Genomic DNA, 114684 nt, shown 5'->3' on the forward strand with positions numbered 1-114684 from the left:
TGCATTAGTCCCAATTTTTCCACATCCAACATTTAGCATTTTCCTTTTTTGTCATATTAGCCAATCTGGTAGGTGTGAGGTGGTACCTCAGAGTTATTTTAATTTGCATTTCTCTAATCAAAAGTGGTTTGGAGCACTTCTTCATATGCCTATGGATAGCTTTGATTTCTTCATCTGAAAACTGCCTATTCATAACCTTAGACCATTTATCGATTGTGGAATGGCTTATGTTCTTATAAATTTGACTCTGTTCTTTATATATTCGAGGAATGAGGCCTTTATCAGAGATACTCGCTGTAAATTGTTTTCTAGCTTCCTGCTTTCCTTCTAATCTTGCTTGCACTGGTTTTGCTTGTGTGAAAACTTTTTAATTTAATATAATGAAAATGATCTATTTTACATTTCATAATGCTTTCTTATCTCCTGTTTGGTCATGAAACCGTAACTCATTTAACTTCTCCTTTAAGAATTTGGATGCTATACCACTTGGTACATATATGTTTAGTAATGATATTACTTCATTGTCTATGGTGCCTTTTAGCAAGATGTAGTTTCCTTCCTTTTTTTTTTGTAGGCAATGGGGTTAAGTGACTTGCCCAAGGTCACACAGCTAGTAAGTGTCAAGTGTCTGAGGCTGGATTTGAACTCAGGTCTTCCTGACTCCAGGGCTGGTGCTCTATCCTGTAGTTTCCTTCCTTATCTCTTTTAATAAGATCTATTTTTGCTTTTGCTTTGTCTGAGACCAGGATTGTTACCCCTGCTTTTTTGCTTCAACTGAAGCATAGTAGATTCTGTTCCAGCCCCTTACCTTTACTCTGTGTGTCTCTTTGCTTCAAGTGTGTTTCTTGTAAACAACATATTGTAGGATTCTGGTTTTTCTCCCCTCTGCTATCTGCTTTTGTTTTATGGGAGAGTTCATCCCATTCACATTCACAATTATGATTACAAACTGTGTATTTTCCTCCATCCTATTTTTCCTCCTGTTTGTCATCTCTCTCCTTTCACCCTGTCCCTCCTCACCAGTGTTTTGCTTCTGTCTGCTGCCTCCCCCAGTCTGCCCTCTCTTCTGTTAGTCTCCTGAGCTGGCCGCGCCATGCACTCTCCTCCTATAAGAAGCAGGCTGCCAGAGTCATACTTACCAGTCTTCGAAGCCTACCCGGATAAACACACAGAGACGAGCCGACCAGGAGGTGCCAACACCCGAGCTTTATTCAGGGGCCATCACAGCAAGGCCAAGCAGGAAGGCCATAGCAAGAGAGCAGGAGCAAAGAGAGAGCAAGCTCCGACCGCTACCCGTTCCTTAAGTACCTACTTAGCCCCTCCTCCTCAGCCCGCCTACTAGTCATTAATTGTAGGGTCAGATACCGGAAGGGGATGTCTGAGTTTAGCGCACCAAGGGAAAGGAAGTGACGCAGGAGGCTAGGACCGGATACAGGAAGGAGACGTCTGGGATTAGTGCATAGACAAAAAGAGAGCTCGTGACCTAGGAAGTCAGGCCCAGATACCGGGAGGAGGTGTCTGGGGTCAGTGCTACACAAAGGGAAGGTACGTGACCCAGGAAGTCAGGAAGGACACAGGAAGGAGGCGTCTGGGGTTGACGTTGCATTTAGGGAGGGGACTAAGCATAGGGAACTCGTCCTCTGCCGTCCCACTCCCACATGGCACAGCCCCCTGCCTCAGGAGCACGTGCTCCGGCTACTTCCTTGTATTCTGTTCCTTCCCCAGCTATCACAGCTCCAATAGCACTGCCCACTGCCTCAGGAGCGTGAGCTCCGCTTACTTCTCCGTATCCAGCCCATCCCAGTTCACCACAACTCCGCCTAGCACAGCCCCTGCCTCGGGAGCGTGAGCTCTGGTTACTTCCTAATACCCGGTTCCTACCCCATCTTGCGACAACCCTCACTTGGCAGTAGCCAACATCAGACAGTCCCTCACAATTCCCCCTTTTTGTTTAATTGAGGGGGCAGAGACGGGGTCTCCATACTAGGCCTTCGGTTCTGAGTGCCTCTATAGAACCTCTAAGAATCCTAAGGAAACCTCCTAATATAGTGGGTAGTAACAATAAATGTATAAATGCAAAAAGAGCTATAAATGCCCAATGGGTTACAAGGGAGGGGATGGGGAAAGAGATATGCTTAATCCAATCGCTAAGGTGATGAACAATATCATCAGTCTCGTGCTGGTGCCAAGTGTCAGATATGTTCTGCACCAGTCTAATTAACACCCGCAAAGCCTGGAGTACAGAGGAAAGATTTGTAGCCTGGATCTGGGAAAGGGCACGGGTATCATTACACCAAATAGAAAAGAAAAGGAGAGTGTCATTTATGCTTCGTGAAAGGTCGTCGCAAGTGGCGTTATGGTTTAAGGGTGTTACACAAATGGATCAATATCAGCCATCGCATGGCAACTGCTGTCTCAATTCCAGCCACATAAGTTCATTCCCAATGTCCTGGGTAGCCAATGCTACTTTATGAATCTGCTCCTCTAGCTGCTGATCGATATCAGCCTGCACTTGGAGGGCTTGGGCAAATTTATTGGCCAGTTCCTCTATTTTTGAGGCAAGCAATTGCTGTCCGCTATATAAGTCCTGTATCTGGAACTCCTCGAAGATGGATGCTGCCAACGCCAAGTGTCCCCAGCCATTCTCTCTTGTGTCCCAGGGCACTGGAGCTGACGCAACCTGTGGCAAAGTCCTGATCGCGCAAACAGTGAAAACAGTTTACTCAGTTTAGTCATCCTAACTGTCTTTTCTTTCTGCTCTCTCTGAATTTTCTGTTGACTGTGTTTCTTCCCTGTCCTTGTTGTCTCTCCCAGGGCTTCTTCAACTCATTTTGTTCTTCTTTCTGGTACCCAGCGGCTCTGGCCATCAGGATCTGTAAGACATAAATACCCCGGCCCTCTCCACAACACTACAGATGGGCCTTGCCAGTTTCCCTCATCGTCCTTCCAGAGGACTTTCTGGTTAAGGGATGGTGCATGTAGTGCTGTTTTTAAGGGGCCAGTTGAATTGCAAGTGGGTGGTGTTATTAGCTGTAGCGTGCTAGGGGATAGGCCCGTGTCTCTATCTAGACAGAGAAAATTGTTTGTATATAAAGCTTTATCCACATCTGCTTGGGTAGGCCACCGCCCGGAGCCCCGACCTCCTACTCCCCCTTTTTGTTTACTGAGGGTAGCTTTCAAGGTACGATGGGCTCGCTCAACAATAGCCTGACCTGTGGGGTTATAGGGGATCCCTGTAACATGCTTACTGCCAAAGGATGTAAAAAAGGCAGTCATTTGTATAGATAAATAGGCAGGCCCGTTGTCAGTTTTAATGGTGTGAGGGATCCCCACAGAGGTGAAGCAATGGTACAGATGCTTAATAACTGATGGGGTGTTCTCCTTACTGGATACAGTGGCCATTATAAATTTGGAAAAAGTATCAATGCAGACGTGGATAGTGACACGGCCAAGGTGAGTAACATCCATTTGCCACAAGTCATTGGGAAAAAGACCTCATGGGTTAATCCCCTTACTGGATGGATGGGGGAGAAAAGGAACACAGCGCACACATCGCCTCACAATTTGTCGAGCCTGTTCACGAGTTAAACCATACAGGCGTCTCAGGGAGCTCGCTGGTAGGTGTAAAAATTCATGGGCTTGTTCAGGAGGGGTGAGGACTGGCAGTAGGGAGCACTGTAAAGCACGATCCACTACATCATTGCCCTCAAAAATGCCTCCTGAGGTGGACTGATGAGAATAAACATGGAGAATGTAGAGAGGGTTGTTTCGCTGCAACAAAATTTGCTGTAGCTCACTCAGGAGAAAGGATATGGTGGAATTATGAGGTTGGAGGACAGCGTCCTCTATGCATCTAAGAACCTTTACTGCATATAAACTATCAGAGATTATGTTTATAGGCTCAGGATATTTACGGCAAGCATGGAGGATGGCAAAGAGCTCATTTTTCTGGGTAGAGCCATAGGGGGTTTCTAATACTGTTATTTCCTTGGAGGCCTCATGATAAATAGAGGCCTTTCGGTTTTTTGTAGCATCAGTGAAAACATTTGGGCCTTGAACAGGTTCTCCCATAACCTTTCGTTGGGGGGGTACTAAGGTTATTTGCTCTAGCATGGGGAGTAGCAGGCAGGAGGAATGGGGACTTATCTCGGCCCATTGGGAACAACATGCCCAAGACCAATAGGTTTGCATAATGGCTTCTCTCTGTCCAGGTTCAAAAATCGAGTAAAGTAAAGGTCGCTGCCCAGACAAGTGGACAGCCCTTTGTACGGCAGCTAAGGCTAGTTCCCCTAACATCTCATAATAATTTGACAATACCTTGTGAGCCTTTTTTGCATATACAAATTCTAATAATTTGGGACCTTGGTGTATAACACAAAAATGGCTCTGTTGATTGACCAAGGAGACCTCTATTGTACCTTTGGGGTCCCATCTGGCGGTCTGGGCCTGGGCAGCAAGTGAGAATATTTGGGACACTGCTGCCTTAGCAGCAGGAGTCCATGCCCGAGGGGAGTTCAAATCTGAATTTCCTTTTAATATATCATATAAAGGCTGCATTACAGCAGGAGGAATGGGTGTGCGGGCCCTGAGCCATTGGATCTGTCCCACTAACTTTTGGAAGTGATTCAAGGTGGTTATCTTATCAAGCCCTAGTTCAGGAATTTGATTGCTAATAGAAACAGCTTCCATACGAAGGCCAAGGTATGTGAGTGGGTAATTTTGTTGGACTTTGTCAGGGACCACCACCAAACCATAATGAGCAAGAGCAGAGACGGTTTCTTTTACCAATCTTGCTAGTGTCTCATCAGTGCTAGTGGCTAATAAAATATCGTCCATATAATGAAGTATTGTGGCTTTAGGCCATTTGTCCCTGATAGGGTCCAGCACTCTCCCCACAAAAGCCTGGCATAAGGTGGGACTGCAGCACATTCCTTGGGGCAGGACCTTCCAGTGATATCTTAAATCTGGTCCTGCATTATTGGTAGTGGGTATGGTAAAGGCAAATCTCTTTCTATCTTCTGGGGATAATGGGATAGAGAAAAAACAATCTTGGATGTCTATGACTGTCACAGGCCATCCAGAAGGTACTAAATTAGGGGAGGGGAGGCCATGCTGTAGGGTTCCCATGGGCTCTAGGGTGGTGTTAACTGCCCTGAGATCTATTAACATTCGAAATTTCCCTGATTTCTTTTTTATTACAAACACTGGGCTGTTCCAGGGGCTGGACATGGGCTCAATGTGCCCCACCTGTAACTGGTGCTGCACTATATCATGTAAAGCCTGGGCTTTCTCTGCAGGGAGGGGCCATTGGGGTACCCAGACTGGGTTATTAGATCTCCATGTTAGAGGAGTGGGTCTGATACAAGAAAATTTTTCGTGTTGCCCAACGGCCCCAATTAAAAATCCTGCGGGGGTGGTATATAAACAGATGCCCCACAAGCCTTCAAAATATCCCTTCCCCATAAATTGTATCTCAAACCAGCCACCACTAGGGATCGGATGGTCCCTTGCTTATCCGCGAATTGCCAGGGCAGATCCTCTGCTGATACCCATGCTTGTTGTGCCCCTCCGACCCCATCGATCGTTTGGACTGGCCAAGATGGGGGCCAAAATAGTTGTGAGATGACAGAACGATCAGCTCCTGTGTCTAATAATCCCTTGAAGGATCGCCCCTTAATTTGGATAGTTGCCCATGGCTTACTGTGTTCTATATGTTGTACCCAATTAATATCATTATTGTGGCCATCCAACAGGGGGAGGGCTTGAGCCACTACCTCCCCTTTGTCTATGTAAGCTGCCGAGTCATGTGGGTTAGTTACTATAATCTGTTGCTGGGGTTGGTGAGCAATAACCGTGGTGTGGACAATAACGGGGGTATATAGTGAAAGGCCCACCACGAGGGCTGCTTGGAGGGCAGAATTAAGCCCAGTCACTGGCACTATGGTTGTATCTCCGGGGTCTATTTGGAAATTTCCTTTGCTGTAAAGGGGAAGTCCGAACCACAGGGTAGAAGTCGGAGATATTCCTGATGCAGCCCCGAGGGTGCATTCTGAGGGAGTTGGGCTTCCATCTGGTAAGCTTGTTGAGGGGCCCCTTGCCCCGTTTCCCGACTTCGACTTGCGGCATTCCTTAGCATAATGGCCGGATTTGTTACAACTGTAACAAATTACGTTGGGGCGGGCTCCACCAGGTTTCTGGTGGCATTGCGCCTTGAACTGACCAGCTTTGCCGCATAGATAGCACAATTTAGTCTCTTTTGTTTTCAGCACTTCTGATAGTCCTTTCGAAACGGCCACCTGTAGGCGGGCCACAAAATCTGGGAAGGGTTTATCAGGACCTTTTTTAATCTTGGTCATGGAGGCCCTTTGTTTCCCCAAAGCCTGAATCCTACTAAAAGCCCGTTGAGCACATTGGGAGACAGCTGCATACACTTTACTTAGTGCCTCTTTTAACTCCTTAAATTGATTCCATTCAAAAGGGGTCCAGGTCCTCCCTCCGTCAGATTCAAACACCGGTCAGGCATCTAGCCATGCCTTGGCGTCCATATCTCCTTCTACCACTGCCTTCTGGAGCATTTGTCCTAGCCTGGTTGGGGGGTCCCCCATGGCCCCATAAGAGGGAGCCAGAGGAGCGGACGGGCTGTTCTCCTCAAAAGGGAAGTCTGGGGGAGGGGGCCACGCCTCCACGTAGCTTTCCTTGCTACGGATTCCTGCTCTCTTGCTCCTACTCTCCTGCTCCTGCCCTCCTGCCTGGCCTTGCTTTCTTTTCTCTTGCTTATTCTCCCAATCCCTGTTTCCAGTGTCCTCTGCCTCACTCCCTGATTCTTCCTCACTACTGATTTCTACTTCTTTCACTCTTTTATATACTTCTTTCCCTAGCACCTCCCGATCCGGGACCTTAACAAACATCTGTCCCATCTTCCTTCCTTCACCCTATTGGCTACGGGTCTCGTCTCTCTTCCCACGACCAGACCAGCTGATCCGCAGGGCCCCTGGCCTATTTCCTCCGCCCCACGTTGGGCGCCACTTGTGCCAGCCACGCCATGCACTCTCCTCCTATAAGGAGCAGGCTGCCAGAGTCATGCTACTTACCAGTCTTCAGTGCCCACCCGGATAAACACACAGAGACAAGCCGATCAGGAAGTGCCAACACTCGAGCTTTATTCAGAGGCCATAACAGCAAAGCCAAACAGGAAGGCCAGAGCAAGAGAGCAGGAGCAAAAGAGAGAGTGAGCTCCGAGCTCTACTGTTCCTTAAGTACCTACTTAGCCTCTCCTCCTCAGCCCGCCTACTAGTCATTGATTGTAGGATCAGATACCGGAAGGGGATGTCTGGGTTTAGCGCACCAAGGGAGAGGAAGTGACGCAGGAGGCTAGGACCGGATACAGGAAGGAGGCGTCTAGGTTAGAGCTGTACCTAGGGAGAGGACGTGACCCAGGAAGTCAGGCCCAGATACCGGGAGGAGGCATCTGGGGTCAGTGCTACACAAAGGGAAAGTACGTGACCCAGGAAGTCAGGAAGGAGACGTCTGGGGTTAACGTTGCACCTAGGGAAGAGGACTAGACAAAGGAACTCGTTCTCTGCCGTCCCACTCCCACGTGGCACAGACCCCTGCCTCAGGAGCACGTGCTCTGGCTACTTCCTTGTATTCTGTTCCTTCCCCAGCTTATCACAGCTCCACATAGCACTGCCCACTGCCTCAGGAGCGTGAGCTCCGCTTACTTCTCCGTATCCAGTTCCCATCACAGTTCACCACAACTCCGCCTAGCACAGCCCCTGCCTCGGGAGCGTGAGCTCCGGTTACTTCCTAATACCCAGTTCCTACCCCATCTTGCCACAACCCTCACTTGGCAGTAGCCAACATCAGACAGTCCCTCACAAGTGGGAATATATTTTAAAATCAGTATTATTACCATTTTTGGTTAAAAGGTCAGATCATATTTTTGGTAAAACTTAAGATGACCATTTTTGGTCAAAATGACTGTCCCGGGTAATGATCATGTTACAATGTAGCAGCATTGTTGGGCAAGCTGGCATGTCACCCTCTGGGAGGTATATATAGAGGCCCTTGAGCCCAGTGGGAACATAATCCCAGAAGTGAGGAGCACTGTAACACCTCCTCCACTAGAAAAGGGAGTGATGCCCTAGAAACTCTGTGCTGAAGGAAATGGCAATGTCCTCAAGGGTGCCTTAGAGCACAGGTTTAAGTTCATACATACCCTTTAGGGTGAAATGCTCTTGTATTGTAAAGTGACTCCTTAAACCTTGGTAGCCTTATTCGAGCTTGTCTGCAGGACAGGGCCTTTACTCTTCTCAGAAAACTACTAGCACCTCCTTCTGACCCAGAAGCTGGGGGGAAATGGCCATGGCTTTTGTTGGCCCCTTCATGTATCCTTCACATCCAGAGGGACAAAAAATAAATGAAGTTGAACTGTGGCAGTATGGATAGCTCTAGCACTCCTGAACTCACTGAGTTCAGAAAACTGACAAGCGTAGTTTTCCAGAAAGTCATGAGTAGCCTCAAGTATTTGGATCTACTAGATAGCAAGAAGAAGCAAAACGTGTGTGTGTTCGATGTGACGGCAGTAAATCTTTGCCAAGCCAGTTTCCTTTCCAGAATTATCAGGGCACAGGACTGTGCCTGAAAATCAGGTTCAAAAAAGAAATTCAGCATTCTTCAGGACGTCAAGATAATACATTGTAATGCTCATCATCCTACAGTACAAATATGATGAAATAAAGGAAATAAAGCAGATCCCTTGTGTCTTCTTTTAATATCAATAATGCAATTATTTAAAAATTACTATTTCAGAAAGAATTCTTATTTAATATGCCTTATAAATTTTATTGTGGCAGTGTTAGAAGCTATGTCCAAAATGAGGAGTTTCACAGGTCTCATCATTTAAACATGATTATGTTTTTTTGTGTGTTTTTATTTTTTGTTTGTTTGTTTTTACAAATGAGGAAATGGGGGCCCAGGGAGGTAACAGTGATTTGAAGGGCCCACACGGGTAATTTACCTGTGTCAGAAGCAGACTGTCTTGTTACATACAAATAATAGCATCTAAAAAACAAATCAACTCTTTGAGGGACATTCTTAAAGCCCAGCCTCAAAATAAAGGGACACTTGGGATTAAAATCCTGAGAGGTAACCATGGCAACTAGAGGACACAACAGACTCTTTACCTTTCCACAGTCAAGATCCAGGACATTCTAGAAACCTCACTCAGACTTACTATAATTACATTTAGCAACTTCCAACCCCAAAATATTTTTATCAAATGTTTATCAAATAATATTATATGATGTTTATCAAATGATATATGATGAAATCGTTTATATATGTGTATAGGGTATGTGTGATTTGATATAATACTTAACATAAACTGTTCTATATTTATCATCAAAATATAGCTTAACAATTTTATTCCTATATATACAAATACAGTAACTATATTCATATATTTAAACTATTATATAGTTTATATATTTTATTTTTATATAGAGAGAGCCAGCATTATTATGCAGAATCACTAGAAGCAGACCCATAAGATTACATCCAAAGTGCGAAGGAATCGAACAGACCATTTAAATGTGCATGTTCTCTTTTGTTTTTTCACAAATGAGGAACAAATGAGGAAAAAATGGAGGCCTAGAGAGGTAAAGGGATTTGAAAGTAACACAAAAGTAATTTACCTGTGTCAGAAGCATGTTGTGTACCATACCACTAATACAACCTAAAAAACAAATCAAAAATGTTTGAGGAAAATTCTTGAAGTCAGGCCTCAAAATAAAGGGACATTTGGGATTAAATCCTGAGAGGTAACTGACAACTATATAACAGAATGATTTTTGCCTTTCAACAGTCATGATACAGGACATTCTGGAGAGCCTTGGCTCTATCTTACTACATATAGGATAACATTTAGTAGCTTTCAGCCCCCAAATTTTAGGTTATCAATGATGGCCCTGCATTCATGTGTATCTATGTTTTATATGTGTGGGTCAGGTTTCTTGGTATATACACTTTATATGGCTTATTTAAATATCAATAATAATTCAAATAGTAAAGAAATTGTTTATTTAACTAAGAATTTCCTAGTTAGCCAGATTATTATTATAGAGAAATGATAGATTCTGAGCCAATGATATTTGCATCCAAAGTGGGTGGAATGTCAGAGATCAGAGAAACATCAAATACACACACACACACACACACACACACACACACATGTGTGCACATATACATACACACATGTATACATATGTGTACATGCATACACAAATATACACACATATTTGCAAATCAAGAAATGAGTTCTGAGGAAGGTTAAAATAAGTTGTGTTGACACACAGGTCAAATGTAATTTTTACCAGTGTCAAGAATGTGTTTGTCATGTTACCATACCACTAATCTGAAAAATAAACCAACAAAGATCTTTGGGGGAGACTCTTGAATTCCAGCTTCAAAATGAAGGGATATATTTGAGATTAAATCCTGAGAGGCAATGGTGGCAAGTGGATATAACACAGTCTTTACCTTTCATGGGTCAGGTGCCAGCCATTCTAACAAGCATGAGCTTTGTAATCTCAGGATCACATCTAGTTGCCTTCCAACCCAAAATTCTTGAGTGTTATCAATTTTAGCCCTTGTGTGCATATTTTGTGGTATTGATACACGTTATCTGTCTTTTTAAAATATCAGTAATAATACAATGATTTAATTAAGAATCACTTATTTAATTAAGAAGTCCTTATCTAACTAGCATTGTTGTCATGGAGCAATGCTAGAAGTCAAGCCAATAATTATATTATATCCAATGTGGGAAAGAATCTTAAAGATCATTTAAATACGCTTTATGGTTTTTTTTAACAAATGAGAAATGAGGGCCTGGGGAAATAAAGTCATTTTGAAGGTCATACACAGGTAACTTACTGTAGATCAGAGAAATGTTATGTTACCACACCACGAATACAATCTGGAAAATAAATCAGCAGAGGTATTTGAGGGAGATTCTTGAAGCTCTGCTTCAAAATAGATGGATTGTTTTGGATTGAATCCTGAGGAGTAATCGTGACCTTTCATGGTCAGATGCTGTAGAGCATCTGGAGAGCCTCAGCTCTGTATAGAGAATCAACTCTGTCACCTTACAATCCAACATTATGTTTGGATTATCAATGTTGGCCCGTGTGTGTGTGTGTGTGTGTGTGTGTGTGTGTGTGTGTGTGTGTGTTTCATTTATAATGCACTTTATCTGTCTTATTTTAATATCAGTGATAATATAATTATTTAATTAAAGATTCCTCATTTAGCCAGCATCATTATTATTATGGGAAAATGTAGAAGCTGATCTATTAAGATTGCATCTGAAGTAGGAAAGAAAATAGCATAGGTCATTTAAGGATGCTTATTTTTATTTGCAGATAAGGTGATTTTGAAGGTCCATACAAAGGTAATTTACCTGGGTCAGAAGCATGTTGTCATGTCACCATACCATGAATGCAATAAATCAACGAAGGCATTCTTGAAGTTCAGCTTCAAAATAAATGGATGTCGAGGATTGCATTGTGAGAGATAACTGGAGCAACTGGACATAATAGAATCTTTATCTTTCAACAGTCAAGATGCTTAACATTCTAAAGAGCCTCGGCTCTGTATCTTACTTCATGTATCATCAAGTCTAGTCCCTTTCAGCCCAACAATGTAGGCCCTCGTTTTTATGTGTTTGTGTGTGTATTTGTTGGTAATATGTTCATGAATATGAGTGGTTGATACACAATCTGCAAAATAAATCAACATAGCTTCTTGAGGGAATTTCTTGCTGTTCAGACTTAAACTAAAGGGATATTTGCAAAGCATTATATTCTGAAAGTAATTCTGGAAATGGACGTAACATAATCTTGGATGGACCTTTACAGTCAGACACTTCACATTCTAATGGACCTCTGCTCTGTATATATGAGATCTGGATCTGTACTGTCTAACCAACCATGTTGAGGTGGCAATGATGTTTTCTGTGGGGGGAGGGGGGTGTCTATTTGTGTGGATATTTAATGTATGAATCCCAACCACCATACTAAATAAAAAATGTAGTTCCTTGAGGGAAGTTCTCCATGTCCAGAACCAGAAAATGGAATACTTGGGATTAATCCTGAGTGAACTCGAGCAATTAGACATGGCTGGCCTGAGTACTTTCCTTAAAATTGAGGTTCTGGAAGGACACTGGCTGCAGGGGCAGCAGATATTGCTAGTGTGAGAGAAATCAAGGGACTGAAGTGAATTTCCAGGGTGTCAGGAGTAGTCTAGAGTAAAGAGATATTGACTATTTTGATTGATAGAGTTTTTATTAATAGCATTCATTTAAAAAAAATTGAGTTCCAAATTCTCTCTCTCTTTCTTGCCTCTCCTCCATCCATGGAGAAGGCAAGCAATATGATAGATACCCACACAAAACATCGCCATATTAGCCATTGAACTATAGAGTTTAAATACAACCTAGCTTGGGCTTATTCTAGGATGTTTGTTGCTAAACTTGTTCTCAAAACATTTCCAATGAACAGAGCTCATTAGGCCCAAGTGACCTAGATAATCCATGTCAGCACTCAGTGTGCTGATGATGGACTGGCCATCATGACTTTAATGTTGGACAGGCAGACACATGAAGGATCCAAGGCCTCTCCACCAACACAAGTTGCAGCTAATCAGTGATGTAGTAGGCGAATACAAGGAGTTCCTGATGCCAAAATATGTTATTCACCGACCTGATCAGAGTCATCACATAGCCTAGTATTAAACATAAGAGACCAGGTATTCATGACTACAAATCTAGACAATTTCACTAACATATGCTCCCTCCCTCATTATGCTGCTAAGTGGGGACAACAATGATCATGCCACTATGATACATAGGAAGGGGGAGTTGTTATAGAAGCAGCTAGGTGGCACTGCAGTGGATCGAGCACTGGCTCCCCCCAGAGCCTGGGACACTTGAGTTTAAAGTAAAGCTTCAGATAACTTACCACCTGTGTGACCCTGGGCAAGTCACTTAACCTCTGTTTACCTCAGTTTTCTCATATGTAAAATGGAGATGATAATAGCACCTACCTCTCAAGGTTATGACAATCCAATGAGATAAAAATGCATGGCCCAGCAAGGACGTGAGAAGCACTATATATACATTTCTTCTTCTACTTATCATCATCATCATCACCATCACTATCATCATCACACCACAGTGATCTTTGAAGAGCCTTTCTGATCTTCATTCCTACAAATCGTCCATTGAAGACATGGAGTAAATTTTGCTATTCAGAACAAAATGATTAAATTTTATCAAAAAATAAAACACCTCAAATCTCCTATTTGTTTCCATAATGAATATTTAGAACTATAGATGCCTTCATTTAAGGGCATATTAGCGTACCACCCCCAATTTGTACCTCTGTCTTAGTCATTCAACCTTGTTGGTTTTTTTTTTTATTTTCCCTATAATCTAAGCGACCAAACTTTGAAGAAAAAGGTACGTGGTTTGCTGCTGTTTTATATTCTTCATGGTATTTGTTAATGTTTTTATGTGTTACATGTCTTTGGTTCTCAAAGCTCTTTCTGCCTGGTCAATTGGTATCCTTGGATGTTGAAATAAAAAAATGAAATCTCCAATTTCCATGTACTTTTCTCCACTGTCGTTTAGAAAGGGACGTGCAATTTCACTGGTATAGAGAACTCTCGGTATGGAAAATCCCTTCACTAAAGTAGATCAGCTGGCTTAGGGAGTTTGCAGGAGGCACTGAGGGTTATTAAATAGGGCCAGATGAGCTTCAGAGGTGGGTTTTAACTAGGGACTTCCTGACTCAGCTCTACCATGCTAACTTTTTGACTCTCTGAATATATAGTAATCAAGGCCAATGGTTTTCACAGTTCTTTGATATCCTTTCACTTTAAATTGTAACTTCAGGAATGAATAGGATCTTCAAAGCATTGATTAAGTTGGCTTACTATGTAACCAAGCACTGGAAATCATATTAGTCAAGTAAGACTGCACCCCACAAAGCTCATGCTCTAATGGGAAAGACAACACCTATGAGACATTTGAGCTGCAAGTTGAATGGACCACCCATGGTGCTTAGGGTGAAATAGCAAAGCTGATGGTGACACCTCTTCCAATAAAATCTTAATCACTTTCTGATGTTGAACCATTGGAATTAGGGTGAGGGTTAGTACCAAAGACTTTTGGGGCAAGAACTTGCTTTTCTGGGTCCTCCTTAGGTGACACTGTAGGCCCTGCAGGAGCTCCTGCCAGGCACATCTCCACAGGGGATCTGTCCCTGAATGAGTGAGGGCACCAGACTGGGAAGTGTTATTCTTCCCAAGGCTCCTGGGCCTGCTGTGTGTAGATGTCTGGCCCCTTCTCCACAAGACTTGCTTTCCCAGACAATAACTGTGAGGACTGGGCTAGAAGCAGACCTTGTACACCATAGTCAAGCAGGGCATGGCCACTCCCAAGGCCACCGTGCCTATCTAGAATGACTACTGGTGTTAGTTGGTCAACATTTGTTGTTGATGATGATGAGGAAGGATGGCTCCCTCCCCACAACCATTTCTCCACTAATCATGTTCTTAATGTTTTACTATTTCAACTTTGATAGCAAATGCTTGCGTTTCTCTAGTGTCCAACATACCTAATCATTTTATTCCAGTTTCTCCTTTTAAATGTTTGTGCCTTTCTGTCTCAGCTCTCTGTTTGCTGTGGCCACTATTTGTAGGTAATATGTTCATTAAATTTAAGCTAGAAAGAACCTTAAAAGCCATTAAATGTTCAAGTCATTCATTTATGTCACTTTTTTTCTAAGGGATAGTGACAAGTATAGTATGATGAACACTGAGGGCATATCGTATTTTAAAATCAGTATTATTACCATTTTTGGTTAAAAGGTCAGATCATATTTTTGGTAAAAGTTAAGATGACCATTTTTGGTCAAAATGACTGTCCTAGGTAATGATCATCTCACCAACTGTCATATAACCAGCATTGTTGGGCAAGCTGGCATGTTACCCTCTAGGAGGTATGCATAGAGGCCCTTGAGCCCAGTGGGAATATATTTTAAAATCAGTATTATTACCATTTTTGGTTAAAAGGTCAGATCATACTTTTGGTAAAACTTAAGATGACCATTTTTGGTCAAAATGACTGTCCCAAGTCATGATCATGTCACCAACCGTCATGTAGCAGCATTGTTGGGCAAGCTGGCATGTCACCCTCTGGGAGATATATATAGAGGCCCTTGAGCCCAGTGGGAACATAATCCCAGAAGTGAGGGGCACTGTAACACCTCCTCCACTAGAAAAGGGAGTGATGCCCTAGAAACTCTGTGCTGAAGGAAATGGCAATGTCCTCATGGGTTCCTTAGGCCCCTGACTGTAAAAGCCTTTCCACATTGATTACATTCATAAGGTTTCTCTCCAGTGTGAATTCTCTGATGTCTGGCAAGAGTGGCACTGTCTCTAAAAGCCTTTCCACATGGATTACATTCATAAGGTTTCTCTCCAGTATGGATTTTCTGATGTACTCTAAGAGAGTCTCTCAGTGCAAAAGCCTTTCCACATTGATTACATTCATAAGACTTCTCTCCAGTATGGCTTCTCTGATGTCTAGCAAGAGTGGAATTGTCTCTAAAAGCCTTTCCACATTGATTACATTCATAAGGTTTCTCACAAGTGTGGATTCTTTTATGTAAAGTAAGATTAGCCTTCAGTGGGAATGATTTTCCACACTGATTACATTCATAAGGTTTTTCTCCCGTGTGGATTCTCTGATGTTCAGCAAGACTGGAGCCACCTCTGAAAGTCTTTCCACATTGATTACATTCATAAGGTTTCTCTTCAGTATGGATTCTCTGATGTTTAGCAAGATGAGCCCTCAGTAAGAAAGATTTTCCACACTGATTACATTCATAAGGTTTTTCTCCAGTGTGAATTCTTTGATGTTGAGCAAGACTGGAGCTGCCTCGGAAAGTCTTTCCACACTGATTACATTCATAAGATTTCTCACCAGTGTGGATTTTCTGATGTACACTGAGATAAGACCTCTGGGTAAAAGCCTTTCCACTTTGATCACATTTATAAGATTTGTCTCCAGTGTGGATTATCTGATGTATTTTAAGACAGGACCTCTGTGTAAAACCCTTTCCACACATATTATAGTCATACAATTTCTCTCCAGTGTGGATTCTCTGATGTTGAGCCAGACTTGCCCTGTTCATGAAAGCCTTTCCACACTGATTACATTCATAAGGTTTCTCTCCAGTGTGGATTCTCTGATGTAGAGCACAGAATTCTCCCCAAGTGATGTCACAGGGACCATCATCCATGGATCTTTGCTCCTGAATTTCTTCCACAGAAAGACTTAGCTCTGCCATAGTCTCCTTCACTTCCAGTCTCATGTCTCCTTCTGAAAGAAACAAGCAATAAAATGTGTAATTATTTCCCCTTCCCTCCATTGGCAGAACATAAATTCCTTTATATTCTCTTTCCCCAGGTAAAGAGAAAAGTCTTCAAACTTCAAGTCTTCAAATTAGCAGAACAAATTGTATCAAAATGCCATTAGCTCACATCCCAAGGATGATTTAATTTACAAAGAGCTTCACACACAATTACATTGGATCCTCACAACAAACCTGTGACAGAGGCAAGGCATTATTATCACTTTCACAACTCAGGCCACAAGTTCAGAATGGCTGAGTGAACTGACTGAAATCCCAGACAGAGACAAGAACTCAAACCCATGACTTAGCATGCTCTGTCCATAGTACTAGACAGACTGTTTCCACTTTCAATCTTTCCTTTTCATCATCTGTACTTTCAAATTTTTTCCCCTAGATATATGCCATTTGGTGCACATATACTAAATATTCAAATTATTTCATAATCTTTCAATCTTATTCCTTTCTCTTGCAGTATTTGAGGTCATATGAAGAATACCAGTACTGTTTTTTGTATTTATCTAAAGCATAAAAGATTTCATTCTGGCCTTTAACAAATTTTATTTGTGAGGCAACTGGACTTGTCCAGGGTCATACAGCTGGTAAATGTCAAGTGTCTCAGGCCAAATTTGAACTCAGGTCCTCCTGATTCCAAGGCCGGAGCTCTATCAACTGTACCACCTCGTTGCCCCTTGGCCTATTAATGTTTTGGGCTAGCCATTACTTATTTCTTTTTTTTTAATTGTCTTTAAGTGCCTGGGCTCACTAAAATAAAAATGAAATCCTTGTAATAATGATTGCACATGTATAACTTATATCAGATTGCTTACCATTTCAGGGAGAGGAGAGGGGAAAGATGGAAAGAATTTGGAATTTGAAATCTAAACAAATGTTTGGAAAGTTTTAATGTCTAGTAGGAGAAAATAAAACATATTAAAAAATAAAATGTTTGTACTAAAAAAAATTCTCATAATAAATGTAATTTTTAAAACATATGGTCTTTCCCATGTCTGAAAATATGTATCTCATACATGAATTTGAGTCTATCATCCTTTTGTAAAGAAGTGGACAGGTGACGTAGATGGGGAAGGTTGGAGGTGAAGCTGAAGTGACTGGCTGCTTGTGGAAGGTGGTTTTGCTTCATCTTGTTCTGAAGGCTCTTCAACCAGCTACAATGTCAGCAGACAATGATGCTTCCCTCTCCATTTATGATGAGACTTTGGGATCAAAACCTGCTCAAAAAGCTAAAGAGGCACCATTTGTCCCAATTGGAATGGCAGGCTTTGCAGCTATTGTTGCATATGGATTATACAAACTGAGGAGTAGAGGGGACACTAAAATGTCTGTCCACCTGATTCACACGAGTGTGGGAGCCCAAGGTTTCGTAGTAGGAGCAATGACTGTTGGTATATTGTACTCCATGTATCGGGAATACTGGGTAAAATCCAAACCATAGGAGGAAAGATGCTGTCTTCATGCTGATGTTTTAGAGTTAGATACTCACATTGAGGTCATCTGTTTATGTTTAAAAATAAATCATTTAGGGATATGTGGTTCTAAAAAGCAGCACATGTCAGAGACAAGCAATCATGATATTTTAAAGATGGGATTTTTTTTTCATGGAAGTTTGAGTTTCCCAGGTGATTCCAGGTATACTGATTAGTATCAGAGAGTGAATTAGGAGAGCTAAGTTAGCACAAAAGGAACTGGTCACTGAAGCTTACTTGGGATAAATTATATTCATATTCCTCAAATCTCAAAAATTAATGACTGAAAAATTAGAGGGCCAAGATATAGCTCCTATTGCTTTAAGACAGGAAATATTTGGGGATATAATATGGGAAGCTGCTTTAACACAATTCAGGAAACACTTCCTCATCTTGTAGAATGATGGAAACTTCAGTGTCTAGGGCTGCCTGGCTTTGACTAGGACCAAAAGAACATCTGTAAGAAAAACATGAAATAAAATATTGTAGCAAGAATTTTCTTCTTTATATTTAAGATGAGTCTTGAATAGTTGTTAACCAGGCTACTTAGCACAGTAGTATTTATTATGAAGTTAGTAAAAGATAAGAATAACAAGTGGTATGGCTTAGTTGTATTTTTGCTGCTACCATATTGAAATTGTTTTTTAAATGCCATCTGTTTTATGTGTATTTGAACTGCTTGTTCAGCAGTAAAGAGACTTAAAATGTGTGCAGTATTGTGTTTTCTCTCTAAGAATCATGTCCAATTGAAAAATACATTACTGTCCTTTAGATCTGATGGTTTATCATATTATGGGCGCATTCTCCTTATGCAAATGTTGACATATTTAAGTAATGCTTTGTTACACTTGTGGAATTCTAATGTTTAAAATGAATTGACATTCCATGGTAATAACATGGTATGGATATTATTAAATAAAATGAACACATCACACACACAGAAAAGAAGTGGACAGCATGCTTCATTATTAGTCTTCTGGAAGCTCTTTCCCATTTATGGTTTCACAAACCCCATTGGAGGTTCTATACAGTTGTCCAAAGGATTAACTAAAAATTTGTTAATGTCACCTTAAGTATTAAGTAATCATCCACTTTTGTTGCTAAGATATTTATGCTCTGGGACAACAAGCTTGTACAAATTTCAATGATAATAGAATTCTTTTTGCAGTGATTCCAAATCATTACGGTCAGGCATATAAGAACATCACACTCTGACTGCTTCTGACTATTGTAACATGTTTTTTCCATTTCTCAACATCAAATTATTTCCAAACTTCCAGAAACGTTGGACATTCATGTGCAAATGGTCACAAGCATGCACAGACCCTCAATGGCTCTTTGGAACTGCACCACAATAGCCCTCTCATTCCTGGGTTACCTTGTAATCACATCTCCTCAAAGCTGTAATCACCAGATCAAGATGTTACAGGGGTTTGCATTCTTGCAGCAGAGATAACAGGCTCTTTGGAACCATGATTGCTCTGCATGTACAGTAGAGGCCACATTGAAGCCATCATGGACCCCTACAAATGTTCTACAAAAACAGGCCTTAAAGAACCCCTCATTGCAATGCTAAGATTGTTCTCAGATTTGAACCTATCCTCTACTTATGTTATTATTCGCCTCCCTGTCAGCTTCTCAAATGAACTGTTTGGCAACACAGATTAGTCATTCAGTAGAGTTTCAATGAAAACGTACCTGGTTTTTCATTGGCAGAAAAAAGAAAGTTATGTCTGAAGAAATACTATCCTTACAACATTGATTCTAAATACAAACATTGTTTAAAAAAAGATACATTCTGTGCAATTAACTTCCAAGTACATTTATCATTGTACATTATCATAGTCTTATATCATGGGACACACTACTTGTCATGAGCCAGGAGAAAAATAAATCTTTTATATAATAACCATCAGTTCATTGTATTTACTGGTTAGGGAGCTAAAAACAATGAATTTTCATCATTTGGGATTGTCTTAGATCATTGCATTGTTGAGAAAAGCTAAGTCATTCATAGTTCCTCGTGAAACAATATTACTCTTATGATGTACCATGTCCTGGTTCTGTTCACTTCATTATGCATCAATTCATGTAAGTCTTTTCAGGATTTTCTAAAATCATCCTGCTTGTCATATCTTACAGCACAATAGTATTCCAGTAAAATCATATATCACTGCTTGTTTAGCCATTCTCCAATTGATGTGCATCACTTCAATTTCTAATTTTTTGCCCCCACAAAAAGAGCTGCTATAAATACTTTTATACAAATAGGTGCTTGTCCCTTTTTTTGGATGTCTACCTAGAAGTGGCATTGCTGGACGAAAGGGTATGCACAGTTTTATAGCCTTTTGAACATAGTTCCAAATTGCTCTCCAGAATGGTTGAATCAGTTCACAACTCCACCAATAGTGCATTGATGTCCCAGTTTTCCCACATCCCCTCCAATATCCAACATTTTCCTTTTTGGTGATATTAGCCACTCTGATTGGTGTGAGGTAGTACTTCCAAGGTGTTTTAATGTGCGTTTCTCTGATCAATATTGATTTAGAATATTTTTTTTCATATGACTATACATGCTAGCTATTATTTTAATCATGATTTTGATTTAGATTATTTCCCCCCAATTGTGTTCTCCTTCTCAGATTGTTATTATCCTCACTCCTTGTCATTTCTCTGTTGAACTAAATGTATTTCCATTCAAAAACAATCTCTTTTCAAGTAGATCAATTAAAAGTAAGGTTCATCTTCTGTTCTTCTTCTCTATCTCCATGTTTGTTTACTATGTTGGGAGCTCCCTGATAGCAGAGACTTTCTTTTACCTTTCTTTGTACCCTTAGAGCTTAGCACAGTGCTTAAAACACAAGGTGCTTAATCAGTGTTTATTGATTGCTTGACTGGGCAGAGGGCTGACAGCAGACCCTAACCTCTACTTCAATCCCTGCATTCTGGCCTCTCTCTGAATTATCAAACGCATGTTCTGGCTTCAGTCATAGTTCTGTCTCTTTCTTGCATTAGGTTCTAACTCTGATGGAACCTGACCAGACCCAACATTGAAGATCACAGATGCTCCCTTTTAGGCTCCTGAAGGGTCTTATACCATGGGACACCTTCAAGTCTCTACCTCCCAGCTCCCTAAACTGAGGTCATAGTCACTACATGAACTTGGTCAATGAGTCTCCAAGAATCAGACAGAGATTGAGCCATAGAGATCAGGAAAGGGACTTGGGCTAATGATTTATGTATAGCTCAGCCTCACACGACTTCTAAGTAAGACAGCAGCCTTCACTCCAACTCATATGCTCCTGGATGAGGGAGAGAAAATCATGAAATCAGGCCACCTGGGTCCATTACAAATTTCAGCTACCTAATCTTAGCTGGACCCTCATTGTGGCAAGGCAATCTTTTGATATCTACCAAGCTGACTCCCCATGCCACTCACCACAGTAGCTTTTCCAAATCTTTTCATTCATCCCCAACCCTCCCTAATGGCTAACCCTACCCCTAACCCTATCCACACCTTCTCACTTAAGAACTAGGCCTCTTACTTCATTGAAAAAACTGGACATTTATCAAGAGCTATCTTATTCTCCTTATCTCACATAAATCAGAGCCCTTATTTCCTTTTTGGCCCCAGTATCAGAAGATACTTGCTTGCTATATTTGCTAAAACAAATCTCTTTATGTGTGCAAATAATCCCATTCCATCCCTCATCTAGCCTATTATATTCTTCCCCCAGTATATCCATTTTTTCACTGATTTTCACTCTCTCCCACACTAATGACTCCTTCCCTGTTGACACAAATAAAATCATTTCTCTCAAAACACCCTCAATGATTCATACATCCCCATGAGATATTGTCCAATTTATTTCCTCTTTTTTAGAACTAAACAGCTAGAGATGACCATTTACAACTGGTGTCTCCAACTCCTTTCCCTTGCTTTTTTTGAAACTCTCTGTAGTCTGGCTCCCACCTTCATTGTTCAACTGACCCTTCTTTCTCCAGAATTACCAATAATCTTCAAATTGTCATTTCTTTAACCTCATTCTTCTTGACTTGTCTGCAGGCTTTGACACTGTCAATCACCCCTTTTTCTTGATACTCTTCTCTCTAAGCTTTAGTGACACAACTCTCTCCTGGTTCTCCTTCTACCATATCCAAAGTGAAACTCATTCTTTTTGCCCCAACCCTCAAATCTTCCTACTTTCCCAATGCTATGGCAGGCATCCTCCAATAATCCAGGCTCAGAGATGAAGTATCATGCACTTCTCATCAACTCTTACACACTCACACTCCTGACCCCATATTCAATATGGAACAAAGTCCTGTGATTCCACTTGTGTGACATCTCTTCCATCATTGACACTTTCTTGATTCAGGCCCTAATCACCTCACACCTCAGATATTTCAGTACCCGCTGGTTGATCTGGCTGCCTCTCTCCCCCGAGTCAGGCAATCCTCAACCTAGTTGTCAAGGTCATTGTCCTAAAACTCTCACCTGACCATGTCACCACCCACTCAACAACCTCCTCTGGCTCCCCGGCAAAGGATCCAATATAAAATCCTCCCTCAGGCTGCTAGAGCCCTTCATCACCTCCCCTTCTCCTGCTTTTCCAGTCTTTTTTTCACCCTACTTCCCCCCATATATGCTATATGGTATGGGCCTCCTTTCTGTTCTGTGAACAGGACACTCCACCTCCTGACTCCCTGGGTTTTTCTCAATACCCTTTTTGCCTAGAACACTTGCCCTGGCTTCCCTGAAGCCCTGGCTATAGCCCCTCTTTTACAATAAATCATTTTCAATCCTTCTTAACTTTAGTGCCTTCCCTCTCTTGACCTGCTCCAATTTATCCTGTCCATAGTGGGTATCTGCATACTTGTTGGAGTGTTGTCAGCCCCACCAGACTGTGAGTTCCAAGAGAGCCGGGTATGTCCTGGTATCTCTTTATGTCTCTGGTGCTTAACAAAGGGTCTGGCATGCAGGAGGCACTTAATAAATGTTTGTTGGCTTGAAGGTCTAAGAAAGAGCTCATATTGGAGAACCTAACCCCTTTTGATACTTTCAGAAGATTCCAGGTCCCCAAATTCCAAATAATGACTTCTTATAAGATGATAGATTTATCCCTAGAAGGAGCTGAAAGGCCATGGAGTCTAACCGCCTCATTTGACAAATGGGGAAACTGAGGCTCCATTTTTCAGTGAATGACCCAGGAAGCCACCACTAAAAAAAAATCTGAGAAAGAATTCCAAGTCAGGTCTTCCTGCCCCCAAATCTAGCACTTGCTTCACCATAACACATAGCAGCCTCTTGTAATCACAGGTCTCATATACTTGCTTTCACCTCACTCACCTAGACAGCAGCTCCTCAGGCCTTCTTGCTCCAGCATCCATGGTGCTTCCTTTTGCTCAAAATAAGAGACCACATCTTCTCTGGGAACTGGAAGCCCTGGGCATGGGAGTCAGTTAGGGATGGGCATGGAGAGAAACTTGTAATTTAGTTCACTTTAGGGAGAAGAGTGTGGATACAGAGCTGTCCCACTTTGAGAATCACTCCATTCTGGTCACACATACTGACCCATCAGAGTTTGTGTTGCAAGTAACCCAAAATGGGATGTGTTGTACAACCTGTTCTGAGAAACAGCCAAACCCTCTGCCCCCCATCCTGTTATGCTCTGTTCTGGCAGAAACTCCTCATGCCCAAACTGGGTAAAAGGGTAATTGTGCCCCAGCTCCAGGGACCTTGATGAATCACCCTTTGCCCTGTCCCCCTGTACTGGCTCCTCACTTCCTGAGACCTATAGAAACCTTGTGTACTGTTCATTCAGGAAGTGTTTGCCCCTTTGGGTGAGAGGTGGGGGAAAAATCATGGAACCTGTTTGGAGTCAGAGAATTTGATCTTGTGCACCTTCTTCATAGAAGGATAGACTCATTGTGTAGTTTCCATTGTCTAGAAATCAGAGGCAGCTGATGGTGCAGTAGAGAGAGCCCTGGACCTGGAGTCAGGGTTGCCTGAGGTTAAATCCTGTCTCAGATAGTTACCAGCTGGGTACCTCTGGACAAGTCACTTTACAGCTGTTTGTCTCAGTTTTCCAACTGTAAATTGGGGATAATATCACCCAACTTCGAAGGTTATTGTGAAGATAAAGTAACATAATAGTGTAAAGAAATCACTTTTCCCGGCACATGGCAAATAGCTGGTGAATATAAATGCCTATTCCCTTCGCTTCCTGTCCCACCATCTTTGTGGGAATTTTGGGGTAATAGGAAGGAAGATGAAGGACAAATGTGCTACACTGGCTACAAGTAAGAGCTATGAGCTACCAATGTCTGCTTGTTAAATAGAAGACTATTCCAAATACTAGACCCATCCCAAAGAGGAAGGGGTTGCAAGGAAAAGCTGCCTGAGCAGTTCTCAGAGATTTGGCAGACAAAATTCACGTCCAGCTAGAGGTTAGACCAAATAACTCCCTGAGATTAGTTGCACGTCTGAGATTCTTCCACACCAATTGGATCTCCGACCTGAAGCTACCTAGAATTGGTAAGAGACAGCATCAGGTGCAACAAAGGAAACTCTCTGGTTCCTATCACAGAATGCAAAGATTTCTTCTAGGAAAACTAGGCAGCATGAGGGGTCTGTCTCTTGGACACAGGAGACTAATATTTTCTCTCTCTAATAACTGATAGATCCTCCAAACCCTGCACACTAGGGAATGAAGATGTCCCCTTTGCTTGCAGACTCAGAGTTACCAGGGGAAGTGTCCTTACCCAGGGATAGTAGGTTCCAGGCATTCTCCAGCATGACCCCCTTGTACAATGCCTTCTGAGGATGGTCCAAGAGGCTCCACTCCTCCTGGGTGAAGTTCACAGCCACATCGTTGAATGTCACTCTCTCCTAAATCATCAAAAGTCATAGGCCATAGAGCTGAAAAACACTGCAGAAGTAAATAGTCTGATCCTCATTGATTTATAGGAGGAAACTTGAAACCCAGAGAAGGGATTTGCCCAATAGCCATGTCCTTTATGATTGCCAGACTGAACACCTGAAATCATTGTCATTAAGAGCCCAATGGAATTTTGAGAAAAGCATTTTATATGGTTATCAGTTGGAATAAATCTGAGAAATATCTTATTTTGCAATGTATCTTCTTGTGGAATCAGGGAGAAAATGTGTTCTATCTGTGAGGTGTGTGGATCTATGGAGAAGAAAGAGAGAGAGTGATGTGAAATTTCTTCCCTTTCAGAAGTGTGTGGTATATTTTAAAGAAAACTCTGTGAAGTCTTTATGAGAAGCTGAGATGGGATGGGGGAGTTTTATGAGATCTTTTAAAAAAGAACAAAGTTAAACATCTAGTTTGTTTCCTGAGAGCTTGAAGAAAGTCTTATCTGGATGAAAACATGAAGAGAATTCTAAAGAGATATTCATCAGATTCTGGACTGCATTGAGTGGTATGAGGTGCTTTTCAGCCAAGTGAAGAAGAGTTATGTATTATTACATTGAGGGCTTGAGGTCACTCTGGGTATGTGTCATATCCAAAACAGTTTATACTTTGGTTTTATGATTGCTTTCATTTGTCCATGGTGTATATTCCTTAATTACAAAATTAATTACATAATAAAAAGAGTAACTGTGATGGAGAAGGGCAAGCTAGGTGGCATAGTTGATAGAGCACTGGGCTTGGAATCAGGAAGACTCATCTTTAATGAGTTCAAATATGGCCTTAGTAACTTAGTAGTTGTGTGACCCTGAGCAATTCACTTAACCTTGTTTATCTCAGTTTCCTCATCTGTACAATGATCTGGAGAAGGAAACAGCAAACTATTCCAGTATCTTTGCCAAGAAAAGCCCTAACGGGTTTACTAAGTGTTGAACATGAATGAAATGACCAAACAACAACCATGATGGAGGAAAGAGGGTTCCTTTATTGGTTAAAAAAAAAAGAAGCAATATTTAATTAGCTTGGGTTTTGTTTGAGCTAATTTATCAGAAAAGTTTAGCCAGTTTCTTTATGAGAAATAAATTATCTAAACACACTTCTAGAACTGTAGAAACTTGGGAAAACAAGAGTCAAAAGAATGAGTTTAGGGTCTGACTGATAGGTCATATACAGGAGAGGCTGGCCAGATCTGTGAATATTTTGATACTTGGGAGGGGTCATCTATATTTCTAGCCTTATACATTCACAACACATGTTTGGCCAATCAACTTGGAATCTGATGGTCTTCCATTTCAGTCATAAGCATAGGATTCACTTTATCAGAGACTCTGATGTTTGGGAACAACCTTCCATCCTGTGCATAAAATTGCTGATACATTTTTCATCATTGTGATTTCTTCTTTAAAACATTTGATTTAGGGTTTTTTTGTAATCTATATTTCACTTTTCACTTCTTTATTCCATTATTTTACTTTAGAACAATTGAGAAATTTATTGCTCTTTTACACTTCTTGAGATTCCCAAGAATTTCTGAATCTTTTCTTTTCTCTAGGGTCCCCTGAATCACTCCTTTTTCACTTAAGAATCAGACATGGAGAGGATTTGGGGAAGATGGTCAGAAAATTTCAAGCTCTCAAGATTTTCCTCCACAAAAGAAATAAAACAGCACCTCAGGGTGAACATAGAGCAGTTAAAATAAATAAGAGCAGGAAGTCCTCAAGGAATAATCAGGGAAAATCTGAAGAAAAATCCCAGGATGAGGCTTCCTTCCTATGAAGAGTAAACACTTCCAGGGTAGGTCCTTGGTCAGCTTGAACAATAAGCAGCAAGTCCTGGCATTAGCTGGGTTGGGAGGCTGCCTCTGTCCCAACCCCAGGAACTTTTAACTCTAGGATGGTGAAGGGAGTTGGGTGTCTGAGCCAGGAAAAGTGGAGGGAACCTCTGCTGACAAGAAACAGTAGACTCAGCCGTGCTGTGGAGACCCCACAGGGGTTAGAAGGAACCAGGACACACCTGGTAAGTGCAGATACAGTGAGGCGGGGCTGCAGCTGACCGTGGGCATTTACAGGAGGCTGGAGGTCTTGATTTGAGTTCAAGGTCAGAGGGGAGAACTGAAGGAGGATCTAAGGCCAGAGGCACCATCCCCCATGCCCCAGGCCTAGAGATGATTACAAGAACTAAACTATTACAAAGAAATGCCCAGCCAAAGGAGAAAGAATCCAACCATATGGAGTTTCTATGAAAATACAAAAGACTGGAGTTCATCTTCAGAGGATGATACAAAAGCAAAGAAACTCTCTCCTACTCCAAAGAATACTGTCAAATGGTTACCTGCCCAAAAACAACTTATAGAACAACTTAAAAAAGACTTTAAAAATCAAAGGAGAGAGATTGAGGAAAAACTAAAAAGAAAAATAAGGAGAATCCAAGAAAAACAAGAAGATTATGAAAAGAAAGTCAACCAATTAGAAAAGGAGATCCAGAATCTTAAGGAAGAAATTGACTCCTTGAAAATCAGAATTGGGCAAGGGGAAGCCAATAAAGTTATAAGAGATCAAGAAATAATAAAACAAAATATAAAGAATTTTAAAAAATAGAAGAGAATATAAAATATCTCATAATAAAAATAACTGATCTAGAGTACATATCAAGAAGAGAAAATATAAGAATAATCAGACTACCTGAAAGTTATGATCAAAAAAAAATCTTAAGAAATAATTAAAGAAAAATGTCCTGATGCATTAGAAGAGGGGAAAGTAGAAACAGAAAAAAATTTACCAATCACCAACCTGAAAGAGATCCTATGAGGAAAACCCACAGGAATATTACAGTCAAATTCTGAAACCCCCAGCTCAAACACAAAATATTATGAGCAACAAGAAAAAAAAACAATTTACATATGATGGTGCCACAATTAGAATCACATAAGACCTAGCAGTGGTGACACTAAAAGACTACAGGCCTTGGAACACTATATATCAAAGAGCAAAAGAACTGCTGTTCTAGCTGAAAATATCACACCCAGTAAAGCTAAGCGTCATTCTGAATGAAAAAAAAAAGACGTTTAATGAATTGTCAGACTTTAAGGATTTAAAAAAAAAAACCTGAATTTAATAGAATATTTGACATATAAGAGATAAGAGATAAGGTATATACCAGTGACCAATTACAAGGGACTCAATAAGGACAGACTGTTTACTTTTTATATATGTAAAATGTAAAACCCATGTCTAAGATTGTTATTAGTAATTGGATAGTTCATAAAAAAGATTGGGGTAGACCTGAGCATGATATGCCTTCAAAAAGCAAAATCATTCAGGAACAGCTAAAAAGAGTAAGTATCTTATACAAATGAGGTGCCAGAAGAACTGATACAGAGGAATTAGATGGGGGAGCAGGGCTGTTAGCTCTGGAAGCTTACTTTCATTGGGAATGGGTTCAAGAAGGAACAATACATATACATCTAGAAGAGTGTAAAAGTCTTCTAAATTTAGAAAGAAATAAAATGCTAAGGGGATAAGGATGGGGGAGAGGATAAGAGAGGGATGTTCAGAGGGGAGGTTGAGGGAATAGGTTAAAGAGGGATGTAGAAGGGTGTTTAATGGTAATGGGAAGGTAAGGGAGGAGTTGTTGGAGGGGGTAGGTTGTTGGAGGAGGGCAAGGTAGCAGATAAAAGCAAAGTAGAGGAGTCAGGAGGGGTAGGAAATGAGATACACTCACACATAAAAACAAAGATTAGGGTTAGAATCTGTTAAGGAATGTATATATTTATATATGTAAATATGTATGCATATATGTATGCATGTGTATTTATGTATAGGTGTATATATACATATCTATCTATCTATCTATCTATCTATAAATTTATCCATGCTTTAATTGTAGTGTCTGGGAGGGGGAGGAATGAGAGAAGGACAAAAAAGAGCAAAGTAAAAAAGTGCACAGCATAGAACAAAAGAAAACTTACAAGGAAGTAAAGAAAAGATGGACAGTTTTCAACGAAATGCATAGTATTGATTATACAGGCAGGCTTTCTTGAAATGGACACTTATTACTGTATATTCTGAATCCTCTCACATTCTGCTGTACACATGACACACTTTTTTCTTGCCTTATTTTGTATATAAGTTTCAATATTTAAGTTCCTAATATGTTTCTTTTACTTTTTCGTATTGTGCATTTGTTTATTAAATAAAAAAAATTTTTTTAAAGAGTCGGACAGGACTGAAGGTACTGAACAACTTCTTAAAACACTCTATAAGCCTATAATCTGTACCCTGATTTAATTTGTCTTCCATACTCCAGTGCCATGCCCCACCTCGACCTTAATATCATCACTGCTACCAATGTAACAAGTTTTTTTTTTCCAGGAAAAATTCTTTTCTATGCCACTGAGCTTTGGAGAAAAACTATCCCAAATGTCTCCATAGAAAGAGTTAGCTGGCTGCCAAAGGACAAATCACCAGGTGTGAGGCTTTCCTTGTCTCTTCAGATCTCTGAAGATTTACAGATCTCTGTAAATTCCTGATAGGCACCAGCTTCCTGGTCACTCAGTCAAGAACCCTAGGTCCAATCTTCCACTACTAAGTGCATCACCCCCAATCCTCATATCAAATGTGCAGTTGAACCCTGTCACATTCACCCTTTCACTATCCCTGGAAAGCACTCCCGCCTTTGTGAAGGCCCTCATCACCTCACACCTGGACTGCTGCAAGAGCTGCTGGGGAGAGTCTGATTGCCTCAACTCTCTTCCCACTTCAGTCCATCCCCCAGTCAGCTGTCAAACTGATAGAAAGGGTTGGGGCGGGGGGTGTCTGACCATGTTATACTCTCATTGCATAAATTACATAAATTGCTTCCTATTACCCTCCACAATCAAAAATAAAATCTTCTGTAGCATTCAGAGCCCTTCATAACCTGGTCCCCATTCAACCTTTCCAGTCTTCCTATAGCTTATCTCCACATACTCTGGAATCCAGTAGCACTGCCCTTTCTGTGAGTTCCTCACACAAGAAACGTTGTCCTGATTCTGGCTGTCTCCATGCCTGCCATGTCCTCCCTCATCTCCACCCGACTGAAAATTCCACCTTCTAGAAGAAGCCTCTCTACAAGCTGTGTAACCCTGGGCAAGTCACTTAACTCCTATTTCTTTGGGAGAAAAAAACGGAATCTTCCTTCATCCTCTCCATTCTGATGCCATCCCTCTGATCATGCCCTATGTGTCTGGTACATAGTGTGTTTGGCCATGGCTCTCTTCTCCCTTACTAGACTGAGGGCTTCTTGACAGCAGGGACTGTCTTTTGCCTTCTTTGTATCCCCACTGATTAGCTACTGTGAGGGTTTCAATCATACCCAATGGGCTGACTTTAGGCCTGCCATCAAGGACTGTTGATTCATCTTAAAGTAATTAGGGAAGAGGCTTGACTGGCCTTTGCTGGGGTATTTTTGGCCTCTTGGATAAGAAGACCAGTATGATCGCCATCATTTGACTGGGCATTCATGGCCACAGTAGAAGACAACCAACTCCAGTTGGGGATTATACAAAAAAGAGGCCAAGGTCAACAACTACAATAAAAAGACAGCTGCCTCATCTAGTTTGAAGAAAGAACAAGACGGAACAGAACCTTCTCAACCCATCCCAGAGGGGAAATGGGGACAGACTGGCTCTAGCAAAGTCTAAGAACTGAGGATGGCTGTCTAGGTAAACAGAAGAAAAGACCACATAGAATGAAGAAATAAAATGGGGTAAAAAGTCCAACAGGGTAAACTCAGGCCAGAACAATCCCATGAAAAAGTCAAGACTTGGGAAGAAAAGTTTGGGGCCCTAAGACTAAACTTCTCCTACCCCTGGATGTTGAATACCAACCCCTTAGCCACCATACAGCCTTCATGCAACCTCATTACTCCTTGGAATAATCTCTTGACCTCCATATCTCCCAAAGACTCTTCAGTAACTACTACAGTCAAAATATTTTGCATTAGAGAGCCTTACAGGTGCCATTTTGGTGTTCTGAAAATAGCTAGCACTTATATAGTGCTTTATGAATCTCATTTTTAGCATCACAAGAACTCTGGGAGGTAGGTGCTATCATCTCCATTTGAGAGGTTATTCCTATTTTATTTTTGAAAGTTGTTTACTATAAAAATATAGCAAGGACCAGAATACACAACCAACCCCAAAGGAGTCTGAGACACTGGACCACAAGGACATTCAGAGTCCAGGGGAAAGAGGGCCCATGCTTAGACCTCACATGGTCAATGGGTCATTCAAAGCTGCTGGATGAATCAAAATTCTCTTCTCTTTTCCCCAGTCTCTAGGAGGGTCCTCTGGGATGTAGCTTTTTGCTGGGCTTCAGGGGTTATGGTTTTGTGTAGTTCTGAAGCTACCTTTTCTCGATGTGTCTAGTTCTTGGCTCCCAATTCTAGAGACAAAACCAAATGATCTTCCCTAAAGCCTTGAGGAAAATGGGAAGGAAAAAGGCACTGTCCCATGGATAATAAATAGGTTTTTTTCCATTAGAAAAAAATCCCCCTTCTTTTCTTTCCTCTCACCTCCACCCTCACTGAAAATAAATGAAAAACCAAGGCCCTGCTGTCCACCTGTATAATCATGTAAGCCCCACTTCTGTGTTGGCCACCTCTGGAGAAAAATAAATGGAAAAGAAATGAGTGACATGGAAGAAAGAATCAATGAGTTAACGGCTTGGCACAAGGGTACAAAACCTTGGCCATATAGACCAAATAGAAGTCACAAGGCAATAACAAATATTAAAACAAATTCAAGAGGTAAAAAAAAAAAAACCAGAAGAAAATGTAAGGTATATCATAGTAAAAACAACTTACAGAGAAAACAGAGCAAGGCAAAATTTAAATAACATTGGACTATCTGAATGCCATAAAAAAAGGAACCTGGACATAAGATTTCAAGAAACCTTAAAACTGCACAGATGTCTTACAACCAGAGCACAATGTCAAAATAAATCACAGATTACTTCCCAAAAGAAATCTCTGAATGAAAACTTCCAGAAACATGGTAATCAAAACATGGAACTTCCAGTTGAATAAGGAAAATGCAGCAAGCATCCAGAAAGAAATAATTGAAGTACCAAGGAGCCACAGTTAGGATCACACAGAATTTGGCAATAACTATCATTAAAGAGCGCAGAGCTTGGAATAGATTACTCCAGAAGGTAAAGAACATGGTCTTATAGCCAAGAGTAATTTACCCAACAAAACTGAGTGTAATGATATAGGGGGGACGTAACCCTCAAAGAAAGGACTTCCAAGCATTCTTGATGAAAAGATCATAACTGCAGAGAACTTTTGAAGTTCAAACACAAGTGAAGAGAAACATAAATAAGAAAAGAAAGATGAACTAGCCTATGGGAGTAAAAAAAAAAAGATAAACTACTTATATTCAAATATGGGGAGGTGATATGTGTCCCCTCTGATCTCTCTCAGGGCTCATAGAGGGAATCAAATTAGAGAAGACCTTGGAGAGGTTCTGTTATGTCTTGATCTTAAGGAAAAGATGGAAAGAGAGGAAGAGGGATACACTAAGGTGGGTGGATGGAAAGGAGGGTTAGGAAATATTATCTCATGTAATCTCATGTATATCTCATGTAATATTATCTCATGGGGCACAAGTACACATCTATACAAACAAGGAGAAGGGAGTGGCTGGGAGCATCTGATGCCTAAAACTTAGTCCTCTAGTCAAAGGAAGGAAGAATGCATATAACACAGAGCTAGGTACAGAAATATATTTTACTAACTAGTGAAAAGGAGGGAAAGGAAAGAAAGGAGAGGGGGAATTAGAATGAGGATACACTGAGGGAGTAGGCCTAAGCAAAATAAATTCGAAGGATGTATAAGATTATTTCTAAATCTTTTTGAGGTGGCAAAAAAAGGAAATCTGAGGGATTATTCATAAATGGAGTATGGATGAATAAGTAAAGTTCATAAATGTAATAGAATACTACTGCATTGAACATGAATTAGCATAGTGACCAACGAAGACTCCAGAGGGCCAAGGATAAAGAAACATTCTGCCTACCACTTAGAGGTGAAGGAGTCAGATACAGAATGAGAAATATTTTTTAGGACATAGGAACTGTGTTTTTTTTTTTCAGATTGACTATACATTGTGTGTAATGGGTTTTGTTTTTCTTATGTTCTTAATGTGGGGGAGAGAACAGGTGGGAGGATTAGAAGGTTGATCTTGGCTAATACAAATGTGTATATTCATATATATATGTGTGTATACACACACTGGAACTCTGATCAATGAAATGATCAAGCAATTCCTGAGGACTCATGATGACATATTGCCAACCTCTTGATAGAGAGGTGATACTCAGAGTGCCAGTTGATATAATTTTCTTTAGATATAATCCATGAGAAATTTTGTTTAGCTTGACTACATATATTCTTGTAATAGGGGTTAGGTTTTCTTGCTTTCTTAATGGGGTGGGGTGGTAGAAAGGGAAGGAAGAGAAGGCTAATTTATGCTGTAAAAAAATTTGTATTTAAAAAATAAAGTAAAAAATATTTTCCTCCAAATATTTCTGAATATATAAGTAAAAATAAGATGAGGATAATGATACCTACCTTCCAGTGCTAGTTGTGAGGATCACATGAGACATTGGTAAGGTGCTTAACTCAGTGCCTGGCACTTACTAGGTGGTTGATAATAAATGCTGGTTTTCTTCCTTCAGGTAGTCTTGAAATCAGACTGACCATTCACCTGATGGCTGTCAAAGGTAGCACAATCCCTACTTGTGAAAGGGCCACTGTCTCCTGGAGTTCTGTCCTTCTCCTATCACCTGGTTAGGCCAGTTTTATTTTTTCTTTCCCTGAAAGGTGACAAAGCTCTCCCAAGGACCTGACTTACATAGTGGGCAAAGGCTCCATGTGCCTCCCTTCAAGTAGTATTCTGAGGGTCTCTGGACAAACTAGTACGGCTGCCTGGTAAACTAAAGGCATAAAAGTCTACCCATGTGAAATCAGGGTCCTTCCTATATGACAGATTTCCCCAAATGGCACACTGTCACACCTTGCTTTGCTGACTAGATGAGCTCCCACATGGAGGTAAGGAGATCTTTGTCTACTCAAGCTAAAAAACTCTCATATCCCTATTGAATGTCCTTTTTATACTGTACTTAAATACAACTCCTTTTATTTGTTGAATGACCTAAGAATGTTTGATTTTTGTTTAACATCTAAACTGAGTATTGACTTGAGTCAGTTCCATCCGTTCCTTTCCCAGGTCAATCTAGGACCTTCTCTAACCCATAGAAGAGTAAAAATTTCCAAGAAATTGTCTGAGGTACCTTGACACACTAACTTGACTCTGTCCATCCTTCCTTTTCTCCTTTTTGCTCTCATGGTCTCTGCCAGTGCATGGGATACTCTGCATAGAGCAGAACAAATTATACCACCAGGAAACCAATATGTATAGTAATATGGTAGGTGGTGAAGCTAATCCTGGTGCCCAGGACCAACAGAGGCAAGGATGAGACTCCCAGAAGCCTCTTTTACACAGTAGAGAAGTCATCTGTCATTCAATCACTGTGCCAGGGTAGGTCTTAGAAACACAGGAGCAGCAAGATGGCCCCAGAGCAGTCTGTACAAGAAATCTTGGGCTTGGATATTGTCAATGGAATTTTAAATGTGGTCCAGATTGGACCAGTCTCTAACCTGGGAAACTGAAGCCAAACAAGGAAGCCAGAGGCCGGTGTGTCAGAAATCAAGTAGTGATTTAATTAGAGAGTGAGGAAAATGCTTGCAAGCAGAAGTCTCCTACTCACCCCCACACCTTGAGAAGGATGGCTCAACATGCTGGGATACAGACAAGGTTTATATACATGCCAGAAGTTGGATCACAACACAATCATTCTTAGGTCTTGACTAAGCAGTTCCCATGGTTGGCATTTCTTGGCTTGGATCTGTCTCATGGGAACAGCCTCTCAAGTCCTAAGGGTTGTCACACCTTTTGATTATTCAGCAGGGTACAGAACTAGAGTTATCATGGCAGGAATAGGGATGCAGTGCCTCCTTCAGTTTACTTGGCAGTTACAAGAAATAGGGATTGTGGGCATGTCAATAGATATGATGGATGGCTTTAGGCTGCAGAACATTGGCTCCCAGGTCCCTGAGAAATAGGAGGAGCTCCAACAAATCTAAACAGTCATTTATTAATATGAAAATCATAAATCCCTCGGTAAACACCTGGTGCTGGTCCAAGCAACACATGTTGCTGGAGGATAAGATCATACAGGGTGCAAAGGATTGCTGTTATGCCAAGCTCAGGGCACAGCATGTTTGCTGGGTCTTAGCTCTGGGAAATAGGGTGTTTCTAAATACCTTGACAACATCTAGGGCCTTTCTGAATGCTCACTGAGTTGACCTGAGAACTGTTAACAGACAGGGGTTCAGAGGGATCTGAGAAGTCGTGTGTGACCTGAGGTAGGGGGACCATGAACAGCACAGCACAATTTCTGCTCTGATGATAGCACATTAAAAAACAATAGCTGGGGGAGCCTTCAGGGCTCTGCTCCAGGTCTGTCCAGACAAGATTCAGGGTGAAGACTTTTCCTGGGGGGAACTTCAGTTGCTGCATGGGAGAGCTTGGCCACAACAAACAAAGAAGAGGGGGGAAAGTGTGTGTGTGTGTGTGTGTGTGTGTGTGTGTGTACGATACTAGGCAGCCATTAAGAAAGCAAAAATATGATCCCTTGGTAAAAGAAACTAGTGAGTGAAGTGGTCACCCTTGTTAGACAGCTATAATGAGGGAGAACTTAAAAACAAACAGGGGAGGGCAGCATGGTGGGGAGCAGTGCTCAATATATCAAGGACCCAATGAATCAGTTTAAAACATGGAAAAGAGCAGGGTAGTGTTGTTACCACTGCATTCAATTTCATGCCTATTTTTGTACAGAAATGATCCCTAAAGCAGGCATTGCCAGTTTCATAGACCATCCTCTATGTCTATGGAAATGACTGGATTGCTGATGTTGGCCAAGTCTGTGGATAGACTGCACTCACCTGGGCTGGGGCTTGGCTGCTCCCAGGAGCCATTCTCTCTCAACCCAGGCTCCCTGTGTAGGTAGCAAAGTAACCAAAGTGACTCCATTTTGTAAAGTCCCTTCATCTTATCCCTGGACCTTATCTACCCCAGGCATCTGCTTCCCCCACCCTTTATGGCCCCACCAATAGAGCAGCAGCCAACACTCTCACTAACCGATGTCCCAAGTAATCATGGGATGTTCTAATTCTATGCCTTTCTGATGACCATGAGACAGCCTGGAGCCACCTGGAAAGTCCTTTCCTTCTTTCCTTCTGCACAGAAAGCCCATCTGACCCACCTGTAATCTTAATGCTAGGCTGACTGCCTTGGTGCTCATACTACAGGCGTTTGCTGTTTGTTGGGCCTCGTAATAAAACTTCTAACTTCCCTCCAGCTTTAGTGTCTGGATTTGACCCAATACCTTCTTGGGGTAGGTTTTGTTCCTCTGCAGACTGAGCTGGGGAGGGAGACGGATCCCAGAGAAGATCTCTTTCTCCTCTCTTCATAGGCAGGAGGCTGCCCATCTGGAATTTACAGAGGGCAAGGTCCCATAGGAGTTAGGAAGACCCAGGCCTTGCCCTCAGGGAAAGGACTCCAACCTGTAGAGGGAGGGAAGCAGCAGGGAGGGTCAGGGGAGGAAATGAAGCCGATCTCAAAAGGAAAACTACTTCCCTCCTCTCACTTCTCTTCTGTACCCCTCTTTTCCCCCATCCTCCTACAGAGCCCTCAGAGGAAGATGAAGCTTGAGATCCCAGACAGGATGAGACCAGTCAGAGTCTCAATGACCCCTGAGACAGAGCTCTCCCTGGAACTGATCCTCTGCCCTCCCTGCATCCCCTCTCCTCAATTAACACACATTATTTAAACAATAGACTGACTGCTAGATCTAGCAGGGAGGGAAGTTAGGGAAGGTTGAGGAAGGGGAGGGCTCTGGAATGGAGCAGCCAAGGAAAGCCCGAGACTGGGAGACAAAACCCAGGCTGGGATCCAGCCACCTGTGTGGGACCTGAGAGCTCTTAAAGATGTGGGGCTGGGGGAGCAGGAGGCCTGGGGCAGGGGAGCAGGGGTGGGATCTGGGAGGCAGGACAGTCTAACCCTGACCCTAAATGCCTCCAACTTTAACCCTAAATGCTCATGACAGGGAGGTCAGGGACACTTGATTGGAAGAAGTGTTCCAAATGGACATTAAGCTTGGGCAGGTAAGGATGACTGTGTCCTGAGGTCTAGCTAGGATCTGGGGAGGATGTCCAGGACCCTCTGGTATAGCTTAGGTTTGGAATCCCTCCAGGGAGCCAAATGGCTGGGATCTGATAGGGAACCAGCCCAAGAGGCACAGATTCAGATAAGGGGGATCAGGAAAGAGCTTTGGTTCCTGCCTCCAAGGTGGGGCTTGAGGCAGGAGGTAGGACTTGTGGATACTTACAGGGACTGGGAGTGAAGGCAGGATTCTTATGGGCAAAATCTGAAGTTTGGGAAAGTGTGACCCAATGAGAAATCTCGGGCGGGGGGGCTGGGGGGAGGGGGAAGATCAGCCAGGATGTTTAGGAAGTGATTGGGAGTCTGGAAAAGTTTTGGGGGCAGGGAGCTGGTCCGGTAGCCAGGCCTGGGAGGCATGCTTCTGGCAGACCTGGGGAATGAGACCCAATGGCAAGGACAGCAAACAAAGGTCAGGATGTAAGTGGGAACACTGGCTCAGACCTACCTGGGATCTGCATGCACAGAGTGGGCTTCTGGAAGGCAGAGTGATCTTAGGTCCCAGGGAAGGCAGAGAGAACTCAGGTCAAAAGGAAAGAGGAGAGAATCTGAGCTCCAGGGAAGGCAGAGCAGTCTCAGCTCAAAGACTTCCTGTTTCCCACCAGCCCACTCTGATCCTCCTAGTCCCAAGGACACCACCCGGTCCAACCCTTGAGGCCCCCAGGATGGCTGAGCCCTTTCCTCCAATCACACCCAGGGCCAGAACTCAAGGACCCTGACTGCCTCTCCTTCCCAAGCCCACCCCTCCATCACGTGGAAAGCCTTCTCCAATGCAATGATCCCCTCTTCCCCCTAAACTCCTCCCAGCCTCCAAACTCCACCCCAGTGCTCCAACTCCACCTAGGCCACCCACCCACCAGGCTGGTCATCTCTGAGAGCTCCTCCCCCCCAGTGCCTCCCCCACCTCCCTCCCTCCCAGACTCACCCCCTCCTCCTTCTGAGCAGAAACACTGCCTTGATCCAACTGCAGCCCCAGACTAAGTGAAAGTGATGGACTCTACACTTTGAGGAGCTGGTAGCAAATGGCTCTCAGGAAAATTAGGATCTATATACCATTTGCAACTGTAAATCCAGATTGGATCAGACTGAGTTTCTCCCAGTGAGAAATCCAGTTCTCCCTTTGTAATTGTGATGTTTGACCCTCTGCAAAAATATCAGACCTTAAGGGTAAATACACTTAAAATTCAGCATTGAGGCAATGTGACGAGGAACTGTAAGAATAAGAATTGAAGGTAATTGGGTCAGAATTACTCAATTCTACTCTGAATGCAGTCTAGAGTGTCAAATTGAGAGATGAATGAAGTGAATTTTTATGTAAGATAATTCACAAATGAACTGAATTGATGTCATTTAGCAATTTTTCATGTTTTAAATCTATAACATTGTTTATGTTATTATGCTTCTGATTTTTCTCCTGTTGGAATGTTTGGGAAACCATTGTATAAAATGCTGTAATTTGAAAAATAATTTCTAGAGGGTGATACAATTGTATTCTTGGAAATTGATCTCCTCAGCAATTTGAAACTATGCCCAAAGGGCTATAAAATTGTTCATACCCCTTGATACCGCAATACCACTACTAGGTCTGTATCCCAAAGAGATCATAAAAATGGAGAAAAGACCCACATGTACAAAAATATTCATAACTGCTCTTCTTGTGGTGGTAAAGAATTGGAAATTTAGGGGATACCCATCAGTTGGGGAATGGCTGAACAAGTTGTGTGTTAGAAATATGCTTGACACCTAAAATTTAGTATCAAGAAAGTTTATTACAGAGAAAGTCCAGAGGATTAGACCTTTCTGGCCAGAAGCAGGCTCCACCCCTCTTAGGGAGGGATAGGCCCTGAGCACAAGGGCAAGCATGCTTTTATACATTCAGATTTGGCGTGAAACCTCCCAGGCCCAGATTGGTCCATTCCTTCCCGGGTTACACCCCTCCTTACATGTTTCCCCTTGATATGCTCAAGTATGTTCCCCCTCCCGAGGTCATACATCCCATGACTTGTTAATGAGGCTCTCATTTTATTCGGGGTGTGGCAGATAATAGTAATGAAGTTCATTAAGCAGGCGCACTAACATTTTTCAGGTGTCCTCAGGTTGACCCTAACTGGTCTGAGCTGGCTCGACCCTTATCTTGAATTTGGAGTCTTTTTAGAGCCATCAACTTACTTCTTATTGCTTGAGCCCTCACCCACCTACAGTGTACTGCTTCCTGGAATAGTTCTTTGAATCTCCGCATTATTCTCCTTCTCTATGGAAATATGACTCTCACAATTCCCTCCTCTTTTTCTCAATAAGAATTATATTTCCACACTTTTTGTTCTTTCCTCAAAGCGTTTTAACGTTAGTTCGAATTCTTCATCAGAGGGGGAGGAATGGTCATTAACTTGCTCAATCATCATCCTAACTCCTGTTACCTGAATTCCCAGAACCGGTCCCACTGAGGTACTTTTCAATGGAATTTTGGGGACTTAATATGGGAGAAGGAAGGGAGGAGTTGACTGACTCATTGACAAAGTAAAAAGGGGCCAGTTCCCTTATTAAGTGCAGATACAGAGACCCAAAAGGAACAATAAATTGTCCATTTAAAGCTTCAGAAGTCTCTTCTCATACAGCTGACACTCTGGACATCATCTGGTGAAGTCTTCTTTTTTGTCTAAGTGCTGTTCAAACAGTGTCCAGCAGACTCTCCTCCTGCAGAGATCCTCCTTCTTGTGTCTACTCTCCTACAAGATTGATCTCAACACTATTTTAAATTACCTTGCTAATAACTAAGGCAAATAATGAAAATCAACTCAACCCCTATGTCTTCACCATTACAAGATCAAAATGGAAACTTTGTCCAATTGTCATGTTTCAAAAAACTCAAATTAAAAAAAATTAGAACCTAGCCTTACACTCTGCATTACTTCGAGTTTTATACCTTGCATTAGTTGACTATTCATTCCTATTTATATTCCCCATCAGGAAGATGAGATTCCATTAAGGAATTAGTAACAGACTCCAATCCATAGTAGTTAATTTAAAACCACTGCATATCAAATAACAAAACACTCCCAACTTCTAGTCATGTACAAATAAAAAATCCTTAATTAAAATAGATGCTTTTTTCAAGGCATTTACAAGATAAGCCATAAGTTATTCCTCTTTAACATTAATTGTAACAAACTGAGACAACTTTACCATTAACTAAGTATTAACTTAGTCACAGAATAATATCCTAGTTCCACAGTGTCCTGGTCTAATTATCCCCTAACGATAGGGGATGGATCCAAGCCGAGACCTTCACCCCTTTCCTCAGAAAGAATCTGGCTCCCATCAGTCCATGGGCCCCAACTCCTCATCTTCCTTTGAAAGCCCTAGCCCCACCCCTGGTCACCCAAAGTTTCTTCAGTGTATGCAAGATCTCACCAACCGTCATATAACCAGCATTGTTGGGCAAGCTGGCATGTCACCCTCTGGGAGGTATGCATAGAGGCCCTTGAGCCCAGTGGGTGTGCCGGCCGCGCCGTGCACTCTCCTCCTATAAGGAGCAGGCTGCCAGAGTCATACTACTTACCAGTCTTCAGTGCCCACCCAGATAAACACACAGAGACAAGCCGATCAGGAAGTGCCAACACTCGAGCTTTATTCAGAGGCCATCACAGCAAAGCCAAGCAGGAAGGCCAGAGCAAGAGAGCAGGAGCAAAAGAGAGAGTGAGCTCCGAGCTCTACTGTTCCTTAAGTACCTACTTAGCCTCTCCTCCTCAGCCCACCTACTAGTCATTGATTGTAGGATCAGATACCGGAAGGGGATGTCTGGGTTTAGCGCACCAAGGGAGAGGAAGTGACGCAGGAGGCTAGGACCGGATACAGGAAGGAGGCGTCTAGGTTAGAGCTGTACCTAGGGAGAGGACGTGACCCAGGAAGTCAGGCCCAGATACCGGGAGGAGGCGTCTGGGGTCAGTGCTACACAAAGGGCAAGTACGTGACCCAGGAAGTCAGGAAGGAGACGTCTGGGGTTAACGTTGCACCTAGGGAAGAGGACTAGACAAAGGAACTCGTTCTCTGCCGTCCCACTCCCACGTGGCACAGCCCCCTGCCTCAGGAGCACGTGTTCTGGCTACTTCCTTGTATTCTGTTCCTTCCCCAGCTTATCACAGCTCCACATAGCACTGCCCACTGCCTCAGGAGCGTGAGCTCCGCTTACTTCTCCGTATCCAGTTCCCATCACAGTTCACCACAACTCCGCCTAGCACAGCCCCTGCCTCGGGAGCGTGAGCTCCGGTTACTTCCTAATACCCAGTTCCTACCCCATCTTGCCACAATCCTCACTTGGCAGTAGCCAACATCAGACAGTACCTCACAGTCTCCCTCCTCCTCCCCCTTTATTTAATCTCCTCCCCTCCTACTTTCCTGTCAGGTAAGATAGATTTCTATATTCAACTGATTGTGTATACTATGCCTTCTTTGAGCCAATACTGATGAGAGTAAGGTTCAAGTAATACCCATTGCCTACTATCCCATCTTTCCCTCCACTGTAATAGGTTTTTCATGCCTCTTCATGTGAAATAAATTAACCCATTCTAACCCTCCATTCCTTCTGTACCCAGTGTACTCATCTTTCTCATCCCTTAATTATTTTCTAATGTCATTCCCTCAAATTCACCTTATACTCATACCCTTTGTCTACGTATATTCCTTCTAGCTGTACTATTAGTGGTACAATTTTTAAGAATTACAAGTATCATTTTCCCATGTATGGATGTAAACAGCTCAGTTCCATTGAATCCCTTATGTTTTCTTTTCCCTTTTTCCCTTTTTTAGGCTTCTCTTGAATTCTGATATTGGAGATCAATTTTTTTTTGTTGTTCAATTCTGATCTTCTTATGAAAGCCTGAAATCCTTCTATTTCATTGAATGACCATTTTTTCCCTTGAAGTATTATGCTTAATTTCGCCAGGTGGGTAATTCTTGGTTGTAGTCCTAGCTCCTTTGACTTCTGGAATATTATGTTCCATGACTTCTGGAATGTTGCAGCTGCTAAGTCCTGTGTAATCGTGATTGTGACTCCCAGAGAGAGAGAATATTTGTCTTCTTGTGAATCTTAGCCCTTTATCTTTCTTTTGTGTGAGTCTTCCCTACCTGAATTAGGTACTGTATGAGTAACTGTTAGAAGTTGTTAAATCTAAGTTTTTCAAGCAAAAGAGTTACTTTAGATCATAGATTTAGAGATGGAAGGGACCTTAGATGTCATCTAGTCCAATACCTATATTTTACAGATGAGGAAATTAGGCCCAGGGAAGCAAACTGATTTTGCCTAAGGTCATATAGTTAGTAAGTAGCAGAGTCAGAATTTTATCCCAAGTGCCCCAATCTCAGCTCCCATGTCCTTTCCACTATACCATCTGATTGCCAAGGCTATTGGACAGTCAGGTGGCACAGTTGATAGAGTGTCAGGCCTGAAGTCAGAAAGATTCATCTTCCTGAATTCAAATTCAGCCTCAGACACTTACTAGCTGTGCAACCCTGGGAAAATCACTTAATCCTGTTTGCCTCAGTTTCCTCATCTGTAAAATGAAATGGAGAAGGAAATGGCAAACCACTCCAGTATCTTTGCCAAGAAAATCTCAAATGCGGTCACAAAGTCAGACATGACTGAAATGAGTGAACATCAACAAAAAGATCCTGAGTCCAAGAGACTCTTGAAACATATTTGTAAAACAAGCACAAGCCCTTGAGAGACTCAATTCCAACCATTCTGATAGAGAATGCCAGCAGAAAGGAGAAGAATCTTACTAATAATGAAGAAGGCTCTGGGTGTGTTGAATTTCATGAGCCTCTCTAATTCTCTGAGAGGGGTGGGAGTGGTCCTGTTACAGAAAGACTTGTTAAGGACTATATGTTACTGCTGGTATCACCATGGAGACCAGAATGTAAAGTCTACACACTCTCTGACTCAAATTATTGCAAAACATTATCAGATATGGGTGAGGCTGCTAGAAGGAAGAGAAGTTGGTAAAAATTTACTGAAAATCTGCTGAGTAGAAGACATTGGTATAACTAGGCCCTTGTTACCTGTGGTAAGAGAGCAGATCTGATGGAGGAGACATGGACTAAAATCTAAACATAAGGGAACAGATCATCAGATCTTCTTGGAGATCCATAATGATCTGAGGGAAGAGTTCTTGGTGAAAATCCTTTCCACCCCCTTTGTTTAGATTTACTGACAGAAGCAAGAGATTAAGTACCTGCCATGCAATCCCTGCCATGCTTGGGAGTCACAAAAAAAGAGAGACACATCTGTCACTAAACATGTTATTTTTGGCTCTTTCTGAAGTTATTTTTTGCTATTAGGCAATTTGTCTTTGCTAAATTTTATTTTAGGGGAAAGAACAAAATTCAGATTTATATCCAGGACTGACCAATGACAGAGTGGACATAGTTATCCAGCAACACAAATTAATCAATCTATAAGCATTTATTAAATACGTATTCTGGGCCAGTCAACCAGTGGCATTGTTCAATGAATTAAATAATCCCTATTCAGAAGGAACTTATATTTTAATGTAAGCAAGACAAAAAGCACCTACTTTCTCATACTCCAACCATCATCACCATGTCCTTTCCCCCCAAGCGGCCCTATCAAAACTTGTTTTCAGTTATTTGACCTTCTGGAGAGTCTAATAAATGTGTTCATAACAGGCAGTTTTCAGATGAAGAAATTAAAAAACAACTCTGAGGTACCATATCACACCTATCAAATTGGCTAACATGACAAAACAGGAAAATGATAAATGTTGGAGAAGACCTGGGAAAATTGGAACATTAATGCACTGTTGGTGGAGTTGTGAACTGATCCAACCATTTTGGAGAGCAATTTGGAACTACACCCAAAGGGCTATAAAAATGTTCATACCCTTTGACCCAGCAATACCACTTCTAGGTCTGTATCCCAAAAAGATCATAAAAATGGGAAAAGGACCCACATGTACAAAAATATTTATAGCATCTCTTTCTGTGGTAGCAAAGAATTGGAAACTGAGAGGATGTCCATCAATTGGGGAATGGCTGAACCAGTTGGGGTATATGAATGTAATGGAATACTGTTGTGCTATAAGAAATGATGAGCAAGCAGACTTCAGAAAAAACCTGGAATGACTTGCATGGACTGATGCTGAGTGAAGGCAGCAGAACCAGGAGAACGTTGTAGCTGGTAACAGGCATGTTGTGAAATGACTAACTTTGAGAGACTTCGCTCTTCTCAGCAATGCAAGGATCTAAGACATCTCCTAAAGTCTCATGATGGAAAATGCTATCCACATCCAGAGAAAGAACTATGGAGTTTGGATGAAGATCGAAGCATACTACCTGCTCTTTTTTTTCTTCTGTTTTGTTTTGTTTCTTCTTTCTTGTGGTTCCTCCTATTGGTTCTAATTCTTCTTTACAACCTGACTAACATGAAAATATGTTTAATAGGAATGTATATGTAGAACCTCTATCAGATTGCAAGCTCTCTTGGGGAGGGAGGTGGGGAGAGAGCAGGAGAAAATTTAAAGCTCAAAAGCTTATAGAAGTGAATGTTGAAAACTAAAAATAAATTAATTTTTTAAAAAATGTGTTCATAGACTCAGCATGGCAGCACTGTGGTGCAATGAAAAGACCACTGGATTTGGAATTGGAAGATCTGAGTTTGATTCCTCATTCTGCCATTTTCTACCTCTAGGACCTTGAGCAAATAGATTGATCAATGCCTCTCTGGTTCTCAGGTTTCTTATCTAAAAAGTGAGGGGTTGGACTCAGTAGCATATAAGGTCTCTCTAAGCCTATGACTTAAGATATAGGTCCAAATCCCAGTTAGTTGTGTGACCATGAGAAAATCAATCTTTTTGATCCCTAGTATGTGTATGTATGTATATAGTTAGATAATTATATAATATATAATTAAATAATACAGATAATATATTGTTGTTGTTCAATCATGTCAGATGCTTCATGACCTTATTTGGGGTTTTCTTGGCAAAGACACTAGAATGTTTTGCCATTTCCTTCTCCAGTTCATTTTACACTAGAGGAACTGATGCAACCAGGGTTAAGTGATTTGCCCGGGATCACGCTGCTAGTAAATGTCAAAGGCCACATTTGAACTCTGGTCTTCCTGATTCCAAGCCTGGCACCACCAACGTACCCTTAGATTGTATATATCTAAATGCATATAGCTACATAGATATAGAAGTATAGTTAGGCATCTAACTAAACACACAAAAATATAATGGTGACAGTAATATTTACACATACCTCACACAGTTGTGAGAAGTGATTCTGAAAAACACTATGTAAGTATGAGTTATTTTAAAGGATAAACAATAGTTCATTCATTTTTTGCTTTGTATTATTATCTTTGGACAAGTAGGTCATTTAGTCAGAGCGTAATGCTGAACTGTGAGTTTGAGCCCTCTGTTGGCTAGTTAGTTTTGCTTCCTTCTTTGCTGATAATTTCACTCCAAAAAAGAAAACCAACTGGTCACAAGAGGAGCCCCGTCATCAAAGACACAGAACCAGTGATTTGAAGAAAAAATCTTCAGGAAAAGCAATTCAAAATCCATGCCCTATTTTCAGTAGGCTCATCCTTAAGTTAGAAAGTACAATTGTGTTTATTAAGGCTGTGACTCACCAATGGACTTAGAAACAATATGTGTCAGAGGCAAGACTTAAACCCAGGACTTCCTGACTTCCCCAAGGTCAACCTTTTATCCATTACACCATATTGCCTCATACAACATATACATAAATCACCCTCTTTCTCACCCCACATCTGTACATATGGGGCACCAACCCTACCTGCTGATGAAAATGATAATAAATTAAAGCCCAGTGCTAATAAAGACAACGTTATGGGTTTCAATATTTTCTGGAATAATTAGTCTGCTATTATTCTGTGGCTACAGATCTCACTTGTAATCCTGGTCAGCTCTTCACAAGGGTTGTTGAGAGCACATATACGTCACTACAAACCCCTCACCTCTATTATGAGAGGTATCTGTACTCTTATGGTTAATAAAGTGCTTTCATCACAGCAACATTATGAAGTATTGATTATTATCCCTATTTTCTAGGTGAGGAAACTGCGACTCAAGGAGGCTAAAATGATTTGCACAGTCTCACACATCTAAAAATGGTAGACCCAGGACTTGTACCTCCATTTTATAATGAAAAGTAAACTAAAAAATGAAGATATCAATGGAAGTTTATCAATAAAACACTCTATAACCTCCTTTGATACTTATGTTTGTGTGTGACCAAGTAATAATCACTTTGTAATTATAATAATAAACCTCCTGTTTGATCTTGTTTCCTTATCTGTAAAATAGAGAAAAGAATATTCTACGTACCTCATACGCTTTTTATAAGAAGTGTGTTTGCAAACCTCAGAGAACTATGTACAGCTTTAAGTTAAAAGCTGGATGTTAAAAAAAATTTTAAGTGCTGTTACACATATTATTTCACTTGGGTTGAGTGGAAGATATAAAAGGTATGTCAGTTCCTATGCCGTATGTTATGTCAGTGGTGATGGATTTTCATTGATCAATTCATACTTCCTTCTTAGGACCCCTGCCCCCACTCCTTTTGAATAGATGGCTGAAGTTATGAATGAGGTCTGTAGCCAAAGAATAACAGCAAATCTAACTGTCCTGTAGAGCTGAAACTTTTATCCTTATTAACATTGTGTTCTAATTTACCATCAGCCTCATCACCCTTCCATGCCTCCCTCTCTCACCCATCTCATTCAATCTGTCCAAATCCTCATCATCCTACCTCTAAAAATCTGTTCCCTCCTCCTACAGTTATCACCCTACCTAGTCCAGTCCCTGTATTGCTATAATAGTCTCCCTGATTAGTTTCTCTGCTTTCATTTTTTCTCCTTCTAGTCCATCCAAGAACCTACTGTCAGGTCCAAAAGCACGGGTCCGGTTGTATCACTCCCCTACAAGTGCAAACTTCTTAGACCGTGATTCAAGGCCTTATGCAATCTGATTTCAGACTACCTTTATGGCTTTATTCGACACTGGAGACCAACGTCATAAGGAGATAACGTTTACAGTGTTTAACAGCTAGCAAAGTCTTTATATAAATTATCTCATTTGATCCACACAACAACCCTGTGAGGTATTTAGGCAGTAATCCCTGATGAACAGTGTGAAAACTGAAAATTGGAGAAATTAAGTGACACTTATGGCCACATAACTATTAAATATCAGAGATGTAATAAAGGGACAGAAATAGGAACCAAAGTGGTGGAAGCAACAGAGAGGCAGGTTTATATTTAGTCTTCTTTGTGGGGTGGGGAAGAGGCTGTGGGGTGAAATGACTTGCCTAGGACCATACAGCTAGTAAGTCTCTGAGGCTGCATTTGAACGCAGGTCCTCATGACTCACTCCAGGGCCAGTGTTCCAGCCGCTGCACCACCTAGCTGCCCCTAGATTTAGTCTAGATAAAAGGAAAAAAAAAAAACCCTTTACAGTTAGAGCTGTCCAGAAGTGGAACGAGCTTCCTTCCTAAGGAGGTTTTCCCCTTCACCAGAGGTTTTCAAGGGAAGGCTGGATTTTTAAGGGATGTTGCATAGCAGGGTTTGCAATGTGTTAACTGTACTATTTGGCCTCTGAGGTCCCTTCTAACTCAAATTTGGTGAGGACATTTTTGAGGTTTCTCCAACCTCTTCCTTACACTCTGACCTAACTTGTCCATTCACTGTTTTGGGCGCAGATAGCCCATAGCCATTCTTACCCGCATGCCTTAGTACGTTTGATTTCTTACGCTTAGAAACCTACCTCCTTTTTCCTCCCTCCCCAACGCCAAAATCAGCCAGACAACAGCCTTTATTGAAGGTCCTGTTTCAGCTCAAAAGCCACTTCCTGGATGTACACTTCCCCGGTTGCCCTCCCCCTTCCAGAGATTCTTCCCTTCTGTGAACTTTCATAATACTTTGTGTGTGTGTGCGCTTCTCATACAATTTCACGTTCTAATTTGAACTGTTTTTATTTGCAGATAAGTTATCTCTTTACTGAACTGACTAGAGGTACACAGTCTTAGCCTAATTTCCAGTTTTGCACATAAGTACTCATAAACCAGTGTTTTATACGTTGCCTCCGCCCCCATTCCTCACGAGAACGGATGGTCCCGGAAGTAAGGGACTTTTTTTAGCTTATTTTTAAATTTCACTGTTCCTGGCACATAGTAGGAGCTTCATAAATGCTTGTTGACTTTAAATTCCCTAGGAATGCTAGAAATGATTATTTTCTCTTAGCTTATCTCCAATTTAAATCGTCTTTACATTGTTATTTGCTTGTGAACTCCTTTAGGGTAAGGACTGTTGTTGGTGTTTTTGTTTGTTTTTTTAATAGTACCTGGCACATAGTAGGTGTTTAACGAATGTTTGTTGCCTTACATCCACCGAAGAAGATTTAAAGTGCTTGCTATTTTAGAAGAGATGTCAGCAAAGACCAGACACGGGAAAATGCACGGGTTGTACTTTTTGCAGACTGCCCTTCTGCAGAATGGGCCGGGTCCCTAGGGCGCCTCCTGGACTCAAAAAAAGCCCCCGCAGCAGGTTTGAAAGGAGCTGGGGACGAAAAAAGACTGGCTCCACCAGTCCTTTTATGGCAATCAGCGCCTCTGCTCCACTCCGAGGTTGCTCCCAGCACATCCGCCCTCATCAAGTCCACCCACGAGGGGAGTCTCATTGGCTGAGGGAGGCGGGGAGGACGGTAAGGGGAGGAAAGCTAACTATCTGCTTTCCGAGTGAAATCGAAAAAGCCAGCCACAGATAGCCCTGCCCTGCCGAGCCACTCTAATTCTTCCCTTCGCAACCTAGCCCAGAGGCACGAGCCTCCGCCCGCACGCCCTCCCAGCAGAAGGAGGCGGTCCCTGGCTGAGTGGGGAGGGGAGGGGTGGTAGGGAAGGGAGAAGAGGGCGCAGGCGCAAGCGCGCGACTGCGGGCCTCCGGCTCCCAGGCCCCTCCCCTTGCGGGGGCGCGCGGCGCCAGGACCGTACGGGAAGAGGGAAGTCAGGTGGCCGCTGCCGCCGCCGCTTGTCGCCAGAAGGAAGATGGCGGATCTGGAGGAGCAGTTGTCGGATGAGGAGAAGGTAGGAGAAGTGAGGGCGGCGGAGCCCCCTCGGGCTTGGAGTCTTGAGACGGCCGGCGCGTGGGGAAGAGGGCTTTCCTCGAATCCGACGGCTGGGGAGGAAGGTCCGCCGCCTGTCTGCCCGCCTGACTCGGCCGCTGCCCCTGTCAGTCAGTCGGAGGCCGCTCGCCTGCTCCCTCCGCTCCTTGTAGGGTGTGTGAGCGCCGAAAATAGGAAGCCGGAGCCGGGGCGGGGGCGCCCCAGCCCGGGGAAGTGGCCCGAGGCGCGGGGGGGGACGGGGGGCCGCTCCGCTCTGCGGGGCCCCCCCGCGTCTGCCAGGGCTGCGGGCGGAGCCCCGGGGCCGGGGACCCAGGGGAAGGTGGCATCCGGAGTGGGGAGCGGCCCGAGGGCAGTGCCAGCCGGAAGAGGGGCAGCGGGGAGGCGCCGAAGAGATCACCCCCCCAGCCGAACTGCCTCACGTCACCCCCACTTTTTTTCTGATGATCCTTTCTCTCTTCCCCTCACCTTCCTTCTCTCGAGGGGTTTTATTTTTCGTTCGGGCTCACGGGTGTGCCGGGCAGAGTTGAACTTCCCTGCTTAGAGTTGCTGTGGTCGAGGAAGGTGTGGAGCCCCATCTACTTTCAAGACCCCCCGCCCCCAATTTTTGCGACCTCTCCAGCCCCCTACAGCACCACCGCAGGGTGCTGATGTTGTGGCGCCTGATGGTCCTGTTGTCTTAGAAATGGGGGAGATTGTGCAACTCCTCTTACTGTATTTGGCACTTGGATGACGCTTTGGCATCATTGGAGTTAAGACCAGCATTTGATTTTTCAGACTTTAAGTAACAAAAAAGATTGTTGTACCATAGATGGTTGCATTTTGCAGATTTAAATGCTTTGCAGTTATATGGCCGTTTGGGGGAATTGACAGTCTTCCCCACCACCCAAAAAACCAAACTACTTTTGATTGTTTAGGACAATTTGGGAGAGTATTGGTATAATCTCTCCCGAATCCAGAACCAGTCAGTGTAATGCACAAATAAGGAAATGATTCAATTTCAGAAGTCTCTATTTAAGAAATACAACTAATTTAACCAGTTATCAACTAGATGGTGTGAATGTCCCTAAGCAGAATAAAATTTCATCTTAGGTGTCATCTCATCTTCCTTGCTAGTGCTTTGGTGGAAATGATTAATGAATGACAAAAGTAGGGGAAAAAAAAAAGCAAAAGACTTAGATAGATACAGAAATGCTAGTCTGTCCCCAAACACCTTAAGTTTTGCTTTATCTGTTCAGTGTTTGCAGTCAGAGCACTGGGTAGAGTTTGTCATTGCAGCTGTTATCCATGTTGTTTCATACCCCATGAAAATGAAGTAGAGTTAAAAGCAGTGGAAAGACCCTCAATTTGGAGTTAGAAGAGCTGTTAGAATCTTTACACTGCTCCTCTTTTCTTGGCAAATCACTAATAATCTTCAAATATGTTCTAACTGATTTCTCAGAAATCAAATAGTTGAGGATCTTGTAATGTGGATGATTAATACAGAACTGCCATACATTCTGAAGGTCTAAAATATCAAATTTATTTTAAAATGATATGACTGCATGTGTGCAACTGGCGTCAGAAAGGAAACATACTACAAAGTTTGGTTTCAGTGAATTTAGTCTTTCCATTAGAAAAAAATATTATTTTCAAGTTTAAAACCTAATTTTCTGTAAGTAATTATATAGGCTTACATATTTGGATTTGCAGTGAACTTTTGTCATTTCTCAAACTCAATTAAATTCAAATAAATGTTTAAACAAAAGTGGTATTTTTGTTTCCAAATCAGTTTTCTGAATCATCTCATCATTTTTAGCAAGAGTATTAGTTTTGGGGGACTGAAGGTTTTTTTTAGAAAGAGTCAGAAGTCCTCTGTTAGTCAAGAATTGTTTATAGGGCTAGGGGTGGTTCCTGAGTTTCAGTCCTACCTCTCATACAAACAGGCTGTGTGACACTGGGCAATTAATTGAACTTCAGTGCTCTAGGCAACGCTAAGACTATAATTGCAGAGAAGGTGCTGCTGACTTGCATTGGTTGAGGGAGATACTCATAGGGAGTTCCTTAACTTGATTGCTATCAATTGAATTATTTGATTACTGTGTATTTCTGCTTCTTACTTTAATTTTCAAGAGTTTTTATTTCTCGGAGTTTCTTTTATCCTAACTTTTCAACTTAGAAGATATTGTAACAGTAATGATAACTAATGCCAAATTAGCACAATTCATAGTTTAAAGGCCTGTGTACTGTAGGAGAAAAAGCTTTAGATAAAGATCTGATCCCTGACTTCTGGAGTTTACAGTCTAGTGAGGGATAGATATGACTATACATGAATGACTGTAATAGATGACTGCATCAGAAAAGTACAAAAAAGTGCTCTGTGAGGACCACAGACTCAGGGAAATTAGAGAAGGTTTTATAGAAGTTTTAGAACCTGCCTAGGGAACAGAAAAGTTAAATGGCTTGTCAGACACAGCCTACTGCCCTTATGTGTCAGGTTTGACTTGAATCCAGGTCTTCCTAACTTTGAAGCCAACACTCTCTATGTACTAAAACTAGGCCATACTGCCTCTCAAAACAGTTATCTTTAGTAATTTCAGGTACCTCTTTTTTTTTTTTAATTCATTGTGAGTCAGCCAAAAGCAATGCCTTTTTCTTTTATCTGCTTTTATTTGTATTGCCTTATGTTGACAAGAGAGAAAGCAATCTTTTCTTTTAAAAAAAATTCATAAGTAAAAAAACAAAGTTCTGCTTTCTGTAATTAGAAATTTAGTTATTTTAGAATTATTTTAAAAATTACACTTTAAAAATGTTATTTGTGCCAACATTGTAACTTTTATTTCAGGTTATAATAATATAAAGTCCTACTTGGGGGATTTCAAAATATTTCTTCTTCTTCTTTGGGTAACTTTTCTAGTTGTATACAGGTTTTGTTCAGTAATACCAGTAAAAGCAAAAGCCCATTCGGGGCCGTTGTTGGAATCAAAAGGCCTTCACAGAATTCAAAGATCCAGTCAGTGATGAAAGCCTTAGACCCTTTTTGTCTTAGCAGAAGACACTGTAGGAAAGGGACTAGCAGGTCACTGTTTGTAACACTAGAACAAAGATTTTCATCTCCAAACTAAGGCAGCTCCAGTGACAATGACCAGTACCCCCGTTCCTCAAACCCCTCTTCGTCCCCCATGACAGATGCACATCCTATGAGTAGAAAGAGCAAAGAAGGGAAACTACTAAGGATGTTGTCAAGGAATCTCAAGCACAGTGATCCTAATGCCATGGCAGGAAGAGAGAGTTTATATTGGTCTTGTAAAAAATTGCATCCAGTTTTTCACAGGGATTCCTAGGTCCACTTTCACTCCATGCTTAAGGGCTACTTAGGTTCTTCATATGGCTAGTCAGAATATGACTTGTTTCCTACCTTTGAGATGCCAGTCAAGGAGGTGCCAGTAACTAGGAAACTGAAAGTATCTAGCTTGGAATTTTCCAGGCCTGCAACATCCACATAAGGGAGGTTCCAAAGAAGGGACAGGAGGCAGGATCATGGGTGGCCATGGCAAAGACTGCTTGTTGAATAGAAAGACTATGACATAGACTCTTAAACCTAGGGTCCATGAACTTGTTTTTTAAAATATTTGTTATAACTGCATTTTCCTTTATAATCTTATATGTTTTATTGTATGCATATAAAAATATTCTGACAGGGGATCCATAGGCTTCATCAGACTGCAAAAAGAAGTCCATGACACAAAAAGTTTGTTAAGAATCCTGACTTTAGGCAGGTAGGTGGCACAGTAGATAGAGCACTGGTCCTGGAGTCAGGAGGACCTGAGTTCAAATCCAGCCTCAGACACGACACTTACTAGCTCTGTGTCCCTGGTCAAGTCACTTAACCCTGATTGCTTCACCAAAAAAAAAAAAGAAAGAAAGAAAAGAAAAACACTTACTAGTTGTGTGACCCTGGACAAGTCACTTAACCCCATTGCCTAGCCAAAAAAAAAAAAGAATCCTTAACTTTAAAGGTTCTCTTACAGTTGCCATAGGATAGCAGAGGTATGTAATATATTCTGGGAATCCTTTCTACCTAACCAAAAGTAATGGCAGAAGTATGAGGGGTATGGGTCATATTGATGGAATTACTGACTACATTTGCTAAAATTGCTACTGCATTAAGATGCAGAAATTAAATACAGTTTTAACCCTTCGATTCCTACATTGTCAAGGGTCAAGTCTATTCTATCAGCTTGTGAAACAATTTTATGAGAACTTCAATTTGTTTGAAGGTTTGTGACTTTAGGCTTACAAGAAGAACATTTAGGATCATAGATTTAGAACTAGAAGGAACCTTCAAGGTCAGGCCCAAAGAGATTAAATGATTTGCTCAGGGCCATGTAAATGTAAATGTCTAATGTGGGTTTCAGACACTGGTCTTCCTCACTTCCATATCTAGTCTTCTTCTCATTACACTTCTGAAACTGGTAATATTTCTGAAGTCCAAGAAATACCTTAAATAACAACTGGAAAGTTCTTTTTTTCTTTTTACATTTTCTCTCAGCAATCCTGTCTACCTGTGTCTTTAATTATCATTTATATGCAGATAACTTCCAAATTTTTGTGTCCAATTCTGTCTTTTCTCATGGAACTCTTCTCCCACATTTAAACTGTTTAGGCAGTTGTATCTCAAGTAAAATACCCCTCAGGTATCTTAAAATCAGCATGTCTAAAAGCAAGCTCATGGTCTCAAAAACCAGCTCTTTATTCAGAATTCCCAATTTCTATTTGCTACCAGCCTCTCAGACTAATAAACTTCAAGTCATTTATGATGTTTCCATTTCCCTTGTTCTCTTATATCCAATTAATGGCCAGGTCTTATGTCACTGTCTCCTTTTGAATCTATTCCTCTCATCTCCATTGTCTACTATCCAAGTTCAGGTCTTTATTACCTCCTACTGTACTATGACAAAAGATAGCCTCCTTTCTGATCTCCCAGCATCTAGTCTCCCCATCTTTGTACTGTCACCGGATTAGTCTTCCTAAAGCAATGCTGTGATATTGATACTCCTTTGCTAGCTCCTGAGTAACTACTAGTTTCCTTAGCCTGTCAGTAAAACTCCTACAGAATACCTTTCCAACCTCATCACTTCTTCACTAGTCACATAACACTTTAAGGTTTACAAAGCACTTTCCTCACATTCACTGGTGAGAATACTGGCCATTTACTAAGCATGTTTTGTACTTTCTTGCCTCCACTTGCTAGCTGTTCCTACTCCTGGGAAGTTTTCTTACTCTTTTCTCCCTGCCCCCAAAATATTGTTTATGAAAATTTCAGTCATTCTTTAAGGACCAGTTAAAATACTTCTACATGGATCCATTCCTATTCCTTCAACTAGAAGAAAAATTTGATCCTCTGAAACTTATATTTCAACTTGAGCAAACATTTATTAAATGTCTATTATGCATTTCTACTGGAAGAAGAAATTCTACTGGACTGTACACACTTGTGGGGTATAGAATATGTTACTACTCATAATATTGCTGTTGCCTTTGATTGTCCTTATTTATGCCCCTACTTTATCTTCCTACTAATTTTTAAGCTCCTTGAGGGCAGTGATTGGCCATTGATCTTTCTGTATCTTACGGGGCCTTTTATAAGATGCCCAAATATTGTTTAAGGAATTATGAAAGAAATTATTTGAAATTATTTAAAAGAAAAGGATAATGTCATAGATAGGGCCTGAAAAGTAGTTGTGCTATGTGGTCAGCTTTTGGGTGAGAGTAGGGGTGGGAAGAATCATCTATTTTTCCTAAATTGTTTTATAACCAAAAGAACCTCATACGCAGTCAAATGAAGTGCCTCATACATTTTGAGATGCAGATGGTGATGCTGGTTACAGTCCAGTTACCAACATATTTTCTGTTGCTGTGAAATCATTCACATCGCTAGAAACTATTCTTTGAATTCTTCTGAGTATTCCAGCCAGCACTTTGTGTATCATAGCAAGTAGGATCAGGATCTTTTCCAAGACTTTATCTTAATCTTCATTTTTAATTTACCTTTGAATATACAAGTTCTATGGAAATCAAGTCAGATGGAAAATCAAGGGACTTTGGTTTTATCAGTAGGTCACATTTTTCACAAGTACATGAAGAGATTTTTCGAAGACCATTTGTTACTAAGTGAAATTTTTTTTCCATTAATTGATGATGAATAATAATTTCTAGTTAAGGCTTGCAAAGTGCTATTCTTGTAATAGCACTATGATTTAGATAATGCATGCATTACCTTTATTTTATACTGAGGAAACTGAGGCTCAGACAATTTCAGTTTGGGTACATGCTTTATTTTCCCTGTTGTCTTTGAAGGCAGGAACAGGTCTTATTTATATAGACCTTTAGGTTATACTTATATACATATTTACGTAGACCTTTGGGTCTGTTCAGTAATGTCCAGCTCTTCATGACGTTATTTGGGATTTTCTTGTCAAAGATACTGGAGTGGTTTGTCATTTCTTTGTGCACTTCATTTTGCATATGAGGAAACTGAGGCATACAGGGTTAAGTGACTTGCAGGGGTTCACACAGCTAGGAAGTGTTTGAGGCAAGATTTAAACTCAGGAAGGTTGGTCTTTCTAACTCCAGACTCTACACTGTATTCACTGTGACACCTAACTGCCATATTTACGTCTATAGAAATGATAAATTTATTGAGGAAAAAGTTGGTAGTACTGATTTTAGATTTATGATTAAGCCCTTTATTTGTTAATCCTAGATAAACATACTATTTATAATTACCACTCAACGCAGTTAATTATCAGTGATGGCTTATTTACAAAGAAAATTAATCCTGATGTGAACAAAGGTTTTACCACTGTCACATCTGCATCATGACCTAGGAATTTATGACGTGCATAAGAATATGAAATTGTAATCCCTCTGATGCCCTCATATTAACATGAGGCATAATAATGATATTAGATTTTAAGATTCTTTGATTTTATGGGTGTACACACCCTCCCTAGATACATTCTGTGTGCAGAATATTATACTTGATCTTTGAGAAATAAGAAATTTAGAGGCACAGATCATGGCCCCTCTTAAAAATATCTTCTCTACCCTAGCTCTTTCTCTACTCTCTATAAACTTATCCAGCCAGGTTTTTCCTGCCCTTAAAAAACTCTTGACCTTGCCATTCCCTCAAGCTGTCCCTTGTATGTGTCCTCCTTTTCACTGTCAAGTGCCTGCATCACTACCCACTAATTTCTTGAAATTGGGTTGCCAGAAGACCACCCCTGCTACCCCTAGAGCTGTTCAATCCAGGAACCTCTTCTCAGGCTTTATTCTTCTGGACAGTTCTGTTATTTCCCCACTGTCAATTAACTTCTGAATACATTATCCTTCTTTGGCTTCTCTTCTACTTCTGGCGGTGTTCGTATCTGTCTGACCATTTTTTCCAGTCTCATTTACTGAATCTTTAGCTTGATTATTGTGTGTTTGTCCTAAGAACCTAACTTGAGGGTTCAAATGAATGTTGGGGAGATTGTTGCTCCCAGAGGGAGGGTTTGCATCGTCCCTATACGTCAGTACATCAGGTATGTGTAATTTCATTATGCCCTCTATTGAAGCAGATCACAGTCCCTCTATTACTTAAGAGATGATCTTCTATGAATTACTGTGGCTAAAAAAAAATCATCCTGCAGCCAACCTAGTGTTGATCCTCTTAACGTTAGATTGGATACAGTGGAAAAAGTGCTGGATGTGGTGTCAGGAAACTCAGGTTCAAACCCTTTTTCTGCCAAAGTCATCTGTGTGACTGAGCAAGTCACTTAACCTCTCTGGGCCTTGTTTTCTTTAGCTGTAAAATGAGGGGATTGAACTAAATGATCTCAAAGGTCCTTTTCATTTCTAAGAGTATGATATGTACTTGTGAGACTTTATGGGAAGTTAAACATCATCCTCAATATCAAATGTAATATTAATGATTGCTTAATGTTACCGTGTTTTGTTAGTATCATTTATCATAGAAGTTCCTATTCTCGATGAGCCTATGTTCTTAGTGGATTGTAAAGAGGAATGTAAAGTGTTCTCTTGACATGTAGCATGAGATAATGAACAGATGGTCAAATTATATACATGGTCTTGGCTTTTTTTAACCAAATATTATCTCCTACAAAGAACAATTGTTAAAAGTCCTCCTTCATCACGGCATGGAGGTGACCTGGGGTTCTTCAAAACAGACTCTAAAAGATCTTTCCAAGATGAAAAGATTTTAGTACAGCCAGAAGCCAGACTTTATGCCTGTAAATTCACAGATCAGCCTAGCTAAGTTTGGGGGATTTCATCACCAGTAGATGAGCTCCAGCAATTCATTAAGACTATCTTTACTAAAAGTGTGGAGGATTGTGATAATTACAGGAGAAAGTTGTTACCCACAAAACCATAAATTCATAGAGTCTTGGAGTAAAAGAGGTCATTTAGCCTTTCCCCCACCAATCAATCAGTCAGTAATCTTTTATTAAACACCTATATGTACCAGGCACTGTGATAAGTATTGGGAAGAAAAACGCAAAAAATCCCTGTTCTTAGTTTACGGTCTAATGGTACAGCATGCATGCAAGCAACTATGTACAAACAAACTATATACAGGATAAATTGGAAATAATCAGTAGAAGGAAGGCCATAAAATAAAGAAGGATCAGAAGAAGCTTCCTGTAGAAGATGTGATTTTGGCAGTGACTTGAAGAAAACCAGGTGGCAGATATGAGAAGGTAGAACATTCTAGGCATGAGCAAGAGACATTGAAAATTCATGATATCAGGAAATGGACTGTCTTGTTTGAGGAACTTTGAAGAGTCTAGTGTTACTACATTGAAAAGTTAGGGAAAGGGTGGGGTGTAAGGTATAAAAAGAATGTAAAGGAGGGCAAATAATGAAGAGCTTTGAACTCCAAAGAAAGGATTTTATATTTCATCCTGGAGGTGATAAGGAGCTGCTGAGTTTTTTGAGTCTCACCAGAAGCATGAACTTAGTCCTTCCGCAGTGGTTACTTAATTCAACTTCTACTTCAAGACCTCCAGTCTTGGTCTTCATTACCTCCAAGAGCAGCCATTCCATTTTCTGCTAGTTCTGATTGTTTGAATTTTTTCCCTTATGTGGAATCAAACTCTACCTACCTATTAATGTGGAAACACATATTTAACTCCAAAATATTATCTAAAGATATTTTGATTATTTATCACCTTTTTTTTTTAATTAAAAAAAAGTATGATACACAGGCAGTCCCATAATCTATCAAAGTAGAGATTGGAGAATATACAGGGAAACAAACTGTACCTGACATTTACTTTGGGGAGAACAGTAGAGACTGAGAAACTAGATATGGGAACATTGGTGTTAGACATGAAATTGAGAGGATTTGTGCGGTAGGCCATTGTTACTTTATTCAAAATATTTTATTAAACATTTATGGTTTTAGGTATCAGAATCATTAAAAAGTCAACTTGAAAGTCTGATGTATGTGATTATTTCATCAAATGATCCACAGGGATTAGTTTTGACTCTTGTTAGTTTTACAGATAGCTACCTGCTTAAAAGGCAAGGCCAACAGTATGAGATTGCTGTTCTCACCTATTTTATTATCAGTGTTCATCTGAGGGGATTGTGGACATATGTATGGAGTGTGAATTGAGGGGAATTTTTGCTGCTCAGGGAAACCCTCAGGAAACAGTAGCTATTGATAGGAGTTGGTTCCATTTCCTGTATATTCGAGTCATCATTTGTAGGATTAATGGATACTAGAAGTTTAAGTGTAGGATGGGATTAATGTTAATATTTTAACTATTTTGGAATTTGGGTTTGAGGAGAGAAAGGAGGGAGAGGCTAGTATTTCAAAGTAGTATATTTATACAGTTAACATTTTTTTAGATGCCTTAGCCCCATAATAAAGTTAACTTGAACTTTATCATTTTGAGTATGTGTTGCAAAGGGGAAAAAATTTAACAGCCTACTTTGTAAGATTTCTAAAGTCAGAAAGTAATTTTGATACTCAATAGGAAAATAATTTGAATCTTTTGTTTGAGAGCAGCTTCAAATAACTTACATAATGTCATTTTGACTAGATAATTTTTGATAGTAAGATTCAGTAGTGAGCTGTTTGTAAACATTTGGTGTTTCTTTTTAATAGTTTTTATAAATATGTGGTTGGAACTAGAAGTGATCTTAGGCCTGAAAGCTGATTTATCTGTAGTGTCTTGTGTCACCTTCATGGATTTCAAAGAAAACCAAATATTTCATTTCAGCATTTCCTTACAGTAGCAAAGGTGTTTTACTGTCAAATAAGGGGAGCAAGACTAGATAATCTCTTAAGATTTTGTCTCCAGAATTTTAGGAAGTACAGAGCTTAGCTCTTTCATTTAGTAACCTAGCCCCCTATTTTGAATAATTGTCTTTTTCTTTAAAATATTGTGGTAAATTTGTTTCTATCCAGAATCCAAGCAGTAATAAAAATAAAATAATTGAGTTTGATACAGCACGTGACATAGTTCTGTGAGAAAAATATAAATGACAAACTATCAGGTTTTTAAAAATAACTTTCAAGGTAGTTAAAGGACTAATACAAGAATCAGACCAATCTGCATATACTTTTACATTTCAGTGGATCTGTGATCCTACCAAAGTTAGGCACTCCTTCAAGCAGTGCAAATCACAACCCATCTGAGCCTTTTCATCTGAAGGTTATTGCCCTCGTCTTCCTATAATCCTTTTGGAGGCATTCTTTGGATACTTCTTGAATATCAGTATAGTATTTGTCTGTTATCACAGAATCTTAGGTTTAGAACTGCAAGGGATTTCAGAGATCATCTAGTCCAACCCTCTCATTTCATTTTACATGTGGGTAAATCTGCCCATGGTCACCCAAGTAATAAGAGGAAGAGCTAGAATTGAATTCACTGGGATCCCTGACTCCAAATGTAGCTCTCTTTTTGTTGCATCACTATGTTTTGCTCTTGTTACATGACTCCCAAACTCTTGCTTTGTGACCAGCACACTCCTTTCTGGTCATATACATCCTAGATAAAGCCTTTTATACTTCTGACTTACACATTGTTAAAAAACCAACATAAACGTTTGCATTGACCTTGAGCGACTTATAGTTTTGATTCTTCAAAGATTCTGGTATACTCACACCTTTTCTGAACTTTCCATTCTTTTGAGCGTACCATCTTTCCACTCTTGATGGTTTTTAACTTTGGAATCATACAATTCCTCACTTTCTTCATCTGACATATCCAATTAGTTGCAAAGTCTTAACAGTTTTATCTCTGTTTTTCTCATCCATCACCTTGTCTGTATTCATAGGTATAGCACCCTGGTTAAGGTCCCTTATCTTCTCTTAATTTGTTCAGTCGTTCAGTCTTTTCCAACTTCGTGACTCCCATGGACCATACTGTCCATGGGGTTTTCTTGGCAAAGATATTGGAGTCATTTGACATTTCCTACTCCAGTGGATTAAGGCAAAGGCTAAGTGACTTGCCCAGAGTCACACAACTAGTAAGTGTCTAAAGCTGGGATTTGAACTCGGTTCTTTTTGGCTCCAGGTCCAGTGCTCTATCCACTGAGCCATCTAGTTTCCTAGGCAAACAGGCAAAGTGACTTGCCCAAGTTCACACAGTGAATAAATGTCTGAGGCTTGATTTGAACTCCAGGCCTAACACTCTATCCACTGCTCAGTGGATAGCTCCCAGAGTTGTCTTCTCAGCTACAGAAGTGGGTATCTACAGAAGTAAGCTATCTGCAGAGTGGATAGCTTACTATCATAGCACCCAGAGTTGTCTTCTCAGCTACGCCCTGGCTTATAGTATTGTTGGATTATTCATTTATTAAAATCCATACCACACGTAGAAAGGGTATTTGAGGGAAACTACTACTTTGATTTTTGCCTTTATTTTCCCTCAGCCCTGCTACACGAGAGGTTCTTAATAAAAGCTTTTGAATTGTTGTCCTTGTTGTCACTTCATGTACCAGACCAAACTAGATGATTATCAAAGCAAAAGGCGGTTAAGCAAAATAACAAAGAAATAGAGGAAATCGAATCAGATACTGACTGCTCTATACACCTTTTCCCAAATGGCTACTTTTTCTCCCCCCCCCCCCCAAAAAAAATCCCAGGAAGTACTGGGATCTTTCTTCAGAATATGCCAGGTGGTACAGTAGATAGCTCCCTGGGCCTGGAGTCAGGTGTTCAGCTATGACCTTAAACATTGAACAACTTTGTAATCCTAGGGAACTTACTTAATATCTCTCAGCTCAGTTTCCTCAATTGTAAAATGAGATTAATAAGCACACCCACCTAAAAGGGTTGTTGTCAGATTAAAATGAGATAATATGAAGTGCTTAGCACAGTTCCTGGCACATAGATGCTTAACAAATGCTTGTTCCCTTTCCTCTATCCTGAATAGAAACTGTCCCAGAGAATATATAAATTATTTATTGAAAGGTGTTATAAAATTCACCACAGCTCAAGAGAGCATGGGACTTCTAATACCTTGACAACTGGTGGTTACTGAAACCCTAAAACAGTCTTGAGAGTGCTGGTTATCTCAGCAAGAGATCAAGATAATAATCAAAACCTTGGGCTGTGTGAACCAGGCATCCCAAAGTTCAAGCAAGACACAGCTGCCATATATTGCCCATCTCTCACCTGGACTTCTCCAACCTCCTTCATGAGAGTTTCCCCAGTGTCCTTTACAGATTCTCCCCTCAGAGATCCCTCACATAGCAGATTCATAGTCTTCTGCATTATATTGTTCAAAAGAGAAGGTGAATGTCTGGGACCTGGCTCCCTCCATGCTTATGCTATGGCTGGCTGTAAAGTTGGGAAGTAGATCTTTTTCTAGTGGATCTAAAGGAACCTTGGAACCTTTGTCTGGAAATCTGGCGAAATTAATTTGAGGTAGAGCATGTTTCATATCTTTTGATTAATTGTAAAATGCTATAAAAATTTCCAGCAATTCCTATTTAAATAATTAATTCTGTTTCTCCAGTCAGTTCTTTGGATCTGTTTAAAAACACAGAATAATTGAATCATTTGGCTGATAAATGGGGTTAAGATAACCTTTCTTGTCTTCAACTCCTTTGGTAGTCCGGTAAGTCCTATGGAGTCAGAATAATTTTTTAAAAAAATTCTTAAATGAAGGAAATATTAAATTTCACCTAGAGGTCAGTGAAAATAAAGATAATTTTTTCCCCCATCCAAGTTTATGGAACCTTTGAAGATATCTGTGGGCCCTTTTGGGGTGTGACTGGACCTCAGGTTAAGAACCCTTTACTCACAAGGGCACAGGAATTATATTCTAAGGGCTCTTAAAAGTCTCTCTGTATCCCATGGTACCAAAGAAAAAAGTCTTGAAACACTTTTAAATGTGTGTTTATAGACTTAAAAATGTAAACATATTCTTAACTATGGTACATGTATATGTGTACTCATTTCTTATATTAATAGATGATATCTTGCTATTGTGGTAGAAATAAACCGCAGGAGAAAGAAAAAATGAGGAAGAGGAAGAAAAAAGTGAGTGAAAAAGAAGAAGCAATCAGGAGAGGAGAGGTCCATTGAAAGTAGAAGGGAAGAAAAGATGAGAAGACTAGGAAAAGAATATGGAGAAAATACATGGGTAGGTGAATGAGAGAGTGGATATCCTTATGGTAGGTGTATTACATAGGTAAGAATGGGTGATAAATACGGCAATTAATAATAGTTTATGTTGTATTTGTTATCTTTCTTGATCCTCTTAACCCACGAGATAGCATAAACATTGCCTTCTCCATTTTAATGATGATTTACTTGGACTTCAGATTAAGTGATTTATAATTCCAAAACTCATACTCTTTCTACTACACCACAGCTGCCATGGGATACTAATACACATATATGTGCATCCTGTAGTTGTCTTTAATTGTCCTTCAGGAATTTGTTTTGTAGAATGTTGGACAGTATAAATTCTCTTGTGTTTTTATTATGTCTCATAAATATTTAACACTGCTAAAAGCAGTGATTATAAATAATGTACTTTTGAATATATTCTTTAGCCTAATATTTGTCACTTAAGTGATATTTAAATCTTCTAAAAACTTATAACATGAAATCTAAATATTCCTCATTTTTCCTATTCTATCATAAATTTTCACAAAAGTTAATTTTATTATTTTTTAAAAATTTTCTTCTGGAATTATGGATGTAAATTGTTCAGCAAAAATATATTAGGCTTTTTAATTTCCCTGCAACTGTTTGGTTTTTTTTTTTTGAAGAATATTTTTATTAAGTAAATGAGAAATTAGAAGCTGTTTTTATTTTATCTTTATGGTATATAATGGAGGAGAACTGTCTAGAATGAAAAGACCAAAGCAAGAAAAGGTGCGATAAATTCAAGTAACTTCTATTTTAAAGTCTTAATTTTTCTAGAATTAAAGTTTCAGACATTGAAAATCAGTCACAAAATGCATTTATGATATGCATTTTTAAATTGCAAGTTTCAATATACCCTGGTCCACTATCTTTTATATTTACTTAGGCCAGAGATTAGTAACCTCTTTTTCTTTAGAGTAGCAGAAGTCTCTCTAAGGGATTTCTATCGAGTCATAGTATTAGAAACAAGAAATTGTGTATGATATTTTTTTAAAATCCACTTTCCCCATAAGATATATTAACAGGAGCAAACAAAAAGTTGCAATTCACATTTGCCACAATTAAAAATACAAAAAAAACCCAACCAATTTCAATGGGTTTTTTTTGCCTTTGTTAGTCATTAAATTAATAAGCCAGTCTTTTTTGAGTGTGAATACCTCTTTTTAATGTCGAATTTTCAAGGCTCCCCTATATAGTAGTTGTACTATTAATGTTGATTGAATGATGAACTCAACAAAGAAAAAATTTTCCATGCTAAGCACTGTACTATTATGTTAGCATTGAAATAAAAGTACAAAACCAAAGAATCCCTATCTTAAGTCACTTGCATTCTAATGGGGAACTTGGTTGGGAACCACTGATTCAGACAGGTTTGCCTTCAGTTCCAATTAATCTTGTAAATAAGCATCTGTTGTGATCCAAGCTATGTTTTTAATGGCAGGTAAAAATGTTTTTAACTCATAGTAGGGCTCTTAAGTCACATAAGACTCACAGTGAAATGATTTCATTGTGTTGTGTGGAGTGGAATTGCATCAATGGTCAAGGAGGAAAAAGTGTTAATCTATCAACTCCCAGAAAAACCAGAGCTCTTGTAATCAGCTGGTCTAGGTAAAGGACCAGTGCAGATGATTTAACCTTAAAATGATGAATTTAAATTCCTAGAAGTTCATGAAAACTGTCTGCTAGGTTACAGAAAGATTGTTGTCTGAATTGGTAGAGGTAGGTACTGGCACCAATAAAATTACAGTGCATAAAGCATTCTGGATCATGTATAAACAAATACAAAAAAAGCCATTCTGAAGATTATACACCTTAGCCTTTTGAAGAGGCGTACAAAGAATCTTCATTCAGAAGAACATGTTGTGTTGCCTTAACCATCTTAGATAATTATTGAAATAAATTGCTTAAAATAAGTCTCAAGTTGCTTTGTAATTGTTTCATTTTTCCTTCTTTCTCCTTTCTTATTTTACTAGAGTAAAATTATTTCATTTTAGTTGTTTAGCCCAGTTGAAATTCTTAAAAGGTACATAAAAATATATCATGTTTTCCTTTTCTTTGTTCAATACAAAATAATGGTGAAAACATGATTATATTTTGGGGAAACTAGTAAAGATGTGATAGTGAGGTGCAGAATATAGATCCCCTTTGTTATATAAAGTACAAAAAAATTTCCACTTTGTAACCATCAAAATGTTGGTAACTCAGTGTTGTCACTCATGTAGAGGTGTGGATAATTTTTTCAAGTAGGCTGAAATGATGTTTTAGTTCTTTGCTTCACCACTAGTTAAAATTATGTCAGAAGAGGTAGAATTAGAGAGAAGACCCTGATTCTCTTTTCCTTCCTAGGATAAATCATTGACAGATTTTGAGGATTTTGAAAGCACTGATTTCATAAAAGCAAAAGGGATGGAAAGTTAGAAGGTCTTTTAAAAGTAAGTGTAGGAGAGAATTTATCTGATCATTAGAAGCATAATAAACTATCACACCATAATTTCACCATCAGAATAACAAATAAACAATAGAATTGGTTTTCCTGCACTTGTGATTTACTTTCAATAGATATGTTTTTAAATTAAATTAAAATTAAAGAAATAATTAGTTTATGGAGGCTCAAAAGGGGAAGTTACTGGACTTAAGTAAATTGTGTATTTTTACTTGGTGGATACTCTAGGTTTGTTCCCATTTGTACCAATTTGGGTCTCCTTGCCTTTCATGGTAAGAGGTAGTCTGGCCTAGTCAGTCAGTAAGTACTTATTAAATGCCTACTATGTGCCAGGCACTGTGCTAAGCTTTGTGCCTTAGGCATGCCTAAGGAGTAAGTATTAAGTGGTAGTTTCCTGGAAATGATAATTATGGACCTTATTTAGGAATGTTAATTTAAGAAAGTTAAGCTCAATAGCTAACAATTGCTATTACTGACTAAATTTCTTACCAAATTTGAGCTCATTATTAGGAGAATACATATAGAGTAAAACTGAGCAAGGATTTATCAACATGTATTCACGAAGGGCCTCCTGTGTGTGAGGCACTGGGGATGAAACAATCCCTACTCTCAGGGAGCTTCCATTCTAATGAGAGAAACCAGTACATATTTAAGATGTACAGTGAATATATAAAATGAGTAAATACAAATATATACAAAATAATAAAAGATAACATTGGGAGAAAGGGAAGTAGTATTTTGGGGAAACTTAAATTAAGGCTTCTTGGAAAAAAAAATGGTATTTAAGCTACATCTTAAAGGAAGTCAAAGACTCTGCAAGTGAGAAGTGAGAAAGTAGTATATTCCAGACTTGTGGAAATAGCCAGAGATGAAGTGTCCTATGGGAGAGGGAAACTAATGTCCAGTTAGGCTAGAAAAATGGGTTGGGGCCAGATTGTGTAGGGCTTTAAAAGTTAAACAGAGGAGTTTATATATTTTATCTTAGAGGGAATAGGAAGCCACTTGATTTGATAGAGTAGGAAAGTCACTTGATCAGATTTCTGCTTAGGAAAAGTTACTTTGTCCACATTGTGTAATAATAATAGCTAGCATTTATATAGCACTTTACAGTTTGCAAGATACTTTGTAAATATCTTATTTTCCCTCACCAAAACCCTGGGAAGTAATAAGTGCTGTTATTGTCCCAGTTTTACAGATAAGGAAACTGAGACTAAGAGAAATGAAGTGAGTTGCCCAGGGTTGTATGACCCTGTGTATGTGTATGTGTCTGATGCTAGGTTTGAACTCAAGTTTCTTGACATCCACTCTAACCTGTGGGGAGAGACTTGAGACAGGGAGACTAATTAGGAGACTTAAAATAATTAGTCCAATGATTCTCAAAGTTTTTGGTTTCAGGACCTCTTTTACTCTCTTAAAAATTATTGGGACAGGGCAGCTAGGTGGAGCAGTAGTAGATAGAGCACCTGCCCTGGAGTCAGGAGGACCTGATTTCCAGACACTGTGTGACCTTGGGCAAGTCACTTAACCCCATTGCCTAGCCAAAAAAATTTTTAAAAGTTCATATAAAAATTATTGGGGACCCCAAAGAGCTTTTTTCATGTGGGTTATATCTATAAATATTTACCACATTCTGAAATTAAAATTGATTAATTTTTAAAATGTTTATTCATTAAAAATCATAACAGTAAGTCCCATTACATGTTAACATGGGTAATTTTTTGTTGTTGTTGTTTTTGTTTTTTGTTTCTTTTGTTTTTTTTTTACAGTGCAGTCGGGGTTAAGTGACTTGCCCAGGGTCACACAGCTAGTAAATACCATGTGTCTGAGGTCAGATTTGCACTCAGGTGTTCCTGACTTCAGAGCTGGTGCTCTATCCACTGCGCCACTAGGTAACATTTTAATGAAAAAATAAATTTTCCAAAATTAAAAAAATCTTAGTGAGAAGAATGGCAGTTTTACTTACTTTTGCAAATCTATTTAGTTTTTGGCTTAATAGAAGATACCTGAATTCACTTATCTGCTTCTACATACAGTCTGTCTCAATAATATTTTTTTGGTTGAAATATGTGTAGGAAAGTTCTCCTTATACAAATATATAGTTGGAAAAGAGAGTAGTATTTTTATAGGCAAGTAATGTCTTACTATTATTATGTAAATAGTTTTGACCTTGTGGGCCTCCCCTCAAAGATTTGTGGGTCCTTGTATCATACTTTGAGAACCGATGAAGATAACTGATGTTAAATTATTTTTTAAAAGATAGGAATTTGACATACATTTTAGTGAGATTTTTCAGTAAGGGTTAAAGCAAAAAGATTATTGGTTAATTCAGTTTTAAAATTCAGTTAACTAGAATATCTCAATCTGTAAGCATCTTAGTAATTTGAATTTTTACTGTAAGTAGTAAATATTCATTGTGTACATATAGAGAATAACATATTACAATGACACACTATAAGGGAGAACACTTAGGAATTCAATTTTAGTTGAAGATGGATCATAAATTCAATTTAAAATATCTTAAACATTCCTGGGCAATTTTGCACACGTGAAAGACAAGATAGAAGTCATTTTTATTTTACAGGGTTTTAATGAACCTGGTTTAGAAATAAAAAAATAAGACATCAATTATTGTAGGAACCCAAGCCATGCCGTTACAGCATACAACTGTACAAGAATAGGAAACTATGTACAGATCCAAGTTTAAGAGAAAGTAAAAGGGAATAGATATTAATTTTCTTTATTAGTAGAGAGAATTTTTAAAAGCAGTCACCTTTAGATCGTGGTCCAGCCTAAATCAGAATAGCAGCTCATTTCTTAGTCTCCTAAATTGACTCTGGTATGTATAAATGGAGTAATGGCCACCAAATTACGTCTTTTAAATTTATGTATAAAAATGTATTAGGTGAAATTTCTGAAATATGTTTTGATACCACCATCAAAGTTCGTTCAGAGAAAGTCAGCAGTTGGTGAAAAGGAAGGGGGAATATCATCATACTTGCAAACTACTTAAATTGGTGTTTCCAGTCTCTTGATAGAGAATTTAAGATTTCTCCATGGCAACTTATCTCTCTTTGTAAAGGAACAATAACTGTTGATATTGTATGAAACAGCTAAATAGCAGTGAGTAGAGTGCCGGACTTGGAGTTAATATGACCTGAATTAGAATTCTGCCTCAGGTACATACTGGCTTTTGTGACCGTGGACAAAGCACTTAACCTGCTTCAGTCTCCTCATCTGTAAAATGGAGATAATAGCACTTGTTTCACAAGGTTGTGGAGGTGAAATGAGATAACTTGTAAAGTGCTTTGAAAACCCTAAGGGGCTTTACAAATGCTAACTAGTATTACTATTATTTTGTTGTTATTGTTGAAACTTGGAGTTTTTAGAGAGAGGGTAGTCAATTCCAGTTTTTTCATGTTACATCCTGAATGGAAAACTGAATTTTTTTTTCTCTTCTAAATGGAGTATATGAAATATTCTATTTTTCCTGAATGACTTTTCAGAGAGATTTCTAATAATGAAAATGTAGAAACTGACTTTAACACTTGTTAAATATACAAATATAGAAGAAGCTAGATGGCACAGTGAATAGGGTTGGACTTAAGTCAGGAAGGCCTGAATTTAAATTCTGCCTGAGACACAATGCCTGAGCTGCATTGAGCAAATGACTTAACTGTTCTCATTCTCAGTTTTCTTTTCTGCAAAATGAGGATAATAATGGCATCTACCTTACAGGGCTGTCATCTGGTTCAAATGAAATAACGTGTGTAAAGTCCTTTGCACAACTTAAAGCCTTTTTTAAATGCTAGCTCTATGTAAGGGACATTTTTTGATGGGTTGAGTATAGACACATATCCTTATAATAAGAGTACTTAATATTTAAGATCTAACTTTATATCCAATATTGATTTGTGATGAGTCAACAAACAGAAAGCAGCCATGTGGAAGATCTCATTTATCTTCATATATAATGTGCACAAAAGAATCTGTCAAGTAAAAAAAATAGCAGTGCTGGGCTTGATGATATAACGAGATGGAGATTTTTATGAAGTTCTCTATTGAAAGGTGAACTTTTGACTACATTAGAGATTTCTCTGGTCTAATTTTTGCAACATTCAATTTGTATTACAAAAATCGGAACTATTTAGAAGACAATTTATGTTATTTGAACATAATTACCATGTTCTTAGTAATAAAGCATTGTTTAGTAACTTAAAGAATTTCCTAGTAAGAGTTTAAAGTGAATATTAAGATTTTCATGTAGTACCTGTCTTCAATTTGTTGTTTCCACTTTTAAAATCATTATTTTTAATTTAAATTATAATTTAATTTAAATAGTAATTTTTAATTATTAATTATTTTATTTTTTTATGTTTCTAACCTTGCCTAATTCATTGCCTGGCACAAATGTCAAATGCCAGTTACCCGAACATTTGCAGAACTATAGTAGTAACTTAGAAAAACAACAAAAGTTATTCTTCCCTCTTTAGAGGTCACCTAGAGGAGAGCTTTTGGTGAGGGCAAAAAGAGTTTTAATTAAGATATTGGATATCTATCTGTTCGAGGTGTATCTTCCAATCAGCCTCAGTCCTTAGGAATAGAGTGATGACAGAAACAGCAAAAAACTAATGGCTTTTACTTGGGCCTCCTTTCCTCCCTTTCACTCCCCACTCTTATTATTTCTGAGAGTACTTGTAACTGTCTATGAAGGGTGTTTGAAAGTAATTTTTGCAAATCTCTAGCAACTTGTGGATCTCCTGTTTGGGGAGAGAGCCTGGTTCCTATTTATTACACAGAGTAAGAGTGAGGCTTGTAGAAAGTTCTGACTTCTATTTTTTCTCACATACTTTGAGGCATCACAGAGCCCTCTATGAATCAGTGAATACCACAGGTGTATCGGATTTCTGGAAAGCTTTAATGTCTGATCTGGTTGATCCAGGGATGTTTTGTGGTCTTAGCCTAATATCCTAGGACTTTGCTTCACAAGACACTCCCTTTCAACTAAAAGTATACTTTGGACCTTTACAACAATCACATAAATGATAAGTGCCAGAGTTGTGTGCCTTCCTTCTTTTGCATGTTCTGTTTTCTAGATAGTTCAGTTTAGGACTTCTTTTTTACTTTGAAAACCCTTCCTAATCTCTCCGCCTTCTACCTTTGTAGCCTCTTGCACCTTACTCCCTTCCACGTATTCTGTATTCCATTTCTCCACTCAGTTCCTTGTGCCTGGAATCCTTATCACTGCTTCCTGGCTTCCCTGGCTTTCTGCAAGTCTCAGCTAAAAGCCTATCTTTTTCAAGAAGCCTTTCCCAGTCTTCCTTAATGAGTGCCTTCCCTCCTTGGTTACCTCCAGTTTGTTCTGTGTTATGTTTTTGTTTGTAGATAGTTGTTTGCACTTTGTCTTCACCATTAGATTTGTGAGCTCCTTGAGGACAGGAATTGTTTTTGCCTTTCTTTGTATTCCCAGGGCTTGTGTGGCACATAGTAGGCCCTTTATTAAGTACTTGCTAATCAGAGTCCAAATTGCAAAGCTATAGATAGTGTGTTGAAATTTCAGATGGAGTTTGATGTTTGGCTGTTTTTTAAGCTTAAAATTTAGTGATTTTTGTGTCTTTAACTTATCCATTTTTGTTGGAAATATAAATAGCTATCACCTTAAAATTCCACTAGTTCTCCAAAGATTAATTTACTTTAGTTATCTTATGTCTGGGTTACTATATCTATGTTTTTTCCTATAGTCGTTTACTTAGGCTATGCTTCTCATGATCTTGTTGTAAAAATTATTTCCACAAGCACAATAGGCTCCTGCAAATGAACCAGAAAATGCAGTGGTTGTTGGAGGTTTTTTGTTTGCCTTCTCTTCTTGACTTCTTGCCTTCACAAATACACAAATCTTAATTGTGATTGATTACTAAAAATGTTCAGATTAAAAAGGGACTTTTAGATCAAAACATTTTAATAAAAATGTTTTAAAAATACTTTAAGGTACATGAAGATGAATATCCATCCTCTATGAATATTTCTAAGGTAGTATTCCTGATATTTTGATAATCTTTTAAATTTTTTCATTTTTTTATTATTATGAACATGAATGTTTGGCTTTAATTTACTATTTTAGGCTATTATTGAGAATAACTATTAAGTCTATTCTTGCCTGAAAAATACTTCATTATTTGTGTTAAAGCTCTTTTCCTATCATTTATTTTGTGGCTGAAACTTCTAGGCTGCTGCTCTGGTATCATTTGTGCCTTGAGTACAGTGATAACATTTTTATCCCTTCTTGTTTAGTTTTCCACTACTTTGTGACAGACCCTTTACAATCACTGAATCAATAACTTTTTTCCTTAAAAAAACAGATATGCTTCTTTCATATGTCCAAATAACATACATGTGTTCATGAAAAGTTCACTTTTCTTTGTTTTATACATATTCTGAAGTATCTAAAAAGTTGTTGATAGGAATGAATTTTGGTTATCAGATAGCTTTTAGCATCCAACTTCTAAATGGCATGTTTTGTATTGAATTGTATGTTTTAATCAATATTGATTTTTAAATGACAGTAAATTTGGAATGAATTTTTTCTACTTCCATTAGAACATTCTAATGGTATTTTCAATAGGGCTTTAGTTTTTAAGGTTTTGCTGGTGGTATGCCTTGCTCACCTTCAAAATAGTTGTTCATTTTCATGTGCTATAGTATTAATGTTTTCATTTCTATTTCAGGTGCGCATAGCAGCAAAATTCATCATCCATGCCCCTCCAGGAGAATTTAATGAGGTATTTAATGGTGAGTGTTTTAATTGCTTACTTAATGGTTAGCACAATGAAAAGCACACTGGATTTAGATTTAGAAGACCAGATTTCAAATCCCAATCTCACCTGATTTCTGGCTAAGTTACTTCTACTCTCTGAGCGTATATCTTTATCTTTAAAATCAAGGGCTTGGATTCAGTGGTCTCTGAGGTCTCTTTGAACACTAAATCTGTAAGTCATGATTTTGCCAGTGTATGGTTCCTAAACTAAAACATAATGTAATTGTATCCTTAATGGCTAATAGATTATCTTCATGCATTGTTTTGGCTGAAAAATAATAATTACCTGGCCACCAATATCTGATGGATGAGCCTCTTTCACTTTAGACCATCACTAATCTGAGTTGCTATGTCACATAAGTTGATATGTATTTGTTCTAAGAAGAAAAGTCTTGAACTCTTTCTACCGGTGCAAATCATCACTTTGTCTGCAGCTTATAAATAATTGCCTAGAACACTGAAAAGTTGAAGTAACTTGCCCAGGGTCAGATAGCAGATATGTGTCAGAGGCAGGACTTAAGCAGGCCTTCCTGGCTACAAAACCAGCTTTCTGTCCATGACTCCATAACTTCATATTGCTTCCATAAGTTAGAAAGGGCTTAATTTAACATATATAATGCTGTTTTCTGTTCTTATTTTTATTTATATACTGCTTTAGTCCAAATTAGTTAAGTTTTACAGTAATGACAAAGCAAAATTTTAGAATATTTGAGATCATTTTATCTGCATAAATTTTTTAAAATTGCTATGTAAGAAATTACAGAATTTTTTGTTTTCATTGCAACACATAAGAAATTGCCACTGTTTTTAGGAATCTGATAATGCTAAGTTCAAAAGACCCTTCTTTTTTCTTTTTAGAAGAAATAACTGTCGTTAGCAGATTATCTCCTATCAGGCTGCTTTACTCAGTGCATGAAATAGTAATTACTGATTTTACTTGTACATTTCAAAAAACAGTGCAGACCCAGTTAGCATACTTACTTTGTCCTGGAACCTGTCAGAGGAATAGAGGAAAAAAAGTGATGTGTTTCAGCTTAGATTTCTTTCTGCTACTTTGGAACTTTACTCTTTGAGACAGTAGTAGATTTGAACTGATTTAAATCAATGATCAGGAAGACTCAGTTTAATTTGTTTCTTCTACCAGACATTCTTATTTAACATAACATTGCTTTATATTCTTAATATCAGATGTGTGTAATTTTAGACAGTAGCATACCTTATAAAAAAGGTCTTTTAGCTTATTTTTTTAGTTTTATACAGATGGTGGATGATGATTCAATTTGTATTTAATAAAACAAAATTGAAGATATGTGCTTGTGAAACTGTCTCCTGAACAAGTTAGCAATTAATATTTGCAACATACTTAACTTTCTTCTATTTTTGCCTTTCTATATATCCCCAGCACTTACCACAGTGCCTGGCCATGGTCCTTAGTAGGTGCTTAATAAATGCTTATTGACTTGACCCTTTATTTTAAAAACAACAAAAAGGTCACTTTAGATTGTTTTATTTAAAGATATTTTTGAGTATTCTTAGTATGTATTCTTCAATAAGAAATCTAATTAGTTTAACAAAAGTAATTTTTTAAACTACTATATTTTAGTTTAAAATGGGAAATGCATTTCCTTTTGTACATATGCAGAAATCAAAATCAAGTGGCTCTTTCTAGCTGCATAAGAGACTCCAAAGGAAGAAAACTTTTTTTTTTCCAACAGAATCTGTCATTAAATAAACTGGGTTTTTGCCAGTTCGTTGATGTGGCTCTTATTTATTTATTTAATTTTTAATAAACCAGCAATCATGTTTTCTAGAAGGGTTCAACCTTAGGTCAGAAAATTTAAATTAGTGTTCTGAAAGGATAATTGTGAGATGACCATGTCATAGAAGCATTTCTCCCATAGTTAAAGGATAGTTAATACGTGGCTGTTATACTCAATTAATAAAGTTTTTTTTTTTTCTGAAAAAAGATTACCTGGTTATGATTCCAAATAACTTGTGATATAAATAATCCATGCTCAGTGGTATCTTGGAGTTTTTATCTATTTTGAAGTAAAACGTATTTTAATGTGATTTGTTTGAGTTTTTAAACACAACAACTCACCCTTCTCCCTGGCTCCTTGAAAATTAAAAAAAAAACTAAAATGTAACTGTGATAAATCTATTTATATATTTTTGAAAATCATTAATCTTTTTATCCACTCTAGAAAGTATTAAATAGTTGTAATGCACACATAGTCAACTGAGAAAGACTTTTTTTTTTGAGATTTTTTTTCGGATTTTAAAATTTTAATTTTTTTTCCTGCCTTGAATACATTTTACCACAGCAACTTTCCCCAAATTAATTTGGCAGTGGAATATTTTTGGGCTTAAGATCTATTAACAGCATTAAAATATATTAACATGATACTTGGGAGGGAATATTTGCCATCATACTTGGGTACTGGGGAAAGTTTTAAGCAAAAATAGATTACATCAGTCTTTGTTTCATAATGAAAGAAGTGACTTGTTTGGTCACTTTTCCTGTGAAACTTGCTGGCATCACATTTAGTTGAAGAATTCTGATTTTTAAAATTTTTAATTCTTTGCTATATCAACATTTGATATCATTAAGAAGAAAATACTACTATGACTAGCACTTTTTATGGAACTCTTCATTTGTTGCAAAATAATAGGGTTTTGTGGAACACACTTTAAGAAACATGCCACATAAATAATATACAATATGCTTAAGAAGGCTCAAAAAGAAATGGAAAGTGATAATTTGTCTAGATGTCATTTGAAATTTATTGTAAATTGGCTTTCTTTAGATTGATCATCAACAAAATTTGATCTTTAGAATTGGCAGAAAAGTAATTTTTTTGCCTTTGGGAAAAAAAGAATATGGAGATAATTAAATGTGAACCATATACTGAATAATTATATATTTGAAAGATGGGATCATTTCATTTTCCATTTGCATTACAATCTTTTTCTAAAAAATGTTTTTAACTGGTAATGAAAGTATCTGTTGTGGGTTTTTTTTTTTAATTTACTTTCAGTTTTTTTATTTGTTTCTTTGGTTTTTGGCAGCTGGGTCTCTTTGTCTTATCTGGGCCACAAGTGCAGCAGCCACTCATAGATCAGCTCCCCACACTGAAGAGCACCTAAGCTTGGACATGCTCTCTTTTTCCAACCTAGGCTGGTTTGCTTTTCCTTCTTGATGTCTCATAAAGTCATTAGCTTCCACTTGCCCAATTCTAATTTTTAATGAATTATTAAGGAGTTCTTTTCTTCAGTGAATTTTTGTATATCTTTTTCCATTTGGCCAATTCTGCTTTTTATGGTATTTTTCTCTTTATTGAATTTTTGTGCCTCGTTTACTATTTGGCCTATTCTGTTTTGTTAGGTGTAATTTTTTTTTTTCAGTATTTTTCTTTTTTGTACCTCCTTTACCAAGCTGTTGACCCTTTTTTTGGTTGTTGTTGACTCTTTTTTTATTATTTTCTTGCATCACTCTCATTTCTCTTCCCACTTTTCCCCCTACCTCTCTTACTTGATTTTTAAAATCCTTTTTGAGCCCTTTCGTGGCCTGAGACCAATTCATATTTTTCTTTAAGGCTTGGATATAGGAGTTTTAAATATGTTGTCTTCTTCGCAGTTTGTATTTTGTTCTTTGAGAGAAGGAATTTCTTGTTCATGGTAACAAGCAGGAGGTCGGTGTCATTGGATCAAAGAGTACATGTCCAGGAGTAAGGTATTAAAAGACTGGAAATGCATGAGGGATCTAGGTTATGAAGGGCTTTGGATGTGGAGTAGAGCATTTAGATTTTAATTCTGGAGATGAGATTGAGTAGGGATATGAAATAGTAAGGCCTGTGATTTAGGAAAATCTTTTTAGTGGCTGAATGGAGGATGGATTGGAAGCAGGCAGACCCACCAGTAGGCTATTGCAGTAGTCCATTCATGAGAACCTATCCTAGAGCAATAGTTGTGTCAGAGGAGAGAAGGTGGGAAATAATTTAGGGGTTCATGAGTTCAGTTTCAAACATGTTGAGTTTGAGATGTAGATTAGACATTCATTTTTATGATGTCTGAAAAGCAGTTGGAGATTCAGGATTGGAGGTCAGAAAGAGTTTGAGAAATATCAGCATAGAGATGGTAGTTTTAAATCCATGGGAACTGAGGAGATCATCAAATGAAGTATAGAGAGAGAAAAAAAGAACAACATGATAGAACCCAAGGGCAGCTGTGGTTAGAGAGCATGATTTAGATGAGGATCCAGCAAAGGAGATTGAGAAGAAGCAGTCTGATAGGTAGAAGGAGAAACAGGAGAGAGAAGTGTCTCAGAAACCTGAAGAGTAGAAATTGTTGAGGAGGCAGAGGATGATCAAGAGTATCAAAAGCTACAAGAAGATCAAGGAGAATTAGGATTGAGAAAAGCCATTGGAATTGGAAATTAAGAGATTGAGAGAGCAGTTTGGGTGGAATAAGGTTGGAAGGCAGATTGTAAAAGGATAGGAGAGAAAGTGGAGGCACCTATTGTAGATGGTCTTTTTGAGGAGTTTAGCTAAAAAGAGCAGAAGAGATATAGGACAGTAGTAAGCAGGGATGGAAGGAAATTTAAAAATAAAATTTAGGGGGCAGCTAGGTGGTGCAGTAGATAGAGCTCCAGCCTTGGAGTCAGGAGGACCTGAGTTCAAATCTGGCCTCAAACACATGATACTTACTAGCTGTGTGACCCTGAGCAAGTCACTTAACCCTGATTGCCTCACCATTAAAAAAAAAAAAAAGGAAGAAAAGAAAATTGCCAAGTTCTCTTTATTTTAATAGAGAATGATTCTGATTTATATCTCTAAATATTCATGAAGACTGTTATTTTAAAAGAGTTACGTAAGAAGTCTTCATTGTTTAGTTCTAGTAATTTGAGACTAAATACGATTCTGGACAGTTAGGTTGCGCAGTGGATAGAGTACTGGGCTTAGAGTCAGGAAGACTCCTTTTTTTGAGTTCAGATTTGGCCTCATACACTTTATAGCTGTGTGATCTTAGGCAGGTCAATTAGCCCTGTTTACCTCAGTTTTCTCATCTGTAAAATGAGCTGGAGAAGGAAATGGCAAACACTCCAGTATCTTTGCCAAGAAGATCTCAAAAGGGGTCACAAAGAGTCGGACACAACTGAAAAATGAAAATGAGAAACACCAGCACCACCATTCAATAGTCTAATCAACCAAATCAAAATAGGCCTCTAGACCCCAAAATAATCGGCTGTGGTTTGGCAATAGTTTTAATAAAACCCAAATTGCATGTAATATTCATAATTACATGAGGAGGTGAGGTAAGCATTAGTGACAATATTTTTTAACTGATACAGCCCTCATAAAACCATAATGATGATTAATAGCATAATTATTAACTTACTGACTTTCTGATGATATCACTCTTGGGCATCTTATATCTGCTACCAAAGTGAGGACAACAAAGCGGATAGGGCAGTTTTACAAAAATTAAGTAATTAAATGCATGTGTAGCGTGATTGTCATATTTCAAAGGTGAAAAAGGAGTGCTTGAAGCTAATGACAAGCTTTTTCCTTGTCTGATCACTTTTCTGTAGAGTGGTTACCTGTGGAACTGATGCTAGTATTGTCATATTAAATGGTAGAGGACTTAAAGTGATTACTACAATTACCACATTGTCTTTCTTGTGTCCCTCTCTCCATTTGTCTTATTATTAGGGGATATATTACATTCCTCCTCCATCTAATTGCAGTTTTTTTCTGAGTATAAAATATATGTTAATTTCCTTTGCTTTTTTTCAGAGCCACTTAGGAATTGACCCACTCTCCTCTGGTCAGTTTCTTCAGGGGGGAAAAGCAGAACAAAACTAGTTTTCATTGTTTTGTGTGATTACAGTAATCTTGGTAAACTTTTCAAATATAAACAAATAATGAGATACTTTTAATAAACTTTTTTTTCCAGATGTTCGGTTACTGCTTAATAATGATAATCTTCTCAGGGAAGGGGCAGCTCAGTAAGTACTGGATATTATACTTGCCATATGTAAAAATACTTAGGAATAAAAATGTTTTAAGTATTGCTTGTGTTCACAATTCATTGAATAAAATAGTTGCTGTAATTGTGATTTGGTGTTATTTTAGACAAGAGCTGAATGAATTGGTACTTTGAGTCACAGATAAAAGTAAGAAACCTCTTCCATTCATTTATTTCATATATATATCTATATATGACATAGGGCCATAAGTTCTTTCCAGCATTAATGATAGGATGTACAAATTAACTTTATTTTAAAAACTCTAGTTTTGTAAAAGTCACATAAATATTTTGACTCACAGCATTAGTATTCTCTCTCCCCTTCTTCCTCCCCCCTTATTTAAAGCCAAGGCTCTTAAACCTAACAGGTCATTTCAAAAACCTGACACAAGACAATCAGCCACTGCCACATTTTCCTCTTCCAGGCCCAGAAACATTTCCAGTGAGGACGAAGGTGTGATTATAGAAGCAACCATAAAAGTTACCAACCTCACTCCATTAGTAACTGCTGTCAGTATCCCTAGTTCCTATCAATCTTTATAAAGACTTTGGAGAAATGAAAAATGCAAAAAAAAAAAAAAAAAGGTTGAGGATCACTATGTTAGACTATCATCATGTTACAGATTGAGATTTTGAAAGAACCAAATCTTGCTAAGGATATGTCATAGACCTTTATGGATAATACTGAAGATTTATACTTAGCCTTCTTTTCCTGGCAGTATTCTGTCAAGTCCACACACATATAAGTGGAAATTAAGTAGTCTTCTAGAAGTTGCCTTGTTTTATTTCTCTGGTAATTCTAATATCAAATGCTATATCATTTGTTTCATACTTGTTGGCTCTAATTATGAACTTCTTTGAAATTTTTCAGGCTTGCTTCTTACTCCTTTAGCCTGAAGTGTGTAGATGTGTGTGTGTGTGTGTGTGTGTGTGTGTGTGTCTACATAATATATAGTGATATATTTTAATGATCCTTAACTTTCATAATGCTATAAATGCTGTCATATATATCAAGTGTCACTATAAAATGAATTTGATTTTCATGTGTTTATGGAATCTCATGGGTGTTTCATATGTCCATTTCTAAGACATACTCATAACATGAATATTTTTGTCATCAAAACTATTTGGTATTGGATAAAAAATAGAAGTAGATGATTGGATCAGGCTAGATAAGGACAAATTGAAACAAATGAACTTAACCAGGTTTACTGAGGAGAAAAATAAATTATTTGATGTTAGTATTTGACAAAAACTGCTGAGAAAACAAGAAAGAAAGTTAACAGAACAGATACACCATATTTCACGATAAATTTGAAATAGTTATCCATCTCTGAATGTTTAAAGGCATACCACCAAAAAAAAATTAGATGTTTTGATGTTTTTCCACACTCAAGAGAGAAAGCTTAACTAAATGAGATAGAGGTGATCACAGAAGATAAATAATTTTTATTACATGAAATTGGATACCTTTGAAGAAATAAAATCAACACAAGTAATATAAGAAAGGGTCGATTGGGGGAAAATTTTTTTGCATCAAATATCGTTGACAAAAGTCATTTCATCTATATGTGTTGTGTGTGTGTATCTGTATATCAAATTAATTCAAATGTATATGACTAAGAACCATTAAACAATTAGCAAAAGAATTACAAGTTACTAACATCTATATGAAAGAGTCTCAAAAATTACTAATAAAAATGCAAATCAAAGCAACTCTAAGGTTTAAAGATATCAACAGATGGAATAGTTAGTGTTGAAGGGTTTGTAGAATGAAAGGCACAGTGATGCATATTGTGGAGCTGTGAATTGATCCAATCATTTTGGAAATCAATTTGGAAGTATGGAAATAAAGTGACAAAAATGAGTATATTTTCCAAGAAGATCATTGACAAAAAGAAAGCTCCATATACACCAAAATATTTAAAAGTAACTCTTCTTGTAGTAGCAGAAAAAAAGTAGTTGCCATTGATTGGGAAATAGCTAAACTAATTGTGGCTTGTGAGTGTTATGACTAATACTGCACTTTAAACAACTATGACTATGATAGCAGAGAAGCATGGGAACAATTAAATGAACCAGTGGAAAATGAAGTAAACAGCACCAGAAAAACAATATACACAGTAATTATAACAATGTAAATGGAAAGAACAAAAGAAAATTTGAACTGATCGCTTTATGATTCATTTTTTGCACCAGACTTGGCTCTGAAGGAGCAATATGAGAATGTGCTTCCCTTCCATCTTTGGAGAAGTATGGGGCTGTTGATGGGGAATACTGCATATATAATCATATGTACTGGTTATTTTTACTGAACTGTTTTTTCCCCTCTTTTTTGTATATTCCTACTTAAAAGAGATGGCTCTCTAGATGTCAGAGTACAGATTGGGAGATGAAAGTTATAAAAGATACAAATAAAACGTTTTTTAAAGTAAAAGGGAATATGTTATAGCATGCTGCAGCAGTATATATTATTTTTCTTTTTAAAATATTTTATTGATGCCCTTTTTACCTTATTGCTACTTCTCAATAATTCTCCATCCCCATGTAAAGCTCTACTTTGTAAAAATAAGTACATTTGAGCAATGTACTTATTACTTATTACTACATCTCAGCTGAAATAAACAGACATGTGCTTCACCGTCAAGCCTCTAAAACCATGATTGAGCACTGAGTTGATCAGAGTGCTGAAGTATTTAGGCATTTCATTCTTTTATATTATTGTGGTCGTCGTGTAAATTGTTCTCCTGATTCTGTTTATTTTGTTGTGTGTCCATTTATAAAAGTCTTGCTCTTCTCTGAACTCCTATTTTTTTTTAATGGTGCAAACTACCCATTTGTTAAATTGTTCCCTAGTCAGTGGGTATCCACTTTACTTACAACTATTTGCAGTTGCATTAATTTCTTTTTTAAAATTAATTTTTTTTCAGCAATTACTTTCTCCTCAAAACAATCATAACAAACCCTTGTAACAAATTTATATAAAAAGTTGTTCATTTTTACAGTGTTATTGTTATGTAATTTTTTCTAGTTCACTTCATTTTGCATCAGTTTATTTAAGGATTCCCAGGTTTCTCTGACAATTTTATTTTTATAATATGTCTGCTCTACAGCCCTTTATTTCCTCTGACATTGTCACCACCCTGGTGCAGGCCCTTATCACCTCAGCCCTGGACTATTGCAGCAGTTTTCTAGTTGGTCTACTTGCTACAAGTTTCTCCCCACTCAAGTCCATTCTCCACTCAACTGTCAGACTAATTTTCCTAAAGCCCAGGTCTAGCTGTGTGTGCCCTCTTCGTTAAACTCCATTGCCTTCCTGTCATCTCCAAGATCAAATATAAGATCATCTGGTGTTCAGAGGTCTTTAGAACCTGTCACTACTCTCTTTTTATGTTTATTTATTTATTTATTTTGGCTAGGCAATGGGGTTAAGTTACTTGCCCAGGGTCACACAGCTAGTAAGTGTTATGTGTCTGAGGCCGGATTTGAACTCAAGTCCTCCTGAATCCAGGGCCAGTGCTCTATCGACTGCGCCACCTAGCTGCCCCCACTCCTCTCTTTTTAAGTCTTCTTAATTCTCCTTGCCCCTTGTCCCTCACTCTGTTCTAGTGACACTGACCTCCTTTGCTGTTTTTTGAACAAAACACTTCATGTCTGACTGTCCCCATGCCTGAAATTTTTTCCTTCCTTATCACCTCCTCCTGGCTTCCCTCACTTCTTTCAAGTTCCTGTTAAAATTTTACCTTCTGTAAGAATCCTTTCCAGATCCCTCTTAATACTAGTATACTAGTACCTCCTCTCTGTTGATTATCTCCAGTTTAACCTGTATTCATCTTGTTTGTCCATAGTTATTTTATATATTATCTCATTAGACAGTGAGCTCCTTGAGAGAGCAGGGACTGTCTTTGGTGTTTCTTTGTATCTTCAACACTTTAGCACAATACCTGGCACATAGTAGGCACTTAATAATTGTTGACTATAGATAACTTAGAATTATTTCCTTGAGAACTACCAATTCATATCCTTTGACCATTCATCAATTAGTGAGTGTCTTTTATTTTTGTAAATTTGAATCGGTTCTTTATATATGTTCTCTGATCTTTTTTATCTCCTGTTTTATGATGAACTCTTCCCCGTAGATGGAGGGAAGGAAATAAACATTTATTTATTACCTACTATGCCTTAGGTACTATGTTGAAGCACTTTACAAATATTCTCATTTAATACTCATAAGAACTCTGGGAGGTAGGTACTATTATTTTTCCAATTTACACTCCATTTTACAGTTGAGAAAACTGAGGCAGAGATTAAGTTAATTGCGGGGGGGGGGGGGGGGTCACATAGCTAGTAAGTATCTGAGGCTTGATTTGAACTCAGGTGTTCTGATTCTGGTTCATTGCTCTGTCCTCTGTGATGTCTAGCTGCCTCAGATCCAAAAGGTAATTTCTTTCTTGATGCTCTAATTTGTTTATGTGTCATTTTATATAGTTCATATATCTATTTGGAGCTTATCTTGTTATATGATGTGAGTTGTTGCTGTAAACATAATTGATGTCAGACTGCTTTCCAATTTTCCCAGCAGTTTTTGTTGTATAGTGAGTTCTTACCCCAGTATCCAAAGTGTTTGGGTTTATTGAACCCTAAATTTCTAGGTTCATTTGTTGGCATTATTTTCAAAGTCTGCCCATCGACCATTTACTAACAGCTGTGAGGAATAGAAGTTCATGGGTTGTTTTGTTGTTGTTGATTTAACAGCTGATTATTTAGAGCTAAGATTTGTTTGATATCACATAAAATTTAATACTGAGATACATGACTTAATTTAACTTAGAGAATTGAAGTAATAGCAGGAAGGTTTTTTAATTGATAAATTTGTTTTCAATATAGCATATAAACCATCTTCCCCCTAGTTGAATACTCCACAGATTCTTGAAACTAGATAAAAGAACAAAAACTGGATTTGGAACAAAGAGACTTAGACTTTAGTAGCTTTCCTTTTTATAAAAGGATCATTTACAGTTGTCTTCATTTATGTGGAGTAATTGTATTTATTATTCTTTTAGTTTTTTTTTTTACTCTCCATCATTTCAAAAAAGTCTTTTCTATTTTTAAAAAAATTTATCCATTAACAGTTTGTTTAGTCATTCCCCATTTATTCTTCCTGCAGTTTTAAAACAAATTCATGAAATTAAAAAATAAAAAATATTAAGAGTAAGATTTTTAACTGACACAAAAGATTTAAAGAAGGTAGCAGAGATATCTTTGATTGTATGCAAAGCAATCATTCAATCACACAGAACAAATCAAAATATCCTGCAAAGGTACTGAGAGATTTGTACATTCAAAATGTCCAACTATAAGAATGACTTAACAGTCAAATTCCAATAGATATTCATTCTAAAAGAATGTTTAGTTAAGTTTCTATGAAAATATATCACACATTTTGAGTGAACAGAAACATGAAAGACTTAATTTGTTTAGATTTTTACAAGAAAGGTGGAGAAGGATATTTTTGAGCAAAATAATTACTCTGGGACCCAAGAATGTGCATATCAAAATCATATGAATAAAATGTTTATTTGTTGCTTTAACGTTAGTATTAATTGTGTAAAATTTAACTCATAAGATCAATCACTGTCTGATTCATTAGTAAAAAGCATATGAGAGAACCAGAGTTGATGCAGACAGGGAAAAAGTTTGCTGCTTCCTCATGATAGTGCATTAGATCACAGAGCATTCTGTTAGTTTTTGACTGCAAATATTAAATCACCCACCTTATTTATCAGATGTAACTTTGAATATCCCATCTTTTTTTCTAAAAGTCAAATCCACCTTAAAAGGACAAAAGTTGTATGCTACAGGTTCGCCAAACATTTTCAAGAGGAGTTCTAAAATGTTGTGACCAGCAGCAGAATGATTAGAATAAATATTGTTTAACTTCATAAAGTAACTGCAAAAACATGCCTTGACATTTGACTAAGGCCTAATAAAGTTTCCCAGATTTTTAGATACAATATAACAGTTTATATTTTACTTGTGTCAATATAATATGTTTGTAATATCTCAACTTTTTTTTCTTAATTCAAGTTTTATTTACTGCTTCCTTAAAGGAATGACAAAGAGGCTTGGTTCTCCCTCTGGCCATTGGTGGCTAGAGACAGAAAGGTTATTGACACTCACATCTTGGGGCCTTAAACCACCTCCATGCTCACAGCTTTGTTTCCACCCAGCCCCAGGATGAGTTCCAGTGTCCCACACTGGACTGGATTAAATGCCACCCAAACTGAGCCTGAGAATAGACATAGACACTAATGATTCCCATGCCAGGCAGCTGGGGACTGTACCAGCCTAATTCATCTGACTCCATGCAAGATTGGGCTAATCAGAACAGCTTTGGGAACTGTTTGTAGAGAAGCCTGGTTCTGCAGAGACAGATGGTTTCCTCCAGGGAAATGACAAGAACTCTCCAAGGAGAGGCTGCCACTCTAGGGATAACTATTCTGGTCTTGAGTGAGCATCAGTCAGTACCAGTCTCATTCTGTCTCAAAGTCACAGAACCAATCAGAGGACCTAGATTTCATGCTTACATTTTAATGGAAAATGCAGTTTTTACAGAAAATGACCCTTTTTCTTTTAGGTCTTTAAACGGATAAGAAGCAAGTTATCTAAATTTGTGTTTTTTATTAAAAGACTTATTTTAAGTCTTAATGAAAAAATTTCAGGTTAAAAAAATCAGTAAACTTCAAGATAACAGTGTATTTGGAAATAGTATCATTTAAAACTACTAATAGCTTTTAATGTTAACTTTAGTTCTTTTTCTGTGTGGAATATAAGAATGCATTATTTATTGCATTTAATCTGAAAAAATAAATGGAATGAACTCAAGTGATTTGCCTTTTTCCATTTTTAGTGCATTTGCACAGTATAACTTGGACCAGTTTACTCCAGTAAAAATTGAAGGCTATGAAGAACAGGTATGATAATAATAGTTCATTTATACTGTTTATAAAGGCATAATAGTAACAATACTTAGCTTAATATGTGGTGTTTCAGGATTACTTATTTGGAAGGGCATAGTCTTTGAAAAATTTGAACTATTTTTCTTAAAGAATTTAATTGCTCTAATGTTCTATGCTATCATTGATGCTATAAAATGATTGAATTAAAAACATTAGTCTGAACTTAAAATACCAAAGAGCATTTTGTTACACACAGCAGAACCCCAAAAGAGGGTGATGCCATAAATATCCATATCTAATTAATGTTTTTATTAAATATTTACAATATTTATATTAAAATATATTTTTAAAAAGCAAGCAGTATGAAATAGAAAGTGTGTGTGTGTTATATAGAGTGCTTTTGAAACCTACCCTGCTTATTTGTGCTTCCTTCTTAGATTCCTTCTGTTCTCTTTTGTGCATTTTCAATAGCTTCCTTTTTTGATATCACTATTACTAACCTTCCCCTCTCCACCTCTATTAAAACTTGGGGTGGAAGGGTTAAAAAAATTCCTTTTTAGAAATAATCATAGACAATTAAAACAAATCCACTGACCATGTTTTGGCCACAAAAATGTATGCCTTTTTTTTTTAACCTGTCATCTGTCTCCGAGACAGGAAAACATTTTTACATTCTAGAAAGAGACGGGAAACATTTTTCATCCTGTGTCCACAGGATTGATAAGTGTTCCTATGTCTTTCAAAGTTGTTTTGTTTTGTTTTGTTTGTAATGTTGCTGTCTGTATAATTGTTCTTCTGGTTTTACTCACTTCACTCAGTGTCATTTGTACAACTCAGAATTCTCTCAAATTGTCTGTCTTCATTTCTTTATGGTGTAATAGTATACCATGTCGTTTATATGATGATTTGTCCAGATATTTCCCTGTTGTTTAAGGGGGAATCTAAAGTACTCTCTTTTAAGTTCCTCTTCTTTGCTTTTCTACTCTCCTCCTTTCTCTTCCCTTAGTCTTCCCTTCAGGATCAGGAAACCTGTTTGGATTATTATTGTTTCCTCCTCAGTATTATCCTCCCTCTTAACCTTCTCTTTTCTGCCTGTTTCCCTTTTGAGTTTGTATTTCTTTTGACAACAAGTAGTAATATCTGAGCAGCCTTTATTTTTTAAAATACTCATTTGTCAACTCAGCTGGTGGACCTCATTTTAAAGTTTTCAGTATAAAATTGTGTAGGTTTGGCTTTCATGAAAATAGTTAACTAAAGATATGTTCAAATATGAAATAATACATTTTTTTCAAAATTTATTCTTTTATTGAAGGTATTAATAACAGAGCATGGTGATTTAGGAAATGGAAAATTTCTGGATCCCAAAAATAGGGTCTCTTTCAAATTTGATCATTTAAGAAAGGAAGCTACTGACCCCAGGCCCTACGAAGGTGAAAATGCCATTGAATCTTGGAGACATTCAGTGGAAACTGCTATGAGAGCCTATGTAAAGGAACATTACCCTAATGGGGTCTGCACAGTAAGTAAACAATAGACAAAATAATCTTTAAATAATTTTTTCATAAGTGACAGTAGCATGATGAACTTTTTATTGATTTTTAAAATTGGGCCTTGAAATGCATGACCTAATGAAATGTATAATTTTTCATAACAGTTGAAATTGTATATGTTTGTTACTTTCCATCACCATCCATTAAGTACATATTCCAAATCGTTCTTACTTATTTGCTGAGAAATTCAGTTCAACAAGTATTTTTTAAGTACCTACCATGTTCCAGGCTCTGTGGTATACAAAAGAGAAACCTATGAAGATAAAAGGCTATTGAGCTAGCTGGAATACAAAAATGGTGCTATTTCTACCTGAAAAGCATACTTATTTAGTCATGTCTTCCTATAAAGACTTTTAAAATAATTACTGTATTTATTGTTTCTCAAGCTATTCATTCTAATTAAGATCAAGTGTGGTCTGTGACATTTTTTTATTTTGTTTTTTTTTTTTTGGCTAGGCAGTGGGGTTAAGTGACTTGCCCATGGTCACACAGCTAGTGAGTGTCAAGTGTCTGAGGCCAGATTTGAACTCAGGTCCTCCTGACTCCAAGGCTGGAGCTCTATCCACTGTGCCACCTAGCTGCCCCATTTTTTGTTTTGTTTTGTTTTGTTTTTATGTGACTTTTTTTAAATTACCATTTTTGTACTTGCTTACAGCTTTTTTGGGCAGATCTCTATGAATTTGATTGAATGGATAGAGTTATTGTGCTTTTTACAGTATTTTGTTTTCACAAGCATTTATTGAATAAGTCAAAAGATCTACTTTGAGGAATGTGTTTTCTGTTGTCTACCACATGTGAATAATAATTTCCTTTATTTAATATGTAGCCACCAGTGTATTATGCATTCTCTGAATAATTTAATAATTGCTTAGTGACTGATATTCTATTGTCCTAAACTGAGACTTGCACGTATTTTCTTTGCAACAAAGGTTTATGGTAAAACTATAGATGGACAACAAACCATTATTGCATGCATAGAAAGTCATCAATTTCAAGCAAAAAACTTTTGGTAAGTTCAAGTTATGTCTTTAACGTTTACTGAGGGAGAAATTGTTTGAATCCTCTGCATTGACTGCCTTAGTCCTTGACCATACTTTTTATTAGTAAAAGTGACTAATAGCAATCCAAGTATGGTATAAAATTCAACTTAACTAACCAGAAAGAGTGGATAGATAGATGAATGAATAGATAGGTAAGGAGATAGAGATATAAAGATATATATATGTGTGTGTGCATATGTGTGTATGATAGCATTATTATGTAATGATAGCCAGAAAAATAAAAGGTTATAGGCAATGCCTTCAGGGAAAGGGAATAATAAGTGGTTGGGTATATTTAGAGAGAACTATCTCCAAATGGATATTATACTAGGAGGAGAGAGAGACATAGCCATTTTTTTTTTCCAAGATAAAAAAAAAATCTAGGAAACATCAAATTTTTAATTCCAGAACAATTACTGTTTCTGTTATATGCATTGTAAGATGATGGTACTGGGGAAGAAATTGTAAGGTAGTGTCTATTTCTTAGTTTCAGGGAAAGGTTTTCTAGAAAAATCAAGAGATGTAGTATAAGATGAGGAAAACTTTCTTTTTTAACTTTTCTTTTCTGAGTTGCTGGCCTCTCTTCTCAGATCTTTGATTCCAAAAGGACATTTCCTTAGGAGGGTTGGGTTGTTTAATGGTATGCTTAGACTGACATCTCCTTGGGCACCAGGTCATGAAAGAGTCAAATATGTCTCACATGCTTCAGATGAATAGCAGCTTTTCTTGTTGTCATAATTATTTGCACATGTCTTTCTTCCATATTCCATTCCTTTAGCATGCAGTCCTTGTGATTTAGGTCTACAGCACATTGATCTCTGTATTACCAGTTTCTAGCATGCGCTTTGCCCAGAGCCAACACCAATAGAATATACTAAATTGGAAAATATGTGAATTAAATTGGATAACTCTGCCATTCAGCCTCAAAGCCTAGTTATACCTTTTTAATAAGATATTTTAATATAGTTTACATTTTTTAAATGTATAGGCCTGATACACTTAGGTAAAAATCATTATTACACAGCTCATATTTTTTGGTTAATTCATAGTGTAATCAAAAGAAGATTGCACTTGTCATCAAGGGCTCTGGATTTGTACCCTTCTTTTTAGACACTTATTTTTTGACTCCAATTCAGTTCACCTCTCTGAACTTTAGTTTCCTCATCTGTAAAATGGGCCTTGTAATACTCCCAATACCTGCATGAACTAGGATTGTTATGAGGGAAACACTTGTAAATCTTAAAGTGCTACATAAATGTACTAGTATTACTCCTGTAGTCTCATTGCAGATTTTGAAATGAATGAGCTTTTTTTATTTATTTGAGAAGTGTTTATCAGATACTTATTACATTATAGGCCAAACACTATATTTGTGCTAATCTCTGCCCTCAAGGAGTTTACTTATTGGGGAAAACTATCTATCTATATCTATATCTATTTATTTATATATCTATCTATTTTATAGATATAGATATATAGATATATATCTGTGTATCATGAAGTAAATATAAAATTTATCCAAAGGAATTTGGTGGATAAGGCCAGTGTCAAGGAAGGAGAGATCTGAATAGGCCTTGTATAGGAGGCACATGAGCTGAACCTTGAAGGAAGCTGAGAATTATAAAAGGAAACCTGGAGACCTTAGATATCCTTGATCAGGGAAGACATGGTCATACTTGTATTTTGGTAGCTAAGTGAAAGTTGGATTGAAGAGGGAAAACACGTAAAGCAGGGAGGGAGGTCACATAGTAGTTTTGTTGCAGTAATCTAGGCAAGAGATAATGAGAGCATGAGCTGTAGGTAGAAAGGTAGAAATGACAGAATTTGAAGCTTATTGGATAAGGGAGAAGTAAAGTCAGATTATTAATCTGACTGGCTAAAAGGATGGTGGTGCCCTCAGTGAAACAGAAAAGTGAGGCAGCTAGGTGGCTCAGTGGATAGAGCACTGGCCCTGAAGTCAGGAGGACCAGAGTTCAAATCTGGCCTCAGACACATAACACTCACTAGCTGTGTGACTCTGGGCAAGTCACTTAAATCCAATTTCCTCATCAAACAAAACAAAACCAAAAAAAGGAACAGGGAAGTGTGGAAAGGGTGATGGTTTTGGGGAAAAGATAATGTGTTGTATTTTGGACATGCTGAGTTATAGATGCCTACAAAATTTGCAGTTCATGACTAGAGTTCAGGGGAAAGAGAATAGGGATACATCTCTTATTAATTGGGGAGTCATCTGCATAAAGATGATAATTGACTGCATGGGAGCTGATAAGATCACTAAAGAACAGTGTAGAAAGAGAAGAGATCCCTGTACAGAACTTTGGGGTACACAGAGCATGAGAAGTGAATGATATTCAACAAAACATAGTAGGAAGGAGTAGCCAGACAGGTGGGAAAAGAACCAGGAGAAAAGAATGTCACAAAAATCCAGGGAGAAGAGAATATTTAGGAGGAGGGAGTAATCAACTATGTCAAATGACCTACAAGGATCAGGATGAGGACTGGAAGGATAAAGACTGAGAAGAAGCCATTTATTGGTAACCTTAAGAAGTAGAATTGTGATATTTGCCGGTTGGGCATATTAGTCTTTGATTAGTTGGGCACAGCATTACTGAGATTAAGGCTGCGTGTACTGTTGGTGTGATGTTGTTTCGGTCATGTCTGATTCTTCATGACCCCATTTGATGTTTTCTTGACATAAATACTGGGTGGTTTGCCATTTGCTTCTCCACCTCATTTTATAGATGGGAACCTTGGTAAACAGGGTTAAGTGACTTGTCCACGGACACACAGCTAGTGTCTAAGGCCAGATTTGAACTCAGGAAGATGAGTCTTCCTAATTCCAAGCCCAGTACTTTATCCAGTGTGCCAACTAGGTGCCCCATGAACCATGTTTTCTAATATCATAGCATCATTCTAGTCTCACACGAATATGTATATTCTCCCTATACATATGTACACATCCTCTTTTTAGCGTGAAATTAGTATTTGAAACATAGTTTATTCAGTTATTTTCCATACCTTATTTACAGCTACTGTTTTTATTTTTAAGGAATGGTCGTTGGAGATCGGAGTGGAAGTTTACAGTTACTCCTTCTACCACGCAGGTGGTTGGTATCTTGAAAATTCAGGTAGGTTTACTGTTAATTAGCTAAGATAACAGTTAAAAATCCGTATATTCAGTTTTCTACAAAGTGAAGAAACCTTTATACTAATCTTATTAGGGATAGGTCTCTAGTGTCAAACGCAAATAGAAACAATCTAATGGGCAGCATATTGACTTAGAAAACCACAAGTGAACATTGCATATGTTCTGTTTTCTTTGCATTTATTTGGTTAAACATTTGCCAGTTATACTTTAATCTGGTTCAGCCATGGGCAGGAGTTTTATAGGCCTTGCCTCATTTTCCAAGTTTGAAAATAATGTACATTCTTAGCTACTTATATTTTTTTTTACATTTAACAGTTTGTTGTCAGTCCTTTGTTTTGGGTATAGCTGACAAACTCTAAAACCCATAGAATTAAAAACTACCATTTGTTTTCTGCTTTTCATGTATTTGTGGTAGGATCATAAGATTTAGGATGGCACATGTAGGGTTGGACTTCAAAGATCACCTGACCCAGTATCCTCCCTAATTGTATATATAGGAAACTTAGAGAACTGAAGTCACCTTCCCAGCATCACACAGATAATTCTGGAACTGAGACTACCATACAGATCAGACCCCCATCCCACTGCTCCTTAGATTATAATACATGCCTTGAATAGTTTTCCATAGTTTTTCAGTTATAGAATATTTTACAACTCATTGTGAGTGTTTTGCTAATTGACTTTTGGCATTTTAAATTCCTCTGGCTCTTAGTGAAATGTTTGAAGTTCATAGAACATTATTAGAAAATTTTCAGAGAGTTGTATTTTTTTTAAGTTCATTGTAAAGTGCTGTTTATGTTACAAACTCTTCCTGTCTTGATGGTACTATAATGCCAATCCTCTAATTTCTTTGAATAGGTTCACTATTATGAAGATGGTAATGTTCAGCTAGTGAGCCATAAAGACATACAAGAATCTCTAACAGTGTCTGTAAGTAGTAATATTTTAAAACTTAATGGATCAATGATCTTGTTAGTATATGTCAGGAGTTGACAAAGTCTCTCTGGGCGTGGCTTGCCCCTCTGCTTTTATATAGCCTCAAGCATAGGTAATCCCTTCATTGTACAGTTCATACTCTATTTGTGTTTTCTCATCCTGGGTGATTTTTGTCCATGTTCTCCCAACAGACCTTTAGATCTCCCTAACATACTAAAGACCTTCCTCTCTCTGTATATTTTGTGCAGTGTACAGAAAGTTAGGCTAACTCTTCTCTCTAGTACTTGTAACCCTTATGTTTCTTCTTGTTATTTGTCGTGTTGGAAACATACCATAGCTTACTTACGCTCACTGAGCAGCTCTCCATTGCCCTTCGGGTCACTTTCAATTTTTAGTCTTAAAATATTGTGCTGGTCGAATATTCACAATCAAACTGCATCACTGGGAGAATCTCGGTAGTAAAAAAGATGGACTTTTATGTCAGGCAGCAGCATGAGATAATTGAAAGTACAGCCTAATTTCACAAATGTAGTCTAGTACGCATTTTTCCTTATAGTCATTTTGGGACCCAGATTATTATCTGTCTAATTCTTATCAATATATATGTTGATATATTGACTCAGTGGACAAGGCTTCCAGCTGCATATCTAGATAAGTGCATTTTACATCCATTCATTTTTTCCTATATGGATCATTAGGGCAATCTCTTTTGAATAGTTCCATATCTTATTGCAAAGCTTAAAGCTCTATAATTGTGAGCTCTTTCTGCTGCTGTACTGGAATATTCTGAATGTAATTAACACAGTATCATCCATAAATAGAAGCATCTGCAGAACTATATAATCTATAGGTATTCTACCCACTTCCGTTTGCACCCTAGGCAAGACATTGTCTTTGACAAAAGATGAACACTTTTGTATACAATAAGTGAATATCTTTGAGTGTCTTCCTCCCTGTTTTATGCCTTAATTTATAGTATATAGCTACATTTATATAGGACTTCTAAGGTTTGTACAGTGCATTATATATGTTGTCTCATCCTCACTGTCCACCTGTGGTACTAGGGAGCCATTGAATCTCCTTTATCAGGAATAGTGACATGGTCAGATCTTTACTTTAGATTATCAGTTTGGCAGCTATGTGGAGGACAAATCAGAAGGGAAAGAGACTTGAGGCAAGGAGGTTATTGCCATAGTCCAGGAAAGAAGAGATGAGAACCTCAACTAAGTCTAGCTTCTCTCATGATGTTATCATCTTAAGTGCCATTTCCATGTCATCACATAGTTTATTAGATAGAATAATAAAATCTGAAAACGGTCATTTAATGTTATTTTTATAAGAATAGATTTTGAAAGAAACACTAGTAATCCTGTTCCATGGTACTGCTGTTTTTTTGTTCATCAATTTCTATCTATGAGTGATCTTTAGATGATTTGGCTTAGTTAGGCATTCTTCTGTCTTCATTTTCTGTTCTATTGTTTTTCACTGTTTTGTAAGGTAAAATTACCCAATTTTTCTGTCATTTCCCTCTAATGTTTTGCAAGTGTGCTTGTACTCTCAGTGGATGTTAGTTACCCTTTGCCACTTGGCAGAGTGACTATTTAGGAAAGATATTAATTGTTTCACTGGTTGAAGGGGATTCTCTGGATATTTTGGCCTCTTCATTGTTGTGACTGACTTTTCATTGATTAAACCTCTCAGAAATGGTGAAAATTGTAGCTAACCTTTTATTTTTATCCATTTCCCATTTTTCATTGTTAACATTATGTTTAAATAGGTCAGGTTGGGACTACTATAACTGCACACAGTATCTTCTCATCCTTCTGAATAATCTAAAAATGTTTTATATCATAATACAGAAATTTTGAACCATATTTTTAACAGTTATCACTGTTCCCTTTGCCAGCCTTTATATATTTAGAGGGTCTTGTCAGGTTTTCTATGAAATTCCTCTGCTTATCAGCCTCTGCTAGAAATTTTGTTGTATAAGTTTAAGTGATCTTCATAATAGTCTTGCTTATAATCATTTTAGGTGCTGAAAATGAAAAGTGAGGTGGGCAAGTGCTGACCCATGAAATGTTGTGGCTTATTGTCTTGGGGTACACAATAAAAAGAAATCTATTAACTCCTTTATTTGCCTCATAAAGGAAAACCAACCCATAAACCCTCTACATTTAATTGTAATTTCTTTGTGTATTCTAACTTCATTTATAACAATAATGTCAGTGATCAGGTAGTTCTGTTTCCTTTCCTAGTATAGTAAGATTTTTGCAAAAACTGCACAGTTAGAGTAGTACTAAGTTAACTATTTGTAAACAGTGTGATCTTAGCACCATCTGCCATTCTTCACAGTCTTCACCATTTTCTAAAGGGCTGCTCAGGACTGAGGACCACCTTTATGGTGATAAGCTTCTCTATACTTCACTAGTCTGATACTTGGTTTTGCGCTTTATTTTGTACATAATTTCCAAAAGAGTTTAGTTGGATTTTTATTGGATAAAAGAAAACACTTTTATGTGAAAGTCAGTAAGTTAAAGTCAACAAATTTTTATTAAGTGACTACTCTATGCCAGACCCAATGCTAAGCACTGCAGACCAAAGAAAGGAAGGAAAAAACAGTCACTGCTCTCAAGAAACTCACAGTGTAATGGTCAAGAGTAGTTAACTTCATTTTATGAAAAGAAAATGCCTTTTTTATATTTCATTGTGTTGAATTAACCAAATTATAGAATTTATATTAATATTTAATATTAAGTTGTACTGTATATTTAAATGATTTTGCTTTGTTTTCTAATGCCTCTTCATCAGTAAAACTTAACTCAAGTTACATATAAGCATCTGTGTCATGATCATTATATAGCCTTCTAAAAATATTTCCTAATGCAAATCAGCCAGCGATATTACCTCTTTCTCTGTACTATTCATTCTTTTAACAACTGTTTGTTGAGTATACTTTTTGTGCAAAGTTTCTTGGAAGATAACAAAGAAGGAATAATCACTGCCCTCATGCCATTTATTTTGGTAGGGCAAGTAAAATCTATTAACAAATAATTCTACTTCTGGAAGTGTAATAAGAGAACAAAGTGCTCTGGGATTTCAGAGGAGGGAGAGAGAGCTTAAAGCTGATCTGGTTGCTTGTGTGTGAACAAATGTCCAACAGGATGGTTTGTTGAGTCATGTGCTCTTCTTATTAACTATCGTCAAATATTTTAACTCATCTTCAAATGTAAATGGTTGATTTTTAAGGCTTACTTTATTATTTGTTTTTCTTAGAATGAAGTCCAAACAGCAAAAGAATTTATAAAGATTGTAGAAGCGGCAGAAAATGAGTATCAGGTATGATTTTCAATATAGCTTAATACCTTATACTTACTGTTGGGTAAGGACATTGAATATGACAGCCTACGTAACATAGTGGTTAAGGGGACAGACTAGGAGTCAGAAAAACTTGTGTTCTAAGACAGGCCTCTGACACACTTTAATTTTGTGACTATAGGGAAGTTACTTAACCACTCAGGGCCAGAGGCCCTGGCCCTGTAAGTTGCAAAGAAGGGGCTGATCTGAATCTGGGGAGATGCTCTATCAGGAGTTCTTTACATTAACAAACTCACAGGTTAAGATTAAAAAAAATTAGGGATGTGGGGGAATGGGAAGTGGTATTGAAACCCAGTTTAATTTCCAGTTCTAAATTGCTTGTTGTAAGTGGATACCTTTTTCAGATGTATAGGCAAATTTACGTACCTATCTACTCAAAAAATAGATACCAGATAATTCTGATACTAATTTAAGATCCTTATTCATAAGGATTGTTTTCATTCTTTGAATTTATATTTCTAACACCTAGCATGGTGCCAGACACATAGTATACATACTTAATAAATGGTTATTCCTTGAGACTAAAATATTATTTTCAAAGTAAAAAAAAAGTGTTACCTTTTTAATCCATCCTGATTTGTAGTTCAAAAGAAACCATAAAATTTAAGTTATTCTCTTTCAAGATAACCAAATTATTTTAATTTTGGAAGTCTGCTTATGGAAAATAGACAATTCTCCAAACCATTCAGACTAAATTTGTACCCCACTTTTTACAGTAACTGATCAATGTCCAGACAATGTTGTTGAACTTAAACTTTTAGTTTATAACTTAGAAGTATTTGATTATATGCAGACAAAAATTTAAAATCCTTTTCAGGAATGAAATTTTAAACTACTTGTATACAGACTTAGAACCAGGAATATTATCTGTTTTTCCATAAATTTATTATTCAAAATAGGAACATACTTTTCTTTTGCTTCTTTAACTGTTTTGTAATGTGTTATTTTCATTCTATCAATTTTTAAAACATTTTGGTATTTTAATTCAACCACTTAGGAGCAATGAAACAATATGCTGACATATGAACAACACAAGTGTTTTTCTGAAAAAACCATCTGTTTTGTAGACTGTTCTGTTCCTTTTATTTTCCTTTATAACTCTTAACTCTTTTCTGTTTTTAATAGACTGCCATCAGTGAGAATTATCAGACTATGTCGGACACTACTTTCAAAGCCTTACGTCGACAGTTACCAGTTACACGCACTAAGATTGACTGGAATAAAATCCTTAGTTACAAAATTGGGAAGGAGATGCAGAATGCTTAAGATGAACACTGCATGACTGGATCATTTTAGTGTCCATGTATAAAAATATTACAGAAGTATTCAAAACTGTCAAGTTGCCCATGTAGCGTGGGCTTTTGCCATTGAAAATCACTGTAATTAAGTAGTTTGGTTAGAGCACGAGGCTTAGCTAATCAATCTTTGTTTTTCAATTTTTTGTTTTCCTTATTTTCAGAGAGGGTTGCAAATCACATTAGGTAAGAAATATTTTGTTTCTTACTCTGAAGAGAGGTGATGCCTCTAATTTTTGGTTAAGAAAAAAATTAAGGTATATGAAAACTATATTTGCTTGATGTAACCCTTTAATTGATGTCTTTTATGAAGTAGATAACTTTTTTGAAATTTGCCAGATTCTTTTTAATGGGGTCCTTAATGGCCATTTCTAGTTTAAGGTGGTTGATGGATTTAGCCATATATGCTGCTGAAGAAATTGTCTACCTTTCCCCCTTTCCTCTTCCATGTATGTAAGATTGAGTTTAGAGGGAAAGTATTTTCTATATTAATTATGTTTAAACCTTTCAAGATAGTTATTTAGCTAGCTTAGTGTTTAACTAAACTTTTTTTAAACAAGGCCAAGATCTAATGCTATTTTGAGATTTTGAAATTAAACAAAAATACTTACTTCAGAATTGTATTTAATGCCTTCTTTCCTGTGACAGTTACTCAATTGAGCCTGGATTCTATCTGCCCTCAAGTTACATTTTCTCACACAGCCACAAATGTATTATAACAAGGCAGATTGTAATATATATAACCCTGTACTTATGATCATGTTTCAGTTTTTTCCCTTGGATTGAAATGTACTAAAATTCAATGTGACATTAAAATGAAAATTTTCCTATTTATTTGACTAGAAAGTCACTTACTGGTGAGTCATATACTATTTTAAAATACTTTCTCTGGATGTTGTGGCTCTTCACTGGTTGTAAATTAGAAAAGCTGGGAGTACATATGGTGTGCTGTAACATTCTAAATTTTTCCATCTTCCTGTGCTAATAAGCATGTTTGTAATATTAAAAATACATTTATTGATGCTTTGCTGCAGGAGTTTCAAGCCTGTGGTGACTATTAGCATTTGCTGTAGAGAGTGGAATGGATTATGATTTCATCAACCAAACTAACACTCACTTTGCTTGAGAGTGGAATCCTTTCCTCATCTTCTTCTGCAGATGTCCAGGAGCTGGAAAATGTTTTTTTTAAGAAACACCACTTTTATTATGTACAATAAACTATTTCATTAGCTTGAAATGTATAGATGTTTTAATTCTTTCTGAGCATACCAAATATTCTCTTTTTCGCCTTCCTACCTTCCTCTAAGAGGATTTCAGGTCAACAAATGTGTATTACATACCTATAATGTACTAATAAGTGCTGAGCATTCAGTTTGTACATAGATAAGTACAGAGCACTGACAACTGAGAGCAGGTTTGAGGAGCAGAGAAAGCTTTCAGGAGGGGGCAGCAAACCAGCTGAGTCTGGCAAGGCAAGGTAAATGATGGTGAGGAATTCATTCCAGGCATATGTGCTAATAGATACAGGAGATGGAATGTTGAATTTAAGGAATAACTAATAGTCCAATTTGTCTTCAATATATAGAGTATATAAAACTGAATAATGTTAAATAAAGTAAGAAAGGAAGATTGGAAACTGACTGTATGGATCCTTAAATGTCAGGGTAAGGAGTTTATATTTTATTCTAGGGGTAATAAGGAGACATTGAAGGTTTTGGAGCAGGGAAATAAGTTTGGTGACCTCTATGTTAGGAAGATTATTTTGGCAGCTGTATAGAGGATGGAATAAAGACGGGAAAGACTGGAAGCTGAGAGACCAATTAGGAGAGTATTGTAATAGTGCAAGGAAGAGCTAATGTTGTCTTGAAACAGGGTGGTGCACTTGTGAATGGAGGGAAAGGGGTTGTGTTTAAAAATATGAGCAAAGTGGAATTGACAAGACTGTAAAAGAGTCATGGAGCCTTCTGAAGACACCAGAAAGCTTGCGAGGAGAATTGTTTGGTGGGCTTTGGACATTTTGAGTTTGAGATGACACGTGAAGATGTTTAGTTATGTCCAGTAGACAACTAGTGGTGTACAACTCGTTCAGGAAAGAAATTTATGTAGCCGTGGTAGTCATTTGCACAGAACTAGCTGAATCTGTGGGAGTTTATGATATCACTCAGACACTGCATAGAGAGAGAAGGGGTCCCCCAGGAGTGAGGACCGTGGGAGAAAGGGGTGAATGATAGATGATGATCCAGCAAAGTAGCCTGAGAAAGAGCAGCCAAGCACAAGTAGAATAAAAAGAAAATAATATCACAAAAGCCAAGAGAGGCTAGAGTATCCAGGAAGAGGGAATGATCAAACAGGATCTGACAGCAGAAAGGTCAAGGGGGAACAGAGATAGTTAAAAGGCTGTGGAATTTAAAAGCAAAGAGATAGTTGGTAACTATTGACAGTAGTTTCAGCAGAATGGTGGAGCCGAAAATTAGAATTTTATGGGTTGAAAAGTGGGTGGAGGCAGTCATTGTAACTCAGAGGTGTTGAACAGGGCATTGGGGTTGGCAACACAGTCATTGGAAAATATTTGATAAAAATACAGTAGAGTATAGATAGTGTTATTATGTGGTTTTCTAAGTCAATGTGCCACTGAAAAGATCCTTATATATGAGTTAGTGGCCCCAATTGCACTTTAGTTTGGCAGTCTTCGTGTAGGTGATTCAGAGTTTGACAGTGTTGGGGAGGAGAAAAAGACCTGATAGGTTGAAGAGGATAGGGAAGATCTTGCGTTTTTGTAAGCAGCAAAGAAGGATGTAATAGACTGGAAGAGATTGAAAAGGAAGGTCTCATGGGTCACTAATCCTGAGCTGTGTGATGGCCTCTTTATTACAGTATGCCAGGAAGTTGGTGCTAAGATCAGGAAAGTCATGTGGTAGAGGTCTCCAGCCCCAGGCTGCAACTGGTCACTTCACTTTACCATCCTTCTACAGACAAAGCTGATGAGGATCCTTGGGTACCGCAGAAACTTGGAGCAGAACAGTGTTGGTGGCAATGGTAGTGGCACCTCCTCCCTCCTATGTTGGCAATTGGTAATTCCAAGATCGCAGTGACAGCACACAGCAATAGGAGACAAAGTAGCTTCTGCTTCCACAAGAGCAACCTGGAGGATTCTACAAAAGCAACTGGGAGAGAACCAAGTGTGGAAAATTCTCGTTCCTGAGAAGGAGCAAAGTCTGGAGCGCCTACCCTCCTGGATACAATAAACTATTTCATTATCTTGAAATGTCTAGGTCTTTTCATTCTTTCTAAGCATCCAAAATGTTTTTTGTTTTTGTGAGGAACACACATTGGGGACCACTTCCTGAATTCTCATGGTCGGTGGGAGCCCCCTACTTGGAGCATTGGTGATAGTGCAAGGCTAATCTTGATTCTTTCACAACATGAAATTGGGGAATTCTAAGGTACTTGGGCTTTTATATCTTTGTAGCTTTAAAATTTATACTGCACTTGATTGTATCTGAAATTGCCGAAGAAAATGAACTAGTGATAGTATATCATTTAATTTTTTTTTTAAAAAAGACATGACCAAAAGCAATGAAAATAATGGACTAAATGGCTACTATGTGAGTGCATAGATTATTAGCTTAGTTGGAGAGTGTTGTGAATTATGCTGTGATAGGCGGACATTCAAAAATTAAAACATTGACTCAGCCGTAGAAAGGATGTTCAGTAAACTCTTACATACCATTAGCTTGGGTAGCTGGGCCCCCCTCACCTGCATTTAGAAATGGGTTTGGTCTACTGGGCAAAAAGTAATGACTTGTACAGTCTAGGTGCTTCTGCTAAGTCTTAAAGGTATAGACTCCACATGAGAGGGCTTTTTTTATGCCATTAAGCCACCAGGAAGCAGTGTCAAGAGAGGCAGCTTGAGTCTTTGCCCCTTGAGCCAAAGTCCCTGAGAGCTTTGTTGTCTTGGTGGGAGGGAGGGTGAGGGAGGAACCAGGATGTATCAGTCCTAACACTTGCTAGGATCTTGGGTTTATGACCAATATAAACTAATTATTGTGTCTGTGTTCCATCACCGCAACTACAGTTTAAATCTTTTGTTGTTCAGTCATTTCAGTAGTGTTCAACTCTTTGTGACTGTATTTGGGGGTTTTTTGGCAAAGATACTAGAATGGTTTGCTGTTTTCTTCTCCAGCTCATTTTATAGATGAGGAAACTGAGGCAAACAAGGTTAAGTGACTTGCCCAGGGTTATACAGCTCGTAAGTATGAGAGGTGGGATTTGAACTCACTTTCTTGACTCCAGGCTCAACACTCTATTCACTGCGGCACCTAACTGTTTTTAACCAGCTATTTTGAACATATAGGCCAACCATAATTCTGGGGTGACTACAACAACACCAAACCAGCTGATGATGGGGTTGAAAATTAGAATTTTATGGGTTGAAAAGTGAGTAGAGGGGCAGCTAGATGCCACAGTAGATAGAACTCCGGCTTTGGAATCAGGAGGACCTGAGTTAAAATCTGGCTTCAGACACTTGACACTTACTAGCTGTGTGTCCCTGGGCAAGTTACTTAATCCTAATTGCCTCACCCAAAAAAAAAAAAGTGAGTGGCAGTTAGTGTAGATCAGAGGCATCAAACAGGGGCACTGGGGTTGGCAACAAAGTAACTGGAAAAAATACAGTATAGATAATGTTATTATGTGGTTTTCTAAGTCAACATGCCACTGAGAAGATCCTTATATATGATTTAGTGGCCCCCATTTGTATTTGAGTTGGATAGCCTTGCTATAGATGACTCAGAGTTTGACAGTGTTAGGGAGGGATAGGGAAGATCTGTGCATAACAGTAACAGTATCAGTAACTATCTTTGCATATGAAACCCAAGCAACATTAAACTAGAAGACTGCTTGATACAGACCTTAAAATTTTAACGTCAGTTATCCTCCACAGTAGTACCAACAAGAATTTATCTTCAAAGCAGTAAAATGGGAAATGTTTTAAAAACATTACGTAATGAGAAATTTTCCACTAGGCTTTTTTTTTTAAGCATTACCTCTTAGTTTTCACCATCATGATATGGCGAATGCTTTACTGTAAAACTGAGTTACTTTGAAGATAGTGATTTCAGCCTCTTAAAACCCTGTTCCTTATATATATTTATAGCCTTATAGTGAGGATGAGGAAGCAGCCTACTTTGATTTAAAAAGAGAAGAAGGGAAGAAATGTGGCATAAGGAAAAGCACTAGATTTGGAATTAGAAGACTAGGTTCAAGTCCTGGCTTGAAATACTAGCTATGGGATCACAGAGTAGACCTCTGAGGTCAACTCGTCCAACTCCATTTTACATAAAAGAAAACAAAGATGAAGGGAGATTAATTAACCTGTCCAAAGTCACACTGTTAAGTTTCAGATGTAGAATTTGAATCCAGGTTCTTTGACTCCAGAGCCATTGTTCTTTTCATTGCATCACAGTCACTTCTCTGAACCTTACTTCCCTTTTATGTAAAATGGGTATAATAGTATTTGCACTACCTACCTCAAAAGATCTTTCTTCTCAGTGCCCCTTTTCCAATCCATACCTAAATACACATTTGTCTTATGTCAGTTTGAAGAAACTGGAGAACACCTGTAAGATCCTTTATGACACTTTTCCCCCATAAAATCTTGGGCGATTAAGATGTCAGTAGCATACAGGAACACATTGTATAACCCTATGCTAGTTGAGATCAAATTTGCTGTATATAGATTCAGTACAGTGGATAGAATATTTGATGAAGAGTAAGGTATTTTTGTTCTTGTTGAGTTGTGTCCAACTCTCTGTGACCCTATTTTGGTTTTCTTTTTGTTTTGTTTTGTTTTTGTTTGTTTTTTGGCAAAGATACTGGAATGGTATGCCACTTCCTTTCCCAGCTCATTTTACAGATGAGGAAACTGAGGCAAGTAGGGTTAAGTGACTTGCCTAGTGTCATACAGCAAGTAAGTGTCTGAAGTCGTGTTTAAACTCAATAAGATTAGTCTTCCTGACTCTAGGCCCCATATTCTATCCACTGTACCACCTGGATACCCCCGCCAGAGGGAATGCAGCATATAATTCACAGATAAGTATATATAAAGTTAGGAGTAATAGGAAAGGCTTCCTACTATAGGAGGTGAAACCTGGTCTCAGAGGCAGGGGGAGAAGACATAATACATTTCAGGCATGGAATACTGAGATAGGAAAGGGAATGTAAAGTCATTGGCTAGAACACGGTATCCTGCATAAAGGAAATTATGAAATGAGCATGGAAAGGTAGGCTGAAGCAAGATGGTAAGAGGTTTTAAATGTCAAACTGAGAAATTTGTATTTTACCCTAGATGAAAGAGGGAATTACTACAAGTTCTTAAGAAAAGGAGTGACAAGCTTAGGCTTGTGCTTTAGGAAGATTTTTTTTGGGGGGGGAGTCAGCCGAGTATAGGATACATTACAGAAGGGAACTTGAGAGCCCATTTAGGAGACTGTTGTAATAGTCTAGGCAAGTGATGGTGATATCAACTATGGTGGTGGTTGCACTTGAGACAGAAGAGGAGTTACGCTGAGGAGGCAGGATAAACAATACTTTATAAATCATTTGGATTTTGGAGGGGGTGAAGATAAAGGAGATGAGTCAAGGATAACTAAGGTTTTGAACCTTGGTGAGTTGGATAGTGTTGAGCTCAATGGAAAACGGGGGATGGGGGGCGGTGATGAGTTCCATTTTACTAATGTTGCACATTTAATTGATTTCCAACAGGCATTGAGATTGATCATTCAAACTTAGCAGCGCCCCCTCTCTCCTGCATATTGCTGGAAAAATTGCTTTTCATGGACCATAGTTTGCTGGTTAGTTGTCCTTTGTTCTTGAAGGGGACCAAAATGACATCACTGCCAGAGTCAAGTTTTAGTGTGTCTGACTGTGGCTGATCAGACCAATATGAGCTCAGAATGCTCTACCACAGGTTGGGCACAAATAGTCCCTGTGAACATTTGAGGTGGATTCTCTAAATTTGTGCATCCTACTTTTTCTTTGAGCTGTTTCAATTCTGCTTTGCTCATAGAGCACAGCACCTTCTCTGATGTGGGCACACCATGCTGAGCGGTCCTGTGCCAGTGTCTCCCATGTCACACAATCAATTCCAAAGTTCTTCAGAGAGACCTTGACAGTGTCCTTGTATCGCTTCTTCTGACCATCATGTGAACGTTTGCCCTGTGTGAGTTCTCCATAAAATAGTCTTTTTGGCAAGCATATGTTTTGCATTGAAACAGTGTGGCCAGTCCATCAAAGTTGCCCTCTCTGAAGCAGAGTTTGAATGCTTGGCAGTTTGGTTTGAGAAGGGACCTCAGTGTCTGATATCTTACCCTGCCAGGTGATCTTCAGAATCTTCCTAAGACAATTCAAATGGAAGTGATTCAGTTTCCTGGCATGGCGCTGGTATACTGTCCAGGTTTCACAGGCATACAACAGTGAGGTCAGCACAATGCTGTACACCTTCAGTTTGGTCAGTCTAATCCCTTCTCTCTCCCATCCTTTCCTTCAGAGCCTCTCAGACACTGAGCTAGTTCTGGCAATGTGTCAATGTGTACATCCCTGGAAAGTACATTACTAAGGTAAGTGAACTTATCCACAGCATTCAAAACTTCTCCATTTGCTGTAACTGATAGTTCTACGTATGGATGGTGTGGTGGTGGCTAATGGAGCACCTGTGTTTTCTTGGTGTTAATTGTTAGACCAAAATTAGCACAAGCAGCAGAGAATTGATCCATATTTGTTGTGTTTCAGCTTCAGAGGCTGCATTGAGTGCACAGTCATCTGCAAACAGAAAATCATGCACCAATACTCCCTCCATTTTGGTCTTGGCTTGTACCCTTTTCAAGTTGAAGAATTTGCCATCAGTGCGGTAGCTGACCTTGATGCCATGTTCATTCTCAACCTGTGGTAAAGCCTTCTGAGCTCTTATTGGTCTTATCAGCCACAATCAGACACACTCCAACACAGCAATGTCCTTTTGGCCTTTCTTGAGAATGAAGGACAACAACCAATTATAAACATAAACATTACTTGAAGGGGAAGCAAAGATATTATGTTAGTTATTCCCATTTTAGTGTAAATTAACTCTACTTTATTGCTTTCCTCCAAATGGTTAATAGAGAGAAGACTCCAATAGGATAGGAATAACAGAGAGCAGATGCTAAGGAAAAAGGAAGGGTAATATTGGAGCAAAGACATCTGGAATGGAGGTATGAACTGGGGAATAATCTGTACCAAAATGATCACTGAAGTCATGTGAGGTTCATGTCAATAGATAAATCATCATTCTTTAGGTCAACTAATTCAAAATCTACCTAACTTTGCATTCATTTAATCCATAATTTATCTACCTTGTTTACAAGGATATTGTGAGAGACTGCAAAATGCCTTGCTTAAAATCAGATATTTATGGCATTTCCTTTAATTGGCTAGCCTAGTGTTCGTTTATATTGAGAAGAGAAAAATACAAATAACTTCAGGGAATTAGAGATGACTAGAGGCATAGTAGCATAGGATTTTTAGAGTTGGAAGATTCCATAAAGGTCACCTAATCCATCTTGATTTTAGAGATAAAAAAAAAAGACTCTTTCAAGAGGTGAAGTGACCTGCACAGTATTATAACATAAAACTAGCATTTATGTAACATTTAAAGGTTTGCAAAGTGCTTCACAAATATCTCATGTGATCCTCACGACAACTCTGGGAGGTGGGTGCTATTATTATCATCTTACAAAAGTAAAGATTAAGTTACTTGCCCAAAGTCACACAACTGGTCAATGTCTGCAGCCACATTTGAACACAGATCTTCCTTTCTATATGTACAGTGTTCTATCCACTCTACAACCTAGGTGCCAAACAGCCAGTAAATGGCAGAATTCAGATACCCTGACACCAAAATTCAGTTTTCTTTCCACTAACCGACACAGCAATCCCACATAATCTTCATGCTAGATGGCACAGTGCATAGAGAGCTGGCCTTGAAGTTAAGAAAACCTGAGTTCAAATCCTTCCTCAGACTGTGTGATCCAGGGCAAGTCACTTAACCACTGCCTGCCTCAGTTTCTTCATCTATAAAATTAGGGTAGCAATTGCACCTCCCTCTCAGGGTTGTTGTGAGGTTCAAAAGATATAATATGTGTAAAATACTTTGTAAGCCTTAAAGTGCTATATAAACTCTTGTGTATTAATTTTATTCTCTCAGTTAAGAATTCATGGAGGCCTAAAAAGGCATGAAATTTATTAGAACCTTCTTTCCACATTACCAAATCTAGAACAGACAACTTGGAGAATATCTACTGTCAAAAGTGAGGAGTAGACTGTGTATGTTACACATTAGGGTGATCAATTTCCTATATGAGGTATTAATATCTTCTTTGTTGTTTGGTTGGTCATTTCTGTTGAGTCAGACTCTTTGTGACCTCATTGAAGGTTTTCCTGGTAAAGATATAAAGGTAAACCACTCTCTAAAGATAGAGTAGTTTTCCATTTTCTTCTCCAATATTAACGCTAGCTATTCAAAAATATACTCAAAGAAAGGGAACCATGGAGGGTAGAGCCAAGATGGCGGAGTAAAAGCAGTGACTTGCTTGAGCTGTCCCCCAAACCCCTCCAAATCCCTGTAAAAAAAATGACTCTAAACAAATTCTGGAGCAGCAGAACTCACTAAAAGACAGAGTGAAACAAATTTCCAGCCCAAGACAGCCTGGATAGTTGATGGGAAAGGTCTCTTGCACTGGGTTGGGAGAGGAGTGCAGTTCAGCGTGGGCTGTACAGGCAAAGACCAGGCCTTAGTGAACCTGGAGCAGGCCTCAGGGGACTGAATCAAGGGGAGCTGTGGCGCTTTGCAGATTTCTCAACTCACAAACACCAAAGACATCTTAGAAGGTCAGTAGGAAAGGTCTATCAGACCTCAGTGAGAGAGAAGCTTAGTCTGGCCCCAGTGCCAGCATAGCCCCAGGGTGGTGGCCACTTTCTCAGCTCTTGGCCCACAGACTAAGGGGGAATCCAGTGGCTGATCAGAGGGGAATTGCAGGGATCTCTTTGCTAGTGCTAAGGCAGGATTCTCTTGCTTTGCCCATGCTTGGATCTGAGTTGCGCTCCTGGGTGGTGGTCCTGGGGCAAGGAGGAACGCTGGCATGGTGGAATTTATGGTGGTGGTGGAGAGGGAATCCTCCTCACAGTGCCAAGGCAGAAAACAGTGCTTGTGATCATTCACAGACCAGAGCACAGGCTAGGAAAGGAGTAAATACCTTGCTTTTGATCATACCACCTTGGAAGAAGAAAATTTATAGGTCCCTAGAAGTATCTCTGAAGACAGCTGCACAAAACCCCCAAAACTTGGGACAGTACTTTCTCCACACTGGAAGCAGACCTCCCCTACCTTAACAGAGTTTAATAGTCAAGTAATTGGCTGGGGACATGAGCAAACAGCACAAAAAAAGTCAGACCATAGAATCTTTCTTTGGTGACAATGAAGATCAAAACATGCAACCAGAAGAAAACAACAAAGTCAAAGTTCTTACATCCAAAGCCTCCAAGAAAAATATGAATCAGTCCCAGGCCATGGAAGAGCTCAAAAAGGATTTTGAGAAACAAGAAAGAGAAGTAGAGGAAAAACTGGGAAGAGAAATGAGAGTGATGTAAGAAAATCATGAAAAACAAGTCAATACCTTGCTAAAGGAGACCCTTCAGTATATGAAGAAAAATAACACCTTAAAAAAATAGCCTAACCCCAATGGCAAAAGAGGTCCAAAAAGCCAATGAGGAGAAGAAGATCTTAAAAATCAGAATTGGCCAAATGGAAAAAGAAGTCCAAAAGCTCAGTGAAGAAGATAATTCCTTAAAAATTAAAATGGAGCAAATGGAAGTTAATGAGTCTATGGAAATCAAGAAACTATAAAACAAAAACAAAAGAAAGAAAAAATAGAAGAAAATGTGAAATATCTCATTGGAAAAACAACTGACCTGGAAAATAGAGCCAGAAGAGAGAATTTAAAAATTATTGGACTATCTTGAAAGCCATGATCAAAAAAAGAGCCTGGACATCATCTTTCAAGAAATTATCAAGGAAAACTGCCCTGATATTCTAAAACCAGAGAGTAAAATAGAAATTGAAAGAATTCATCAATCACCTCCTGAAAGAGATCCACAAAGGAAAACTCCTAGGAATATTATAGTCAAATTTCAGAGTTCCCAGGTCAAGGAGACAATATTGCAAGCACTCAGAAAGAAGCAATTCAAGTATTATGAAAACATAGATAGGATAATACAAGATTTAGCGGCTTCTACATTAAGGGATCTGAGGGCTTGGAATTTGATATTCTAGAGGGCAAAGGAGCTAGGATTAAAACCAAGAATCACCTACCCAGCAAAACTGAGTATAATCCTTCAGGTGGAAAAGGGACATTCAGTGAAATAGAGGACTTTCAAGCATTCTTGATGAAAAAACCAGAGCTAAATAGAAAATTTGACTTTCAAATACAAGACTCAAGAGAAGCATGAAAAGGAAAACAAGAAAGAGAAATCATAAGGAACTTATTAAAGTTGAACTGTTTACATTCCTACATGGAAAGATGATATTTGTAACTCATGAGACCTTTCTCAGTATTAGGGTAGTTGGAGGGAATATATATAGACAGAGGGCACAGGGTGAGTTGAATATGAAGGGATGATATCTAAAAAATAAAGTTAAGGGGTAAGAGAGGATTGTACTAGAAGAATGAGAAAGGGAGAGGTAGAATGGAATAAATTATCTCACATAAAAGAGGGAACAAAAAGCTTTCACCATGGAGGGGAAGAGGGGGGAGATGAGAAGGAATGAATGAATCTTACTGTCATCAGATTTGGCTTAAGAAGGGAATAACATACACACTCAATTGGGTATGGAAATCTTTCATATCCTACAGGAAAATAGAGGGGAATGGGATAAGAAAGGGAGGGATGATAGAAGGGAGGGCAGATTGGGGGAGAAGGTAATCAGAAGTAAACACTTTTGAGGAGGGACAGAGTCAAAGGAGAGAATAGGATAAATGGGGGGTGGGATACGATGAAGGGAAATATAGTTAGTTTTTCACAACATGGCTATTATGGAAGTGTTTTGTATGACTACACATATATAACTTGTATCGAGTTGCTTGCCTTCTCAATGAGGATGGGTGGGCAGGGAGGAAGGGAGACAAATTGGAACCCAAAGTTTTAAAAACAAATGTTAAAAATTGTTTTTACGTGCAGCTGGGTAATAAGATATACAGGCAATGGAGTATAGAAATTTAAGCTGCCCTACAGGAAAATAGAAGAGAAAAGGGATAAAAGAAGGGGGGGGGTAATAGAAGGGAAGGCAGATCAGGGGAAGAGGTATTCAGAATGCATGCAATCTTAGGGTGGGGGGAGGGAAGAGATGGGGAGAAAATTTGGAACTCAAAATCTTGTGGAAGTGAATAAATTAATTAATTAAAATTTTTTTTAAAAAAAAGGGAATCATGTGGAACAATCAGGCTATGCCTTCACTATTTATGGACCCAGATAAAAAGTTGAAGACAATTTCTAGTCATTCTGAAGGTTACAATTTATAATTTACAATTTCTACTTCAGCAAGGGTAATGGGAAGCTTTGTTGATAATAAGAACTCTGAGAAGCAGAAATAACTGAGAATAGGAAAAATGGCCCAACACATTAGTTTTAAAATGGAAACCCTTTGTTTGCTTTCTCTCTGAGGCTTTAATAAATATAATATAAATATAGTAACTAGAAGTAGGAAAGTCAGGTTTCAGTTCAATACCTGGAAAAACTTCTTTAATAATGTTAACCAACCAAAAGAAAAATGGGCTACCTCAGGAAGTTACTCATCTGTGGAGAGGTTACTTGGCAGGCCTTTTATGAAGGGGATTCCCTTTTCCAGTAGGGGTTGAATCAGAGTCTGGCACTTCTTAAACTGTGAGTTGCGACCCCATATGGGGTCGCAAAAAATTTGGCAACAGTAAAAGGTTTCTGAATGCAACGACCAAAAAATAATTAAAAATCAAACGTGTAATGAATCTGAGGTGTTTCTGGCAGCACTTGAGAGTGTTGCCTCACACGAGTTCACTGCAGCCTTGGTTCTGAATGCACAACATGCACACTTTGCACTGTGTCTACCCTCAGGCCATGTGACAAAAGGGTTCCTGCATGAAAAAAAGTTTTAAGAAACCCTGAATTGGATCATAGATTTAAAGCTGGTGGGAACTTTACAGGTAATCTAGTCTGACACCCTCCCGCCCCATCTGTCATTTTGCAAAAGAAGTGACTGAGGCCTAGAAAGATTAAATGAAATGTCTTGTTCAAAGTCACAAGTAGTAAGTGAAATATCTGGGATTCAAACCCAATTCCTCTGAATCCAAACGCTACCCTGCACTATACTTAGCTCTGAGGTATCATTCAACTCTGAGAGCCTATGATTCTAATCTCATTATAACTGGAATCCTTATTACAAAGTCCTACATTCCATGAGAAGCCTTTCCTGATCTCTCTTAATGCTTATCCCTTCCCTCTTTTGATTATTTCCAACTTAGCTTGTAAATATCATGTTTGTATGCAGTTGTTTGTACATATTGCTTAACTCTCAGCGTCCTAGGCATCTCTCTAAAACTACAAATTATTGACCAATTATTAATGTGTGGTGGAAGGATTTTCCATGATAGATGACCATCTAAATGAGGAGCTATATTTTACTTTAACAAAAATTTGAGAATGATTCCAGGTCAAAGGTGCAGCAAACATGTAACAATTCCCTATAATTTTCTTTCACTGAAAAACCACATGACATGATCATTTCCTTCTCTTCTATGAATCTACAGCCTTATTTGGGTGCCAGCACTTTAAGAGGCATGGATACATTTTTAGCATGCTTACTTTCATTTCCCTGAATAGCTTAAAGGACTAGTCAGAGCTATGATAAATTTAAAAATACATACAGCCTACTTAATTTTAATTTTCTTTCTGTACGCACAAAACACAAAGAAATTTCAGCAAACAGTTTAAAAGCCACTACTCTAAAGGAGGGCTCTCAAATTATTGCTTCAGCCATATTATACATACTAATTATCACAACATGCTATCTCATAAAATTTTATTCATTTGTGGTCTATCATAAAATTCTTTCAAAATTTAAAAAATAGGCTTGTGTGGGAAGTTTATTTTTATTTTGTTAATTTTCATGATAACTCTTTTTTTTAAATTTTTGCAGCAAATTTTACTGATAAATGTCTTATTTCCAAGATAAATAAAATGAAAAATTGTTTTTCATAAGGAAATGATTCAAATTTATGTTAACAGTAAGGATTCCCCAACTGATAAACAGATTAATAACAGAGATGACTATTTCTCTAGGAAAGAAATCTAAGCTATCAATAACCATACAAAAATGTTCCAAATCACTAATAATTGAAACAATTAAAGTAAGCTAAGGTTTGAGTTTATACCTATCAAATTAGTAAAGATTTTAACAAAGGAAACATGATAAATATGAGAGGAGCAGTGGGAATACTGGCACATTGCTGCACTGTTGGTGGATCTATGAGTTAGTATGACCATGATGGAAAACAATTTGGAATTATACACAAAATGTTACTAAAGTTTATACCACTGCAAGGTCTATACCCAAAAGATATCACGAAAGGAAAAAAATATGCATAGTAGTTCCTTATGTGGTGATAAAAATGTAGTATATGAATATGACAGAATACTTTTGAGCATAAGAAATGAGGAAATTGATTATTTCAAAGAAACAGAGACATTTGAACGGATACAGAGGGAAGTGAACAAAACTAGAAAAACTATATATGCTATACCATCAATAGTATTTTTTTAAAAAATTATTTTTAAGACTTGTATAGACTGATGCCTGAAATAAGCAAAATCAGAAGATCAACTAAGATAACAAGACTGGAAGAAAATGAACAGCTTTGAAAGCTGTAAGAACTATGATCAATCCAATGACCATACGTTATTCTAGAATACTGATTATAAAGCATACTTTTCACATCCTAATGGAGAAGTGATGGACTCAGGGTGCAAAATGAAACAAATATTTTTGATGATTATTACAGTTGTGATAACAAAGAAAATAAGAAATTTTTAAAAATGTGAATTCATATTCAATACTTTATTAAAGGGTACAAGACAGGGAGCTAAGAATCAAATTACCTCCTAATGATCTCTAATTCTTAGTTTAAGTATAATGAATGATGACCATAGTGATAATACTATCTTTTCTAGGGCAACATCAATATTTTTGCTAACCCTAGACCCACAAGAGTTAGGAAAAAATAATTTTTAAATCTTATAACATATCTGAACCCACCTTTTTCCAGGAAGACATGAGTCATACAACAACAATCCCATACATGGTAACTCTTTCCATAGCCTTAGGGTGCCCCTAAACATTTAAAAAGTTATATAATAAGTGTTATGGAATAGGTAACATTTTGGTTCAAGGAGGAATTAACTGAGAAAATTAAATCAGCCTACCTTGAGACTGTCATGTGTATAAAGTAGATGTGGGGCTTTCTTGGCAAAATGAGAATTGTAAGGGATCTGAAAGTTATATCAGTTGAACTGAGTAAGAAGAAGCCTTTGGTTGAAATTAAAGGAGAGAGAATTTAGTCAGCACGACAAGAAAGTTTTCCCAATAGAAATCATGAAACTGAGGGAAACTATTTCATAAAAAATGCTCTGGGGGTTGGGAAAGCAAATACCTGAGGTTAGGGGAAAATGTGAACTAAAGTTTGTCTTACTTTCTTATTGATCTTCCACTGACATTGACTCAACACTTTAGTTTGAAATTTATATCTCTTCATAGGTAGAACCAGTACATTTCATCAGAGTGTGCTTCCAGAAGATTTATTTTTTTTTGAAGTGATATAATGTCTCTCAGCCTTAATTTCCTCCTCTACAAAATGATGATAATAATAGCACATTCCTTTCAGGGTTATTGTGAAGATCAAATGAGGTTATATATGTAAAGTGCTTTGTAAACCTTAAAACGCTATGTAAATGCCATTATTTAAAGGCAAATATTTGAGTACTCAGTCACCTTTTTTTTTTTTTTTTTTTTTTCGGTATTCCAAAAGATTTTGGCTCCTGGATATGAAGACTGTCATTCTGGAGAGAAAAGGCATACAAAGCTAGGACCCTTCAAATTGAAAGATCTCTTTTCTCATGGGCAGAAAAACATCTGTAAAATGGGAATAATAGCAACTGTCCAACCTACCTTATTCATAAAAAAAAATCTAAGACTTAACCAAAGTTAATTTTTAAAAAATTAACTAAACTTTATTTTGAAAAAATATAAATTTTGAAAAAAGGTCTTTTTAAATCAAACTATTCTCCTTCCCCTAAAATACAGCATAATCTTTTTCAGCCTTATCTTCTTGGCTAAAAAAAATATTTTTCCAACTGGACACTGCTCAATAAATCCTGAACTTTTCTATGAAGGGCTTACTTACATTGGAGTTTCAGGACTGGTGGAGAGGCACATTCTTTTAAAATTTTAAATTTCAACTTCTCGGTCTTTCTTGTCTGTACCAATCAGAGCCTCAGGCCCATGAGCTAAGCCATGAAACACCAAGTGGCCACAACAAGGGAAATGTCTAGTTGACTTTTCAGTGATCTGGTCCCAGCTACTGAAGTCTCTAGGCAGGAGTGGCAGGATCCCGGAAACAGGAATTGGAAAGGAAAACAGTCCCTTAGATCCAAATGGGATCTGGGCTTCCAGCAAACATGCCACCAGAGTAGGTAAGGGAGTGCCCTGGAGAGTGTCTAGAAAAACCTTAAAAAAGCAGAAGCGGGGGCAGCTAGGTGGAGCAGTGGATAGAGCATCGGCCCTGGAGTCAAGAGGACCTGAGTTCATATTTGGCCACAGACACTTGACACTTACTAGGTGTGTGACCCTGGCTAAGTCACTTAACCCCACTGCCTAGCAAAAAAAAAAAAGAGAGAGAGAAAGAAAGAAAAAAAAAAAGCAGATGAGGTAGAGCAAAAGGAAAGAGGAGGAAGCAGGAGCTGCAGCAAAGAAAGTCCCCAAAGGCCAGAAAAGCAGCTCCACCTCTGTTCTGTAAACTTGGATTTTCATATATTAGATTATTCAAGGTACATTTTTTTTATTTTAATTTATTTTTTTTTATTTTTAGTTTTCAACATTTACTTCCACAAGATTTTGAGTTCCAAATTTTCACCCCATCTCGCCCCTCCCCCCACCCTAAGGTGGCATGCATTCTGAATACCCCTTCCCCTAGTCTGCCTTCCTTTCTATCTCTACCCCCCTTCTTTTATCCCTTCCCCTTCTATTTTCCTGTACAGCAGGATAGATTTCTGTACGCCATTTCCTGTATTTCTTATTTCCCAGTTGCATGTGAAAACATTTTTTTTAAACATGTGTTTTTTTAAACTTTGGGTTCCAAATTTTCTCCCTTCTTCCCTCCCCATCCACCCTCATTGAAAAGGCAAGCAACTCAATATAGGCTATACTTGTGCAGTTATGCAAAACACTTCCATAGTAGTCATGCTGTGAAAAACTAACTCTATTTCCCTTAATCCTATCCCGCCCCCCCCATTTATTCTATTCTTTCTTTTGACTCTGTCCCTCCTCAGAAGTATTTGCTTCTGATTACCCCCTTTCCCAATCTGCCCTCCTCTCTATCATCCCCCTACTCTCTTGTTCCCTTCCCCTCCTATTTTCCTATAGGGAAAGACAGATTTCCATACCCAATTGAGTGTGTATGTTATACCCTCCTTAAGTCAAATCGTATGAGAATAAGATTCATTCATTTCCTCTCACCTTCCCTCGGTTCCCCTGCACTGTCAGAGCCTTTTCTTTTCTGTTCTTTTGTGAGATAACTTACCCTGTTCTACCTTTCCGTTTCTCCTTCTCCTAGTATAATCCTCTCTCACCCCTTAATTTTATTCTCCAGATATGACCCCTTCATCTTCAACTCACCCTGTGCCCTCTATCTATCTATCTATCTATCTATCTATCTATCTATCTATCTATCT

The 114684-nt window shown here is 38.4% G+C and overlaps 2 protein-coding genes and 1 long non-coding RNA gene across 4 annotated transcripts; 1 reads left to right on the forward strand and 2 right to left on the reverse strand.

Moving 5' to 3' along the window:
- Window positions 1-11335: 11335 nt before the first annotated feature.
- Window positions 11336-13137, reverse strand: LOC114030234. The gene is made up of 3 exons (XR_003567576.1): window positions 13105-13137; window positions 11462-11587; window positions 11336-11366 (listed from the first exon to the last, which is right to left on the reverse strand). It is a non-coding gene; the product is annotated as an uncharacterized LOC114030234 (long non-coding RNA).
- A 330-nt stretch (window positions 13138-13467) lies between these two features.
- Window positions 13468-38020, reverse strand: LOC114030233 (zinc finger protein 79-like). 2 transcript variants are annotated; one of them, XM_027845027.1, is made up of 6 exons: window positions 37671-38020; window positions 36390-36567; window positions 35947-35999; window positions 24731-24857; window positions 23316-23411; window positions 13468-16447 (listed from the first exon to the last, which is right to left on the reverse strand). In XM_027845027.1, exons 3-6 carry the CDS (start codon window positions 35977-35979, stop codon window positions 15393-15395), a joined length of 1311 nt encoding a protein of 436 aa, XP_027700828.1. In that variant the 5' UTR covers window positions 35980-35999; window positions 36390-36567; window positions 37671-38020; the 3' UTR covers window positions 13468-15392. The 2 variants fall into 2 exon arrangements, with proteins under 2 accessions (XP_027700828.1, XP_027700829.1); XM_027845028.1 differs by lacking the exons at window positions 35947-35999; window positions 37671-38020 and having other exon boundaries at window positions 36390-36458.
- An 11214-nt stretch (window positions 38021-49234) lies between these two features.
- On the forward strand, window positions 49235-97862 carry CAPZA2 (capping actin protein of muscle Z-line subunit alpha 2). The gene is made up of 10 exons (XM_027845009.1): window positions 49235-49345; window positions 72203-72266; window positions 78247-78298; window positions 85229-85292; window positions 86590-86796; window positions 87757-87836; window positions 90917-90995; window positions 91874-91945; window positions 95225-95287; window positions 96452-97862. The coding sequence occupies exons 1-10, from the start codon at window positions 49307-49309 to the stop codon at window positions 96590-96592; spliced, it is 861 nt and encodes a 286-aa protein (XP_027700810.1). The 5' UTR covers window positions 49235-49306; the 3' UTR covers window positions 96593-97862.
- The last annotated feature ends 16822 nt before the right edge of the window (window positions 97863-114684 follow it).

This window comes from Vombatus ursinus, unplaced genomic scaffold, assembly GCF_900497805.2.
Source record: "Vombatus ursinus unplaced genomic scaffold, bare-nosed wombat genome assembly UNPS02014946.1, whole genome shotgun sequence".
NCBI lineage: Eukaryota > Metazoa > Chordata > Mammalia > Diprotodontia > Vombatidae > Vombatus > Vombatus ursinus.

Coding starts and splice junctions, on each gene's coding strand:
- LOC114030233 (XM_027845027.1), bottom strand. CDS start 35,979: ATGGCTCCTGGGAGCAGCCAAGCCCCAGCCCAG. Junction 24,858..35,946: donor GCAGCCAAGCCCCAGCCCAG/GTGAGTGCAGTC, acceptor TTGATGATTTAG/GAGAGAGTGACATTCAACGA. Junction 23,412..24,730: donor CTGGAACCTACTATCCCTGG/GTAAGGACACTT, acceptor TCCCATGCCCAG/GGCTTCCAGTTCCCAGAGAA.
- CAPZA2 (XM_027845009.1), top strand. CDS start 49,307: ATGGCGGATCTGGAGGAGCAGTTGTCGGATGAGGAGAAG. Junction 85,293..86,589: donor TTGAAGGCTATGAAGAACAG/GTATGATAATAA, acceptor CTTTTATTGAAG/GTATTAATAACAGAGCATGG. Junction 95,288..96,451: donor CGGCAGAAAATGAGTATCAG/GTATGATTTTCA, acceptor TGTTTTTAATAG/ACTGCCATCAGTGAGAATTA.